The 144179-nt window shown below is 39.2% G+C and overlaps 5 protein-coding genes and 1 pseudogene across 7 annotated transcripts in view; 3 read left to right on the forward strand and 3 right to left on the reverse strand.

Annotated features, from left to right (window-relative positions):
• The first annotated feature begins 16160 nt into the window (after positions 1–16160).
• Positions 16161–78600, forward strand: si:ch211-114m9.1 (rho GTPase-activating protein 44). The gene is made up of 22 exons (XM_036589862.1): positions 16161–16475; positions 48516–48555; positions 48785–48904; positions 49219–49295; positions 50207–50318; positions 50507–50583; positions 50674–50791; positions 51095–51163; positions 51800–51881; positions 52084–52211; positions 53733–53844; positions 54371–54452; positions 55564–55644; positions 57229–57342; positions 57547–57638; positions 57772–57955; positions 61608–61625; positions 62579–62767; positions 64466–65002; positions 68284–68429; positions 70523–70900; positions 73506–78600. The coding sequence occupies exons 1-22, from the start codon at positions 16423–16425 to the stop codon at positions 73667–73669; spliced, it is 2973 nt and encodes a 990-aa protein (XP_036445755.1). The 5' UTR covers positions 16161–16422; the 3' UTR covers positions 73670–78600.
• A 590-nt stretch (positions 78601–79190) lies between these two features.
• On the reverse strand, positions 79191–81710 carry LOC118821315 (RING finger protein 222). The gene has a single exon (XM_036589871.1). It carries the CDS (start codon positions 81638–81640, stop codon positions 81056–81058), a length of 585 nt encoding a protein of 194 aa, XP_036445764.1. The 5' UTR covers positions 81641–81710; the 3' UTR covers positions 79191–81055.
• Positions 81711–85587: 3877 nt separating this feature from the next.
• On the forward strand, positions 85588–96813 carry ndel1b (nudE neurodevelopment protein 1-like 1b). Of its 2 annotated transcripts, none has more exons than XM_036589876.1 (9): positions 85588–85717; positions 90068–90162; positions 92941–93094; positions 93736–93884; positions 94022–94158; positions 94274–94447; positions 94578–94669; positions 94823–94968; positions 95279–96813. In XM_036589876.1, exons 2-9 carry the CDS (start codon positions 90077–90079, stop codon positions 95367–95369), a joined length of 1029 nt encoding a protein of 342 aa, XP_036445769.1. In that variant the 5' UTR covers positions 85588–85717; positions 90068–90076; the 3' UTR covers positions 95370–96813. The 2 variants fall into 2 exon arrangements, with proteins under 2 accessions (XP_036445769.1, XP_036445770.1); XM_036589877.1 differs by having other exon boundaries at positions 85600–85729.
• A 1273-nt stretch (positions 96814–98086) lies between these two features.
• Positions 98087–112501, reverse strand: LOC118821836 (medium-chain acyl-CoA ligase ACSF2, mitochondrial-like). 2 transcript variants are annotated; one of them, XM_036590571.1, is made up of 16 exons: positions 112372–112501; positions 111609–111804; positions 110638–110766; positions 110491–110544; positions 110120–110238; positions 107383–107545; positions 106272–106367; positions 105965–106116; positions 105698–105789; positions 105284–105360; positions 105087–105194; positions 104408–104559; positions 100470–100611; positions 100222–100332; positions 98278–98346; positions 98087–98180 (listed from the first exon to the last, which is right to left on the reverse strand). In XM_036590571.1, the coding sequence occupies exons 1-16, from the start codon at positions 112491–112493 to the stop codon at positions 98124–98126; spliced, it is 1839 nt and encodes a 612-aa protein (XP_036446464.1). In that variant the 5' UTR covers positions 112494–112501; the 3' UTR covers positions 98087–98123. The 2 variants fall into 2 exon arrangements, with proteins under 2 accessions (XP_036446464.1, XP_036446465.1); XM_036590572.1 differs by lacking the exons at positions 98087–98180; positions 98278–98346; positions 100222–100332; positions 100470–100611 and adding an exon at positions 103780–103906.
• A 1528-nt stretch (positions 112502–114029) lies between these two features.
• LOC118821761 lies at positions 114030–126625 on the forward strand (annotated as a pseudogene).
• A 5688-nt stretch (positions 126626–132313) lies between these two features.
• slc16a5b (solute carrier family 16 member 5b) overlaps positions 132314–144179 on the reverse strand; it is a 12391-nt gene continuing 525 nt past the window's right edge. Inside the window, exons 2-5 of the mRNA XM_036590557.1 lie at positions 140325–140781; positions 137002–137145; positions 134537–135385; positions 132314–132573 (exon numbers count right to left, since the gene is read on the reverse strand). Of these exons, the coding sequence (XP_036446450.1) occupies positions 132314–132573; positions 134537–135385; positions 137002–137145; positions 140325–140781 (1710 nt within the window). The remainder of the gene's footprint in view (positions 132574–134536; positions 135386–137001; positions 137146–140324; positions 140782–144179) is intronic.

A 144179-nucleotide genomic window follows, 5' to 3' on the forward strand; every position in this document is an offset into this window, starting at 1 on the left:
CCAAGTCTTCTTTATCTCGCCCTGCGCGGCCCGAGCCCAGCTGGATTTCGGGGCATTATCCTTTAGAGAGAGCTTTAGCCTTCCATTCTGCCCCTGTGTCGCCACTGGCACACGCTTTGAAGCCAAAAGCTACTTAATGAGTAGAGCTTATCAGCAAAGCAGGAGGAAGCTTGTGGACAACATCTCTGACCTCCGCTCTGGTTCTCTGTCCTCACAGATATTCCTCGGTCACACAGACGCAGAGATAAAGCAAATAGTGATGTTCCACTAAGCAGACAACTTTATTTCAACACTGTGTGAGCGCAAGTGCTCAATTGTTTGGTGTATCTTGAAGCGTCTCCAGCCGGCTCCTACAATTGACCACAATGTAAAAGCAAGGTGCGACCTTTTTTGACAGTCTATTTTGGCAGTTGACGTTATCTAATCAAGCTTTGTCCACATCCGTTTACATGGGACCAACACTGAACTGCACTCTTAAAATGGGGGTTCTTCAGGAGTTCTTCAGTAAACACTGTTCTATAAAGGACCATGATAACTGACAGATTCATCGGAATGTTTCAATGATTCTTTGCAGTTCAGAAAATGACTCTTTTTATATGATATTCTAATTATGATACAGTTGCCTCCACAAGTCCATCTTGGTCAGTTATTGTATTATCTATTGCAGGAGTGTCCAGCAAACGGCTAGTAAGGTTTTCATTCCAATCATTGTCATCATTGTCTTCTTCCTCTTCTTCTTGTTCTTTTTCTTTATGATTATTTTCTTCTTTTTCATCGTCTTTTTTTTCTTCATATTCCTCTTTTTCTTATTTGTCTTTATCATTGTCATTTTTTTCTTCTTCTACACCTTTTTTTCCATGTTCTTCTTCTCTATTTCTTCATTTTTTATTCATTGTCTTCTTCTCCTTTTCTTCTTTTTATTCTCCTCATTCTTCATCTTCTCATATCATTTTCTTTTCTTGTTCTTCATCATCTTCACCTTCTTCTGCATTTTTTCATCTGCTTTTTCTTCTCTTCACCATCTCTCATTTTCTTCTTCTTTTTCTCTTCTTTTTCAATATCATCATCATCATCATCATCATCATCATCTTCTTTATATTCTTCTTCTTCTTCTTTTTTCTGCTTCTTGTTAAAGACTCTTGTATAAGTCTTGTTATTATTATCATGTATAATCTTCATTTTGGAGAAACTGCTGTGTATAAAGAACCTTTTTAAAATAGTTATTTACAGCACCAAAAATGGTTCTGCTATTGTTACAAGTTCTCCTTTAAATTTTCTTTTTCCTCCTCTTTTCTTGTTTTCATATTCATCATCATTATCATTATCATTATGTTTTCTTCTTCATCATCTTTAATTCTTCATTATTTTCTCCTTTTCCATTTCATCTTCTTTTTCTTTTCACTATCATCATCATCATCATCATCATTATCATCATTGTACTCTTCTTCTTTCCCTTCTTCTATTTTTCTACTTTTTTCTAGTTCTGTTATTATCACATAAACTCCCATATCCAAACTGCTGAATATAATAATTTAAAGAACCTTTTGAAAATGGTTTTGCTATTGTTATAAGTCACATCAACTTTTTTTGGGACTGCACAGCCCCCTTTTTCCTTAAAGTGAGCGAAGATTTTACCATTATGTTATCTGCAGTGGTGTAACAGGGATACAAAGGGAAGGTGATTCAATGAGATTGTCTTTGTACTAGTTTGCCTCAATGTGCAGTAACTTATTGAATGTTTTCATCAGTCATTGCTGGGTCTATTACATACGACCTTCACTCAAAACAACTGCAGTGAAACAATCCAGATGTGATCCATCTACGGACTTAGACAGCTTTGATTTCACAAGACTGGCTAAAAAACCTCTGCAGCGTCTCCAAAGCCTGTGTTTTTGTACCCTTTGGGGTTGTATGTGTAAACACATTATTTAATTCAGGCATGCACATAGAACACACATGTCTGGACAGCTTGATCCTATTTGTTTAACATCTTGTTTTACCCAATAAGGGAAAAGCCAGCAATAGCATCAGACGATGCTCTTCGGCACTAAGTGTGACCTACGTTTTTTTCTGTGAAGAGTCAAAAAAGAAAAGCATTCTGGTTATAAGAGTGTTCAAATGTAGAACAGTGATGTATGAATTAATCCATTTCAGCATTTCTTATATAAAGGTCATTATGCATTCCATATTTTTTCAGCTGAACAAGCAGTTCAAGGCAATCCTTTCTGCGCCAGTTATATATGCTTTCTGTCATAAAGTACTTTGAAATTAGCTGTGAAAGGATTCGAAATTGTCAGAGTCAGTAATAAATGGCTTTGTGAAAAGCCCACATTCAAAGCATATGGAGAGCATAAAGAAAAGCACTTAAGAGCAAGAAAGATGAAAAGGTGCTGCTGAAAAGCCTTTCTAGCAAAACATGTTAGTTAAAAGTATTATTTTGCTCTTGGCAGTTTAGAACTTTCTTATCAATCACTCACGGCCATTTCTTACTGTTGCTTAGGCCGTTTTTGACAAAGAATTCACAAAGACCATACTGAGAACCAGAACCTTCTAAGAGATCATGTTAAAAGCTACTGTTTGGCTGAAAAAGTTTGGGAAATATATTTTTTCTGTCATATAGCTGAGATTTTGTTTTCTCATAGGACATCAAATTGCAAACACTTCCTGCTTGTCACTTACAGCACATGCTCAATGGCTAAGCTGGTCAGAAGGAGAGAAGCGAACAATGAGCTTTCAGTTCAGTCTCAGCTATGACTCACTACCCACTGTCATTACGCTGCAACAATATTATTTCAAAATAATCAACCTTTCAGTATAATCAGAATCTGGCATCGGATGAGAATTACAACGAGCGCTTTGCAATCACATTGCAAACTCTGACTCCCACAATTATGTTTGATTGCATTAATTACCCAAATTCCTGCAAATTCCTTGGTGAAAATCAGGTGGAATTATGTTAGCCCCGGTGGATGAATTGACCTGGAATTACGAGGTTACTTTATAAATGAGTCCGGTGCTTTTTGACCAGGAAATGTACACTCAGACATAGACATACACTCTTAAAGGGCCCATATAATGGAAAAAAAATATTTTTTTGAACTAAAAGAGTTTGATATGGTATGGAAAAGAAGTTTCATAATGTACTATTCACTCATCACTCAGTACAGTCCATAAATGGAAATTAAGCTGCAAAAACAGCCCTTTTTCACTGTTTCCTTCGTTGTTTTTGTGATGTCACAATGCACATTTCACATATCCACCAATTCAGCCTTCATTAGTTTAGCCTCACCCATTTACACTGAAGTTATAAACAGCGTTTCAGTCTAGTAAACTTTGTGAATGAGGCACAATACAAGGCAGCCAATCAGAATGTAATTTACATATCCTGGTCCTAACGGCAAAACAAAAACAGCCTGAATAATTCTAAAGACATGTTGGGAAAATGATCATGAAAATATGAATTATGAGTGTTTTTGGTAGATAAAACCACACAAACATTACAAATTGGACCTCAGAGAAAATTATAAAATATTATAATAATGTTGGGCATAGGCCCTTCAAAGTTTCAAAGTATACCACTCACCAGTCAGTACAACCTATGCACGGAAATTAAGTTGCAAAAACAGTCCATTTTTAATTTATTCTTTTTGTGTTGTCACGAAAAACCATACATACATATATCCACCTATACAGCCTATAGCAGTTTAGCCCCGGCTGTTTACGGTGAAGTTTAAAGACTTTAAGGAGTGTTCTGGCCTGGAACACTTTTGAATGTGGCACAATACAGAACAGCCAATCAGAGCAGAAACCATTTACATAGTTCAGTCTTAAAGACGCAGTGACAACACATCAGCTAATTTAATTCGAAAGGATGAAGAAAGGTTAGAAAATGGTCATGTAAAAGTTAATTATGATTGTTCTTGGTACAAAAAAAAAAAACGATATTATGAATGGACCTCATGGGATAAAATACAAGAAATATGCAGGATTAGGACTCTTGAAAAATTAAAGTTCTTGTGGTTCTTGGCTCAGATATACACATTTCACTTAGAAAAAGCTTTTTTAAAGTACCATCCACTGAACGTTTCTTTAGAAGAACCCCTTCTGGTTTCCTTAAAGAACCGTTCAGTAAATGATACTTGAAAGAAGCATTTCTGTAAATGAGATGTGCCATAAAAATTATAGTAGTGGGTATTTAGTTTATGTCCAGCCAAAATGGCCATTATGTAAAAGTTATTCATTTTTCAGGAGATATTTCTGATGAGATTATACATAAAATAATTCACTTACAAAATGAAGGGGAAAGCTAAAGGGAAAAAAACATAAGTTTCAAAACCTGGATTTAAACACACACACACACACACACACACACACACACACACACACACACACACACATATATATACACCAAAACTGTCACCATCAGATAAACAGTACTTAAAGCTTTCATTTTTGAGAGAAAATCTCACTCTCTGATCTCTGATTTCTAATCCCAAGCTGTATTCACTTTCAGAAGACTTCTCTCTACTTTAGTGCTTCCTCCCAGCATGAAGCACCTTGACCTTGGCTAAAGGTCAGGGCTATTGTGCCTTTAATGTGGATGTGGCCGTAAATACAGAACCCCTGTGGTGCCAGTGCCTCTGGCCATCCATGCCCTCTCCAGTTCAAGCATGATAAAGAAAAGCAGAGTTGAATTTGGACACATCAGGCAAGCAGTCATATAAAATCATACCAACCCTTCAGTTGATTGTCGAGATGGGTTGCATCAAAGACTGCATATTAAGTGTGTAGCAGTTGATTGAAGTTCAACATGTGCCTGAACTCCCTGCAGAAAACCCAAATCCCTCTGTTTATTCACGTTCATCACTGGGCGAGCTGTCGGTCCCCTCAGGCCGGATAGAGGCAGAGCATGATAAGAGGCATCCTCAAATTACAGAGCACAGTCTAGCCTAAATGGAGTTCAACCAGAGGCCGAGGAAAATAAGGTCGTCCATTAAAACAACTTGGTTCAAACTCCAACCTGCATCCCTAACAACGAATGTCAACAGGAATAAAAGCTAATTACTGCTTGTGTCCAGCACACCCGAGCAGGATAGCTTTCATCTCCTCAGTTAAAAAGACACTCATGTTTTGTTGCTTAGTTCTGTGATACCTTTGGCATACCATATGGTTCATGACTTGCAAACATCTCCAAGAGCCAAAAGTGACTTCATAGTTCAGACAAAAGGGAGGGAAATCTGAAAAGAAGAGGTAGGAGAGCAAAAGTAGTGGCCATATAGTAGTGCTCATTGATTTAATTTCCAGTCAGAATGGCTGGACAAGTGGACAAGTTATTTATTTTCCAGGAGATATTTTTGAGGAGACTATACATAAAATTACTCACTTGTAAATGGAAGGGGAAAGCCAATGGAAAATAAGTAAACAAACAAACAAACAAACAAGCAAATAACAGTTCCAGTTTCCAAAAATGGAATTAAAACAATTATTAAAAGACATAGAGAAAATGAGACTCTTAATGACAAGTGCAAGACCTGACTGAACACCAAAACTGTCACCTTCAGATCACCAACAGTATTTAAAGCTTTCATCTTTGAAAAAGAAGAGAAAATCAAGCTCCACTTTTGCTTCAGATCTGAAAAAATCCTCTGTCCATCATTCCACTGTGAGAAGACAACTCAACACTACGAGTCTGAAAGGATGTATAGCTGTCAAGAAGCCTCACTGAGAAAAGAAAATCTAAGAAATTTGCAAATCAAAAAAAGAAGCTGCTGGTGTTCTCAGAACAATGGACTGTCCACCCCAGAGTACTGAATCTGGGATTACTTGTTTAATGAAAAGCAGAAAATGTAACTAACTTCTAAGATTGAACTTTGGAGGTGTGAAAAAATATCCCTGCAGATTTCTTTGAGAAATGCAAATATCTTGAAAAGAAATGAAGCTGTTATAAAGGTAAAGGGGGAACAATACTGATTTGAAACATTTTCTTCTATTTATTTCTGTAATCTGTGTAATTTTCTGCTAACTTGAACTAACTCAAGCTTAATGGCCATCTTGACTTGAAATTACATAAATGAAGGGTGGTCTATGACTTTTGCACACAGTGTGCCTTGAAAGACCATAATTCATCACTGCTGTACGTCTAAGCCAAGAACCAGTCAGGAACCTTTAAGGGGTGGAAAAAGTACAAAGAAACTAGTATGAGTACTTTGTCGAAAGCATAAAGAAAATAAAGCTCAACTAAAAGTCAAAAGTAAATGTTTTAACAAATGAATTAATTTTTATTTGTTTGGTGGTGTGTGATGAAGGGGTGTGTGATGTGGTGGCTTATAGGTGGCACTGGTCTTTACACAAAAACAAATTTGCATAGCTGCAGAGAGTTAAATTTTACAGTGATATGATTTTGACTGAGAGTTTTAATAAAAAAAAAACAATACATTCGAATGTACGACATCTTAACTGACTGAAAAGAGAAAAAAACAATCTGATCTTTGAAATTTTTAACAAGTACTTTGAAGGTGTAGGAGGGGTCTTACTTGAAGAGCTCAGTGACTTCAAACATGGCACTTCATAGGATGCCACCTTTGCTACAAGTCCGTTTGTCAAAGTTCTGTCCTGCTAGATCAGCCCTGAATAGTGTAATTGTTATTATTGTGAAATGGAAGCACCCAGGAGCAACAACAACTTAGCCATGAAGTTGTAGACGTAAACTCAGAGTGGGGCTGCCGAGTGCTGAAGTGCACAGTGCCTATCCTCTGTTGAATCACTCACTGAAGAGTTCCAAATTGCCTCTGGAAGCAACATAAGCAAAAGAGCTGTGCACTAGAAACGTCACAAAATAGGTCTCCATCGCCGAGCAGCCTAAGATCAAAATGCACAATGCCAAGCATCTGATGGAGTGGTGTACAGCACACCACCACTGGACTCTGGAGCAGTGGAATTCTGTGTAGTGACGAATCACGCTTCTCTATTTGACAGTCTAATGGATGAGTCTGGGTTTGGCAAATGCCAGGAGAACGTTACCTGCCTGACTACATTGTGCCAACTGTAAAGTTTGGTGGAGGGATAATGCTATGGGGTTGTTTTTCAGGGGTTGGCTGAGGCCCCTTAGTTCCAGTGAAGGGGAATTTTAATGCTGCAACATACCAAGACATTTTGGACAATTCTATGCTTCCAACTTTGTAAGAACAGTTTGCGGAAGGCCCTTTTCTGTTTCAGCATGACTGTGCCCCAGTGCACAAAGCAAGTGGAAGCTGTTATAGCTGTAAAAGAGGAACCAACTCCATATTAATGCCTATGGATTTAAAATGGGAGGTCATAAAAGGGTATAATATGTAATATGTTCCCATACTTTTGTCCATAGAGTGTACTCCAACAATACTCAGCAAAGTATCTTCCAAAATTATACAGAAAGTACAAATGTTTAAGTATTTACCACAACCAAATACAAGCACAGAAAGCCATGTAAGTCAGTTTAACTGCAATGCTGTATCTTAGTACGTGCATTGAATTAACCACTTCCAAGTAGCAGCTCATTCGAACCAGACTTTTGAGAGGAAAACATACTCGTTACATTTGTCAAGCACCATTAATACACCAATATTTATCATGAGGAGATGCATAGTTCCAAGTCAGTGGTCCACTTAATCCCATAATATCTCATGTGGTTTAGTGAATAGTTTCAGTCCAACGCAACTATACAAAGACCCAACAAAGAACATCTTATTCAAGTCTTTATTTGCCCTCCTGTATGTCAACACAACATTATCACGTATTACAGATGCTCCCTTCCCCAAAACAGCTGCCTTATGTCACTGTTTTACTCACAAATTGCACGTACATCTTCTACCCTAAAGCACACGAAAACATACACGCACGAATACACATGCGAGGCACCAGCAGCCACACCCGACAGCACATTATTCCCTGGGTGTGTATGGTAGTAGAGCTGCTGTTTTACAGCAGTGCTCAGCAGCGTGGGCGGGCTTTTGCCTCAGGACAGCAGCTGTCTCCCCCCTGCGCCGCCAATGACGCTTCTAGGCTCCTTCTGAAGTCTTTAAAGTGGCTTTGGATGACACAGGTGTCAGAACTAATCTCTGTAGCACGTAAATACGTGTGCACTAACGTCTTTGTTTGGGAGGCTGTTCTGGGTCTAGTAATAGTCTAGTAATGTAGCTTCTCAAATCACATAGAAAATGAAGTATTTTGTCATTAAAGGCTCATATTCTACACTTTTTATTTTACTTTTTTCCCCTGAGGTCCACCAGCAAATTACAGTACTGTTCAATAGTCAGAGATCACTCTTCATTCACTTAAATTTCTTAATTTAGACCACCAAAACTGTGACCTGTTCAGAGAAAGAGTAGTTTCCATCTTCGAATGAGAGGAGAAAATCAAGCTCCTCTCTTGCTCCAGATCTGACTAAATCCACAGGTGTTTCTGTCCATCCTTGGGATTACTTGGATTTTGAGAAGCAGAAAATGTAAGCAACTTTTAAGACTGAACTTATATTTAGTTGTTGAGGATTCTTTGTATTTTGTTTTTACTGGTGTTTAAAAATGAATAATGTCTACTTAATGACAGGAAATTAAATAAATGAATGTGGTCTCTGACATTTGTGCAGCACTAAGATGTGGTGTTATTTAGCAAAAACATTTTAGTGTTGTTTTCATAAATATCTCTCAGAATTAAACAGAATGTTTTTGGTACCGTTCCTTTAAGACTGATATATGTTAATGACTTCAGTTCTGATTCGCTGATTCCTTCACCAGGAAAAATGAGGCACACTTTCATTTCAAAAAAGTTCAAAAAGCAATCCAAGCTGAAATGTAACTTGCAATTTCTTCCTAGCAGCCAGGAATAACATAATGTTCAACCATGTTTCCTCAAATTTTTCTGTCCAAAAACTCTGCTACAGACTGCCTGCAGTAACAACACTCCTTATCACTTTTACTGTAAAAGAGAGGGCTAAATTCAGCTGTATGCTAAATGGGCAGTCGTGGTTGTGACATCATAGACCTGATCAATTCAAAATTAGCTGTTTTTGGTTAAGGACTGTGTGGGCCTGGTAGTGAATTGTACATCTAGAAACTTTAACAGCTATTTAAAATAAACCAGGAACATTTTTCATGATATAGGCAGTATTATTCTCAGAAAACGTGTTTGTGCCTGTTGCACAACACTGACTTAACAATTGTTAGGAAATGCAAATCTTCTGAGTCATGCCTTCTCTTACAGACAAGTGATACCTAATGGGAGTGATTCATTGAGATCAGTTCAGCAAGTCCACAGCTTACTTATGGTGAAATATAAGACAATTTCGAAAGCAGTGGATGCAGTTCCAAACAGGTACAGGCTTTCTTTTGTCTACCTCGTGTTTACCTTTTTGTGTTTCCTATGAAAGCAGAAAAGTGGTAATGAATGTGTGTCTGGGGTCATGCTCAGGGTTGTAATGAGGCTGGTGCCGGCCCTCGCAGGGTGACTATCAGGTCTATCTCCCAAACCTGCGTTTAGTGAGGCTCAGAGGTGTCGAGATAGCCATCATTTACTGCCATTGGATTCTGCAGAAACAGCCCTTCCAGTTTAGGCTTGTAATATGTCCCTCCCACACGCGGCCCAACGTTTTCATTTAGGCCTGGTGTGAAGTATCATTACGGCTCCAGCACTGCTTTAAAACGCGCATCAAGCTGTCTGACCTTGCTTCTCAGCTGCAGATCCTGAAAGCCTTTTAATCTCTGCAGGCAATTGTGCCGGCAAACCATGGCTGTGTAAGGACAATTTGGATGGCCTCTCATCTTTAGGCCTATAGAACTGTGTCTGTCAGGCAACTATTAATGACATCTTTGCAACAGCATTGAATCCAGGATGAAAGCTTGAACCTTGATGCTTTGTTAAAGTTTATTAAAACAATGTGAGAGAGCTTTGTCATTTCTCCCATTCGTTTATAAACTTTGGATGCAATGGTCACTGAAGGTCATAGCTCAGCATTCTCCAACAAACAGCAGTGGGTTGGTGTGCCTGTGTGTGAGGTTCTAGAACAAGGTTCTCAAACACAAATTACCTGGGGACCACTAGCCATGCAGTCTTCTCCAAGGAGGGCCAATTGAAGAAATGCAGGGGAAAAAACGTGTCCCCATGCTTTTTTGTAAGGATTTTCACTACACAAAGTGACACTGTAAACTAAAGTATGTTTGCATGAATTATGAAATTTAACTACATAAGAGTCTTATGCAAAAGTTTAAATATCCTAGGTAAAATTACATATTTGTTAATTTTTAAAGTAAAAAAAAATCTGCTTGAGAAAACAAATGTAAACATGGCATTTTCCTGCAAATTTTAGTGCACAGTTTCTATTTAGGAAATTAACAGTAATTGTGCAATAAAATGTGCAAAAATCTGTTATCTATGTAGGATGTGTACATATTTTTACTTTATGCTTACATACAGCTGTACTCATTTAAACACATCTTAGTTTATAAGCAATTTATGTCACCACAAATCACAATAACTACTACCAATATTAATACTACTACTACTACTACTACTACTACTAATAATAATAATAATAATAATAATAATAATAGCAGTATAATTACTTAAGCTGGCTTTACACAGTAAACTTTAATGCAGCTAGTGGCATTTTGTAAATAACATGCAACATAATTACATGAAGCAGTTTAGTAGCAATCAAAGTTGCATGCAACCTTTTGAGATTACTCCACTATTTGGGCAAAATAAAGGTTCATATTTATGATAAACTGTATCGTTCTTGCCATATAAAATTATCTCTGAAGTGTTATTGACATATTTGCAGCACTTTTATCATCTTCATATAATTTTTGCTTGCTGTTCTTTCTTCTATATCTATATATCCATTATTTATCTATCTATGGTTCTTTACTATATATTTGACCTTTTAACCTGTTCTGTGTATGTTAAGCCATTACAGTTGTACTTGATGTCTCTTTTATCTTTGCTAACACAGGCCAAGTGCACATACAGCATCGACTAGAGGGTATAAAGCCCATCAGCATTAGAGGTGTGGAGCAGTGAAACTGTGTCCTCTGGAGTGATGGAGCACCATCAAGTACCTCTGAGATGAGTTGGAATGGCATTTGTGATTCAGAACTAAGCATCCAACATCAGTACCTGACCTCACTAATGTTCTAGTGGCTGAATGCAATCAAAAGCAGTGTTCCAGCAACTAATGTAAAGCCTTCACAGAAGATTAGAGGCTGCTACTGCAGCAAATGGGAAAAAACTCCTTATTAATACTCTTGATTTTGGAAGAAATGTTACAGTGGCAGGTGTCTACAAACCATTGGACATATAATGTGTATTAAACTAGTTATTGAACATTAATATATTTTATAATATCAAATCAAATAAAGTCACTTTAATGAACAGCACTACTTTGTTTTATGATGAAATAGCTACATCATACAAATGGTTATAAGCAGAGTGGTCAGATGAAGGAGGCTATGGAACATAGAGACAAGAAAGTGTCTGTCACAGGCATGTCATGGCAGGTCACTGCCAATGTCTAGCTCAGGTATCAATAACACATGGATTACAGAGGGCATGACCCTTAGAGAAACAGCTTCATTAGTACTACTGAAGAGCAGCTAGACCCCAGCTGGACAAGGGCAAGGACAATGAAGCCCTAACATAATATAAGCACAACACGCATGGACACATATGGGCATAACATAATAGTCCATTTACTCCTGTCAGTAACCTGCATCGCAGGGGTAAATGAATAATAATGCATTGCTTGCACTGCTCATTAGGCAGGCTCAGCATTCACATTTGTAGCAAACGGAGATACAGTATGCTCTATGGCCTTTGACCTCTTTGCCCTTTGCATTCTTTCCTCCACGTGCAACCAAGAGAGGATGATGGAGAGGCTTTCTCCAGGAAACCAGCAGCAGGGGTCTTCTGCAAGAGTGCAGATGTCGAGGCTTCCTTCCATATTGATTTAGAGGAGCCTGGAGAGGCTCAGAAGCTGCAGGTTAGAGGGTTAGAGGTCCGCACATGGAGCTTTAAAGCACGCGGGCACTAAAAGCCATGCTACTGCTGCGCCAGGCTTAGCGTCTGAGTCCGAACTAATGAAAACTAATGATGGAGGCGGGTCAGAGGGCCGAGATCAAGGCTCTGAGGATCTCCTCTCCATTTCCAGCAGCCCAGATTGATGAGGCCTCCATGATAGGAGCAGCGAGGTACCATTTTTCAGTATCACTTACTCAAGAGGGCCACTGAACCCTGAGGCCACGGTGTGCTGCCCACCTGTTGCCTCATTACGCCCTAACAGACTGCACAACAGCCAGTCGGGGGGCAACGCTGTTTTGTTTGGAGGGTTATCGTACAAAGGTCCAGTCCTTTGTTAAGTGGTTCTGTTTTTGTAACTGTACCTCATTAACTGGTTGTTGTCACTGTGGACACTGTGGCATAGTGTAATGTAGGATTCAATGGTAAACTATCAGAGCAAAGTAAAGTTGATGAATGTCATGGAACTGGCGAATTTAGATAAAAAGCTTATGCAAAAAAAGGTTTAGATAAGGGCTGCCCCAAAGACAATGATTTGGCCCACCAGACGGTTGCCCTAACTCACCCACCACCTCATGCACAACAAACACTTTTATTGCACTTTTGTGTTTTTCTTTAGAAAAGATCAGATTTTTTTCAATTACTTTTCACAACAAAACACATAGTCAAATTTTATAAAATAAAAAATTTTCAAAATCTATGACCCTTACTATCACACAGTCATCACTAAATGCAACACAGAGGTAAAATCACATATATTTGTGTTGCAGTGAAGACCACTAGAGGCGAGCTCGAACCAAGACAGAGACCTGGACACATCAAGTCCAAGACCAAGAGTTTGTAGAAGTCAAGTGCAAGTCAAGACCGAGACCAGATTACACTTTTTTTTTCAGAACTTAAAAAGTAGAAAAGGAACAAACTGAAATTCATTTGTTCTTCATTGTACATTGTACAAAGTTTAAAGCCAAAACGCCTGCATTATAGTACGTAAAGAAACAATCACAGTATTTAACTCTTTTCACAGTAGCCATAAAATGCCATTTCCACCTGTTTTGGAGGTCCCTCAGTTTTTGAAATACGCATTTTTTTTCTTCAATAATGTTGTTGGAATATATTTCGATATTTGTGTATGATTTACAAAACCAAAAGCAAACTGGATTTATGTCTTTGTAGGTGAAGCAAGCAAGTAAACATTTATAATATTTTACGCTATATTTATTGTGACAGTTGTACTTAATTATTTTGATATGAAGAAAGCTGCAGTTGTTGTCAGCAGTGTTGTCTGTTTTATCTCAGCACGGCCATCTTTGTGAAGAGGTTGCTCGTTAGCAGCTCAACACAAAGTCACTACATTTCACACAGAGAGTCAACAGGGTCTACGGTAATCTGGTAATCTGAAAAATATCTAATTTTATTGTGTTAATTAAATATCAGAATCGATTTCCATTCCTCCAGCAGAATGGCCACAGGTGGACCTGCAGAAAGAGGCTACAAAATTATGAACAATATTATGTAAGCACATATGCTCCAAACTTTCCCCCACATACCGACTATGTGCAAAAAATGTAAGGGTAACAAGCTAGCTGAACAATTTGTCTTTTTGGCCTTCTCTCTACCTCAAACATTACACTTTGGTGTCCCAATTCAGAAAATGTAGGCACCCCTAGTTTAGATAAAAGATTATTAAAAAGCAACAAGATGAAAGGCTGTTTGGAGAGTAGGGGAAGCCAAACACAGGCACTCACTGAAACAGAAACTGAACATCCTTTTTCTTATTTTCTATTTCTTTTGATTTTGATAGGAACCTGGATGTTTTTTAATACTCTAATATCTTGTTGTCTCCTTGGAGCACTTAAACAAAATATATTATTGTTATTATGATTGTTATTATTATAAGTATTATGATTGTTATTATTATTATTATTATTATCATTATTATTATTTGATGGTTTGTGCATTGGTCTGTGTGAGTGAGTGCATGTGTGTGTGCAGGTTTGTATGTTTGTATCGTTGAATGAGAGCAGATTGCACGTTCAGCAGTCTGCTCAGATGTGTGATATTACAGCATTGTTAGCTCTTGTAAATGAATCAGAATCACCCCATATGGTTCTGTCCTCAAATTTTCACACTGGAGCCTGTCAGCACTTTGCTTCATCACCTCCACTCGACTGTCCACACCTTAGGTATTTTTAGACATGAAATTCACCAAAAATAAATGCCTGATAGCATTCTTATGCATTTTATATGCATTTATGTATTTATGGTTGTCAGTTTCAGGACTGTTTTCAATGTTAGTCACATTTCAAGGTAACACTATGAAAGACTCATTACTATACATGGTTTGAAGGGGAAAGTCACACCTGCCAGTAACATCCATCATGCAATAAGCTATCTGGTGAAAACACTCTGTAGTCTGAATACTATTCTTTTTTCAATCTCATTTATTCCGTAATGAATTATACCTATTCATCTACCACTTTCCCTACCAATATATTCTATTTTCAGACAGTTATTTCAAGTAATCTGATCAAATGACAGTTTCAGTAAGTAGCTTTGCTTTCTTTAAGTATTTTTTCTTAAATATGTATTTTCTTATATTTTAGAGGTATTTAAGTCATATAATAGTCTTGTTTTTATGTTGTTTAATGTCCTTCACCTGTGCTATTGCTCACCACATTTGGGAGTTTACAGAGATCTTTGTTACAATTTGAGATCACACAGCATCATCATACACGCAGTGAACACGCAAGACTTTCTCAATGAAAGAGCGCCATCTAATGGCGACCTGCGTTCAATACAGCAGACAAGCAGGGGCGTTCCAGCCCAGCATCTGTTATTTGTCATGTTATATATATTCTGTAGCTCAGCTTTACATCCCTCAGACTTATTTCACACAATTCACGATTTTATAGTAAAGGCAATGGTTCTGTTTAGAATCATGAATTCTATATAGAAGCATTTCATGCTTAAATTGTTCTTTGCATGCCATAAATTTCTTCAGACTGATGGAGAATATGTTGCATATGGTCCTATATAGAATCTTTTTGAAAAGGGTTTTATATGGCACCAAAAAGCGTTCTTCTATTGTAACGATGTCAAGCTTGTAATAAAAGAAGAACCCTTTTTGGTGCCATATAGGGCCATTTTCCAAACGGTTCTATACAGAGCTGTAACACGTTCTCCATTAATCTGAAGAACCATTTCACCATGCAGAGAACCATTAAAGTATGGATTGTTCCTATATTGAACTTATGGTTCTAAACAGGAGAATCATTGAAGAATCTTTTTTTTAAGTGTGTGTATATCCTTTTTTCTCACTACAATACCCAGCATGCATTGTGCCAATACGCCATGCAGCCATAAGGACTCCCCGCTCCCACCAACATCAGTAAAGGCATCCGCTGACGTAGAGGCAAATAAACACAGTTATAATATTCGGCTTCCTAGCAGCAGAAAAATAAAATATTCGCCGCAAAGCCGTTGTATTTTACTTCCCACCTATAAGATACATCATCACTCTTGAACATTAAATTTAGAAAATTTTAATTTAATTTTGGTGGAGTGCTCCTCTAAGTTACAGAGATTATTCCAGTGATGTCATTTATTTCGCATGTCGAGTCAATCAAAGTTAATGTCTTTTTTATTATTATAATTACAAAATTAGCTGTGTTTCAGTTCTTTATGTTTAAATTTAGAACCCAGATTAGAGCGTTAATTCTGTTAAGTCCTCAACGGTTTCTAAAACAAATTGACAACAAATTGACAAAAAATATATAATGATATTAATTTGAAAATTACTTAAAATTCCAACGCCGTGGAGCCGCACAAGAGCCCCTGACAAATATGTTCTATGTGTGACCACTAGGTGGTAGTGTTATATTTGTCTGACGGCTTGTGAAAAATTGAAACGTTAACTCTTCGTCTCGCGTTCTTTTAACGCCGGTTCGTCAAGTTTTAAAGTCTAAACTGATCATTCAAACCGTACAGTACTATGTCTCAAAATGACCTACCTTCCATCATACAGATGACACTGTCAAAGATAAAGTGATTCGCTGGAGCTCGCAGCGTCTTTCAGAACGTACCATGTAGAAACTACATTTCCCATAGTACACCTGGCGCGCGGCAGCTCCTCGGCGCTGCGCTGTCACTTCGCCCAGCATCTCCTCCCGAGGAGCAGTACAGAGAGGAGGAGAGGAAAGGAAACGCGCTGAAAATGTCTTTGGGGTCCTCCGCGTTTTCTCTCCTGCGATGAAGCAGAGGCTGTGGGACTGGGCGGACGCCGTCATATGGGCCTTCATTCTCACAGACATGCGGGGTCTTTTTCGCCGGTGCTGTTAACGCAGGAAAAAGCTAAAAAATAACTGTTAGAAAACACAGAAGATGAAGAAGCAATTCAATCGAATGCGACAGCTCGCCAACCAGACCGTTGGCAGGTAAGAACCCGACTGAGACATTTTCTTTTTTTAGGTACGAATCACTGTAAGTTTGAATGAGAAAGCGGCTGTGTCTGTGAGAACTGGTGTGATTCCAAAAGGGCTGAGGGGGAAAAACACTGCTGTCAGTGATGGCGCAATGCATCTTGGAGTAGAATAGCAAATCAAAGCTCTGCATGAAAACAAACGCGTGCACTTTATAAAATCCATGGCTACATCCCTGTTAGCTTAGCCGTTTCAGTTTCGGCATACTGCAGAGGCGCAGCGCCCTCAGAGCTTCAACCCCTTCAGAGCTCAAAGCCCCCCCTCTCCGGCCCCCACTACCCTAGCAGCTTTAGTACGTTACACGGTCATACAACACCCCGCCGAATGCTTCTCCATGCCGGAAACTGCACTGACTAAAGCCGCAGCGTCGCATGTGCGCGGGTGTCATTATCCTCCATCTGATGCAGACGGATGCAGTGGATGCGACGTGAGGGGAAAAATGGAACAGGCGCAATGTTTTCATCACGTAGTCATCCTGGGAGGGGGAAGGAGGAGCTGGGTGCAGTAGGTCCAGCAGCAGTATCTGTAGGCCATCAATGTGTCAGGCATTGCAATGTGACGTTTAACTGAAGGTGAAAGGATGGCTCCCATTAAGAGGACAGTTGCAGTTGCCTCCATGGTAGAATTTCGGCCTGCACTATATGGACGAAATAGCATATTGTGCTTACAGTGCTGCATATCACGTTGGATATTTTTGCAATATATTAAAGGGCCCATGTCCTACATTTTTCTTGTATTTTATTTTTTATTTTTAAATGTAAGTGTACATGCAACTGGCCACCTCATTCAAAAAGTAACTTAAATGTGAATGGGTGGGGCTAAAATGCTGTAGAAAAGGCATATATATGTAAATGAGTTGGTTTCTGTGACGTCACAAAAACAATGAATAGAAAACTAGCAGTTTAGTTTCTAATATATGGGCTGTATGGACTGGAATTTTCAACAAATCAAGGAAAATCTGTTCATGATATGAGCCCTTTAAAAGACACTCTGGTGACCCCTTTTGATTTGGCATAAAATAGATTGACCTGCATTATTTTGATTGAAATTATTACATTTGTTGGGTCACATGATTGTCATCATCCTCAAAATGTCTATAAAAGCATTTCTGGTATTTTCAGAGCACAGAATAAAAACGTTTGTAATTTTGTAAAGGGAACATTTGCATATTATCATCTTCTGTGATATCAGTATTGCAAAGGTCAATATTGTGATAATGATACATGAACGATATGTCTTGTGCAATCGTGGTATAGTTCTTTTAGTGAAACTGTAAAATGACGTTTTGAGGTGTATTGTGTATTGTACTCGCTCTGGTAGAGCTACTAATGTAGTGCTCTTCTCCCCAGTGAGTGCAGTGTGTGACCTTTAACATGCTTGGTTAGTGGGTGCCTCACCCTGGCCCTTGTGGAAGGGAAACAGCTTGTTATGCAGGAGGGGGTGGATTGGGCCAGGTGTGTTTTGCCCTAGCTGCTGGCATGCTGGGAGATGATGGCATGCAGCACCGTGGGTCATCGTTTCAAGCACCCTGTGCTTGTGTAGCTTGTGGTCAAATAGCAGAACTTTTTTTTTTCCTGTCTGCCTCTGGTTGGCATCGGTGAGTTTGCAGAAGCATGGCAACCCTGGTTCCTCTGACCCAGCTCCAGCTTTCTTCCAGGCATTACTCTGTATGTGTGTGTTTGTCTCTTGAGTTTGTATACCCACATTAGTATTCTCCTCTTCTCTCAGCTGTGTCCAGGGAGCAGTAGCAATGGCCCGCTGAGGCATTCTGTCCACAGCACCACAATAATGAGCAACAACATGTTCCCTAAACAGCGCACTGGCCATACTCATTAATAAAAAGGCCAAGGCCATGGAGGCTACGCCAGCCTGTGATTAGTTTGGGAATAAGGGGCAGTGCCATAATTTTACTGCATGCCACCAATATTGTCAAGTCTTTTAATAACTACGGGTGTAGCGATACAGTCAGCTATCAAGCTTCAGCACCCCCCGCGACCCAGGAGGATAAGCGGCTAAGAAAAATGTGCGTGTGTGCGTGTGTGTGTGTGTGTGGTGAGGTGTGGCTACCAAGGTAGGGAATCAAACCCCCAATTACTGCATGGAGGACAGTAGTGTTACTCACTAAGCTAAAACCCAAACAGGTAGGAAAACCAAAACATGTTCTTGGAAAAAATGCAGTTAGGTTCTGAGAATAAGTTATTTAGTCAAGGTCATATAGCTTCATTATGACTATGCATTGTGTGATAATTACTAACATGTTTTTCTCTGCGGCACACTTGCCGCTTATTTGTTGCCTGCGCGTCTGCTTCCACAAGTAGCCAATAATTGTCCAAGCCTGCTCCACCCAGCAAGCCATAATACCCCCCACAGCGTGGTTCAAAAGTAATCCTGCCTGCAAATTATTTCACGGATCATGTGGCACCTGCAGCTGAAGCCACTGTCTGCTGACCTCTAGCTCACGGTTCGTTTTGGCCTACAATGCTGGGTTCATGTCATTGCACAACATGCAAACATGACTAGAATTGGGAGTTCGGAGGTGGTGATTTTGATGAATACAGTTAGAGGCTGTTCACTCTTAATAGCTAAAACGACAGTTAGAGGCTGTTCACTCTTAATAGCTAAAACGACACCTGGTGCAATTGCTTTGTTAGTGCGGTTTGTTAGAACAAGTGAGAATGCTGTCATACGAACCCTGATACGCACCAGATAAGCGGTCTGAGACCCTCTGAGGAGGTCAGTCTCAGTCTGCTCTTCCAAACGATCTTTGGTTTGGACCACAATGGATCCACAGACCTCTATATCGACTTTGCTACATACTGTCTTTGGTGTCTGCAGCAGACACATTTCTGAAGTTATGACATGTGAAAGTGTTGTAGCATCTTTTTATGAGCTCTGAAATATATAATAGATAGTTTGCTTTTTTAAAACCGATATAACAAGACATACATGAAGCCTACAAGCTCAGTTAGCCCAGAGAACAGTGTGGTTCAGAGAGTTCGGTGGATATTATCCCAGTTATTGTCCCCACGTGTATGTCATTTATGTGATTTTTAAAGGTTTCACAGTTTATCTTTCACCAGTAAAGTGTTTTAGAATCTTAGAAAGACTGTGCATGGTTTTTCCTGTTCATTTAAATCATTGAATTTATTTTGAAACTGCTTACTAAACTACTAAAAGCCTTAACAGACCCGTTTCAATGAAATTCATTTGTCACATTTTTGCACGCTGATGTATCATCTCTTGATATATTGTTCCACCCCTAAGAATAACATATTGGCTCTTTTCTTGCCTTCAGAGATTCTTCTTGAACTGCTGTAATGTGATCGATTAGACATGATTCTTGTGCTGCCACTGGCATCTGTTATCAGTTAGCAGCTCCATCTTGTTTTATGTCCATTTGGTACCATTCAGAAATGGAACATCCTAGCTGATGAAATGCTAGATGACACATTTGTGTGTAATGAATGACACTTTAATTGTATTCTGGTCATTAGCCCCAAGCAGATTCCTGGGGATGCAGCTGAACTGGATGAAGCAACAGGCCAACTGCAGCTTTAAGAAACAGTTCAGTCAAAAAAAGGTTATGTTGTTACTAGTAAATGAAAATGAATAGCCACCACTTAGAATTTGGGCGAATGAACAATTGCACAATGAATTGTTCAGCCAAAAAAGCTAATATTGCTAATAATGAATGAAAAGAATACCCATAATGTAGGATTTTGCAGCCAACATCATTCTAATTGGTGGCTGGTTTTCATTAACAGGCCCACTGCAAAAGGAGTTGTTCAATCTAAAAATAAAATGTTTCTGACTTAAATGAAAGTCAAAAGCCATCATTTAGTGTAAGGCTTATGATGTCATGTGACACATGACATCATGCTAGTGGTTTTCGTTCACTTTCAGCCTAGCACTGTTGTAGGCCACAATTACAAACAGAAGCAATCAGTCAAAGAGCTAAGAGCTAATCGTTTAGTCTAGAGCTAATGTTAGTAATAATAAATGAAAACGGATCATTTAGACAAATTACTTCATGCTAATTGGCAGCTATTTTGCTTCTACCTGTAGCCACATTTGTATGTTTCTAACAGGCCTGCAGCTGCAAAAGTAATTGTTACGTCTAAAAAGCTAATGTTTCTGATAATAAATTCAACAGCCATCATTTAGCATTATGCAGATGACATCTTGGTAATGGGTGGCTACTGGCTTCTGTTCACTGTTAGCCTAGCATAGTTAAAACAGGCCTACTACTGAAGTACGAATTGTTCAAGTAAAAAAGCTAATGTTGCTAATAAGAAATGAAAATTGATAGTCACCAATTAGCACTATGCAGATGACTTAATGCTCATTGGTGGGCTGTTTTCCATTCACAGGGGTGCACAACTCCAGTACTGGAGAGCCAGTGTCCAGCACAGTTAAATAGTTTCCCTAATCAAACATACCTATCAAACCTGGAAATTAACAGATAAGTTTAATCAGGTATGTTTGAGCAGGGTGCTGGACACTGTCCCTGCAGGACCGGAGTACATGCTTACAAGAGACCCCAAGCAGTCAAACTGTTGTGGTAATTGATATTATTAATGGGATTTTAACAGATAAGCTAAATATCGAAGTGGGGGAGCTGTTTGTAAATATTTGAATTTATGCTTTGAACGTCTCCAGACACATACTCATGCACGCACACACCATCTTTGATTCCTCATAATATGTAACGCACTGAACGTCCCCTCCCACTGTGAAGAAAATTACCATCTCCTGCAGAGTGTGTGTGTGTGTGTATGAGAGTGAAAGTGTGTGTCTTTTGCAAGAGCTTGCTGTGACCTCATTGGATCTGTATTTGGAGGCCTCTCTCCCATTCATGTGGAACTGTGCTGAACTCATTCCCTCAGGAAAGGGTGGCAGCGTGCCCCTTGGATGGAGCAGAAAGCAACAAAATCACTTTTAGAGGGTGCCGTGCGTTTTTCGCAGTCCGGTGACGTCGTCAGCAGTGGAACCTGGAAAATGTGTGTATGTTGATTAATGAGCCCACTTAACAAACATGCTCACCCATCAGGACCTCCCCACACACTACAAGGGAATTCTTTCTTATTCTGCCCACGATACGCTTTAGTCACTGGATGCTGCAGCCCGGAGGACACGGAATGAGTGATGACTGCTGAAGGTGGAATTCATGTTTGTGATAAACAATAGGGGTCTCGAAGACCTATTAGCAGTTTTGCAGTAGGATTTGCTCAATGATTTGCCTCTGGCTTTGCTTAGATGTGTTTTAATGCAAGTAAGTCATGATGAGTAGGCTCAGACAAAAGAACACGTTAGGTTGTGCTAATGGCTGAGTATCATTTGAAATTTTTTGAAACAATATATGTAAGAAAGAATTATTATTTATTAATAACAATTCCGTCTTTCCCTCTTCTTGCCCCTCCAGATGAATTACTTCACCTAGACACTGTTAAACAAAAAAGCAAACACACTTAACCTCTAAGGCTGAATTTGGTTACTGCTTTGTGACATCCATGCCCCTCTTAACTGATATCCTGGGCATTTTGGTAATGTAGTGTCCCTGTGAACTACCACATTAGATTGAGAAAAACTAACCCAAGCATGGACAAAGCTCTTACCTAGAACATGAAGAACTGAATAGGGCTAATTTTTGAAACCCTCTGAGAATGATTTAGTATTTGTGCATAGTTCGGTTATAATATAAGAGCCAGCCGAGTCTAAACATGTTTGACATGTTGACAAATGCCACAGTAGTTCATTTTCTCTTGCGAAAGTCAGGAAGCTGCCTGGTAAACTGCTGTCTTACCTGCTGATATGTCCTCACTATGTCCTACTGATTGAGTTTGATTACTGAGTTACAATGACAGCAGTTCCCAGTGATGGTACAAACACCTTAACCATATGTTTAAAAGCTTGCCGTTCATTTATTCATTTATTTTGGGCAAACTGTAGCAAGACTAGGGATGCATATTGACATCAGAATCAATCTGGTACATTTTTGTATCAATTTTGTACATTTTTGCTTAAAAAATATTTAGCAGCATCGGACAGGTGCTACAGTGCCAAAATATCTGCATTTTATTATTTTTACTACAAATATATTGTCACTGTCCAAAGAAAAACAAGTTTCTCCAAAATGGCAACCTTACAGAAAAGCGCAATGACACTCTTTACTTTTACTGTAACTTAATGTAAAGAAATGTTATTCTAAGCAGTCTTGGAGCATTTCTGTTGGTCCATTCATTACAAAATTTTCACAGAATGTAAAAGGCAACTGCTGTGCTCAACTGATGTACACAAATAAACCTTGCAAAAAATTGAGATAATACTTGTTTTATTTTGGACAGCGACAGTATGTCATATTTCTCTGTAATGCTAATCCAAGTAGGTGAACTCTCATTTTATAAATGTTTATGCAATATCGGATATTGGAATCGGCCCAGAATTCTCATATTGGTGTACCCCTTAGCAAGACACTAGTATTCCCACACATGAAGATAAGTGAACTTTGAAATGTTGAGTGATGTAATGTCCTACATTAATACTTGTTTGTAGAATTGTGGCTGTTGGGCTGCACTGGTTGAACACCCTCATTGTGGCAGGCAGATATTATGACTGAACAACAATGCCATCTATGGTACAGTGTACATTTAGGACATCATCCCATCAGGTTTCTGACAACAGACAAAACAGCTTTAGGTCTGAGGAAAAAACATGAGTAACGTCATGTCTCAACTTGGTAGACAGTAAAGTTTGTGTGACAATTGACAATTCCTTTGCTTATTACTAGAGTAATTATAGTTTCATGGCCAAATTAAGTATGAAAATATACTACAACCACAACTTTCACTGAACTCTGCTTTTAGTAAGTTCTTTATTTTACCTAGGATGAAGCTTCAACTTAAATGCTATCATTGACATGGTAGTAATGCTGGTATGAGTCTTAACAAGCCCAGCAGCAGTGCTTTAGTTTTTACACATCAGTGTCACTTCCAGAGTGAGAGTGGTCCACCATCCAAAAATATCCAGCCAAGGGCAGTTCTATGGGTGGAAACTGACCGATAAAGGGCCAGTGAACGTCTAAAACAAATTGTGCATATTGTCAGTATTCTAGCAAGGTGGACCTACAAAGTAGGTGCTTCTAATAAAGCGTCCGGTGAGTCACTTCAGATTTCAGTAAAGCGTCATCGGTGTCTTCGTCTCAGATACTCAGATGCTTTTTTCCAACTGTGGTTGGGTTGCCATGTAGGTATACAGTCACATGTGGATCAACAGTAGAGTAATGTGGGTCTTTGGGGATTAGAATTTTCCTTCAGTTTGTGTTTCAGAGATGAGATTATTCACTTTATTAAGGCCACTCTATGTATGATTGTATATGAAAATCGTAATGTACAAACTGTTATCTCTGCCCTGCAGATCATATAACATTCTTCTGTAAGTACCGCACAGTACATTACAAATGATGTGCCTCAATAGAACAGGCTTTTCCACTTAATTGCCAAAATAGGCAGTGTGTACTGCATTTCTGCCCCACCTTGGAAGAAGAAACAGCAGAGATTGAGGCTCAGTAACAGTATCTTTCAGCTATATTTGATGTAAGTCACGGGGACAGTATCTTTTTTCAGCCATTACGCCACCTCTCTTGCTCTGCAGTGGCCCAGTTTGTGATAACGCTTCTAAGCACCTCCTCTTCTCCTTTCTCTTCCTATCTTTAATTTTTCTTCTCTTCTTCTCTTCTCTTGTCTTCTCTTCTCTTCTCTTCTCTTCTCTTCTCTTCTCTTCCCTTCTCATCTCTTCTCTTCCGACACTGCAGACTCTCAGGTGTGCTGTGTCAGCAGCTTACAGTCTTTTATACACACTGGTGGGCTGCTCTGTATGTCATTAGTAGAAAGATGCAATCAGTTCCCACAGTGGGTCTACCCAGAGAGCACGCACAGCCCAGCTGAGCTCAGTAAAGGACACAAACGAACTTAAACACCAGCAGCTCATGACTTGCTTGCACAGCTTGTGTCAGTGTTGATGAGACTGATAAGTATATTAGAGCATTTGCTTATATTGAAACACTGTGTGTGTGTGTGTAAGTGTGTGTATGTGTGTGTGTGTGTGTGTGTGTGTGTGTGTGTAAAAGTCTGTTTGAGCTGATCATGGTTCATCACTATTGGGATTCTTCAAGCCTTGAAAAAAACAGACAGAGTAATTAAAAAAAAAACCTAGTAAATTAGGATTTTTGATATGGATATTAGCCTCTCTCTGATGTTATCCATTCTTATACTGACAAACCATGAGATGTCTGAACTCTATATTCAAACAGAGGACAGTGTAGAACCTGTGTTTTACGTTTTAGTGAGAATTTCTTATCTGTTTAGAAGGAGAAAGCACAGAAAGAACGAAGTGTTGAAAGGCTGCTGTATCTGGCCAAAGGCTACCCACACCAGATGCTGGCAGAGGGTTTCTGGCACAGGGTAGCAAACAGTACAAAGAGCAGCTATAGCACAAAAGAAGCGTCACAGAAAAGCGCTGATAAACAAGAAGCTTGAGTTTATTTTAGGCTCTTATAGATTTAATGGAATAAAACTTCCCACATCATTTAGTGAATTTGTTATGTTTGGTGTCTTTTAACTAACTCTTCATTTCAATTTATTATATTTTGAAAGAATTTGAATATGAGATTTGACTGAAATGTCAATCACTACTCAAACCCAGTAGGGGATAGGACAGGGATATTATACCAGCTTTCTAGCATGTTTTGGTCCAAATCTCTTGGTTGACTCTCTTGGTGGATGAAAGGCCTGAACAGACTAATAAATAAGTGACATAGTCATAACATAAAACTCATTTGCACCTTAAAGAACAGTGTTCCTTTTGCCAGTTATGTTTTTGAGAATGTTTTCATTTTACTTTTTAAGCTGCCTGGCTACAATTTGTGGTACACTTTTTGTGTAAGCAGTTGTCAGAGTGTACAATCCACTATTTTGTAGTCATTTTTATAAATTTTACCCATGTTGTGTTCGTCAGTACACACAGCGTTGCATAACTGATGTACATGAGCAACATGTATGAAAAAAAAATGATAGAAAATAAATTATTAAATGTATGTGGAGGCTACCTTGTCCAAAATTGACTTTGCACAGATATATACGGTTTTAACTATAATTCATTTGATGAAAAAAGAAATAAACAAATCTTAGGTAACCAAGAATGCTACAGCTTATTAGTCGACTTAATGGGCACCTCCCTAAAGAGATCTCAACTGTAGACTTCTGTGCATTCCACGCACTTAACCAATACATCATTATTTCCTCCTGTACACATGAATTCATTACAGAGCTGTGCTGTCAGTACTATGATGTACTTGTACATTATTCCACATGTGCTGGTGTGTGCTATTTGCTATTACACCCCAGCATTTTTTAATGACACATAGGGCATTGATATTCCCACAAGCTTTGTTTTGTCTCTGACTCTTGGCTTGAACAATTTGAACACCACTGGAAAAGAACAATGTAATCACATAATTGAGCAGTCCAGTATTGCCATCAGATTAAAGTGTCATAGTAGCGTCTTTCAGCTTCTATTAAATAGAACACTTTGGCATGTTTGTATAGCCCGGATCCAGCATTCAAGAGGGAGGTGAAGAACATGCAGGTCCTTAGCCACAGAACCTTCCAGTGCATCTGCTAGGAATACCTCCTACTTCCATCCGCTACACAACACACACTCACACAAGCCTTGGCCTTTTGGAATAATACCCGTGGTTGTGCGTTATGTGGAAGCAATTAAGGCTGGCCCTCTGAGGAGGAGTCTGGTTGTAAGAATGGAGACATTCAGAGACTGCAGGAGAACTCCTCCATCTTCCTCCTCTTGCAACTGGCTCAGATCAGGTGTAAAAATCCATTGATGCATGGTGATGCATTGATCTGAAGGTGGCAGTTCAGCTGTATTCATTTTAGAAAGTGAGAAGTGATTAGAATTGATTGATTAGGAGTGTAATTATCACAATACTTTGTTCACGATTCAATATTCTCACAATATTTTGAACAAGAATTGAATGAAGAAGAGTGATGACTGTTTCCATGTCATTGCATTATCTGCTATTGAGACTGCAGCTGAGAGTGTTACGCATGACACTGAACATGGCTGATGTTTTTAGCGAAGGATAAGCTGTTTACAACCTGTAGTATTTGACAAAGCAGTTGCATTAGATAGCATAATTAACAAAATGCAGCTTATATCACCAATTTGAATTATTCTTTTTGTCAATTTTTTGCATCATGATGTGCTGTGGAGTCCAAACCTGTCATGAACCAGGGAGCAGCCATATGTCTGGAGAATTGAAATTTATTTCTTGAGGTGTCTAGTCAGCCCCAGCTGTGTCACAATGCACATACTTACATAATCCATGATAATACTGTTTTGTAAGGTATATGCCTGTCACAATCATGAAATTTGTGCTGATGATTACTTGGCATATAAATAAATGGTGATTAACTATTTGAAGGTCTTTTTTTTACATTTAATGAAACTATTAAAGTACAAGCCTAGCTATCTCTAATTCCTGTATTTACTTTGTAGCTAATACTTTGTAGCTAATACTGATCTGAAGTGAGGTATATTGCACTGTGCACAAACACACCAAAAATGACTACTGTTAACCCAGAATCATGTTTACAGCACTGATGCACCGAAAGGAAAATTCTTGGTCAAAGTTGAAATTCATGACACACTGGAATGAAAAACTAAAAAAGCTGACAAAATTGAAAGTTTACATAAAATTAACTGATAAAAATTATTATAGTCTGTAGGCTAAAGTATGTGCCACAAAATCCAGTGTCCTCGACAACAAAATATTGTTGGTCATCCAAGGCTATGATTTCCTATTTTTGGTTATGCTTTGCACTTTGGCTGTTGTTTGTGTAAACTTGCTTGCGCAGACTTCTGATGCTGCTGTTTTGCTGTTTCCTGCGTGTAGAGTGGGATATTGTGTCTTCAAGTGGAATAAAACTGGTAATGGAGAAGTTCTTGTGTTGTACATCCTCTTGATTCTCAACATGAACAGTGATTACATATTGCTTGTGAATTGTCCTTCGTACAAACTGTGGAATAGTTTGGCAATTTTTAGTGTTGATCTGCTTCTGCTCAAACTGTTTGAACATGTCTGTGTAGACTGGCGCTGGAGAGTGAACAAGGTTGAAGTTAGCTTTGTATTCACCTGCTTCTTCAAATTCAAATTTCCCATTCCACCATCAGTTGAATGTAAAATTTAAATTAGAAGCTGTCTGATTTGTAGTGTGTAAAGGGTTAAATCAGGGTTTTAATTTCTTATTTCCTTTGCTATTAAAATTATTTATAAAGTCTTACATTTTACACTTGCATCGTAGGCCTGTTTAATCTGTTTTTTATTGGTCAAAATTATATACCTTTTTTCTCTTTTGGCTGACAATGAAAGTGCTATTTTTAACCATTTTTGGCTAAAACTTTTTAGTGGCCAAAATTTTGGTGCTTCCCTAGTGTAGAGTCAAGCAAAGCTTAATGTTTCTCTCCAGAGAGTGAAAATATGAGTGGAAACCTGTTTTCCACAAGCATATATACTAACAACATTTGCATTTGCTACTTAGCAAACAAATAAACAGTCCTCTAAGCATGTTGTAGCACACAGTTAAAAGTTAGAACTTTTGGTATTTTCACGAGACCCATGACGTCCCAGTGAGTGCAAATTTTTAACCTTTTTTATGTCTTACATTTGTCTCAACCCAACCTTAAACAATTGCAATAATCTCAAAAGAATTGTGATCATTTAATTATGTAACAATTGTGACAGGCCTACTTTTTGGCCAAGGGCTCTTTTAGTGGTGTTATAGGTTTTGTTTATTTTTGAGAGAGTAATAGTTTGAATCCTGTGGCTGTTTTGTGGGTGGGAGTGATGGGTTTGTTTTCTCCTTCATTTTTCAATGCAGAATCTTGAAAAGATGCAATTATTGGATTAGTATTTCTCTGAGACCCTGAATAATTTGGAATAAAATCAAAATTAGTAAATTATATAAAACATGGCAAAATTTGAAATATCATAACATATTTAATTGTTGCGCAATGATATTGGAATTATTAGTGGACGGTTTACCGGTTCATCGGGTATTCTAGTTGATGTCCTTCTCCAGGTGTGACTTGTGTCATAAATGTTATACCCGTACGCCACAAATAAGCGCTGATAATGCGATGTACAAACTGCAAACTACAGTAATGTTAGACTGCTTGGCTTGTTTCGTTTGGTCAGCTGCACCAGACAAGGACACAGTCAGGGCCTTGTGTGTGAAACAAGAGTACACAAGAGTGAATGACTGTAAAAATTTTCCACAAGTATATGGGATGGGTATATGAGACGTGAGAAATTCAACAAAGCTAAAAATTTTTGCATACCATTTTAAATTGTGCAACAGTTACATTAAAGCACCTGTACAGGTGCCAGAATGTAGCTGCTGCTATATTTAAGGTGGTATGGAAATTGTTTCTGAATAATTGTGAATAAGAAGCCAACTTGAAGAAATTAAGAAACATAGCATCATTTTTGCTAGACCTGCTGAGCTTGTCTTACAAAGCAGTATTTTAGATTTTCAGATTTACTTTGGTTATTAAAAAAAGGTTCTTATTAAAAAGTGAAAAGACATCCCAGAAAAATAAGCAACTGGTAACCTAGATAGAAATCATCAGCAATTTTGATTATATTGTGTTTATGTATTTTTAGTAAGAGCAAAATGTGTAGGTGATGCTGAGCTACTGCACTAAAATGTCTTAATTGTGTTGCATTTGTTACACTATAAAAATAAATGTTACATATCTTCACAATGCTAATCAAGGCAGATTCAGTCCCAGTTTCTTCATGTGTTTTTGAAATCAGTAAATAAATATATGAATATCAGACATCGGCATTGGGCCTAATCATCTACTAAAGAATCGTAATCAAATTAAGTCATTGTACAAGTATGATTTACACCAGTGTTGGAGGAAGTTACAGCAGAGTTAGCATGCTGTTCCCTCACAGCGTCTCGCCAAGCAGGCAGTGGTCTACAGGGATGGTTAAACTCATGCTCTGGGAGTGTTAGTATGGGAGGAGGAGCAGAGGGAGGTGGGGTGGAGCTGTGTGGGAGGCTGTTGAGTACACAGAGATGTGGTGAGCAGTTTCCCTTGGTGCTGATAACTGTCTACACAACATTACACTGGTATTACACTGATAGATGCTTAGCTGATAGGTGCTTTCCAGGTTTTTCAGCCATGTCACTGACCGCTAACCATATTATAAAGAATTCAAACACTCTAGTTATTGTGGTATCCAAAAATAGAAAATCATTGTGCTGTAAAACCACCACATTTAAAACATTTACTGTGGACTCCTTCATTATGAAAAGGTCCTCTGACTAGATACGATTTTAGAACTGATTCAATTAGAGATGATTTGATGTTAATATTTTTTTCCGATACTGATGCCAGTGCTGAAACCTTGAGTATCAGCTGATACTGATTTCTTTAAAAGCGGCTAAGCTTTAAAATAAAATATTTTATATAATAGTTATAATAGTCATGCTTAAACTATTCAAACACTTAACTACCCCACAATCACTATTGTCATGAAGTTGTTACATGGTTAGTAATGTTATAACGTGACTTACTTGACTTGGTTTTATGTTTTGCACCACTACAAGCAATTCTGTGCTGTTTTATTGGTTAGATTTGTGGCATATTCCAATCATATTCATTCTTTTTTCCACCAGTTCTTTACATTAAGGGCTCAGATCAGGGTTGAGATCGTTATTACTTTCTTTTTTATGGTTACTGTTTTAGAGGTATATGCCTTTTTTTTTCAACAGCCACAATATGGAAATTGAACAATTTCATATGGAGTAATGAAACAATTAAAATCTAATTTGAAATATTATTGATAGTTTAAACATATTTTTAAATCATTACTACCAGTTTTAAAAGGGATCAAATCTTACCTTTTTGTTTTTGCTAATTATATTTTCACCTCATAACATTTATTTGGTTTTATGAACCAAATACACTCATAATTCATTTTTACATTACCAGTTTCCAAACTCTCTTTATGCCTTAGCCTTAAACAGCCTTGTTTTATTTCTGTGCTTTTAAGACTGATCGATGTAAATGATGTCTGATTGGCTGCCCTGTATTGTACCTCGTTTTAAAAGCAGTTTGGGCTGAAATGCTCCTTTTAACATCAGCTAGAATAGTTGGGGCTAATCTGCTGTAGGCTGACTGGGTGTTTATTTTCATGACATCACAAAAACAATGAATTCAAATTGGGCTGTTTTTGTGACTTAGTTTCCATGTATGAACTGTATGCGAATGTCATGTTTTGAAACAATGTTTACATATTAAATCAAGTTCTTATTTGTAAAAACAAAAAGCGAGGAAAAGTGAGTTTTTTAATGGTCCTCTAATGTTCTAAAATCGATGCAGTTGAATCACTACCTTCAGATCAATGTATCATGATGCATCAGTGCTTTTTTAGACCCTTTGTTTTCTTATACAGCAGACAGATCATTTAACAGTAGGGAATCCTGAGCTGTTTTTATGCTGCTGTTCACTCCAGCGTGTTCAGCCTCAGTCACACATGCTCTCTTCCAAGGACAGCCGTGCAGAGATCTGAATCAGGATGTCCTTGAGATCCAGTTAAGCTGCATCAATCAGCAGGCCTGCACAATGCACGCCGGCAGAGACACCTACTGCTGGATGGAGGAGTTGGGCTGACTCATCCCTTTCACACTACACGTCTGGAACTCTGAATGGACAAGTGCTTCACATTGCTCTCAACAGAGTTAACTGCTGCACTTGTTGGCCTCAAGATCACAAAGGGCACTCAATAGCTCTGTTGTTCCTAACCACAAGATGATGTAATGGTTGACCAGGCTCCAGTTCAGACTCTGGCTGTTTGTCCCTTTAGGTTTCCTAATCTGTAAGACCACCTTACAAAGGCCCTGCAGCAGGTGTGGTATAAATCGAGAAGCAGGTGGTAAAAATATACAAGAGAATGAGGTTAGGCTTGGGAATGATATACAGTGACTAATGGAGGAGAGTGAGGAATGCATGAGTCACTTTTGCTTGAACCCCATATCACGTCTAACTAAATCAGCCTTTTCTCACCTCCGCAATAATACCCGTCTTCACCCTTTCCTGAATGTTAATGATGCTAAAACGCTATTTCAAGCCTTCGTCAGCTCTCATATTGATTATTGAAATTCCCTCTTTATTGTTCTTCCTGCTAAAACTCTGAACAGACTTCAATACATTTAAAACTGTTTTAAGAGTACTAACATATGCCAAGTGCTCTGGGGATATCAATCTACTACTAGTTCACCAGCTACGTTAGTTTTCTCTTCCCATTTTAAATATAAGGTTCTCTTTATCACATTTAAAGTCATTTATGGTTTTTATGGTAGCCCCTTGTTAACTTGACCTCTCCATTGTTCCATTGCTCCTGGCACACTTCAGTCCTCTTGCTGCAAAGTCCTCTTCTTGTACCACATGCTAGGCATCCTGTTTTGTGGTTTATGAAGTTAGTATACACTGTTTTTTGTTATTGTTGTTGCTGTTTAAAGCCTCTTTTTAGACCAAATATAAAGCTTGTAAATGTAATAGTTAGCTGTATTTCCAGGTGGAAAATTCGGGGGGACTCATTCGGTCAGCACTGAAGCAGCACAACTTAAGGAACAATTTACAGTAAATTCAATATATAATTCAACATAACAGACAAAACGTTGGCAATATTGTTAAAATCATGTTGTGTTTGAAGGTGTAGTGTCAAATATACAAGGATGATTGATTTTACTTTTGTTATTTCCATTTTTTAGCTTTCTAAAGCAGATCTGCTTTAAGTAGTATTAACCCCTGTCAGGGATTCTCTGTCTAACACTTGCAGCTGAAAATAAATACATTAGATAACTTCTAAAAGATACTACTTGACCTGCTGCCTGTTTCGTCAGGTTCTGAGGAGAGTGACAGAAGGTCTTCATCACATTTCAAATCTGTCGTTCCTGGTCTCCAGAAACTTTAGTATGCACTCCCTCATTAACTCTGTGCCTGCTCTTTCATTGCATTTTTCAGATCTCATTTAAAGACGTTACTATTCTTCTTTTTAGAGATGCAGCAATATAGGAATTCTGGACCGATGTCAATATCTGATATTTTAAATTAAATTATAGCTAGATCCATCTGGATTAGCATTACAGAGAAGTGAAGCATTTATTAGTAGAGGGTTATAAATACAATGAAACAAGCAAAATCCAGATATTTTAGTGCAGTAGTCCAGCAACACCTAAACATTCTTCTGTTCCAGAGTCCAATAAATTCATTATCAAATATCAAATATTGAAATGTAATCTGTCTGATGCCAGTCATTTTTTAAGCAATTATTTACCAGTACTGATATTATTCCTTATCATCATATATCGCTTTCTTTTTGTACTCAGTCTACTTGATAGGTTTACTCTTCTTGTATGTACAAACATGTACTTCTTTGTATAGCAACTTTGAGTATGAGAAAGATGCTATATTTAAACAAATGAATGAATGAAAGAATCCTTTGTTCATTCCTTACTTTCAGTAAAATCAGTTTTGATGAATCGTGGTCATTAACATGATGTATGAATCCAGTGACATAATGTCAACAAGTTTGACGCTACATCTAAATTTTGATCAAGACTATCACTGCTACACAATAAGTGTTAAAAACGTACCTAATGATGTATTAACGTCATATACCTAAGAAGAAGTAGTGCCACTTTTGCCTTTCGAGCAGCTTCGGTCCTCTAAATGTTGTCATACAAGCCCTGGACTGTGTATAGTGAGATATTGAACCAGATTTCTGCAAGAAAACAAGCCTCTATTGTTTGAGTGATGAAGGAGGTGGAAATCTGCTTCACACTTCGCATTTCAGAGCTTCCAGTGAAGGTGTGATGTTTAGATCTGGGGACTGGAGACGCCATCGAAAGCATTCGACTTCATCTTGGTGTAGGATCTCTTGATTTTTTTAGCAACGTGTATGGAGCATTGTTCTCTTGGAATGTGGTAACATCATGAGGGAACGTGGTACACCTGGTCCTCACTAAATGACCTCCCAGAGAAATCATTGGATTTAATGGTTCCCATGGCTGCCCGTTGCATTATGAGTCTACCCCCACTGTGTTTAACAGTTGGCACCAGACATCGATTGACGTGGTTTGAAGGACTTTGATTTTATCCAGATGTATCCAGATGTCGGGATGCATAATTGGGATTGGTAAAGATCAGAATGGTGTCAAGTAACAGCATTTTTGCTATATCTGAATGCTGCTGCTACACCTATACAAATATGTCGTAGTGTCACAAGGCATGACTAATTGCATTAAATAGCCAGTTGCCTCTTACCTCGGCTGTAGCTTTTTCATTTGTATATTGCAAATAGGATAGATGATTTTTTGTTTAAGAATTTAAAATGGCAGTGTGGCCCATTAAGGATCAAATAATATGCTTAATGTGTTCATTTAGCCCACACAGTGTGAGCCTCAGGTGAAAGAAAGGCTAATTGAAATCAGCCAAAAAACAACCATCGGCCAACTTGGCTAAAAAGAAACGGAATTGAAATCAACCATAAAAATTCATGATTAGTGTATCCCTAGACATAACTCTATTTGTTTGTAGGCCATAGGGTGAAAGCTGACACACTAAACAATATAAAGTTTTTGCTCAGGTTTGGTGCCTCTTGTATCAGCGTAAGTGTCTTTCTGTGTTGGTCTAAGATACAAGTGGTTTCCAAACTCTGCCATAAATTCCATTGTTGTACATTTGTCGTAGAGACTGGATCACAATTGTGTTGATTCAGTTCTATGGTAATTGTAAAGCTTGTTGTATTGTGGTATTTAGCTGCTGTCCTGTTAAGTGATCCTCTATTCCTGTCAGTTTGTTTGTGTTAGGTATAATTTATTGTGGTTTTTAAAACAGTTTTCTTTGACACATTAATTATTCTTTGCAGTTTTTCTTCATGTGTGTTTGAAAACTCACCTATCAAAGTGATTCTCAGACCACTTTTATAGCCGACACATAATGCTAATTGGAATTCAAACTTGTATGACTCACCTACTTACACCTTCATAATTGTGATTTATTGACTTCAAAGTCTTTTATTGTTGGGTTTTTCTGTTACTTTGCCCACTCCTGTACACTGTATTGTAGTTTATAGTCAAATGAAAAGGTATTAGCATGGCAAATGGTAATTTGTCACATCTTCCTGTCATATAAATGAGTAGCATTATTTACAGCATCATGTTGTGCTATACGCAACATGAGTACACCCTTCATCTGAGTAATGGTTAGATACCGAGGATAGGAGGGAAGAAAAATGCCCCCACTTATTTTTTAGGTGGTGGTTGTTTTCACATTCTTTCCTCCACAACTCAGTATTCAGAAAGCCTTGCTGGGTAGAAGTGTGTCACCATTAGGTAGAATCTGATCCTGGACCCGCAGCCCTAACAACGATCCTTTGTGAATGCCACCTGTAGTCTATTTCTACAATTTAATTATTTTTGCCTCACTGTCATGAATCACATTGTCTAAACCTTTATCTCAGGCTGTTATGGACATAGGAATGTCTGATTCGGTTGCCTAGTAACCATGCTCCCCCGTTTTAAAAGTAATATTCTGCTCTTCTGCCGCCAGCCGCCTACAGTTATTGATAATTACAGCCTGTTTTTCTGAAGAGGTGAAAAGAGAAGTTATGAAATACAGGCTTTTCATCCAAACCACAGTTCCTGATGTGTAACACGCACAAAAAAATGATTATTAATGGGTTCTTGGTGCACATGAGAGACCTGGTCACGTTTCAGATGCAGGTCTTACCTGCCATTCGAGTGAGTTAGTCTTTCCAAGATGCCATTGAGGAATTGACTCGTGAATGACAGTTAGAACTGTTGCTGTGGTGTTTAAGGAGGGCTTTAATGTCAGGTACAGCTACGGATGGTTGCTTCTGGAATGTCTATAGGCTTGCAGAATGAAGAGTATACCAAAAACAAAGTAAGGTCAGTAGGGGTACCACAGGACACTCAGCTCATGATTCGATCTCCTGATATTTTGAACAAAATTGAATAAATTAACTATGTGTATGTTGTTATATAACCTACTATTAAGACTAGACCTGAGAAGTGGGAAGCTGGAGCAAGTATTGTGACGAATAATATGGAATGTGCTGGTACGGCTTAATTTGGTGTATGATATTAAATGTATTTGTATGCTAAGCTAGGAGTATGTCGTATGATGCTGAAAATTGTCGCTGTCCAAAAAAAAAAATCTTTTTATTTTTTTACATTATTTGAACACTGCAGCTGTCCTTTACTTAGTGTGGAAAATTGCATGATGAATGTACCAATAGGAATGCTCCAAAAATGGTTGGAATAATAATATCTTTACGTTAACATACATTAAAAGTCTCCTATAAAGTTACCATTTTGGAGATGCTTGGGGTTTTTTGGACAGTAAGACATGCAGGTGTAAAGCTGTGTGTGTGTAGTTTGAAATTAAACATGATGGTGTGGGTGAAGTTAGGAGTATGTTGTATGAAATCATACATGATGGTGTGGGTTAAGTTACTTTAAGTTAGATAAGTTGATTGGTATTACGATAAAGCATTCATATTTGATGGCATAATTAATAAAATGCAGCTGATATTACATTATACTTTCATTTTTTTGCATCATGATGTATCAGCTGTATGTAATGTGTCACGATATATTGTTACACTTTCAGTCTCCTCTCACAGGACTGAAGAAAATAACGGTCAGGTTAATGATGGCCTGTGCTGGTATCAGAGCCCTCAGGTTGGTCACAGTAAAAAGTTAAGTCAAAGTGCCATCAGCTGTTAAGGCATGAGAAGAGTTATTAATCTTAAGACCACTCAGTAGCTGCTAGGGATGTGCAATGTTATTGAACACATACCCCATATGGGTCCTTGCAGTTTGGAAATGTAAGTAGGCAACAATCATCAATATAACACTTTTTTGGTGCTCTCGAAATGCTTGGCATCCAATTCCACAGTTTGGCAGCCTAAAAAAAGAGGACTTGCCAGCTTTGTTAGGGACAGTGCAAATTAGAGTTGGCTGAGTTTGTGCCTAACAGACAGCTGATACAAGGGCAACATGTCTTTAATGTACTCAGAAGGTAGAACCGCCGTACGTTTCAGGAAAAATAAAGAGTAGAATCTACGAAAAGGTAGTTTTTTAGCACAGGCAACCAATGTGGAGAGCAAAGGACTGAGGATAGATACAGCTCTTTTAGTGTGTTTGTGCCCCTTGCAGTTATTCTTGCATACTTAACAGAGTGGTGACCTAGTTTACTGGACAACTAAGTGGGTTTTACTGTTTTAGTGGCCTTGTATCATTCCCTCCCATCCTTACTTCAGCCCTATTATGATAGAGAACAGTTTTGAGTTCTTCACTGGGCTTCATGGCAGATTGTTTGAAAAATGTAGTCTGTAGAGAAATATTTTAAAAGCAGGTCTTGCATGAAAATGCCTCCCAGTTCCACGCCAACGCTCCAGGCCTGCCTCTTTCTCTTTCTCTCTCTTTCGCCTCTCTCTCTCTCTCTCTCTCTCTCTCTCAGTGTGATCAGGATGTAGCAGCTCTGTCTGTCTGTGTGTTTGAGCGGCAGTGTGAGTGTGTGTGTGGGTGTATTGGCTCAGTGGGATGGGGCTGCGTGAGCATAGTCTCTTCGGGTCAGATCAGCTCTGCTGGGGTCTGCTGTGTGGAGGAGGAGGAGCAGTTTGACCAGCCTGTTTGCTCTGCACCACTCACCACTCGAGCTTCTGTTTTATTCACATTTCATTATGTGCATGGGCATTATGCATGCATTCTTTACTGCACTTTGCGTAAAGGTCAAACAACAGGCTCAACATACGTGATATTAAAGTGAGAATTATAGGTCAAAAGTAGAGACGGCAAAATGCTGGACTGGATATTGTAGGAAAAAATAACACATCCAAAACGGTTCTGAAACAAAGGATTGGTACGTGTAAGCACTGCATTAAAATGACAGTGATTTTATTTGTAATAGTCTACTTTTGCACACATTTGCACTAGAAATTCACTGATTTGGGAATTGTGGACTGATGCCAATATCCCATATTTATAATGCACATATCTGCCTATGTAGACTATTAAACATCTATAAAATGTATAAATTGGGAGTAGAGCTGGGCGATATGGCCAAAAATGTTATCATGGTAAACAAAATTCATATCGTTCGATATCGATACATACCGCGATAAATGTCAAATCATTATTTCTTTCAAGTTTGAAGGCTGATTTTTGGTCCTGGGGGGTTAATTGCTGTTTTAAGCTATCCTTTATGGTCAGAACACAACAAACACTCACCAAACAGTGGGACATTTCACAAATCTGTCATGGGAGAGTGGGAGAAAACAGCTGGAAAAATTTTTGTAATAGTCATAATTTAAGAAAGAAAACAGATTATTTTTAGCTGGTGACGAGCGCTCAGCTATTCTGTTACAAATGACATCACAGTATTCAGACACCAGCTAGCGACGACTGGATTTCTCTATACTATCATAGTAGTTTAAGGGGTGAACCGCAATATATCAACACCAGACAAACAGAGTCCTCCTTTTAGGTACAATTAAACTGAAAGCGGTGCTTTTGTGTCTTGTTTGATCTACAGTATCATCAATTCTACGTGTTGTGCGAGTGACAGAACGCTACTTCAAGTTAGCCAGCTGCTAAAAACAGCTAGCCTGGAAAACTAGCGCTCTCCCATTCTCCAATGCCTCACAGCTTCCTCAGTTGACTTTCGTTTAAATCAGGGCTGTAATTTACATGAACCCACTTCTTTCTTTCACTTTCATTGCTCGGGAATGCACTAATACTAAAATATGACTGAGCACATGTGAGGATAAAAGACCTAATGAATATGTAGATACAGCTGAGACTGACTGCTAATGTGTTATTGATATAAAATGCAAGAATGTGTTGTTTTTTTTTTTACATGCAGTGAGAAACATTTATGTGCGATGTAGAGAAACTATAACTGCAATGTGTCTGTTACACATATCATATAAATATCATCAGAGATGATATTTATATTCTGTGTATACTGTATAATGTAGAGCTGGCCCAAATCATTTGAAAGCTCAAGTATTTAGATCCTTTGTTTTTTTGTTTTTTTTTTTCATGCCATTAATATTGTAGCACCAACTACAATTTCATCAGCAAATTTGCATTTGAATCATCTCAACATAGTTCATAGTGATACTTGTCAGAGGAGCGTGGGAGTGAAGTTAACTCCGTCCAGCGACCCTTTAGGGCTGAGGATCAAGAGACACTTTCTGTGGGGTGGATCTGATTATTCTTCCTTCTCCTTCTTCCAGCCAGTGCGATAGCACCACCAAATTAAAGCTGCCGCTTCAATGTAAAAGCATGACGGTCACTCTCTAGAGCTAGTTTGGTTTGTTTATTCTAGGCTACCGAAGAAACATTGCAGCGCAAAATGGCAGCTGCTGTTGGAAGAGGATCCGCCTCCTATGTAGACATGAAGGGCTCATTCTACATAGTAACAAAAACACAATAATTTGTAGTTCCAGGTCATTATACACTAAAGAAAACATGGTTTTGTATACTATATTCCATTTCTGCGAATAAATACCCCTAAATGTTACACACGGCACCCATAACTAAGCCGATGTGTCAAAAAAGCAAACTAAAACTATGATGGTCACATATAGGGTGTCTATATGACTCCCAAAAGCTGTATTTAAACGAGAGGCCTACAATAGTGGATTCTGCAAAAGCAACGTATGGCAGCTGCACTGTTAAGATATTGTTGCTGGCTCCTGGATATATTTTGCACTGCAGTAATGAACATACTCAAAATTATGGTTAATGTAAATAATAAAAATGTTTTTAATTATTTAATAGTTTTTAAGGGTGTTTTTGAGAAATATCAGTGAGTATTTGAAGCATGTAAAAGGCAGTTCAGGCCAGCTCTAGTATAATGTTATCAACTTCAGCTCAGGCTCACCAGGTAGTGTGTGTGCATGAGAGAAGGAGAGAGAGGCAGAAAGAGACGTGACAGATGGTTTTCTCAGACTGGGTGATTTTTCATGGCTTCTCGGAATTCCACCCCCAGGCCTGCTAACACAGCTCTCTTTATTTACCTCTGAGGAAGTTCATATTCAGCACTCGCATAAAAGCCTTTGCATTTGTATATCCTCCGCTCCTCACTTCTCCATCCTCTCCCTCTGCTCACCCTCCACTATTATTTCCTGTCTGCCAGCCATGTCGCAGTCTGCGCTTCGCTCTTCTAGCTCTTGACTTGATAGGCAGATTAGAAGCATTGCTGCAACCCTGAGAGGAAATTCCTCCCTTTAGAAACAAACAGCCCTGAGGAAGCGGACCCCCGGCGGGTCTCGTTAGAGATCCACGCCGATAGCGCCCCTCATTGCTTTGATCCCTGTCATGGGAAATGGCCCTCGCTCGGCTCTGCCCATGTGTGTGTCCACTGGTCTCGACGAGCAAGCTCACCCTCCGCGGTAACATCTGCTCCTGTCATCTTGTGCACATCCTTTGGGCCTTATCACACCGCAGCCACGGGGTGACTATCTACCTGTCTGTCTCTGATGGCCTTTTGCAGCAAGGGCTTGCGGCACAGGCAGTGTGTGCACATCGTCAGCCTGACCGCTGGCTGCTCGCTGGACTGCGCCAGCTGCCTCTAGGTGCCGGCGGCTGTTTGTGTACATGTGGAGCAGCATGCTGCCAGCTGCTCAGTATACCAAGCTTCATGTCGTATTTGGGCCTGCCGAGAACGTGGCATGCAAAATAATGCATGCAGAATGTGAACAGTCCTGGAACTGCTCTGTCTGCACGCTGCTGTATCTTAGCTTAAAGGAATAGAAATAAGCTAACATGACAGAAACTGAGCCAGGGATCAGCAATTAGCAAGACTTAACTAACTTGATACAAGCTGCCATTTTCTATTGTTGTTCTTCGCATTAATGTGCAAAGCAAGTAGTAGCCATTCGCAGTTCAGTGGTCAGAATCTGTCCTTAATCCGCAGCATAAAAAAAGAAAGTGTCGGCCACTACCTCATTTTCTTGAAGCTGGTCTCTTGTCTCTCTTAATGGCTGCATGTGGAGCAGCTCTCCAAAAGGCTGGCTTTTATTAGGTCACTTCTACATGAAATGCCCCAGTTCCCATGGCTATATCCTCACGTCTTGGCCCGCTATCTGGGACACTAATCACCAACATCATTAAAGCTCATTTCCTTCCTCCCAGAGAGTGTATAGGCATACATGAGAGTATGGTCGACTGTTATTCTTATTCTTATTGGTAGACTGTAATACTTCAGTAATATGTAATCAATAATAAAACGTGTCAAACCATACTGGTTCTTGGGAATGAGATGGTAGCATCCAAAGACTAGATGCAGATTTGTGCCACCTGATTGGTTCATGTTCATGAGTTTTAACTGCGTAAACCCAACAAGCCTGGTACCATCCGTAGGAAAGAAAAAATCTGTAATATTGCTGTAGTTTCTCCTACACAACAATGAGATCATATGGAAAGACAAAAGAGGCTTTTGCTTCAGTCCCCTGCTGCTCAGATATTTCTCCTGAGAAAAAGACCAAGGTAATGTTTTGTGGCTCCTCTTGTTTTAGTAGAGATCTCAGTAAAGTCGTGCTGAGATTTGCCAAAATAAACTCTTGTTTATCTACAGCTAAACTCTCATCTCTTCTTTTTCTCTCCTATCTCATATCTCCTTTTTGTCAAATACTATTTCTCCAAGGAATTTTAAGAGAGTCACCATTAGGGCTTCTGAGCCAAAAAAGAAAAACATTTAAGCAATAGATTTGTCCTCTGGGCGGGCCTAAAGAACCAGAACTGGAGAATTGTGTATGCTACCATGTTTGCTGTCACTGTATAAAAGACGCACCAAGCTTTCTTTATTGTTAGATGCATCACGTTTTTTTATCAAAGTGAACAAGTGAGGTCATTTAGAACAAAATTCAGATGTTAATTTGTTTAATTGTAATAATAATAATAAAACATCACTGAGGTGTGACATATGTCTACTCATGTTTTCTTCTTCAAAATGGTAGTTTGTGACACAAATAAAAATCTTCAGCTTTGTTAGATCACATTATTTACATATCAAATAAACACAACACCATTTTTGCCTTGCTAATGGAAAAGAGTAGATAAAATGGTCGAAATGGCCCATAAAATGATTCAAATATCTTCAGAAAAAGATGGTAGTTGAAAATCTTTGTGCTAACCAAATAGGACTTAAAATGTTATCTCTTTCTCAGCTCCTTCCGGGGCTTAGCGCAGCTCATGGGCTCTGATGAGCATCCCTAGGCCTAAAGAGTGACTCAAACAAGGCAGAAGAAATAGGGCAAAGGAACAGATGGCAAAAATATTCCTGACACTACAGGCTTGTTGGCATCAGATAGGAGTCCTGATGGCAGCCCTGTTATAAGGATGCTAAAAGTGAACCTATTCTTCTCCCCAGTGACAAAAATCTTATTCTGTCTTTAAATAAACGCTGTAGAATTGCTATTATGTGGATTGGCTGGGCACTGGTGTGGCCTCACTCGGGTCACAATACCTGGAAGGGGCTGTCGGGACAGAGAGGAAGTGGGGAGGAGAGTAAGAGTCTCGCTGGCTGGATGAGGCGGATTGTCCACTCCCACACACTGTTATAATGCTCCACTCAGCATCAGGCAAAAAGCCTCTCTTGCGCAGGAAGTGGCCTGACAACCTGTGCTGTGATTGGCTCCAGCCTTGGAATTCTTTGGCTGCAAGTGGGGTGTGCTCATAATAGAACTGAATGGCAAAGTTTTTTCAATCAGTCATTGCATGGTACCAGAGCAGACCATATAATTAGAAGACAGCCTTCACATAATAATGCAGCCCCATATAAGCTAAGACAATTAATGTGTGCTGCTCTCTCTCTCTGCCCCATAAGTCTATCCTGAGTTCCACGGTGGCCAGTGGCCCGATGCTGGCCAGAAATTGGCCCAGCCCCAGTAAGCAGCACTGCCAGCAGGAGCACTAGGTCAGTCATATGCATCATCTGTTCTCTGCTGCCAGCTTGTTTGTTTGTTTATCTATGCCATGGGATTTCGCTGCATTCTGACTTTCAGCATCTGTTGCAGGAAGCTTGCGCATTAGTTCTTTTTTTGTCTTGAATCGTGAGGCAGATAAAGGCCAAAGGCCAGATGGGGAATTTTCAGTCACGAAAGTCACAGTGTTAATCTTGTTAAAGATGCTTTAAAAAGAAGTCTGTAGAACATCCACAAGCGTTCTTAAATATTTGTATTCCTAGATAGATAAATAGATAGAGAGAATGTAGACATGTATTTGTAGATACAGATGTACAGTGCTTTGCGTTGCGAACGGTGTAAAGCATTACTTACAGTCCACCCCGGAAGGAACAGTAAACAGGACACTACATAATATAATAACATAGAATGTTATGTAGAATGTGTATATTAAGTTGTATGTGAAACAAATGAATACATGTTTGAAATGATTGGCCACTCCCAGAAAAGGCGACAAGTAGTATCTCTTAGCTTACCACAGTGGAATGAGGTAGTCAATAAAAGTACTCTGCAAGGGACACTGCAAGGATTGGAGATGATAGCCAAAATTGTTCAGGGACTTTTCCTGTTCTACTATCAATGTCTCCTTTGCCATTTTCTTCCAGTGAGGTCCCGATCTTGTGACAGAACTGGTCTTCCTGATCAACTTGCTTGCTTGTTTTGCATCTTTTGTATTTGCTCCACTGACAGCACACATATAAGCTGCTAGACAATGACTGCAGCTTGCTGCACACGTACAATTCTAAAATCTTCAGTTTAGGCTATCCCAGGTACCTGTAGGACTGCACCACTTGCATGTCCTTACCCTGGATGGTACACATGTCAGAGGCTGTCTGGCTTGCCAGAAATCCACCTCCAGTACCTTTGCTTTGGATTTACATGCATCTCAGAAAGTGTTCTGCCAGCTGCCTATACTCTGACTTATCCCCACTGTGAATTCATCATATAACAAAGGGATCATACTGGTGGCATGGGCTGGTGTTGTACTGAAAGTCTTATGTGTAGAGGAGGAGCTGCAGAAACTGTTGTCTGTTGCACAGTCAGTCAGTGATCCAAGAAACCATGGGGCATTAACCTACATCGCCCTTAGTTTGTTCCCCTGTCGGAGATGCAAGATGCTGTTAATAGGCTCTGGACAGATTCAAGAATGTGATCTTGACTGTGGTGCTAACATTTGGGAGTAGGCTCTGTGGAGCATGTATGTCAGAGCATCATCCACACGTGCCTGGTAGTAAACTGCAAGGGACCCAGATGGTCTGTGACTGACGGTTGGAGCTGTTTCAGGACGAGCTTCTAAAAGGTCTTCATGATGTGTTAAGTGAAATCAACTGGCCTCTGGCACTCCACAGAATTAGCTGGTGCAGGACTGGTATTCAACAGTCAGTAAGACTGTGAAGTGAAGTAGGGATGCAGACCAAAGGGTTGGTGTCCTCACTAGAGTGAGGGATCGTAAGGAGGTGAACAAGAGGCAAAGGTGAGGACTGAACCCTCAGAAAAGACGAAGTGGAGCTTGATGTATCAGGGTAAGGATGTTAAAAAATAAAACAGATCAGATTCAGATCATCAGGTGAAGTTCTCTCCACCTCCAGCCTTCCAGTCTGTTTGTGGCCACTGCAGGTCATCATTCTATTCCATACCTCCTTCACATTGGTCTGCTGTACCCGTACCTGTCTATTGATGGTACTACTGAGTTCTTCTTTCAGCTTCTTTTGCACCTGCTTGCTCTGCGCTTTATCTCTGTGTCTGAAGGCACTCTTCTTCTTATTCAGTAGATCCTTGATATCCTTTGTGTGATTTATGTCTTTGTTGTAATTGTCATATCTGCTCATAAATTGATGTTCTGTGTTCTGTGGGCTCACTGTGAGACTAAAAGGCACGTCCCAGTTTATCTGTTCTTGGCTATCTTTCTTGGCCTTCGTCCATTTCCATGCAATTTTGGTGATAACAGGAAGCTGTTGAACTGTGTTTGTATGTGGAGGTAAGAAGCTTCAGGTTATGCTTCTCTTTTTATTTCTGATGCTGGACTTCAGGGATATTGTAAATAATATGTTATTATCTAACCTACTTGCATCATGTGATATGTACCATATACTTCCACATTTACTATTTATAAAAACCTGGTCTCACATAGCTAGAGGTACTACTTTTGAAAAGGAGTGGACAAATTACACAAATCCTGTACTTGAGTAAAAGCAGAAATACGCTTAAAGTTACTACATACAATATCATTCAAGTAAATGTAGACATCCTCTTTTCATTTGTCTTCTTGAGTTCAACTGCAAAAGCATTTTGCTGCTATCGGAAGAAAACCTTGTATCTCCATTTTTGGCGTTTTTCAGTTTTTGACTTTTTGAAAATGCCAGTTGTCCTTTACATTGTGTGCAAGTTTCATGAAGAATGGGCCAAATGAAACAGCCCAAAATGACTTGGACAAAAAGTCTGGTTCCATTGGCTTACATTAAAAGTAAAGTAGGTATTTCCTTCTCCTGTAAAGTTACCATTTTGGAGATATAAGGTTTTTTCCGACAACAGCGATTTGCTTTTAAATGTACTTGAATATCAGAAGCAAAAATACTGTGAGTTACTGTGAGCTAGCGATTAGATAATTTCTCTTTACATATTTATTTATTAATAAAATGTCATTGATCAGAAACAAGTTTTTTTTATTTTAAAATAACTCTGTTCTGTTTCTGTTACGTTTGCTGGTGAAAACCCAAAGTCCAGTTCTCTACATGGCTTTTTCCCAGCAACACAACTCAAGCACAGCAAAGTGGAAAAAAGTATGAACTAGCGCTGTACAATAAATCATATTTTTATCGTTATCTCAATATGGGTTCCACGATGAACACGTCTTAAACATATGATAAACACATTATTAGTGGCTTGTCTGCGCTGGGGTTGAACCCTGCTGTCTCACATGGGAGACAAATTTAACCATTTAGGTTAAATGCCCAGTTAAAAATACACAGCACAGATCAAAAGCTGCTTCGTCCTGAACTACAAGCCTGTAAAAACATAATAAACATTAGGATTGTTTTTACACTCTGCATTGTGTATTAAGAAAGTGAGGCAGTAATTTCTACTGTTACAACAAAGTTATTTGATAACTAAGCAAAAATAAACAAAAATATGTATTCATTATTGTGCACGTATATAAATTGAAATATTTATTTGTTTTGTAGTCTTTATAGAAAAAGCTGTTGAGGTAAATGCTGACTGTATCTCAGGCTTTCAGTGCACAAAAATGTGCTTGTAGTTCAGTGTAAACATCTGTTAGCATTTCATTTATTTATTTATTGATTTATTTTGTACAAAAGTGAATGGTGCTTTTTAACGCTATTTTCTTAAAGAAAAGGTTAGTTAGATTTCTGTTTACACATCCAGTGACAGTTTAGCTTATGTGATTCTTAGTCCTTTGCATCCAAATTTTGTGAAAGGAATAGACAAAAGTCTGAAGGCTACATAAAAACATTCTGATCTTTTGGCAGCCTAAAAGTACGAAACTGTTAAAGATAGAGGCTAAATGCACTAATAAAAGTTCTTTTTGCATTTATTAGTTTCTGACTTACGTTTGGGATTACAAATTTTAATTTAAAAAAAAGTTGCTTTCAAATATTCTGTTTCTTAGCGGGTTTGAATCCTTGTTACACCAAAAATTCACAGCCCTGCTGTCTGCCAACCTTAAGCTTTCCACATTCATCAATGCCATGAAGTGATCTTGCACTCTGTCAACACTTATTTCAAGTCAGTGTTCTTCTCTGCTCTGACAGCTTCTCACTAACCATAACATGTATTCGCTGTCCTAGTCCAGATGTGTTAGTGTCTATTTTCATTCTCAGACATTTGCTGCCATGGCAACTTGTTCTGCTGTGTGTATGTGTGAGGCATATGGGTCATGCCGGCTGTGGAACCAGATCTGGAGCAGAGAGAGAGCGAGAGCCTGCTACACATGTCCATTCTAACACAGCCTCAGTGTGTGTGCTTTCACACTGCTGCAGTGCAGGCTTCTGTGACTGAGAATTTGATTGGAATGTGCAGATGAATTCCCCAGTGCTTGAGCCTGCATTGGGGTCAGTCTTGTTTTGCTGTTCATGTGTTCACGGGTCAGCACTCAGTCCCTTCCCAGCCCTACATGCTTGTTTAACACCCTATAAAGTTTACATGGTTACATGATTTCTCTTTAAAGAGGCTAATTGTACATTTTTTTGTATTTTATTTTTTCCCCTGAAGTCCACTTTACCGTTTATGTAAATTTATTTACCAGAAACTGGATGAATTCACAAGTGTATCAGTATCAGCAAAATATTGGCTTCAAACAGATGTTTGATGACATATTGATTCTGCTCCATCAGAGTAGAATGTTTAGACGATGCTGGGCTACTGTGCTAAAAGTTTTACTGCATTTGTACAGAAATAAATGTTACATTTCTCCATAATGCTAATTTAGGTGGATTTCCCAATTTCTACATTTTATAAATGTTTATTTATCCACATTGGCGTAGACATTAACAGATGTACATTAAATGTACATTAAAAATAAGTTATCAGCATCTGCTGACAGTTCTCATATTGATACATATACAGTCCTATGCAAAGGTTTGTGTGCCCCTTGTCAGATTACATGTTTTGATGATTTTCTGTGTGAAAGTAAGTGAACACATCCTAAAAAGAGAACCTAAATATAAGATATATTTCTGCAAACTTTAGAGCTCAGTTTTTATTTATTGGCTGAGATTAACATACTGGAAAAAAATTAAGCTAAAATATAAAATGTGCCGTAACTTTGCACAGGTCGCGTTGTGTGTGTTGTGTGCGTGTGTTTTGTTTCCAATAAGTTGAATTCAGCAAATAAACAGTAAAATAAAATATGGACAAGATTGTTTTCTCTACATGTGTTATTTTCAACTAAACATATAATTTCACCAGGGTTGATCAAACTTTCACATACGACTGTATATATACCCAATGCAGATGTAATTAATTTTTACCATTTCCCAACCTCTCTTTATGCCTTAAACAGGCCATTTTTTACTGTGGCTAGTAAATGTAAATGACTTTTGTTCTGATTGGGTGTCCTGTGTTGTGCCTCATTCAAAAAGTATTCAAGACTGGAACACTCCTTATATCTTCAGTGTAACTGGGTGGAGCTAAACTGCTTTAGGTTGAATAAGTAGAGTAGGCAAAGTAAATATGTTGGTTGTTATGACATCACAAAAACAGTGAGTTCAAAATGGGCTGTTTTTGTAGCTTAATTTCCATATGTGGACTATATGTCCTAGGGAGTAGTACATTCTGGAACTTTAACAGTCCTTCATCAAACTCTTTTATTTAATTGAATCAAGTAAATTTTATATGCGCCCTTTAAAATGGTGAAGCTATGAGAGTGTTGGTAAAGGAGGCCTCATTGGGTCAGTGCCGGTCTCTTTCCCTGCAGATCAGTCACAACGCTGGATGAGAAATGGGGAAAGTGATCTATGCTGTTTAGCATGACGTGTGCTGTACCAAAGCAGGGGAAACAGGAGGGTGGAGGCACTGTCCACTCCACTCTGAGTACAGAACCCTGACAGAAAATATTATTGCTGAATGTCTGCCAGTGAATGACCAATGCTGTTGGTGATTATCATCCTATCTATGTTGAGAACAGTGCGAAATTTTATAGTTGTTTAGCCATGAAGGGAGAAAATGATTCACACGTACAGTACGTTAGTAGTCTAGCTGGCTTGTGTGTAATTAATTGCTGTAAGAACATGGCGTGATTCCCCTGGTGGCCTGTTCAGTTTATTCTGGTTAAATTATTCAGGCCCGCACTAGCCTACGACGCTAATTGCACCTCTCTCTCCACATTACAGGGCAGAAAAAACAGAAGTACTAAGCGAGGACCTACTACAGGTAAGATCATCTGGAGTACTGTATTGCTTTAAAGTTGCTTCCCTGTAGTGTTTTTGTTGTCCTCCATTTGCTACATAGTGTTCCTATTATGTGTTGTTGTTTTTAAGGTATTTATATTTGTCCTCATAAATATGTATGGTGTATTTTTGCATGTGCGTAGTGCTTGGCTTGTTTGACAGTTTGTGTGGGTGGGTGACGGACCAGTGCTTTGTGTTTATGTGTGGTTAAGGTGGAGAAGCGTCTGGACCTGGTCAAGCAGGTCTCCCACAGCACACATAAGAAACTCACCGCCTGCCTGCAAGGACAGCAAGGGGCTGACGTGGACAAGAGATCGGTCAAGTCACCTTCGGTTTGTCCTGTTTATTTGCTTGTTTATTGATTTATTTATTGAATACATTGCACTACAGTACATAGTACACAACAGACAACAACTGAGAAATATTACATAAAACAGAGCAAAATAAATTTATATTTAAATTAAATTAAACAGTCTATCTAATCTAGTAGCACGTTTTCTATAGTCACTAAACTGCTTCTGGATTTTGTTAGAAAGTTTGCTTTGTTTTGTTTTCATCTTGTTTATGCAGAGACTTTAGCAGAATATGTAGTGATTGGAGCCATTTGTATTTTTTGCTTTACTTTTTTCTACTCTTCCCTAAACAGAAAAAGTTGCCACTGACCACACTGGCCCAGTGTATGGTGGAAGGAGCTGCAGTACTAGGAGACGACTCTCTACTTGGGTAAGACCTTTCAAAGCTGATGCAAAAATCTTTTTCTGCCTTTTAACCTGCTCTTGTGTGTTAATCAGAGTGCTTCCCAGTGCTGTCATTGCATTTAGTTGATATGTAAAGAATGTGATTTAATAAAAATAAAAAAATTGTAGATTTCTATTTGTGTAGCAAGCTGTCTTTGAAAATGCATAAATAGGAACGTAAGTCACACATTAGTCACGCTTGTTACTCTGATTAGACAAAACCATAAGAAGTGCTCATTAAGAGCTCCCACAATCACTTGGGAAAACACCAGCAATCATCCAACAAAAACTGAAGCTTTATGCATATTTTATACAATGATAGGAAACACGGTAGCAAACAGAAAGTGTTTCTTCATGCTGTGAACGTTTTTACCCTGGCCAGTGTGTACACACGTTATAACTCCTCTGACGAGAGATTTAAACAAGTTAAAAGGGACTTTGCCGAATACTCAGAATAGATCGCCAACAAGACACTCAGTTTAGTAGGTCTGAAGAGATAGTTTGATTGTAGCAACACAAATATACAGACAGGCAAAATACATACTGCCAGGTGGCTGCCACTTCTATTTTCAGCTATGCAACATAGTTATGTTCATTTTATACATAACAGTATCATAAGGCAAGTGTGTGATGCTTTAAGGCAAGTGTGTGATGACTTAGGCATGCAGTTTGCACAATGCTAATTGATATAAGCTTCCATTAGTTGTTAGCCACATTAGCCTCTAGCGCAAACCAAAGAAGCAAACTTAAGACACCAAACATGTCTTGGCTAATCGACAATTTAAGGGTTCAGGGAAACTAGATTTTTCACCAAACGATTCCCTTAAAAGCTTTAGAGCATGCCAAATATGAAATAGTCTTCCCTCATGCTGGTGTTTTCCTTGGCTTTCCCTACAGCAAGATGTTGAAGCTGTGTGGGGAGACGGAAGAGAAACTGGCCCAGGAGCTGATTCTCTTTGAGTTCCAGATTGAGAGAGATGTGGTGGAGCCTCTGTACGTCCTGGCTGAGGTAAGCCTCTCTCACTCCCTTAGCGCTATATAAAGCCACATTAATCCATAACTGACTCCCTGCCCAGCTGTGGATTTGTTAAAACTCTTATGTGCATTTTACATATTTTTAAAAGAAGTATCCAGCATTTAATAATTTAGGCACTTTTATGTTTGTGAGCCAATTATTATTCCTCTGTGTCATTTTAGGTGGACATTCCCAACATACAGAAACAGAGGAAACATCTAGCCAAGCTTGTTCTGGACATGGATTCAGCACGGACAAGGTGCTACATGCCACTCTGAAGAATCAGCTGTTTTTCCTTTCACTGGGTCATACTCTCCTCTTAATGTGTCCTTTCTTTCCCTGCCTGTAGGTGGCAGCAGTCATCCAAGTCCTCCAGTCACCCCAGCAACCTGCAACCGAGCGGGGCCAAAGCAGATGCCCTCAGAGAGGAGATGGAAGAAACAGCCAATCGGATGGAAATCTGCAGGGTATGTCTGTCTCTCTCTTGTTCTCTCTCTCTCTCTCTCTCTCTCTCTCCCCTCGTCATTTCTCCACTTTCTGTTATAATGGAAATGTCAGTTACATAAGTGTAACCATTTCTTTTACTTAACACTTTTACTTAAAAAAGGTCATAAATTGAAAATGCAACTGCTGTTAAATGCGTTGAATTCTATCAGCTGACAGTAAAAGCACCAGTGTTTAAACCTGGACCTGTTTTGTTTGCAGTTCAGTAGTATCTGATGTACCATTGTTGATTACTGTTGAACACCATAATGTTTTTCTTTACCTAGGACCAGTTATCAGCAGACATGTATAATTTTGTGGCCAAAGAAATAGACTATGCAAACTACTTTCAGACGGTAAGTTCTAGTGGTAAAGACTTTGCCACGGTTAATTTTGATCATGATTCTTTAGGAGACGATGCTGCCTACAAGGCATGTAAGAAATTTACATGATGAGGGCACTAGTGTGATTTTATTGATGAGCCCCAATTTTCCGAGTAATGGTAGCCACTAATAGTTGTATTGTAAAATGAGTGTATTTAAGTTACTCAGCAGCCACACATGAGCACTGCAGGCTTTTTTTAATGTGTTATATGCACACTTGATAAAACAGATATGGGCATATGATAAAAACATTACTCAGTGCTCTTTAATTTGTTGCAGCAACGGAAAATAAACTAGCTGTCTTTGACGGCAGAAAAAGAAAAGTAAACAAAAAAGCACCTAGCGTGTCCATCTTGTTTCCGACCAAAACAACTTGAACACATATTATGTGTATTTATGTCCTTCGAAGTCATGAGTAGGAACTTCTGACTATGATTGAAGGCTGCAATATAGTAATGTTTGTATTATTACTGTAAATAATGCAAAAATGCACTTTCACATGCATGTTTTTCCACCATTAGTAAATTTTCATTTTTGTACATACAGAGTGCTTACTTGGAACACAAGGAGAAGTTAGTTAAAACAATGCTGTTTATTGTTTTCCTGTAGCTTATAGAGGTTCAGGCGGAGTATCACAGGAAATCTCTGGAGATTCTGCAGAGTGTGCTGCCTCAGATCAAAGCGCACCAGGGTGAGTCCCTCCATCTGGTTCCTAATGCCAGCTTAAACAAGTTTGATCAAGTTTTGACTTTCATTCTCTGTGTAGTGCACAAGAAATGTCAGTCAGCATGCTTGTGTGTCTGTTTATGTCTGTTTTTTCTGCCTTGAAGACAGGAACCTTTGAAGAGATGCAGGCTTTTGTTCTACATGTGGTGTCTGTGTGTGTGTTTCAGAGGCCTGGATAGAGAAACCATCCTATGGCAAGCCGTTAGAGGAACACCTGACCCTCAGCGGCAGAGAGATAGCCTTCCCCATTGAGGCCTGTGTCACCATGCTGCTGGAGTGTGGCATGCAAGAAGAGGTAAGGACTGCCTGCAGAAGGCCACTGTTTAACTTTGAGAAGTTATTATTTTTTGCTGCTGTATAATTTTAAAGTAATTACATGTTTAATTCTATACTCAGTAATTACATTTACAGTCAGTTTACATTCTGTATGGATGGGGTTGAGTCTGCAAACTTCTGTTTGTTTGAATGTCAAAAAATGACAAAAACATGACAAAATTTAAAAATTATTTTTCTTTCCGCAAAACAAGACAGCAGTACTTTTTCCATCATATTGACTGAAAATCTGTGAAATCTTCTGATTTGTTCTGCTTATTTCAGTGCATTACAAATGAGAAATAATTCATGTTGAATTATTATTGCTTTTATTATCACTGGTGGTAATTTTGACAGTGTAAACTAACCTATACTACTAGCCAAAAGTTTAGAAACAATTCCAACTTTGTAAATATAACCGTAACTTTTTTTTTAAGAGACAGTGGACAGTTATATGTTTATAAACATAGCACAAAAGGGTTTGACTGAATACCTTGGCAACAGTGTGCATCTAACAGATTCCTAATTTCTTTTGACTGAATCACGTGTGTTAAATTAGTAATTTGTGAATAATTAAAAACTGTTCAATGTAAGGGACTGTGATCATCAAGGAGTGTGAAGAGTTCTCCCATATAATACATTAGAAAAAGCTGTGTTCGGGATGGATTAGTTTTACTTAAGGAGCTTCTGTAATTTACTGAGGGAAGTACTTTCTGTGATTTGCTGAATCTAGAGCTCTCTCAATAATAGTAGTCCTTTTTAAATCGACCTCATCGTAGTGTAATAATGAAACCTGCTAATAAACACGGCTGTGCACTGTGTTGTTATTGTTATTGAGTGTGGTGCCTGTCACCTATGCTGACATGTACATCAGCGCTATGACGTTTCAATCTGGACTATCTGTGGGAATTTGGGGAAAATACACAAATACTTTATCTTGTAGGAATTGATTAGTAACTAATATTATAGAGCCTGCTTGGGTTAAATGGATCTAGCTTGAATAGTACTTAACAAATCATCACTTTAAACTAGTCGATTCATTTGGAAAAACGTCTTGGGTTAAACTACAATGGTAAACATGTTGTGTTGGTTGATGGCAACTGATTTTAGTCATCAAGCATTAAAACACACATTTTACCAAGCTTTTGAAACTTTTAAAAAAGACTGCTTGCTCCAGTTTTTCTGGTTTGTATTGCAGCCCATTGCCTGTTGAGGCATAGGTTTATGAGTTCATCTTTGGATCCTAGTGAACCATTGAGTCACTTTGCCCAGCATCACACCCTTTTCTTCTGAGCAATGGTTTTGAGGCAAAGAATTCACACTGGGACGAGTCCACGGTGGAATTCACAGCGAAAACAACACCAGCTTTCACAGTACCAAATTTTATCCAACACTTCCTTTTTTGAGCACTCACTGCTTGCTGAGAACCTTTGCGTGTGAGCCATTGTTGCTATGACAGCAGAAGAAGTGAGGCTTTCTCACTTGGGGTTAACTGTGCTCTCAGGGTTTGTTCCGAGTGGCTCCCTCCGCCTCCAAACTGAAGAAGCTAAAGGCGTCGCTAGACTGTGGGGTGGTGGACGTGCAAGAGTACTCTGCGGATCCGCACGCTATAGCAGGTGAGCTGGTGACCTTCGTGAGCCCAGACTTGACCTGTGACATAATTCAGTCCTGGAGGACGGTTGGAATGTTTTTGCATTTTCTACCAGCGCTGGCATTCTAGAACAGAGTTTGACCCCAAATGCATTTCCATTTAACTCAGCCCTAGGTTCCCTTTGCTCTAATCCCATCATGCTTTGCCCTTTCTTATGATTCACCACTGGCCAGTGAGGCAGAAGCAGGCCAGCAGCACTAGCAAATACCACTGGCATCTTGCATGGCTTGGAGGCACCCATCTCTCTCTCTCTCTCTCTCTGTTTTTCTCTCTCTCTCTGTCTCTCGCTCACTCTCTCTCTCTTTCTCTGTTCCCCCTCTAACAGTATTCAAAGCTAAGTGAATCAAATCTCCTTCAGGCCCTATCAGACATGCTCCAGCCTGATAGTATCCGTCCTCCATCCTTCCTCTTCTTTTTCTTTCTCTTTTTACTTCCTACTTTTTCTTATTTCCCTCTCCCTTTCTCCTTCTCCTATCCTCTCGCTTTTGCAGGGGCTCTGAAGTCATATCTCCGTGAACTCCCTGAGCCTCTGATGACCTCTGAGCTCTACGAAGAGTGGATTCAGGCCTCAAAGTGAGTAGATGTAACTTACACAGATGATGTGAATGAACCCTACACTAGGGCAGGGGTCACCAGTCTTATCCACTAAGAGCCACTGTGATGTCACCTGATTCCGCTTGTTTCAGCTGGTCTCAGTCTTCAAATATCATTTGAAGACTAGTTACAGTGGAGGCCAGAAGTCTGAGACCACATAGAAAATGTGTTTTTTTTTTTAACTTGGGAAAGAACAAAAGACAATTTCAAAATCTTGAAAAATTTTAAATAAAGAAAGATTATTTTGGATAAGATCGGTAACCCCTGTGCTAGGGTATCCTAGCTCTAGCTACATCTCAGCTACAACACTGCACAGTCTAGCATTTTCTCCAATATAATGCATTTGTTCAATGCAACGACTTACTGACTTAGCAAATATAGCAGCATTTAGAACTGGAGGTTTATATGTGATACTGTGTTTTCTATCCTCATATAAAAGATGCACACACCTTCTGCTGTTGTTGGGTGCACTGCACTGTTTTCATTCAGAGTGAGCGTGGAAGCTCATTCAGATTCAGTTCATTTAGCACTAGGGATGCACCAGTGTGGGGACTATGCTAATATTTAATATTTTCTGCTGATGTTGATCGATAAATATTAATCTAATGTAGAAAGTGAAACTGCATCCACCTCGTTTATTTTATGGTGAAATGCAATACATATTTGACAAGGGTTAAAATGCAGTAAAATGAAGAATGCAGACACTTTTGCGCAGCAGGCCTGCATCACATAAACATTCTGCTCTTCAAGAGTACAATAAATGTCATTAAATATCATTTTAAAATATTGAACAAATGTAATCTGTCCAATGCTAATTTATTTTTACTCAAATATCTATTTTTACCGATACGATCCTGTTTATTGTGCATTCCTAGTGAGAACTTGACTGATAAAACATGACTGACATTCATATGTTCAAGGTAGCTTGTTACACAAACACAATAATAAATAATTGTCATTTTTTTCATTTTTTTAAAGAAATGTTCATTTTTACAGCTCTATCTACTGCGACTCTCTGTCATTTAAGCTGCATGTTGTGCCATATGTACCAGTTCTTAGCACACCAAAACAATTTTTTTGCTTTGTCCAGTATTCAAGATATGGACAAGAGGCTCCAAGCCCTGCTGTCTGCATGTGAGAAACTTCCACCGGACAATTTAAACAATTTCAGGTCAGTGCTGCAGCTTGTTTACCCGTTGCCATCATTAGTCGTGAATCTGTGAATCTGTGAATCAGTCAGGAAGATGAAAGCCCATTACTGGAGAAATGTGTCAGATACCACATCTCTGATGGAATGTTGAGGAGTCTGCTTCGATCCTCAGTGACAGTCGGTGGGCAAATTTAATCTCATCTGATTAATTGTGTGGGCCGGTTGTTCAGAGTAGCTCATTAGCTCTGCCAGGGCTGCTTGTGTTTGGGGCGGGGGGACCATTCATTCTTACTTCAGTGCATGCGTGCTCTCCTTGTTGTACTTAAGTGCTTATTCTGACTCTATGTAGGAGAAATAGACTTTTCTGGTGATCTGTCCAAATCCACCTGTGATAAAGACTAAAGGCACTAGTTGTACAGTGCAATGAAAGTCAAAAAACATCCTTTATTTATTTACCTTCCAGTCAGAATGACCATTAGGTCCTAATAATTTCAGACTCTCAAAATATATACTGAACAAACAATTACACAGAAGCTTCAACAACTAAAATATAGTATCACATTTTTAGTAGTTGGTGTCTCTGCTCTTTGCCTTTATTACAGCTTTCATTCTTTTTTGGAGTTGTACAGTTTTGGTTGCAATTTCTGCATCTCAGGATTCAAGTAATCCCAACACATTCAATGATACTGAAATCTGGACTCTCTTACTCTATCCCAGATGTCCAGTTTCAGTGTTTTAGCCCAAATCTTGTTTTTTGTTTACTTCTTTTTCTCAATAATGGCTTCTTGACAGCTACACATAATTTTAGACTGATAGTGTTGAGTTGTCTTCTAGCAGTGGAAGGATGGACAGAAACACCTGTGAATTTTTTCAGATCTGAAGTAAGAGTGGCACTTGATTTTCTCCTCTCTTGCAAAGATGAAAGGTTTAAGTACTGTTTATCTGATGGTGACAGTTTTGATCTATCAGGTCTAGCACGGTTATTAGAAGTCTCATTTTCTCTGCAACTTGTACTCCAGTTTTGGAAACTTTTTTCCACTGTTTTTTCCACTAATTTTATTTTGAATATCCCCTTGCTTTTGCAAGTGGATTATCTTATGTCTAATCTCCTCAGAAATATCTCCTTTAGCCATTTTAGATGCACATGATTTAGCTAAGGTGTGTTTGGGTAGTTGCTTGTGTGAATGTTAGCTTGAATGAATGATAGTTCTGAAGTTATACTTGTTTTGGCTTTCGTCTAATTTTCTGTAAAAAATAACCAAACGAGGTTCTCTGACATTTGGACACTATTGTGTATAGTTATGTTTCAGTGTCCTACTCACTTTGTTTTTCACAAATGGTTGTGAATATAACTTGTCTATCTATTATCTGACAAGGCCCTGATATACAGGCTGTGTTTGGAGGTTAACCGTTGGTCTGAACAGACCCTCACTGCTCTGCTGTACCTGCTTCAGCCCAGAGAGCTGAGTCCACTGAAATATTGATATGACTCAGGAACAGAAATAGCAAATGCGAGAGGATGCTGCAGACCGGCCGCTCTGTGTAAATACTGTGTAGATTAAAACATTGGCTTTTTCATTTTTCTCCTGCTTCTGTTTTCCACAGATACTTAATTAAATTCCTAGCCAAGCTGACCGAGTACCAGGACTCCAACAAAATGACTCCTGGCAACATTGCAATAGTACTGGGACCCAATCTGCTGTGGTCGCATTCTGAAGCGTGAGTGTGTCCCTGTTACTTTTTTACTGATTATAATACCTGCTTTACAGATTTCCTTGCTCACTTTTTTATTGTATTGGGAAAAAATGACATATTAAATTTGAAGCAATAGCTTTATTTGTCCTAGCGGAGCCGTGTATAAAAATTGGTATCTTTTTATAAAAGATGAAATGTGTGGATTAAATGGGTCATTGCTGTGCTTAGGAACATGACAGAAATGATGACCACTGTGTCCCTGCAAATTGTCGGAATCATTGAGCCTATCATACAGCATGCTGACTGGTTCTTCCCAGGAGGTGAGAAAAACACACATCTCTCTCTCGCTCGCTGTCTCTCTCTCTCTCCCCCTCACGCCCACACAGCCACACATGCACACACAAGTGTACCCCCCCTGAGAGATCTGAACTGGTTTTCCTCCGCTATTCTTAGATATTGAGTTCAACCTGACGGGCAGCTACGGCAGCCCCATGCACACCAACCACAACTCCAACTACAGCTCCATGCCCTCTCCAGACATGGACCAATCAGAACGCAAGCAGCCGCACGACCAGAGCCGACGCCCCCTCAGCGTTGCCACCGACAACATGATGCTGGAGTTCTACAAAAAGGATGGGTAGGGTTTTCGTTTATTTATTTATTTCTTCCTGCGCAAGCTGTTCCTCTCCTTCACTCCTTCTGTGTGACTCCCACACACTCACTCTTTCCTCTCCAACCTTAAAGGGCCCATATTCTGCAATTTGCTTGGATTTTTATTTCCCTGGAGTCTGCTTATAATGTATGTTTGTGTGGTTTTAGAGACCAAAAAGATTGTAAATCTTTTTTTTACATGTCTGTTTTCCACACGTTTTTATCCCTTGGATTTATTGGGAGATGGAGAGGAGCATATGTCAAACATTTAGTATGATGATATCTTGTTGATAGACAAGAAGTGTCACGATAATTTGTTTTTCTGAGGTTTGATAAGTTGGAACAGACAAAACAGAACCAGTCATGCCACATTTTAAAAAACGCTATTAAAAACTATAAGAACCTCTGTAACCATCAATATCTTGAACATGTTAAATACTTTGCCTCAGTCTTTTTTTTAATTTTTTGTCATTGACAAAAAAAGCAATAAAAAAGTTTTTAATGAAAAACTACAAGATCAAGGATTTTTATCTAATGTTTCACATACTATTTGTACCAAATCCAATTAAACAGGACTAATTATGCCAAACTTATAATGAAACATGCAGTTGGTGAGTTTTCTTTAAGTGCAAACAATATCCATGATATGCTGTTAAAAGCATGTTGTGATGTAATTTATCACAATAAAGATAAAATATTGTCATACTTTCCATGCCTGCTTAGAATTCAACAGGCTTTTACTATGCCTGTAAAACTGATACACACAAAGTTGCCAGTTTATTAGGTAGATACCTGGGACCTACACTCACTGGTCAGTTTTTTCCAGTTACATCTGCCATACATCTGCAAGTGGCCCCAAAAAGTATTTGGACATTTGTGCCACACTTAAAAATGTGTGAAGTTCATTATGTATGTCAAACCAAGTAGTATTATAATCAGACCATTTCAAGATAGTAATTTTTCTTTTGACAAAGTATTCTTTCAAAATGCTGCTTTTGTGTTTCAGATTTTTATCGTTGGGGCAATTTCTGCAGGTTTGCATCCACAATGCCATTATACACTTTTGTGCATATTTCCATCAATGAACACAACCTCATTGACCCCACAGCAAGAAAAACAGCCCCAGACTTTGATGGTTCCCCTCTGTTCTTTACAGCATCCTTATTGTAGTCTGGTTGAAACCCTGCCCCAGGTTTTCTCTTCTTTTTTGAAGTAACATAAGGAAGTTTGTAATGAAGATTACTAATGGTAAGAATGTCCAAATACTTTTTGGGGCCACTGACAGTGCATTTGTAGGTACAGGGTACCTGTTAAACTAGCATCTCAGTGTGTATGATCTGATTGAATAAATTCTTCAGGAGTCAAATGAAGCACACCACATTAAAAAAGCCAGGAGCAAAATGTGCAGAACAAACGGTTATGTTTGGGATAAACTGCTTGCTAACATCAGAAAACATCAACTTATAAATAGGCCACTATGTTCAGTTGTCTGCACCCTTTGGAAATTTATGCAATGAACAGCACAATGTTAAAATTAATTAACATTTAAACATTTTCCCTCCAATAATGACTCTCCTTATCACTCCAACATGAATGGGCGGTTCAAACTTTAGTAGGCTGAACAGGTGGTCATGTAAATGTGTTTGTAACATTACATCTATGATGAATTTAAAATGGCATAATTTTGTGGTTTTATTTTCCATATATGGACTTGTATACGCAGTACGTGACACTCTTAGTTCAATGCAGAAAGCATTTTAGTTTTCCATGATATGGGCCCTTTAAGTCTCCATGCATCTCTCCGCCTGTTGAACCCAGCAGTGTCCTCAAGTAACGTCATGCTAAATAGCCTGTTACAAGCTGAGCTCTGTGGCACATCACCCAGAGATTAGAGGTGACGGAATGAGATGGAATCTAAAAGCTAATGCACGCCGTAATGACTTGCTTGAACTGGGCTGTTCTTATCGTATGGCCTTGCTGTGTTATCAGTTCTGATTTGGAGATTATGTGCCGGCCAAACTCCCTCGACTTGTGCTCGTTTAAGCGGAGCTCGTCCCAGGCTGCTGGACCAGCACGGTCTCTATGGCAACCTGCTTGGTGTGTGATGGAAGGCGAGACCTGAGTTATCATTCAGTGAGGGGGCTGGAGCTATGCTGCTGAAAGCTGGGAGACGCGCAGCAGATGTGGCCAGCTCAGCCTCCTGCCACCTGCAATGCGTCGGCAGGTGGAAAACTACCACGTGTGGAGGCGGCGGCCGGAACACTCATACCAGCGTGGCAGTCAACACCCTTAGCTTAGCTTTTTTCGACTGTGATCACATTACAAGCCTAACTCCTCAATGTTTTTGACCAATTTTTGCCCAGCTCTGATCTCTCTGCCTTGTTTGTACGTAGAGGTGGGCAGTATGGCAAAGGTGTAATATCATGATACTTCTAGAGGTCTTCACGAAACATGATGTGTCATGATATTTTTCCTGACAAGTTAGAACAGACAAAGTATGTAGGCACATTTAAAAAATGAATATAAATCTAGGGATTTGTATTCAACATTTCACACACTGGGCTGCACTAAATCCTATTGAACAGGACTGATTATGCAATTGGGAATTGTTTTTAAGTTCTGACTATATCCACAACATTCTCGGAAAAACATATTGTGAGATATTTTGGTGCAGTTTATCACAATAACGATAAATACTGTCATCTTGCTGAGCCCTATGATCATGTGAAAATATTAGAGCTGTGTCACATTTAGACAAAAAATCAGAAGTGTACCACCTACATGGTGTAATATCAGCACAGTAATCATATGTCCTACGTTTTATGTCTACATATATAATTTTGTGCTTTTTTCGAAAGGTTTAGTATCATGATGTGATAATGAAATGTGAGATTTGCCAAAGTTCAGAGGACGCTGTTTTGTTAGTTAAAGGAGAGAAGCATCGCTCTGTTTGTGTATGTCTCTGTCCACAGGACTTGGATTTGGGGGGTAATTAGAGTTAATGAGGCTTAATAGCCTCACAGTGGGGGTGCATGCCAGCTGCTCATTTGGTCCTACTTTCTCTCACCTCCAGATGCCTGCTTCCTACTAACTGTGTCAAAATATGTTTGTCTCCGCCACATCCCCCTGAGTTACCCACCCCTACCTTAACCCTTAGAAGTCAGTTATCGCCACTGATAACAAAAAGCATGTTCTAATTTTTGATTATTTCATGCTTGTAATGCTTTAAATGAAGTGGAAAATTCTGTTAAACCTTTCTCAGAAAATTTTCTGTCGTGTTTTTATACATTCTGAACTTTCAGTCGATACCACATTTGTGTTAGTAAGTAGTCGAGGAGACATTTTATTATAATTTGAATTTAAAGAAAAGTTACTTTTGTCTTTACATCAATTATATTGTGTAGAATTGCAAATGTATAGCAAAACAACAATAATAACTCTAGACTTCTAAGAGTTAAACTTATCTGTTCCTTCCACATCCCACTCTCACCTCACCAATCATTCATTCATTCTCCCCTACAGTCCTCCTCTGTGCCTGCATCGTGGCTCTCTAACCCACTCTGTGCCAGCCCAGTTGGACTATGAAAGCCTTTTTAAACTGACATGTAACCTTCATTCCTCTGTCCTTACCAATGCAGCATTAGGAAAATTCAAAGGTACAGTTTGCCTCTTCTCCTCAAATGACTTCTGTAATAAACACAACTTCTCTGTGAATGTATCTTAGCATAAAGCATCTTAAAGCAAGTATTTGGCAGAAAATCAAATTTACACTTACCCTTAATGTAGTCATTAAGATGACTAAGCTGTATACTGTTTGCATCTTTAGTTTTGCAATGGAAATGTAAGGCTAATGTTGCTACAATGTGAAACATATTGATCTTCTTTTCTACAATTAGGACAGTATTTTTGTTTTCAGTATTAATCCTTTAATTAATCCAGATTTTGCAATAAGTAGCTATTAAGTTGGCAAGCCAGCTAGGGAAATGTTAGCTTGCATTTTGACGGTCGTTTCCTTTAGCTTCGAGTTATGTTTGTTTGATCATACTAACAATCTGTTAGAGCATGTGCTACAATTTCTATAAAAATGTTAATCGTTTGTGCATTATATGGGGGGGTTGTGTGTAGGGGGGACGGGGTACAGAAGACACCATCAAAAGACAGAACTTTTGAGGAAAAACATGCGTTTTACAGTAGGGGTGCAACGGTACAGAGAAGTCACGATTCTGTTTACGGCGCGGTTTGGACATCGGGGTGCCTTATGAGTTCGGTTCAACAGAAAAAAGCAAAAGAAACCCCAAATGCATAAGGCTAAGTTTTATTTTTTTAACTGACAGTAGTGCAAGTTACAGTTTGTTCCACCTAGTGTCAGAAAGTCTTCCTGAGGTGCAAAAATACTGCAAAAAAAAGTGATCAAAAAGTCATCATCGTCATCAGCGATTGATTGAGATGACATGGAAATAAAGGGCAGCATTGTTTCTGTACTTAGGGAAGGTATGATTATATGCCCAAATCTGAATTTGATCTCCTGCTGATCTATTCCTTAAATATCTGTGTTCACCTGTCGGATGGTGTGGTGGACTGACTGTGTTTGCTCTTTGTGTGGGTGTAGTATGGGGGTCAGGGTGATGGACACGTCCTGGGTGAAAGGGAAAAGCGCGGCCACTCTGGCCCGGAAAGCCTCGTCCACCCCGCCCAGCGCACAGCCGCCAGGATCGCCCGCCGACACGCTCATCTGTGAGCAGACAGGGGAGCTGGCCACCTCACCTATCCCCACTCCTCCTCCAGCAGACAGGGCCGGGTAAGCGTGTTCCTGTTCATTATCTTAAGCATCCTCACTCTAATCTCCACCATCATCATTGCAACTCCTTAATTGAAGCGTGCATACTCTGACAGGGGTGTCCAGCTCCAGTTCGTCTCACTAGTTCCTTTTCTTTTTCTTGTTGACTTCTCCTCCACCCTCCTGAACATTGTATCTGCATCGTATATAATTAACACAAGCGTTCACTTGCTAAAGTAGGTGTGGGCTGCGGTAAATTTAAAAACAGAATGAACTTGGAGTCAGGACAGATTGTTGCCATACATGTTTGTAACTAACATTGGCTAAAAGTATTTATCTTCACAATAAGATTGGGATAAAAAAAAAATGAAATGTTTTGGGCAAGTGGTCCTCTTGGAAGTTTACAGTCGTACAGGCCTCTTTTGAGAATCAGTGCGTTTCAAGATGGTGGTGGGGATTCCTCTGAGGCTACATGTGTCTCCTTTCCTTTCAGGAATTAGAACACTGCTGGAGAATCTAAGTCCTGAGGTTTGGTGATTTGCCTGCTTAAATACACCTTCAGCTCGGCACTTAGTCACCTAGTTTAGTGAGCTTAAGCAGGGAAATCACCAAACCTAGCTAGCTTTCCAGGGCCAGAATTGGACACTCCTGTTCTAACACCTTTTTTGATATACTTCTTCTTACATATAAATCCAGTCTCTCTCAATGCTTGTATATTTAGACATTTATTGTGATTATGTGGTAAACATTTGCAGATTGGTAGGTGTTAGTTAGATATGTCATGTCAAAATGGATGAATAGTGTCCAGATGCAAAAGAATCCATGCTGTGGCTTAACAGTCATTTCATTTCATGAGCTGTAATTGGACCGATGACTTATTATAACGCACTTGCTTCTTCATCTGTGCTGTCCCATTGGTCGTCACTGTCATCCTGTGGCTAACGCCTTGCACTCTGGGTTTTGCGATGGCTATAGGTCTGGCTGACTTGCTCCTTCCCTCTCCGTGACTCTTTCAGGCTATGAAAGGGTTTTGTGTCTGTGTTCAACTGCTCTGGGTTTAGGAGCTGGACCAGGCCATGGTGCTAGCGCTAGCGTTTCAGTGCTAGCTCCTTGCACTAGAGAGAGAGAGAGAATATGGGGACTGATAAAGCGTTACTTTCTGAATTATTCACTGAACACAACTCCCTGTGATATTCAAAGCCGAGCTTGGATGTTTATATGGGGAAAAACGGTTCTGGACTTGGTGCAGTGCGCAGACACAAGGTCATTCTCAGCTCATCAGAGAGTGATTTTTTTTTTAATGCAGTATTTTCTGTGCTTTTATTTTTTTTCTTAGTGGAATCTGAATGCTCGTGCTGAGCCCTGCCCCTTTTTTTAATTTTTTGCTTTGGCTTCTTAGCAGGCTTCCTGTGTGCTACGCTTCTTTACCATTGTCCCACAACTGAACTGACCTGAATCACAAATCACATCACAGCTTGACAAACATATTAACAAAAACACTGCCACAGTATTTTTTTTACTTTAGTTTTTTTTTTTTGCAAGCTTAATAACTGAATGCGAGTAGAAGTGTTCTGTAAGAGTTAGAGAGCGCAGTAATCAAAGTCGGAGCTGACGAATCCACTTTTTGTCTAGTGCTGTCATCCGTGTCCGTGTGCAGTTACTAGAGCTCTCTCTCTCTCTCTCTGTGTCTGCTCTTTTATTGTTTCCCAATATCTGCAGCTCGGACGAGGTGTCGCCCCACCGGCCGGACCCCTCTCATGCCTATGCGCCCCACGGGGAGGAGCGGCCGCCCCCTCCTTACCCTTCCGCCTGTTCCACTTCATCCACCTCCCATGGCCCCCACCACTTCTACCCCAAACCCCCTCCCTGCGCACGCCCTGTCGCCCCAGGTCCCGAGTCCCAGCCCCCCGACTCCCCCCCCTTACGTTGGTCCGGCTTTGGCCCCCCTGCTCAGCCCCAGCCCCTGCCCCAGCTGCCCCCACCCTCCTCCTCTTCCTCTTCCTCCTCTTCCTCCCTCGACATCAACTCCAACCCCAAGCCCAGCTGTCTGCACTTCCCCAAACACGGCCCCGCGTGTGACCCGCAGCATGCCGCCCCACTCGATGCGAACGCCTCCCCCCTCTATGTTAAAACGCCCCTGGTGCTGACCCGCCACGAGGTGGCACTCGGAAACCCCCCTAGCCTACCCTCCTCTGGCCCCCCTCCGTGGGCCGCCTGCCCATGCGCCCGTGAGCGAGGACCCCCCAGGCTGACTAGGTAAATACCCACATGCCTGTTCCCATCCAGAGCTAAGTCCAACATTAAGACTGAGAATTACTGGGTTGGGGAAACAAAAAAACATTTTGATTTATAGTGACTGATTTTTACTTCTACAAAAACTTAACTTCCTGTGATCTGGTACCACTAGAGCAGTGGTCTGTGACATATGACAAATGACCTGTGACATATGCTCGCCATGCCCACAGAATTTGGTCAAAAAATTAATAAAAATGTGTGAATGTAGTGTAATTTAATAATGTAATATTAAGTAACGTATTTATTCATTAATTTGTATTGAGACAAAACAATATATTGTACACTTTTTATGCCAGCACCCTAAAGTCAGCGTGAATCAGAAATCATAATGTATTTTCCGTCCATATTGTGACAAATTTCCCCACCCGCTGAGGCATGGTCACATAATCAAACATCAAAAAGACTTTTTAGAGGTGGACAGAGTCATTCGATTTCGATGGAATTTTCTCTCTTAAGTTATATCATAAATAGTGCTAAATATAGCCAGGCACATAAACTGTCAAGTTTATTAAAAAAGGGGTTAATTTCAGGTTGACTTCAAGAAAAATCTTTAAACTTAATAAATCATGCAGATACGCAATGCTGTCTCAGCAGTTGCTGTTGTTAGATGCAGTGCAGCAGTTTTTGAACAAGCATGAGCATACATTTAGACGGAGTTCAAATTGTTAACAGCTCATTATTGATATATCAGAATTTTAAATCAGTCTTTTCCGATGGGCTTTCACATATCATATTCATATTTGACAACAGTCAAAACTAGGCATCTGCGTGTATCCTCTCAGAATAAAGTAGGCAGGAAGAGGGAAGGCCTTATGTTGTGTACGCAAGAAGGTGTGCAGCAGGCCCTGAAAAAGTTCTCTTGGACAACTTTTATTTATCTGAGTCTGTGTAGTATATATTTACAGATCTGGAGAATAATTAACACTTTTAACATAAAAAATATCAAAAAAATTGATTTAATGTTTGTCTCAGAATTGATAATTGCATCAACCTAAAAATACTGTGCATGCCTGAAAGATGTTTGGTGCAAACATTAACAAGTGAACGCAAATTACATATTCAGGCACTTCTTATTTTTGCTGTATGGAAAAATAGGTCATAAGAAGACATTATTGTATCAAAACAAATTTTATATTTTGTCTGTCGTTACATCCTTGTTTCATTTGTTTGCTTCATCAAAATGATAATTCACAACAAAAATCTACGAAGTGCAAAATAATTTTCTGTTAATTTATGCAATAGAATAACAACATTATTTAGAGATAGTTACTTAACAAGAAAAGTGTATTAAATTGGCAGAATTATCAGTCGTTAAGTTAGCCTAGTTAGTTATGGTACCCTTAAATAACCCTTAAGCAACACATTAGGCTAGCCAATAAAAAGCCATCTGCCAGCCAAAAGTGAACAAGGTTACGCTCACTGGGACCACTGCTCTAGAGGATTCCCATTATTGCCTGGGGCTGTAGTAGAAACAGTACTCACTCTGGGCCCACCTAGGTCCAGTATGTAGCATTTGTCACTGGCTCTGGAGGAGTAGTCTTTAGATTTGGAACACCTGTCCTGCCTCAGCTACACACTGGAATGGCCAGCAGGGTTCCCCATGCTGCTGGAGCTTCTGAGCTGGCTCTCTCCTTTAACCTTTCTTTTTCTTCACCCTCTTTTTTTCTATTATTATGCTCGTAGTGCTCTTTTCAATGCCATACCTCAGATTCTGTAACATTCTAGTTGTCCAGGGAAGCCTCTCTTGAGGGTTGCCTAGCAACTGAGGATGTTACTGGCTTTTAGAGAAAGTGGATCCTGCCGTAGATTAGAAATAAATACATGGATAACACTGCATATGGTTATATAGCGACATATGAATGTATTTATTGGCACATTACGAGTTGCATTTGCCTGTTATGGCTGCCTTTCTGGCTGTGAATGTGCAGTTAGAAAGATATCGATGCATGATAAAAGGGTGAATTAGAAGTCTGCTGGCAAGAGCACGAGGTCAATATATTCACCCAGAATCAAGTTTGACTAGTTTGCTAATGCAATAAAGATAGCACATATTGGCATTTTTTTCTGAAATCTGAAATAAGAAAACCTATTCATCCTCATGCACTACCTTCCTCATTTATATAGGCCACACGTTATTGAGGAGGCAAAGGTATGTGCCTTCACTAGGGCTGTCACGATTACTCAGTTAAAAAATTTGATTTCTCAGTGGATCTGCAATGATTAGTGGGGGGTTTGCATAATACATATTTTAGATTATCCTACTGTTAACTCTTACAGTAGGAAACAGAGCCTGTTTAACAGTTGATAAGAATTTTTTTATGCAATTTTCTAAAATTAAGCCTTTTTGTTTATCTTTGACAATGCATGGTTTTTATTAAGCTAAGTCAATTTTTCTCCTCTTGTAAGTGATGGTGACAGCCCTGGATTACACTGGTTTTGAAGCAACATCACCACAAGTTGTATTAGAGGTTGCAGTAATGTCAGAAGGATACAGTATAATACTGTCTACTAGCCTCAGGCTCCGGCGCCGTAAGATCCCCTGTTAGGAGTTATTAGCAGCAAGGCAGCATGAGCCATTATCCTGACTGTATTCTCTGTGTCTGAGAAAAGCTTGCCTGATAGAGTCTCCCTCCCCCATCTCCTTCCATGAGTCTTCATTCAGATGTTTTCCATGTAGGGCTCAAGGAGCTGTAGAGATTATGTCATTTTAACAGATGTAGATGTAGTAGACTAGGTGCTTAAGTAGACCTGTCAGTGTGAAGGAGAGCCTCCATATACTCAGCTGTATTATAAACGAGTTGTGTGTGTGTGTGTGTGTGTGTGTGTGTGTGTGGTGTACAGTTGTGGGTGGGTTGGTGGGTGGCTGGTCTGCACAAGGACACTCTATTTTCCTCCTGCTGACGCACATGAGCAATGCGTTCAGTGTAAATCCACCATCTTATATCCTTATCTTTGATGTCAAGGGCAAATAAAGATACTGAGGATTATGATGTCGTAATGATAAATGATAATTACATGTAATCGTTTCAATTTCATATGACAAACATTTACCAATTGCAATTGCCAGTCCACATCAGTTTCCCCCATTTTTTCGAGAGCAATCAAGGCTTATTTTTGGACAGTGTGAGGAGGTGGAATCAGCTTTGTGCTAGCAGTGCGAGTGGTCCTTGTGCACTCTCCTTCGTTAAGGGCATAGTGGGTGTGGATCGTCGGCAGGCCGTCACGTTTCTATCTCTCCTCAGCACTCTGAAGAGCAAGGAGCTCTCGCCTGTGATCGGCCATAAGGCTGTGCAGGTGACAGGACCGACAGTGCCCCCTGTTGGAGGCCAGCAGAGCAACAGCCAGTCGCCCCACTCAGCCGAGCACAGCCCCCACACGCTGCGCAAAGGTCTGTCCCTTTCTTTCTTAAAGAAACATTCGCAGCAATTTTATGCAATTTTATACACTTACACTATTTTCCACTTATCCCAAATGTAGCTAAAGACCCAAAACATACTTGGTGTCCTGAGTTAAAGTGTCCGTGTCCTGGAAAACCAAAGTTTTCTCGCTTTTTAAAACAAAAGCATTCAGTGTACTATGTAACATTATTAAAGTTTTAAAATGTACCATTAACTCCCAAGGTCTCGATGTCGATTTTAAGCTGAAAATACAGTATAGTACAGTACCATCACATTTACACATATTCACCTATTCAGCCTACAGCACTTTAGCCCCACCTATTCAGGTTGGAAAATTAATTGTGACTCTTTTTGGTACAGAAAACCACACAAATATCATTAATGAACAAATGTAGCTAAGAAGTAATGGAAGCTTATACCTCACCAATGAGCATCGTGCAAACTGCATGCCTGCATCATCACACGCGTGGCTTAAACCACTTCTTGTCTCGAAATTGACAAATATATGGACATAATTCAGTCTTCCTGCTACTGTTTTAGCTAGGCAACACAATGTCTGTTTGTATTAATAACAGTATATCAGACAGTGCCAGAAACCACCCAAGCAGTTCTATGTGTGATTGTTTAACAACTAGACACATTTTGAGCCAAATGTGTGCTGATATAGGCACACAGTTTGTATAATGCTAATTGGTGAGATATAAGCTTCTGTTGCTTGTTAGCTACATTAGCCTTGTACAGTGCTGTAAAAAAGGTGTTTCTGCTTCTGAGTTAAAGTCCTGACTCAAATCCCATTGACATGGGCAGTTCATGCTCAAAAAAACCCCAGTGTAGCCAAATTAAAACAGTTCAGCAAAGACGAGTGGGCCAAAATTTCTCCACAGCGATGTAAACGACTCATTGCAAGTTATCGCAAACGTTTGATTGCAGTTGTTACTACAAAGAGTTATTAGGTTTGGTGGGGGGGGGCAATTATTTTTTCCACATGGTCAGTATAGGTTTTGAATAAATCTTTATATTTAATAAATGGAGTGATCATTTAAAAGCTGCATTGTATGTTTGTGTTGCCTTTATCTTGTATTAAAATTAGGTGGATAATCTGAAACATTTAACTGTGACAATTTCGCAAAAAAAATGAGAAATTTTGAAGGGGCAAATACTTTTTCACAGCACTGTAACTCCAGAGTCAATTGGCAATAATATCAAAAATCACAGATTGATTCCATCCAGTCCATGTACCATACCAGCCTAAAGTCTTTAAAACATTCAAACATTTTACATTCATACATTTTATATTTATTTAGATTTATTTTCAACCATGAGAGACCTTGCAAAATAGATTAGCCCTGCTGCAGCCTTCCATACACCAGACGTGAAACATAAATGTGGGATTAAGTAATTTTGACGCTTTAGTTTCACCAGTAACAAAAAAGGAGTACAAGCAACTTAACACAGCTTCAGCCATATTATTTTAAGAAAGAAGTGACTTACTGACTGATAAATTGTGATTCATTAAACATATAGCAAGAAAAAAAGTTAGCCTACAAGTTTCTGGCCATGTCTTTTTAGGTTTAAGCAGGCCTCTCTATGTTACCACATTACTTGCTGTGCAGAATTGAGAGGCTACTCTGTAGTTTAGGGTTATGGTTCTGGTTAAGGTTTAGGGTTAGGAACAGCTTTACCATCGATACTTGGTGGTACCTTTCCACTATGTCCTGAAGAAGTGCTTAGATGTTCAGGTAGCATATATATACATGTTTACTTGCAACATAGGACATCATAGTAAAGCTTTTTTGTGAGGGAAGAAGACTCTTTGTTTGTCTGCCAGCATGCCCTGCTCAGGATACTATCATCAACTGCCAATCAGGCAATGGTATATTTCACTCACAAGCCTAGAAACGAAAGGTTTTGGTTGATCACATTTGGGGTAAAGGGAAAGTATGGCTATATGATTTTTCACAAAACTGTCCTTTATATATTCCTATAAAGTTGTCTGTGCCCATGAAATAGCAAACAATGTAGAATACTACAAAAAACATCCTGCGAATCTGATTTTTGTTTTTTTTTCTTCCTCTCTCGACAGCCTCGAAGAAGCTGGCCCCTGTGCCACCCAAGGTTCCGTATGGCCAGTCGGGGGGGATGTCAGACCAGTCCACAGGTCAGCCGTCGCCGGTCAGCCTGTCCCCCACTCCCCCGAGTACCCCCTCCCCGTACGGCCTGGGCTGCCCCCCAGGGCACGCACCTGCCTCCTCCCCCGGGCAGGCCCCACTTGGGGCGCCCCACTCCCTGTCCTCTCCCCCGTCTCTGACCGGTACACTCACCAAGTCGCGGCCCACCCCCAAGCCCCGGCAGAGACCCAGTCTGCCCCCTCCGCAGCCGCCCACTGTCCCCCCCACCGCCCCCCAGCCCATGGAGCAGGGCCTGCTGGACGGATTGTCCCCCGGGGAGAGCATGTCCACAGGTAAACATGTCTCCGTGGCAACAGCGCGAACGGGAGGACAACATCCCTCTCTCAAACTGTCTGTCTCACCGTCCTACGCAGGCGACGGACTATGAGGAGCCTTGTTCCCTGTGAAATCTGAAGCATTTTTCGTTGTATATTTTGTTCATTTCTCCTGAGTATGAGGTGCCTTTAGATTCAGTTGCCTTTAAGCTCAGTGTTTAGTAAATGATTTCTTCATCGTCAAGATGATACGGTAACGTAAAGCACTTGAACAAAGGAACATGAAGGGAATGTACTTTAGACTATAGGGACCTACAATATACACCTTACCTCTAATGTTCAGTCTGGGTAATCTCTCCAGTCTTGTCAGACTCTGTTTTCTAAGTAAGGCTTGTGGTCTGTCTTATCATTCTAGTGGGCAGCTGTGTGGGCACTGACTGTATGTTCTCTCATTTGAGCCTCTGAGGTGTGTCTGTCGGTCATTCTCCTGATCACTCTGATTGATGTATGACTTTTTTGTCCCCTGCCATCGTCGTGCACCTTTGCAGCTGTGTGAGGCCAGGCACTGAGTGTGGGCTAAGTGTGAGGGGGACGTTTAGGGTAAGCCAGAAACCTACTGCACTGCTGCGCCCCATGCCGTAGCCTCATCTCACACCGTCGGGCCTGGTGCTGTGGCTGAGTCTGGGGCCTTCCGCAGCCTGTTCCCTCTGTACATTACGCCAGCTCTCTCATACTCACTCTCTAAACCAGGCGTGTCCAGATCTAATCTTGGAGGGCCTCAGTCCAGCATGGTTTGGGGATTTCACTGTTCAAAAACATCTGAATCAACTCATTTCATCAGTAAGGATGGGATGGTATAAAAATTTCCTTTCACGATAGGACAAGAAAATGTTAAAAGCACTGCACATGGACTTTTTTTAAATCTTCTGTAGAACTTCTATAAATATAGCTACAATTAACACCTTCAGTTCTGGAGCTTAAATCCAGTTTTCGTTCCTGGACTTCATACTCACTGGTGGTTAGCTGAACCCTCAGTGTAATTGATCAGTTACTTAGTATTGTATTTATTGGTGACTACAAAATCCAGAACTGGGAAATAGATTCAAGGTCTGGATTTGAAGACCTCTGATTGAAAGGAGTTGGCTAACATTAACAAAGTAGTTAGTAGGATGTCATAATGTAAACTGTGGCTTTTCGCTTTCATTTATCATTAGCAACATTAGCATTTTTTGACCAAACTGTTCATTTAAATATGAAATTATTACCAGAACTACTACTATTTGTTGTTCAGATTGTTACTATATAAATATGAAATGCATCAATACACCATGTACACAACATATATCAAGTGTGCATATATTAACATGAAAGTGCAACACAACCAAATGTGTATACATTAAAAGTGCAACAGAACTGTACGTGCTTTGTAGGGAGACTGTAACAACAAACTACTTACTTGCACTGTGACTTGTATGTCATTATTAGAATTTCTAATTTGAAACAGTGTGATTATCATAAGGTTTTTTACCGATAATGAAACTTTTGACCATTCCATCCTTAGTAACCAGGTTTTGTAGGTGTGTTAGGGCAGGAAAATCACCAGGCTATGCTAGACTCTGGTCCTCCAGGACCAGAAGGTCACCGCTGCTGTTCTCTCTCTCTCTCTTTCTCTACCTCTATCTCTCTCTTTCTCTCCGTGGAGCTGTCTGCCGCTGCCTCATTCTGTCCGTGTTCAGTCTGTGCATGGTGTTGGGATTGGCCTGTGCATGGCTTAACGGACCTCCCAGGGGGCCCCACACATTGCCAACATCGTCACTCTCTGATGTCCATCGTAACAACCCCGCTCCTTGACCCCACTCCCACTCCCCCTCAAACTTCTCCCCTAACAGCCATGTGGCAGCTCCTCACTGCGTGGGTGGGCCCAGGTAAACCCCGCCCTCTCTCTCCGAGCCGGGCCCTTCACGGGGCAATTCTGAACACTCCTCGCCCTTCCACTTGCTGTGACTCCGCTGTGCGTGTCCATCTCATTCTTACACAGGGGAGGTCATCACAATCAGAACCCAGGCCATACGGCGGCTCCTCAGAGAGCCACATTCTAATCAAGCGAAGAGATTTTGCACTGTCCCTTCTGACTCACTTTACACCCATCCCATCGTCTTTGTGTCAAAAGTATTATGGTCACTGTGCTGGATATCAATTGAACGTCAACTATGATGATGCTGTAACATGTCGCCATTGAATGAACACACAATGATTGATCTGTTAACCATCAACTGAAAGTTTAATCCATACCTTTGGGCAGCAGAGGACGACTCTAGTGAGCGAGTCCAATGGCTCACAAAAGGGCCGATATGACAATATCCCTGTGTAGAATGTTAGGGAACAAACCCTCTTTCCAGCCTTCTCCTTCAGTGAATCGCATTATTTTTTCGTCCTGCGCTGGCTTTTCTTCCAAAGACCAGCCTCGAACTGAACTTGCTCTCCCTTCTTCTCTCCTTGTCTTTCTTCTTCACCCATCGCCACCCTCATGACCATGTACTTCTCCTACCCGACCATTCGTGTCTGTCCTGCTTGTAACCGTCTCATGCTTTCACCTTCACCGCCATCGCTGCCATTATGTCAGCAGATCTCTTCAGTTTGGAAATCCCCTCCATCAATGTCAATCTGGACAGCCTGCTGGACGAGTTCAGGGTGGGCGCGCCCTGCCGGAGCTCCATGGCCGTGGCTGACCACTCTCCAGAGAGGGAGCCCTTGACCGAGGAGGAGTCCCAGAGCACCACGCTATAACCCCTGAGCCCAGCCAGCAGCAGCCCAGCCCTGCCAAGCCCTGCCAAGCCCCGCCCACCTTCTGCTGAGGCCCTGCCCAAGCACAAGGCCTCCACCAGCCCTCCTCCCTGCTTCCTCACCCCTCCATTGGAACTGGACCCCGTCCTCTCCCCTACAGAACACTCACACCTGCTCCAACCTTCTCACTGATAAGTAGATAGAATATGTGATACCATCTACACAACTCACAACTTGTGCCATAGCAGAAACAATGGACGGTGGACTTTGGGAATGTTGAGTTTATTGTGTATTGTGGACATTGTGCCACGCTTGTTTTCTCTCTGATCGATTCTGCTTTTTTTCTTTCTGCCTTATAATCGGAGCCTGAAGTTAAATTGCAATACAGTGGGACACAGGAGGGGTGTTTGCTGATTCTAAAGGAACCTCATATTATTCTTTTTGCTGGAAAGCATGAGATCATAGTGCCCCCTCATGGCGTGAGAGGGTAGTACTTGCTCATATTCTTTACAGGGTCCAAGGAGGTAGACTGGTTTCATTTCTTATAGATGAACTGAAGACATAAAGCATGCGAACTTTGTTTGAGTCTAGTTTTACAATGCTGAGGCCTCATTTGAATCCTTTACTCGCTCTCTCTATGTCTATCTCTATCTAGCGATCTCTCTGTCTTTCTGACATGCACGCAGGCCTATACATACCACTGCTTTGGCATAGACAATACCAAATACTCGATTACTGACGAAATGGGCACTCGTACAGCCTAGCACATTATGAAAATGTTCTTGAACGGTTTGTAATGCACCAGTAAAACAATGAGATAAGAGCTCATGGTAGATATTTGTCTCACTCTCCTAAAATGTAACATGAAGGTCAGTGGTACATATTCCTTTTACCGTTCGCTCCTCCAGTGGCAGCTGCAGTTCCGCTGGTAAAGAGAGGTCAGACCATTAAATACGTAATTTGTGCCTCCTATTCAGACTTCATTTATCAGGATATAAAGAGTAATGACAGGTTCCGCTCCTGTGTAAATACGAAGACTGTACATAAAGATCTGTAGATATGTGTTCAGGAGAGGACAAATGTAAAGGCAAATATGAATTATATATTCATATGTGTGACATGCCATATTTATCTTGTATAGAGATAACGTTCTATGATAACTGAGTATTATTTTGTCCCTGAATACTTGTTGCCAGATTCACAGAGAGAGTGAGTGAGCTTTTGCACTTTTGTAAGCCATGAACACTAACTTTAATAATATGAATGCGGAATATTTCAAAAAGGCCCAGCAGAGTTTCACCCTATAGAAAAATCTGAATCTTTTGCAGGTCTCATACAGCCTTAATTGAAAACAATAAAAGTGACATACTGCACAAGTACATTATCATTTCTCATCAGAACAATTCTGTAAATGTATAGCAAAAGCACTGGGAATGAGCCAAGTTTTACATTCGTCCGGAAAACTGGAGTTCAGATTTTTTGTGGATAGCAAGTGTACGCAGTGAATTTTTGCCGGTTAAACGAGGACAAGGATGACCAGCACAAATGAACAGCTTTACTGATCTATTAACTAAGCAGATGATTTACTTCATACATGGCTACAAACCACTTGGCCCACTTCCAAACTCTGACCATACTAAGGTACTTGAAGTTGGAGCAGGAAACTGTAATGAGTACCAGAAGGCAGAGCTTGTGCTTTGTAGCCACATATGTAGTGAATGTGTTGGTCACCAAAGCTGTTCTCTTGCCTTTATTCTCCTCTTTCTGGTTGGCTATTGCCACCAGACTTTGTTGTTTTCTCGTATTTACTTCCCCATCAATTGTATATTTTATTAGTCAGTATCAGGGGTCATTTGTCAATACGAGCAGGCCTCATTGTCTCACTGCCTTCTCTCTGACACGCTCTGGATCAGGGCTGCACAATATGGGCAAAATACTAGTATCTTTATTATATTACTACACAGTGCAATTGACCTCCCATAGTTACTGTTGCTACACCCATCACACTTTCAGATCAGGCTATCTGGTGGCATCCGTATCACTTAGGCTTACAAACTTTAGTTCAGTTATACAATGATATAGAAGCACACAGAGGAGCACAAATGAAACATTATTCATTCTAAAAAACAATCAAGAACATTTTGCTTTACAAGATGTTCATTGCAGACATGCATGTTTGAGACATGACAGAATATTAATGTTGGCCGATATGAAAGTGAACAAAATTGACTGCTATCTGCGTTCTCACTGCAGGTTTGTTTTAAGGAGTTCTGTTGATGGAAGAATTTAGCATTTAGAGGAATTGTGATTCTGATTGTGACAGACATCAAGTCAGCTATCAAGTGTAATGGATTGGTGAATCAATCAATTTTATACTATATTGGCAAAATATTTGTTAATCATTGGTGAATCAACATTATGACATGATAAAGATTGGCCAGCATCATTTTGACCCAAATACTTTCTTGGGTTAAAGTGAATAGCTTGACTGACTCACAGAAACAGTCATCCGGAGCTATTATTGGTCAGTATGCTTGCAGCACACAGTAAGAAACATTGTGCTTGGTCACTTAGCTTATTTGCAAATTGTAGCCTTTTGTGACAATAGTATTGCAAAGACCTGTTTTGCAATATATTGTGCAGCCCTACTCTGGTTTATCGTGTTGAAGCTATGACCAGTAGATGGTTGGGTAAGCAGGCTAGATATGCCATCTGTTTGGTCGGTTAGACTCTGCTGCACAAACCGACAGATGGTGCGGTTTGTTGTGTCCGAACGGAAACGGGCATGCCGTAAATAGTGTCAGCGAAAGTGCAATTACACTTTATTCTGTTGTTAACCTCACTGGGAAGTGGCCCTAAGTGCGCGCTGCTTCTTTCCCATCATTAAGAGCCTGACTCTGAGAGGTTCCCAAACGTCATGGCTTCTATTATTATTCTCTCTTCTCCTTTATTTGACTGAGCGTTAGTGTACTTCAGGGACAAGAGGACTTCTTTGCTGAAATGTATGGTATGCCTCAGTGTGCATTCTCAATTTGTTCTATTATGATGATTATTGGTGACTGAGTACTCTTTTTAATAGTTGTAGTGATTATACAATGATAATTGCAAGTGCCCTCACAATAGATATTTATGTCCTGAAGCTAATGACAAGTTTTGTGTGTGTACTTTACTAGGTTTTTTTTGTTTGTTTTTGTTTTTTGATTTTTTTTTTGGTCTGTATTGGTTTCTTCAGTGTTCTATGAAGAGGCACATGTGCATATGAAATAAAGAGTGGTGACTGAATGTGATTGAACCTTTACCCTCACTCTGCACTGAGGTAAAGGCTTTGTCAATACCTTATAGGAGCTGCAATAGACGCATGGTTCATTTACTTTATTTAGGTGACACTTCTGCGGTTCATTTGTCCCTGTTGCCAGTCACTTTGAATGCTTGTGTAAATGTTGATTTAGGGAAGGGATTTACATGCGAATGCATGAGTCTGTCGGTCACTTCTGGGATTATTATCATACAGTCAGCGGCACACCATTTCTGAGGCTAGAAATTGCCCTGTATACAGCTGCTGGAACTGCTAGGACCAGGCTAAATCAATCAAGGGCCATGCTGAAGTGTAGTTAACAGTTAGCAGCAGTGTACAGTGACCATTGTTACTTAGCAACCAGTGGTTGGTCAAAAAAATATGCTGATGACAACATGAGTTTAACTCTTTTTAATCAGATTGTGTAGTCAGACATCAGCAAGGGTTTTTTTGACAAACCATTGGTTGCTAAGCAACAATGGTTGCTTTACTTTTAATTGCTGCTAACCGTTAACTAGACTTTAGCAAATAGAAGGATAGTCATATTTGACAAGAAAATCCCAAAAAAACGTTTGCAGTCTGTCATATTCCAATAGGTCATATTCTGAATCTGCTTTTTTCCCCTAAGCAACACAAAGTAACTTAAAGCAGCACATCACTTGTGGTGGTACTTTGCTGGCTGAAGAACTTGCCAGTATTAAAACACTTAATGTTGGGGGTTTCTTGACTTTTTTGTTTACTCTGCAAAACTTTTAAGCAATAGAGGACTCAAGGTTGTGCAATATTACTGTCACAAAATCATATTCTATTGCTTAATTTTACCAGAGTGAATCACAGTCTGATTTCAGCTAGTATATTATTTTCTTTGTTAAGGAAGACAGATCACTAATGAAATCATGTGGTATTGTGCATGTTTAACACAGATACCTGTGGACTTTGTGGCCCTTGCTGGGTACCATTACTCTAGGACTTTCAGCAGTGTATCCAAAGCATCAGTTGCAGATATGCCATTAGGACAAGTGATTTCCTTTGCTTGTTTAATGATTTCACATTTACAGCACTCACATTTCACAAGTCCTTAGAGAGATGTTCGAAGTGCAGCTCAATTCAGTAACATTGCATTCTAATAAATGAAAACAAAAATGACACAAGACAAATGAACAAGACAGACGTTGCATATATAATCAAAAATCACTTTTTTGGAGATCAGAAAGCTGTCTGTTGACGTTGCCATTTTTTTGTTGTTGTCTTAAGATCAGAGAGTGGATGTGACAATGCAGTGCATGCACTTAGTCTCTTCTGATAATTCATGATTCTTGTCACTTTCTTTTAAGACTGCTAAATGTTATGAGTAAACTGGGGAGGGGGCCAAAAATATTAGTTATGCGTGAAGAACTGGTCAAAAAAAAAAACATTAATGGGTTTACATATGAGTGCGCACTGTCCATTGATGTACAGCCTCTCCCCTGCATTCATAACTTATGTACAAACTTGCCTGTAAGTCACTTCCCTCCCTTCCCCACCCCTCCCCTCAGCTTAGCATATCAGTGGAACAACACAGTCTGTACTGTGAAGCCTACCGCAATCCTGATCAGAATGTCAGAAATAGATATATATATATTAAACTCTACATTTTTAATACTTCTGGTCTGAGTGGTTTGTTCTGCTTGGTTGAATATTGAAAAATAATTTCATATTGGTTGCCTATAAAGGCTATGGGTACCATATTGGATGTACGTTTACCACAGAAAGAGCCAATGACAGGCAACAGGGAACAGCTCACCAATGTATGCTGAGATTAATCAGGAAGTGAACTTAAATATGTTGTGTTGTTAAATCCGATTTACATGTCTTTGTTTTAAAATTATTAATAAAGATTATAGTATAGTGATGTACTATTACTTTACTGCAGTACACTAATATACTACTATGTAAATACTGCACAGAAGTCAGAGACCACCCTTCATTTATTTAATTAATGGGCAAAACGGCCACTAAGTACAAGATAGAAACTAGAAAAAATGATAAAAAGATATAGAGAAAATGGGGCTTCGAACAACCATGAAAGACCTATAGACCACCAAAACTGCCTTCAGATAAACAGTACAGAGAGGAGAAAATCAAGCTCCACTCTTGCTTCAGATCTGAAAAAATCCACAGGTGTTTCTGTCCGTCCTTCCACTGTGAGAAGACAACACTGAGTCTGAAAGGATGTGTAGCTGCCAAGAAACTGTTACTGAGAAAAGAAAATAGACTACAAAAGGAAAACACTGGCAGATCAGTCAAACTGCTGGTATTCTCAGAACAATGGACCATTCAGACATAACATCACTGAATGTGTTTGGGATTACTTGGATTGGGAAAAGCAGAAAATGTAACCAACTGAAAAATATTCCTGCAGATTTCTCTGAAAAACTAAAAGTGAGTCTCTTGAAAAAAATGGAAAGCTATAATAAAGGTAGGGTCAACACACAAAATATTGAAATTTTGATACCATTCAGTATTTTGAAGCTTCTGTGTGATTTCCTGTATTCTGTTTTTTCCCTGTTTTTGACTGAAAGTTAAATATATGAAGTGTGGTCTCTGAGCTTTGCACAATACTGTATATATTGTCATATTACTATAGTATACAAATATACTATTGCATACATTGCATAGTAAGCCAAACTACGCGTTTAAAAACAAAGGTGCTAGAAAGGGTTCTTTGGAGAAACGCCATAGAAGAACAACTTTGTTCCCTAAAGAAGTTCCACATAATGTAAAGTTCCTATACCAAACGTGTCTCCTAGAACTGTATGTCCAAGAACCTTTTAGGAACCTTTATTTTTAAGGATTTCTGGCCTAAATCTTTTCACTTCCTTTGTAAGACAAATAAAGTAAATTGAAATCCTGAAAACAAAACCCAACATTGAACACTGTAAATATACACTACTAGTGAGATTTGTTAGCTTTTTCTTTAACCAAACTGAATAAGGTTGTGAAATGAATACATTCATGCGCAGGTAGTATCTCAACTCTCTCACTCAGCTGTGGTCAGTAGGTGAGATGGGTGGAGAGGGAAGTGCGGTGTTCTAACCTGTGAGACAAGAAGTGCTTGAAGAGCAAGGGTGTGCCCGAAAAAAAAGGGATCTCCACACAGGTATTCAAGCAGCGTAAAGAAACACTAACGGCTCTTCTCCTGATCTACTCGCACAGAAACCAAGTGACTTTCCCAGAATTTCAATGTGTGAAGTGCTGTAACTCCATCCCACAAACATCTCCCCTTTCAAAGCATCAAGCCTCCTGCCAAGCTCATCTTCTCTTGCTGGCCCTCCTAGTTCAAATGATCCTTCCTTCACATTAATAATTTGGTGAGAGAAATACTGCCAAGCAGAGCTCAGCTTGTGCTGTTTGATCAGCTTCAAAACCACCGTTCTTTGCTTTGAGAAGATCCCTTATGTGGTAGGACTAGGAAGGGCCAAGCTACGGTGAAATGTAGAAAGTGGAAATGCGTATGAACTACAAAGTCTGTCACAGCCCTGATACACTGGGGGAAAAATTACATCTTTGCAAGTTTAAGCATCTTGAATGTAGGTATTATCTAGTATTTCTCATAGTGAGACTGTGGCAAGAATATTAGGTTTATTCTACCTATTTCTGGACGTGTTTACTTATATGAAGGGGTCTTTTCTATTGAAATAATATTACTTTTACTGCTTTCAAGCATCATTTCATGAAAGAAGCAAAATTATCTGCCTGTGAGATCATTCTACTTGACAATCCTCACTTAAAATGATATCTAGAACTGTTCAATATCCTTAGAACAATCTCATAATGATGTATCAGATGTACGGCTTACCATTCAAAACGCTTCCACTTGCCAAGATACCATTTTTTCAATGATCAGTTAAGCAGGTGTCCATAAGACGTGAGCTTCTTATTCGAATTCTCCGTTCCACCTTAAGTGCTGCGGAAGTTAATAAAACTGCTGCAGCATTTAAGGTGGAACGTAATATTCGAATATGAAGCCTATTCCAGCCTCGTAGTATTTTTTGAAAATGGTCATTTTACACGTCATAACATCCTTCAAAACTTGTTGAGGTCCATGGAATGCTCTACACCAACAGGACCCAAGGCAGCGTTGCCGCTACCAATGCGAGCAAGGTAAAGGCTATTAACAGGACGAGCAGGCAGTAGGAGGTCGTGCACATAGTCCAGCTGCGGCCAGTGGTGTTCTCGTGGATCACTGCGTTAGTCCCAACATCAATAACATCCTCTTCGGCCATTGGGCGCCCCATGTCGCTGATGATGAACACCTGCAAGGAGTCTTTTGGACAGACCAGCCTCTGACGGCTCAGTCTGGACGAAAGCCATCTCACGCACGCGCTTATCCAGTGAAAACGACCGCTGTGGACGCTCGCCGAACGCGCGACGGACGTCGACGGCACTTCCAAAATCTTCTGCTCCTTCTCGCCGGCTCGCCCGAGGAGTCCCTGGAGTTTGGTGATGAACGTAACGTGTCTGCAGACGGGGCAGATGATGCTGTCTCTCGTGACGGTTCCTTCCCGGTTCACACTGACCAGCGTCCTGACCAGACAGTCGTGGCAGAACGCGTGTCCGCAGCTCAGTGTCCTCGCGCTGTCCTGCAGACTCTCGTAGCAGACTGGACACTCGCTGTCCTGCGCTTCTTCCTCATCCATCACTGGTCAAAGCAGTCCGGACTGGACAGGTCAGAGCGAACTCCAGCTCCGCTCTATGTCCACATCAGGAGCAGCAGAAGAGCGGAGGTGCTTAGATGAGTTATTGTGCAGCAGGTTTAGCGTACAATGACGGAGTTCAGTTCGGGCTGTGACTCTCTGTCAGACGGAAAGAATGCTGTCTGACTGGACGCGCTGCGGAGTGAAGAGCTAAACACAAAGCCTGACCCGCCGGTATCGATGACTGCGTCTTTAAAAAGTGTATGAGGAGACCACATGGCCAGGTGAGACAGGGGGTTTTGTGTAGATAGCAGCCTATGAGAGCCCTTTCTCAGTTTCTGGCAGCAGTATTTCAACATTTTGAATTAGTATCTTGTAACACTGACTTATTTCTCATATATTTGACTTAATATGTTGTAATAATGCATATTTTTCTCGAAGTAGTTAGTATCTTGAAATAATTACTTACTGTGTCTGAATAACGACCTCAAAATATTGACGTAATTTGTCAAACACTGACTCAGTATCTCGTAACAATGACTTATTTTCTCATAAATGTGACATATGTTGTAATGATTACTTATTTTTATGAAATAGTTACTTTTTTGTATGTGTTTGCTTTTAGGAACCTAGTCTATAATGAGATCCTTTTCTCTGTTTCTAGCAGCAGTATTTCAATATTTTGACCTAGTATCTCGTAACAATGACTTATTTCTCATAAATTTGACTTAATATGTTGTAATAATACTTATTTTTTTCTCGAAATAGTTAGTATTAGGAAATAATTACTTACGGTGTCTAAATAACGAATAAATATTGATTTAATTAGTCAAATATTGACTCGGTATCTCATTATAATGACATATCTCTTAAATTTGACATTTGTTGTAATAATTACTTATTTTCACAAAATAGTTACTTTTTGTGTGTGTGTGTGTTTGTTTTTTTTATAGTTAGGAGCCTAGTCTATTGTGGGAGCCGTTTCTCTCTTTCTAGCAGCAGTATTCCAAAATTTTGAACTAGTATCTCGACAGTTCTCATAAATTTGGCTTATTATAATAATGCCTATTTTCTCGAAATAGTTACTTGAAATACCTACTGTGATGAACCATCTCAAAATAATGACTTCCCAAATATTGATTTAGTATCGCATAATAATGACTTATTTTCTCAGAAATTTGATTAATGTTATAAGAAATATTTAGTTTCCGTTGGTTCCTGTTGGTATCAAAAGCTACTAATGTGTTTTGTGTTTTCGTGTTGGGTTGATATCACAGTGTAGAGGATTCTAATGGTTTAATAGGTGTTCTGTGACTGATTCCAGATTGATTTGATGGTGTCCTAATGGGATCTAAAGGTGTCCTACAGGAACCTAGTGATCTCTAATGGCAACCATTAAGCCAATTCCTATTAGAAAGCAAAACCATCAGGTTTTAATCCTTATGGTTCTAATAGTCTTTTTTCAGCAGGGTTAATTTATCATATACTAACTTATCTCATATCTCATTATGATGACTTATGTTCTCAAAACTTTGACTTATGTCAAGATAATGACTTAGCCAATTTCTGAAAATAATAACCAATGTCAAGATAATGACTTATTATCCTGAAATAATTACTTTAAGTATCTTAATTTTAACTCAAAGGTGATTTCTCAATTGGGACGCCATCATGTACCACTGAAATAACATGTTTGTAAAGAAAAGGAAAAGGACATTTTAAAAATAGATACAGTGGTCTTCCCAATGTGTTATCTTTTAGATACATACCTTGATTAGGCCTTTCAAATGGTTTACATAAATAAAAGCAAAATAAAACAGCAAAACTAATAAAAAATTAAAAAACAATTCTATGCAGAAAAGCTAATTTAAAATACAAAACAAATTAAAATGAAAATAAAACAAAATCAAAAAACTTAATGAAGATTAGTTAATGAACAGAACACCAAACCTGAGAGCAAGTGTAGTCTGAGGCGCCATCTCGTGTTGGACTTAGCAGTTGCTGAGGTGCTGACAAGAACAGGACACAAGTGTTGTAGTGATGTGTCGTAGCAGCCAAACACAATATTGTAACAGATTATGAATAATTTTATACAAAACAGTTGTGATTTAATTGGTACATTTATTTTTTTCATTCAGAACTCACACAATAGCCCTGTGGTGGGTTTCTGGTTGTTTTAAACTGTAGAACCCATAATACATTTTAAATCCAAAACTGGATGCCGTTCCATGCCCCGTGGAGGCATATGGGACTATTCCTTTAGAATTCATGTTATGAAGACCACTTTGATTAATGGAGCTAAACAGCAAGTTGCACAAGCATCAGTAAAGTAAGGTTCTAGAATCTAATGCAAAAGTTTTAATACCCCCATCAAATGTTTTGTTTATTATGAAAAGTGAATATAAAAACATGTCAACATGGCAATTTTCTGCAAATCTTAGTGCACAATTTCTATGTATCTTATGGTACAGCACTGATATTCTCAGTGATGTCTTTCAGAACAGCAATAACTCCATCCACTGGGCCCAAGAGGTTACTGAATGATCTGTTGAGCACGAAGCTGTACGTAAGTGCCCCTTCAGACACCAAACCTCATTTCACCTGAAGACATTTTTCATATGAACCATACAAGAAGTTTCATAAGTGCCATGTTTTTCTCCCAGTCCCAGTCATAGACCGCCTTGTAGATGATTCGGAGTCCAGTACAGTGATGTGACGACATAAATTAGGTGTATTTTGAGAATATTCTGTATAACTTCACCTACATGATTCTGTGGTAGCATCCAAAAAATTTGTATCAGTGTATGTTTACATCTGAATCCACCCAGAATAAAATAAATCGATCAAATGAAAAAGGTATGAAAAATATGTGTATGTGCATAAGTGTATCATTGCTATCATTACTACTACTACTACTACTACTGATAATAATAATAATAATAATAATAATAATAATAATAATATACATAAAAAAGTGTGTGTGTGTGTACATGTGAATATATCAAAACAGTACATTGTAATAACCTAGTGAGTTCTTCTAACTGTATTCTTCTAACCAACATACTAAAAACTTTAATGAAAACAAAGCATTCTTGTAACACTTTACTGTATTTATGTTTAATCATATACTGGCAAAAACACACTTGTCGAAATAAATATTTTTCAACTATTTTGTTAGCTGTCGAAGACTTTTGCACAGTACTGTGAATGTATGCATGTTTATTTATTTATTTAAATTTGATTTTTTTATATACATCCATAGACTTGTATTTCTAGAGTCTGAATAAGATACTCTGTTACATTGTTCTGTTTCTTTCTTTTCGAAAATAAATAAAAGGAAAAAGGAGAACTATGTTTTGTATGAGACGTCATTGACGTCTTCTCGTCAGCAAGTGATGTAATTGCGTAGCTTCGTCATCTTACCGGAAATCGTGCCTCCTCCTCTGAAAAATAGCTCGCGAGCCGCGTTGGCGTTTCGACCGTAGTCATGGGAAGTTTGATTCAGTGTAGCGAACCGATTCCTCTGAACTGTCCACTTCAATGAACCGAAAGCCCCGTTCAACGGTGGACACACTGATTAGTTATGTCAGTTTTATTATCCCTTCATATCGAACAGTGACTTTCGATTCAGTGAGTGAGTCTGATGTCCACTACTTCACTACTTGTGCTCAGTAATGGCGTCGGACTACTCTCTAAAAGAGCAGTGCTGGCATGGCAGGCCTGGCAAGTACACATGCACAAACACATAGTTAACAGAAAGAGGAAATCAGCTTCAGTGTGTACAGAGGAAGTGTAAGCATATTCAAAGCGGTTGTTCTTCACATGTTAAAGTGATACGTTACATTCCAGTTTTATTAGAAGTGTTAAGCCAATAATGGGCACAAACATTGCATGAGCGATACAGAAAAGTGCGGTTGGATCTTGCGAATCGGTTCGACGGTTTTAAAAAAGGATCCGGTTCAAAAGAACGATTCGTTCGCGAGTCAGACGGCGCTGTTCGTCAGAAGCGGGCGAGTTGACCGGGCGGAGGGCTCAGGATTCAGAGCTGGTGAGCTGACTTCGCTGACTGGGCATGTTCAGGTAAATTATAAGGTAAATTATTGATATATACGGTCAGACGTGATGTAACGCGTATTTCCTTATGTTTCGTTCGAAAAACAAAATAGTCAGGTTTAGCACGTACGCTAACTGCGCGAGCTGCTCAACGGATCAGTTGCTGGCGAAACCGGCAGACTCGGCCTGAGGTGAATATTTGCCTCGCGAGTGGCTTGTTTGACCTGTCAGCCGGTGAAAATACAATATAATTGTGGTAATTAAATCTATATTTTAACACGACTGTTGTATTGATAATGCTGAACGTTTATTTAGAATTAACAGGCCAGCTCTTGGCTAACTGTGACGAAACGTAATAACGTTAGGCGTTGACTGTTAAGTTAACGTCCGTCCGTTGAGACCGCTAACGCTAGCCAACCTTAGCTAAACAAGGACCATCTCCAGATCTTCAGGTTGGAAATGAGCACTTTGTAACTCTTGGTTTAGGATGGCAGCAAAGACCCAACGTTAAGTACCCAGGCTCATGTTTAGGTTGCCACATACGGGGATTTCAAATTCAGTATAACTGTATATGGTCATTATAAAAAAACACGAAATCTGAAGTCTCCCCCTCGAATTCTCCCTCTTTCTTTAGGGTGGTATCTTATTAGCTACGTCTTAGAGCTGTTTAAGTTCTTAGCTACCGTAAACTGCCACGACCCATGTTAAATCAGTTTTTAAACCCTGGCTTAGGTCGGTGTTCATGGGCTGTGTTTATTTTAAAGCTATTTTTAAAAAGCTATTTATGAGCACCGGCAGAGTCTCCTCTTCACAGACCGCTCACCCTGCAGGATGTAGCCAGTGTCTGCTGTGTTGTTCTGGAGTGAGGTGTTCCAGGAAATAATGTAATAGCCAAGGAATCTGGCCTTTCTTCAGAAAGCCCCCCTTCAGTACAGTCACTGACTGAGAAGCGAATGAGCGGAGCTGGAAAAAAGTGACAAACACCATCTCACTTTCTTTTCCTGTATTTGAACAGTGTGGGGCTTTAACTCTCAGTAGACCAAAATATCTTTGTAACCTGAAGTCATGGATGTTGTTTGACATTGTTACAGTCCTGACCAACTAACTTACAAGGAAGCCAACACTAACTGAACCATGCTGTTCCTTAGCATTGGGTAATCTGTCTTGTTTTCTTATACCTTATACATCCAAATGTTCTCATGTTCTCAAAAGTGAAAATCCTGCTATGTGGTGGTGTCGGTGTCAGGGATTTAGATAAAATTGCACAGTGCACAAAAGGCAGTAGGGTACACAGAAATTTATTTCTGACTTGAGTAAAGAAGGTAACTGATGTTTAATCATGTCTAATTCTTGTATCCTTGTTGTGTAGCGGGGATGAAATCATAAAATCATTTAAATATGAAGTGATGAGTAGTTCCATGTTGGATCACCTGAAGAAAGCAGGCTTCATTATCATCCTTCGCATGTTGTAACTACTCTTTAATATACATAGTGGTTTCTCCAAGGCAGCAGCATGTAAAAATGTTATTTGAATACAAAGAAAAGTGTTGAACGTCAAAAGACCACTGTGAACAAAAAGGTCTGGAACTGGCCTGGGCTGCTGCAAACTTGTCGCAAATCTTTTCTTTTGCGTCATTTAATATTTTCACAAAAATGTGCAAACAGTGACGTTGTGGTGTGTCTTGTAATGCAGTGGCTTCAAGATTTGTGAAAGCCAGTGATTTGACTTGAAAGACATGCAAATTAGTACATACTAGAATAACAGTATTTAAATAAAGTGCACTTCAGTTTTGGCATATACTAATATACAGAATATCCAGTATACTGCCAATGCATTAAATGTACTTCATAGAGATCATTTTATCAGTATCAGTAGTATATATTCCTTAAAAAATATTTTCATCAGGCAGATGCTATATACAAATGACATATGTATTGTACACTGGACGCACAGAACATTTAGGTGACTCTGGGCTGCTTTGCTGAAATGTTTGCATTTTATTAAGTTTGCATTTTATTAAGTTTACAGCATTTGTAACTCTGTTAAAAAAATATATTTCTCTGTAATCCAGGGGGTCTAGTCCCAGTTTCTACATTGTATAAATGGTTTATGGATTGGCATTGGAATCAACATTGTAAGATATGTACATGAAAAATATCTAATATCTCATATCGATGTTTGAGTTTTGTATGATATAGTACCCATTGTTTGACATAGTATTTTACGTGTTGCTGTTTTGAAAGCAATAAGATGCATTGACAGTGTTCATGGATTTTGCACAGGTTTAGAAGGAATTCCAAAGCACTCACCTCCAGACTTTGGGAAGTATGGTGATTTAGAATTTTGGCAAATTGGCAAAGTTATCCGCATTTCTTGTCAAAGTTATGTAGACTCAAGAAACCCAGATTTGAAATCTTTATTCAGACAAAACAAAACAAAACAAACAAATTCCAAAACTTGTTAAGATTCTTTGCTCTGATACAGTCTCCAAAATGTTGATTCCATTTCATGGTTTCCTGTGCCATGGTACAGTTAATGACTTTTACAAGTAGCAACACAACTGAACAAAAAGTGTGGAAAGTTAGCAATCTTGAAGAAAGAACAAGAACACCATGTTTCTTTTATTCATTCAGTGGTTTCTTTTTCTGGATTTCTGTTTTGGAAACGAAGGCAATGCTTTGCTGTGTCTTAAGCAGCACTACTTTCATGGTAACATCTTAACTGCATGTTCTCTTGACAGGCTAAAGCAAAAATTCAAATTAGGGTAGTAAATTGTTTTCATGTACTAATGTATCTGTCATGCCTGTCATCATTTTGATGCTACTTTCTGTTATATTTTTGAAAGTGTGCCACATGAAGGCCTGGAGGAAAAAAATAATGTGAATCTTTCTGCTTAAGGAAGCAGTCTTCTACAACACTCAGCCTACTTGTAAAGCACACATATGTGTGAAATATTTCTTCTTAGACCTCTAAGCCTTTATAAGCCCATATGCCAGCCAGAGCTGTAGTTGTACATCAAGACCCAGACTTACCACCAGTTATTTAATGGCTGTGAGGCAGCAAGGCCCACTGATGCTAATGCATTTTATAATAATAGCAGCTCCCTCACATCAAAGGTCAGTTTAGACAGTTTCACAGAACAGCTGTGCCGCAAGTTCTAGACATTGTAGTGTAATGTTCTGTCAATGCCAGAGGTTTCGTATCTTTAATTGTTTTAAGTGGTTTTGCGTTGAGGGAATGAATATGGCTTGGTGGGCTAATTCATAACCGTCTCCTGTTATATTTCAGTCTTGATAGACAAAATGATTGCTGAATGGTTATGATTTTTCTTAATGTCAAACACTCGTGGTAGCTGTTGGTTAAATTTAGACTTTTTCTTTTCTCCTGTGCAATCCCAGGCTCATAAATCAGTACAGTGCTTTACACTCTTTGGACTGAAATTACAACATAAAGTCAAGTTCTAACATTTACACACAAAAGTTCTTGTAATTCATGGTAGGGCTGAGGGTCTCCTGTGACTCCTCCGCTTTGTTTGTTTCAGTTTTTCAGCAGGCGTAAGTTGATGCACAAAGTGATCGTTACTTTGAATTTGGCTAATTGTGAGAAAGCAGAGGCCCCAGCTCAGAGGGCCTTTGTGCATGTTTCAAAACACATCAAAACATGATGAAGAATGGTAATGAGGAGCCAGTGCAACATTTTATGATCCCAGAACCAAAGCAAAGCTATCCATTACCATTGGTTTGCTCTGTTTTACCAAGTTAACTTTTTACTAACTTTGAGTTAACCCAGTTGAAGTTTAACTAACTGCATGGGTCTAAAGAGTAGGGATACGCAGATATTGGGATTTTATGTGTTTATTCCTAAATCCAATATTTTTGATTTTATGAAGGCACTAGTGTTAAAGCTTTTGGAGTTTGTATTCTAAAATTTCTCACACTGACATTTTCATGTTTAGATAGCAGTTACTATTCTGAATGTCATACATGTTTAGGGAACCAAAAACATGCTTCCTTCATTCTGGAGTTATTGATAAAACACTCCCAACTAATTTCACTTTTCTTTGTACTTGGAGAAAAAGGTTATGATGCTGCACATTATTATTTTTTTTTTTACTATTTTGTTTTATAGCTGCCTCACAGAACACCGAGAAAGTGTAGATTTATGTATATACACAGAGTAGGGCTGAACATCTTTGTTTGCCTCTGGAAAAAATGTCCTGTTCTGAATTAAATTTCAGGTTCAGGACTCTCCACATAGGCCACATGAGTACATTTGCTCTGTACTGCCTGCTTTTGGTCTGTTGGGTAGCTTGATCTGGGACAGAGCCCTGACTCTAGGCCATAAACAGCCTTTAACAGTGTGTTTTCCCCCCACAGATTTCTACCATGGAGACGGAGATGATGCCAAAATTCACCTCAAAAGATGAAGAAATTGAATACTGGAAAAATCTGTCCCTCAAGTACAAGAAAAAGTAGGCTTTTAATGATTGTATGAATTATTAATTTGCTTGATTGGGTCAATAGTGTCTTAAACGTGCTTTCTTTCTTTCAGTTTGGTTAGCTGAATTTTTGGGGAGTTTAGTGGAACTCATACCATTTTGTTTGGTCTGCTGTCAGCACATGCTGTTGACAATTTCTGGCAGTTTTTGGCTTTATGAAAGTTACTTTGTAATCAAAGACCATCAGTTCTTAATTGTCAAATTCTCCAACTAAAAGCTGTCTAGGCTTCTTACTGAAGATAACTTAAAGAAGACTATATAGAACATGGAGGATTAAAAGAACAAATTTAAACTGTAGACTGTGCAGTTTTGTTATTGTCAACTTTAATATTTATGCTGTGTAATGTGCTTCTTAAAGTAGACTAATAAATATAAATAAAAGTTGGTTTATAACAGTTGACTGACAATATGAGTACCCTATTTTTCTTCCTGTACAGGTAGCCTAAAACAGAATAGCTATAAATAGTACCATGACACCTTTTGTAATGTTAAAAAGAAAGAGAACACAGGCGGTACCTTTGACTGATGCTGACTCTAGCAGGGAGTCATGGACACACTGTAGCATGAGGATGTTCTATACAATGTTCTTCAGTGTCTCCCAGTAAATGTAGTCACATTTGCATAGTGCGTCATGCATGAAAAAGTCTCATTCAGCACGCAGTTACATAAAAGGGAGCATGTATGATTGTTCTCAGTACTTTGTTAACACAAATGGAGTTATGTTGTTATAGAAGTGTCATATGACCTCCCATTGTGTTTGTGTCCTGTCCTCTATTCCCGTACTCTGTTGAGAACTTTCTTAGCCCCCAGTGGGTGTTTATTAATGGCTTGACTCAATTTAAAGGATGTAAAGCTCTGTCATGATTTAGGTGATTTTTGCCATTCTGAGAGTAGAGCAAGGTTTTATTTCTGATGTTGCCTGTTCAAAATCTCTGTCTTTTTCACACAGAAACGTTAGCTTCATGACTGAGAAGTCGTCTAGTGCTCAATCTAAAGTTTACAATAAATGGCTTATTCTCTAGCGGCTTAGACCTATGTTGTTACATAATTGTGAGGCATGATGTTCTGCTTTGACTTTCTCTCCTGTTTTGTGGACTTCTTCTATTGTAGAAGTACACAGGTTTTTCTGAGTTCTTGAGTTTGAACAAAGGTCCGCATTAAAAAAAAAAAAACTTAATAAAATGATTTTTATTCAGCATTTCCTGTATTGCACTGCACTAAATCCAGTTAGGCAGGACTAGTTATGCTCTGTTTGTACTGAAACGTTCAGTTGGTCAGTGTACTGACGATATTCACAGTGTACTCAGAAAAAGCATATTGCGAGCAAACATGATGTAATTTATCATAGTAACGCTATATATTTTTATTTTATGATGCCATTGTATATTTTTTCCGTCTGTCTTTGGATTGTTTTAAACATTGTTGAGGCCTTGCACTTTGATAGCTGAACCATATGTGTTGATCATAGAAGGAACTCTTTCACCCCACAGTTACCTTTGCTTTAGCCATAAGACTGTACGCTGACCTAGAAGAGAGTGCCTGGTGCCCTGCTACTGTTGGCTCTAGTATTAGGTCAGACAGGCTGTCTGTTAGATCACCTGCTGCTGGCTTCTGTTCAGTTTGGAAATAACTTTAAACACACTTCTGAACATGTGCTGAAACCCCCACTGGTCTATCGCATCTGAGCTTTGGTGGAGCACAGGAAGTGTTAAAACCCCAGGAATGTCCTGCAGAGGAAGGAGTAAAACATCAACCAGTGGGCAAAAATAACACCGCGATCACAGACATGGCAAACATACAGGGTGCACACAGTTTTACTGCGAAAGACAGTGTTACCAGAAGCAAAACTTATTGCAGTTGAATTTTGTTTTAAATGTAAAATGTTCTTCCTGCACTGTCCCCAGTGTGAGATACTTGTGCATAGTATAGAGACAACACTTACATTTGTGTATTTCACTTTAAGCTTTTGTTATACTGCACATTTCTGTGGTTGAGGCTGATGAGGAACCGAAGTTATAACAGGAAAGTGACGTGAGGTTTTGGTTTTGTGCTGTTTCCTGTTGTTATAAGTGTTCTAGTTTGTGCTGAGGAGGTTTATAACTTGGGCTGCTGCGATAGGAATGTGTAAAGGGAAAAGGCCCTTCCGGAAAGATTTGGCAGCTTGGCACTAAAAACAACTTATTGAGTAGAGCTAAATCAGTGAGTCATACAGTCAGCTTGCTTAGGTCATTTTCTGACACCCACTAGGTTTCCCCTCAGTTATCCGCATTCTGTGACCTCTCATCTGACCTCTTCAGGGGTCACTGAGAACAGCAGGCCTGTTAAGCAACTGGACACAGTGTCAGCAAATTTGGCTAACCCAGTCAATTTATGTAACTGCGCTTCTTTTGACCCGACATGTTAACCTGACATGAGGGCTGTGTACCTTTTCAGAGCAAATAGCAGCAATTGCTAAATGCGGTGTTGCCTTGTTTAGGTTACTGTGGGACTTATTAGCCATGACAAATCTGCACTCCCTCATTCTTCTAAAATGGGCCTGGCTCTTACTGAGAGTAATTTGTAATTCATTATTCACAGTAGGAACAGCTGCCAGGCCCTAAATTACCATGTGCCCCTCCTTTGTGTCAGTCTGCATTGACGTTTGTGTGCAGTAGTCAAAGTACTGAATACGTGAAGTCCCAGATGGCCTGGGCTGCAGCGGTGCCTCCTGAGTATTGAGCTTGTGTGCTTTGGGTGTGTTTGTCTCTACAGTTACCATGATGCTCAGGAGGAGCTGCAGGAGTTCCAAGAGGGCAGCCGTGAGCTGGAGGCTGAGCTGGAGGCCCAGCTGGGCCAGGCAGAACACCGCATCCGAGACCTGCAAGCTGAGAATCAGCGGTTGAAGAGCGAGGTGGACAGTCTGAAGGTGTGGACTTGCTTGTTCTGTCGCTTTTGTGTCTGTGTGTGTTTATTATAGGATTTGTGCTTTTTCTGGATCCTTTGTCTTACAATTCACCTGAGAAGGAAATCGGTGAAATAGGCCCTGAGCTCAGCTTGGCAGAAAGAATCAGCAGACAGTATATTCTGGCTTTAAGCCCAGTACAGGCTGTAAAAAGGCCCAGAGGTAATCCTTTAGAGCACTGTAATTGGATGTTAGGATCAAGTTGGAGAAAATAGAAAACGTGTGACTTGGCAAAAAAACAACTTTCACACGAAGCAGACTGATTATTGCCAACGGTAAAATACTTTTTATATCTTAGAAATGGGGGTTCTTCTGATCTGAACCTTCAGTGCTGTGTCTTTAGAGGTTTAGGTTCACAGAACGAATAACTTTGCTGGCCTGCTACTGATCTTGCTTGGTCATCAGAAATATGGAACACTACTTTTCCAACAAAAGAGTAAGGTGATGTAGAAGTTAATGAAGGAAAGCAGGTTAACTAGCTGAGAGAAAGTGACCGGATTCCAGATCCTCATTAATTAACCTTTCCCTACTGTACAAACTTGAGCACCTGTGGATTGCTGCCAGCACTCTGAATCTTGCCCTGTCTACTTGGCTGTGTTGTGCAGGAGAAACTGGAGCAGCAGTACGCACAGAGCTATAAGCAAATCTCCATGCTGGAGGATGACCTGAGCCAAACACGGTGCATCAAAGAACAGCTGCACAAATATGTCAGGGAGCTGGAGCAGGCCAACGACGACCTGGAGAGAGCCAAGAGGTACACTGCCTTTCTTTAAACTCTTTCTGTCTACTTTGATGAGGTCATGCATAAGCAAATAGTACCATGGCCCCTTCCACTAATGCATTCATGTTGTGTACTAAATATTCATGTTGTGTACCTGGCTGGACTTTCAGAGCCACCATTACATCACTGGAGGACTTTGAGCAGCGACTGAACCAGGCCATAGAGAGGAATGCTTTTCTAGAGAGCGAACTAGATGAGAAGGAGTCTCTGCTGGTGTCTGTGCAGAGACTGAAGGACGAGGCCAGAGGTACTGTGCAGACCTCTACTGAGTACTCACTTTTGCTTTTTTAACAACTGTGCTGTTAAATAATTGTTGTTGGGTCTGTATGAGGGTTTGTTATGGTCAACTCTGTGTTGTGCAGATCTGAGACAGGAGTTGGCTGTGCGAGAAAGGGCCACAGATGTTACTAGAATGTCAGCCCCTAGTTCTCCAACGCTGGACACAGATAAAATGGACACTGCTGTTCAGGCCTCCCTGTCTCTTCCAGCTACACCAGTGGGAAAAACCATTGACCATCCTTTCATGAATCAGAAAGGTATACTAGCCTGCTGAATTATCCTTTTTTCTGTATTTAACTACCCTTTTTATTTAATTGTATTGCACTTATTATGTAAGTTACTATTTATGCAATTATTTCATAATTATTCAGTTTGTTTGTGTCTTAGTGTTGACCAATGGTTGTGGAAACTCTCCGCTCACCCCATCAGCCAGGATCTCTGCCCTCAACATTGTTGGAGACCTGTTACGGAAAGTTGGGGTAATTCTTTCGTTCGTGTTCTTTAATGCTACAGCATGCACATTGTTCATATTCCACCTTGTGCCTCTTGCTTATAAAGAGCAGCATGAGGGAGCCAGGTGTCTTCACAGCAGGCAGGAATAATCGCTTGTGTGCATTTCTGCACTTTCACAGGCTCTGGAGTCCAAGCTGGCTGCCTGTAGGAACTTTGCCAAGGATCAAGCAGCAAGGAAAAACTACAGCACAGGAAATGGCAACCTGATTAACAGCAACGCCACCAAGTTCTCTCATTCACTCCACACAACATACTTTGACAAAGCGTGAGTAGTCCAGTCTGCTTTCTTCATCAATCTAGTCATGTAGTATTGCTTTATTATGTAATGTCAGGTATTAATTTTATTTTTACTTTTGTTTTAATGTCCGTATATTAATGTTTATTATGGCACCTATGATACTTATGTAAATTAAGAATTTCCTATTTCTCTTAGCATATTGCAATAAAGATCTGAATCTGAATTTGCCCTACAGTTACAGATTAGGGCTGAAATCTCCACCAATAATTCTCTGAGCTTTCTGTCTTCCCATGACAACCAGTGGCATTATATATTGATTGCGCTGTGTTCTGTGCAGGACTGTGAATGGACTGGACCCCGGTGCCCTAACCGCCATGGCGTCCCCACGAGCTGTGTCTCCTCCTGGCATGCTGCCCCTCAGCGTGTGAGAGATCCATCTGCTGCCTCCACACAAGCCGCCAGACACCATGGAAACAAACGGAAAGGACATTTGAAAACCCTGCCGCTCTGTATGCATGACTGTGCGTGTGTGCGAGAGAGAGTGAGAGAGAGCGCGAGGCCGAGAGACTGGACAGCAGTAACGTTGTGCCTCACGTGTGCGTGTCTGACAGGTGCATGTCAGACAGGGTAGCACATACGACTATGTATTTGTTGAGCCCAGTTCTGAAGAGGTCTCAGCATTTCTCACGTTTTGCCATTTTTTGGTTGTTTTAAAGCCAGCTAAATGACAAAGGGCCCAAATGGGCCACTGCTTCTTTTTTGTTCTGTGTGTTGCACAAGGAAAATACTGATTTAGAAAATATTTAAAAAAGGGATTTTCTTTTAGAGCATCATTAAACTTGAGGATGTGTGTACACACATGGAAAGCAGGCATGGAGAGGATCAGAGGTACATACAGTATGCAGGTTCTTTCCATAGTCTGGACTGACTGAATTATATGTGGTTTGGATCCAGGCTTCAGAGCACCATTGTCATTAGAGTATTTTATGCAGAGAGCAGTGAAGGGTTGACCAAGAATGTCATAGTAGGGTCTTCCAAAATGGAATGGAAATATCACCCACTCTCAATAGTGACCCTGTAAATTATTAACAGGCTTCTGTCTCTGGCCTGGATGCTGCTTCACCTTTGTGGTTGGATGGTTACTGACATGGACAGTACCTAGTTCAGCATATTAGCTTTGGACATTTACTATCACAAAAGGGATAAGAAAATACAGCACGCTACAAATACCACTATTTACAGTAGTACCTGTTTAGGATTTGTCCAGCCAGCATTCTCACAATGGCTAATGTGTGGGGAGGAAAAAGATACTGTTTTATTTATATTCTATGGTTATGTACTTTTGGTGCAATGTGACTTGTCACTTGAAGTATATTGGTTAAATAATTGTTAGTGGCCATGTGAACCTCATCTCTGTCCCCATGTACTTTGTTCTTTTGCTGGTGGGTTTGACATTCACCAGTTGTAGGTTTCACTCACAGAGAAAATGTCGGCCTCTATTTCTCACAGTGCTCCTTCTTCTCCCAGTTCAGACTCATCCATACCAGCACTTTGAAAACAATACACTTTTGGAGCACTTGTTAGCTTTATCTTCTTGCCCCCTTAGTGTTTGATTTCGCACAGCATATTAAGTTATTGAGCACTCTATTCATCGGTTGCTTTGTCACATGTATATAGGTTTGTAAGCATTCTAAGTTTTTGCCTAGGAAATTTGTACATACCAACATCGGGCCTTCCAGCTCATTTAATTTATTTCAGATTCTTTATGGCATGTTTTGAGATGAGGAGTAAGTTTTACAAATTGTACATCGTTTAAAAATCATATAATATAAAACGGTTGTCCAGTATGTGCAAATAAAGTAAACAAAGTCATGTGATTGTGTCACCCTTTTTGAGTGTAGCAACAGTTTGATATCCAACAGTAAGATATCTATCTGATACCCAGTATCAATATCAGATAGGATATCAGTGAAAAATGCTGGAGTGGATTTTGGGGGCAGGGGGCTCACAGAACTGCTTGTACCATTATCACAGAGCGAATTAAAGTAGGTTACATGTTAACATATGAACAATGAGTACCTAAACTCTTAAAAATAATGGTTCTTAAACGTGTTCTTTAGTTAGGAAAATGGTTCTACATTTAACCACTCAAAGAAGATTTTGTATGAATAAAGGGTTCTTTGCATCATAAAGTTCTTCAGATTAATGAAAAATGTGCACGAATGTACTACAGATGGTTCTATACAGAACGTTTTTTTCCATATAGCACCCAAAAGGTTCTATTGTTACAAGCTTGATGTCATAAAAATAAAAGCACTCTTTCGGGTGCTATTTAGAACCCTTTGTGATAAGGTTCTATCTAGAACCATCTACAGCACATTCTCCATCAATCTGAGAATCATTTCATGACGCAAACAACCCTTAAATCATGCAAAAGTTTCTTTAAATGTTCATGGTTCTACATAGAATCATTTTCTTTAAAGAACCCTTGAAGAAATCATTTTTAAGAGAGTACCTCAAGGATTATATTACTAATTACAATTTTGTATTGAAATTTGTGTTTAATCGTAACGATTTTATTTATGTAGTGTCTTCTCCAAAAGCTAGACACGCTTAACAAAAAACAAAAGAAAATACTATATGTTAAAATAAACAGTAAGTAAACACAAAAAATCATCTTAAGTGAAAGAGGAATAACAAAATGCATATAAAAGAAGGTAAAGACATACCATAAGAAATAAAGTAAAATATATAATTAACATACAATAAGAATAAAAATGTAAGTAAGGGCAAATTAGCAACAGTATGCATCCCTAAAAAGGGGAGTTTTAAGGAGCGATTTAAAAGACTACAGACTGTCTGCTGTTCGGATGTTATCAGGGAGCTGGTTCCATAGGCATGGAGCAGCAGAGGAGAATGCTTGATCACCTACAGCACGGTGACAGTGCAGTTTTTGAGCACTTGAGCATAGTACTTTTAGATGCCTATCTTACATAAAGTGATTTAATTACATATAGCAAATATATAACAAGTAGTAATAATAATAAATAAATCCTGCATGGATAAAGGGGTCAGTTTCCATGCCAGACAAGCAACATTGGTGTATTACACTAAGTTTTAAATAATATGCAGGAGTCCCTGTTCCTTAAAAGTAGTGCTGGGCATCACAGGCATTACAGGCATCACAGGCACAGCCCCAGCTTCTTCTCCATTTCTGCACACAGGATATTTTTCTGGATCTTTAAGGACAGAGGAGAACCTTACATCAGTATCGCTGTGCTATATGATTGAAAATACTTTTTGCGCATTTACAGAGAATGCCCTGATAAAGTTTACCTTCCCAGAAGCAGTGAGTGGATAGCTGTTGACAAACACTACAAAATGTGGAATTTTGAAGTGAGATATCTGGAATAAATGAACAGGTATATGTCCTGTTAAAAATGCCTTCATGCCTTCTTTTGAGAATTTTTATTGTAATTTAGTATGAAAGTATGAAAGACTATAAAACAGTTGTTACTTGGGGTGGGCAATATGACAAAAAATGGTTATCATGATACTTGAAGACATTTTCACAATAAATGATACAAATCATGATATTTTGTTTTTGGTAATTCCAGTAGTGCCACATTTAAAAATAGTCAATCATCAATCACTTTTATTCAGTGTTTCACAAACTGTTTTCTCTGTAAGTTGGTCAGCTGTAATTAAGTACAGACGATATAACCATGTACTCAGAAAAACGTATTGTGATGATTTATCACGAGAATGATAAAATATTGTCATATTGCCCACCCTAGTTGTTACAATTACTTTTCATATCGTTAGCATACTCTGCAACCCCCAGCTTCATGTTAAAGTGTCTTCTTTGGTATGAAGACTAAAGATTTAAGGTGGAATTCCACCGTTTCCTTCCAAATTTCTTCAGAATTGAACCGTTGAGCTGTAAACAGAGTCATTCAGAGAGGTCTGATGTGAAATGCACTATTCTAGAGAAAGTTACTGAATCACAATTGTTGACAGTGGTGGTGAAATGTCTCTAAAAGCAACCTCACAGAAAGTTATTAAATGAAATGGTTACAAATGTACTTCCTGATGCCTGAGACATTGATTTATGATAGTTGTGAGAGAAAGTTTTGGCATGAAAATTTTTTTGGAAGCCATTCATGGCGCAGAGTTACATGCAGGGCCTTTGTAAATATATATTTTTTTTCAAATTTCAGATTTTTCAAATGTTAAATATTTTACCATTATCAGCTTTACATATAAATACTCAGTAGATTTATGTACGTTCACTGATCATTTTGGAAAGTAAATAAAATGGCGATATTTCTGTTACAGACATCATGACCCCTGGTTCCTATTACCACTATTATATCTACTCTAAATAACTTTGTTTACATCTTGATGGAATTAAACAGAAATTTGAAAAATTGGAGGAATTCCCTTTACATGTAAGGACTAATGAAATAATGATCAACAGTTCACATAATACATACTGACAATCTTTTTCCCATTTAAAGATCTAAAGTTCTGAAGTGCTGTTTGAGTGCTGAAGACTGCTGACATCATAACAAGGGGGTCAATTTATTTCATTAAAAAAAATGTAATACGTGAAATTATTCAAAAGTTACAAATAAAACGTTCATTTATTAAAAACATTTTGAAAAGCCAGATGTCCCTAACCTTTCGATAGGCATTGCAAGTAGCTAATACACCGATTAGCCATAACATTAAAATCCTTGTTTCTACAGTCCATTTTATCAGCTCCACTTACTATATAGGTGCATTTTGTAGTTCTGCAATTACAGACTGTAGTCCATCTGTTTCTCTGTGTACTTTGTTAGCCCCCTTTCACCCTGTTCTTCAATGGTCAGGACCCCCACAGGACCATCACAGAGCAGGTATTATTTGAATGGTGGATTCTCAGCACTGCAGTGACACTGACATGGTGGTGGTGTGTTAGTGTGTGTTGTGCTGGTCTGAGTAGATCAGACACAGCAATGCTGCTGGAGTTTTTAAACACCTCAGTGTCACTGCTGGACTGAGAATAGTCCCCCAACCAAAAATATCCAGCCAACAGCGTCCTGTGGGCAGCGTCCTGTGACCACCGATGAAGGACTAGAGGATGACCAGCACAAACTGTGCAGCAGATGAGCTATCGTCTCTGACGTTACATCTACAAGGTGGCTCATCAAGGTAAGAGCGTCTAACAGAATGGACAGTGAGTGGATACACTGTTTAAACATTTTAAAAAGTGTTGAATGGTGTCAATCTTGTTACCTGGCCTTTGCAGTACTCTCTAATCTCCTCCTCAGTGCAGTGTTCTCCCTCTGCTAGCTTAATACAAGCACAAACCTGCTCTCCCAACCGCTCATCTTTCACCCCAATCACCTACAGGGTTTGCACAGACAAAAAAACAGCACACAAAACTTTGAAGTACTTTCCTGTATACACATGAGTGCTAACTCCCTCCTTGACCTCCACACTGCTGCCCTCTTGTGGTGTAATGGAGCAACGACCAGGCTCACCTGTACTTCCTTCACTTTCGGATGTGTGTAGAGGAACTGCTCTATTTCAGCAGGGTAGATGTTCTCCCCACCACGGATGATCATGTCCTTTATGCGACCCTCGATGCGGCAGTACCCGAATCCATCCAGACTGGCAATATCACTGGTCAAGGCAAACCACACGCACAGAATCCTTGTACCATTCATGTAATATTTACATCCTAGCCTTGGGAGATAGAACGCAAACCCTTTTTGATATTGCTGATGAATGTTTCAGGAGTTTTCAATAAAATGATTATGGGGTTCTGTTCGCAGGTGCAATATCCATACTACGTCTGCCAATCAAGCTTCTAAACACTTGCCCAGAACGTTTCTTAGTACTGAACACATAGAAGCGGGTAAGCCAAGTAACATTCTTTAGATTTTTATATTGGGGTTTTACAGTGAATTACATCGTAAGTACTTTAATTCAACCTTGCGACATTCATAATGGAGTTATTTAACTAGCCTTTTAGCTAGCTATGCCTATCATTTAGCCTGCTAGCTAGCTGACCAGCCTAGTTCTAGTAAAGAAAATAAGTTGTTTTAACAAAAAACGGGTTCTTACTAAATCAGTACACTCGGTGCTCCATGCGAGCAGCATTATAGTCAAAGATTATTCCATTAACAGCACAAAAGTTTTTCACGATGTTGCGCAGTGATACAGTTCAGTTCAGTTGTTGTGAGGCGGTCATAGGCACGTGTATATCTGTATTTTACGGCTTCGAACGCGGCTCAGCCAATCAGATTTCAGGACCGGAACTATCCGTTTAACAAACCGGTTTTTCAAAACGCTCTTATTCACTTGGCTCCGTCACGTCCCCTCGGGTGAAGCCATGACGAGTGTGTTATCGCGAAATAACATCACGGCTGTGATTTGGTCGCGATAACACACGACCTCGAGCGTTCTATTGCTTTTATACAATAGTCAAATAAATAAAGTAAGAAATAAATAAACTGGGCCGTGAACGCGGCATTTAATATGGTTTAATGTTAGCAGTTCCTTCCGCCAAATTATAGTTCCTTAACCGGCAGCTGGTTGCTACGTCAGAGTAACGAGCTCCGCTCACTCTGCTGTAAGCCTCGCCTTTTGAAGTACGGGCTGAGCCATAAAACTGCCGCGATATCAAATTTAGCTCAGTGTTGTCATTTTTTGCTAGATCAGTATTAATGTTGTTTTGTTCCAGCCAGTCTGTAAAGCATTTTACAGCCCATTTTGTTTGACGAATGGTATTCAGTTAATGTCTGGCTAATTCCAGGTTGTTTAGGTGTTCTTCTGTCACAGCTGCCGACTGAAAAGCTTCCTCAGTGGTAATGACAGTTTGGGAATTTAGTGTAGTCTCATCTTCAGAGTCTGACCAAATCGGCTGTAGGTCAAAGGTAATTTTAAAACTATCCATTTTCTGTTTGTGCACAAAGTAAAAGTAAAAACGTTCAAATTGCTTGAGCGTCTCCCACAGCTGTCAAAATCGTTGCTTAGCAACGGCGTCTCAGCGGAGTGATACAGTGTTTGTGAAAAAAAACGTCATGGTATGGCCAGAGCCATGTAGAGAGAGACAGTCGCGTCAACGGAAGTTCAAAATGCTCGATGGTCACGTAATTCACGTAGACCACGGATAGTTCCAGGAAGTTCTTTGCGGGCTATTTAAACCCATAAACACTCAGCGACAGAACTGCGTCTTTTGGTACTTAGCAGTCAATAAATGCATCGATTTACAATATTTATATAGAAAACCAACATGTGTATGTAGTTACAACAATATAATATATTTAAAAGTAAAAATCGCCACTATTTGAGGATTAAACAGCTGTCGTTACTTACCTTGTTGACATGTTGGGTTAACATCAACATGGTTTCAAAGTGTGTCGTTGATTATTGAGTTTTAAATATTATAGATGTTAAGTTCTTAAACTTGTATGGTAGCTAAGATCAGTCATATCCTAATGTTTATTGATATACTTAGAGGGGGGGAAGGGAAGGAATGTTTCAAAATTGAGCTCAGATTAATTTTCTAACATAAATACATCTTTAATTAATGGTTGTTTCAGTAATCCCAATGCCTGGATAATCTTAATGACTACTGTAAACTCTATGACTTTCTGAAAGGACAGAAGGAGAAGAAGCCAAAGAAATTTGTTTGGCTTGCATATGCAAAAATCTGCTATTAAAAAGGGTACATTAAAACACATCACATCACATCCAGGCAGAACAGGACATAATAAACACATCTATTTATATTTTTTTGTACACATATAAATATATTTTATGTATCTTGCCTTTTTACCATGCATGTATTTACTGCAATGGATTCATTAAATAAAGCTATAACGAACTCAAACATGAATAGCCTGGCAGGCAGTTTGTCTGAGCCCTTTTCTCCATGTTGTCCTTGCATATAGTCCCCACCATGGTTTGCTCTGCTGCATGGAGATGCTTCAATCGCTCGGAGAAATGAGTGAAAATGTTTGGTTTCTCCACTGACACAGAGAGAAGAAAAACTGCTGGCTCAAGTCAGCAGGAACAATTACTAAATTACATACCATCACTAAAGACTACAACAATAACAATGTGACACTGCATACGTTTCACAAACAAAAGCCACACCACTGGGAAGCTTAATGTTTTGTTTATTAAAAATAAAGAACAGGTAAAGAATTGCAAAACCCAGGGAGCTGAGACTCAGGGTGCAGGGTGGGGGTGCTGTCTTATTGTAGGGAATCTCTAGGCTGAGTTGAATCCCCCCGTGGTTCTTGCCATTAATCCAAAATCAACTAAACTGCAACATAATGTACAGATAACAGTCAACAGAATCGCAAAGCCTGCAAACACTCAATTCATAAGTCTTATATTTGTTTACTCTTTAAAGTCTCCAATATGCGCTCTAAATCCATATCAATAGTGACGTATCATGAAAATAGCTTTCTTTTTATTGTGTAACTTGGATAATGGATATTGGATAATGATATTCTCATTTTACCTCCTCCACCACCACTCTACAAGCCCAATGTTATACTTAACTAATATTTAACTCCCACCCACCCCATGAAAAATCACGTTTAGAAGCCTTTTCTAAGATTCAACAACGGTGGATGAAATGACATTAAGAGCAGGGATTTTACAATTACTAGGCTGTTTATGGTTAACATTATGGGTTGCTAACTTTATTCAGTATCCTAGCCTCATCTGTTATCTGTTAATGTTCCTTAAATCTACTAATTTAGTAATTTAATCCACTGACACACTTTAATATACATGTTAATTTGATTCAGATGTGCTTATTATATACAAACTGATTCTTTAAATGTCTTACCCTTTTAAAGTGCATCACAACCAGTCTATTCTGCTGCAACTCGGCTGTGCTGCTAGTATTTGCTGCTAACGTCCGGGAACTATTGAGAGGCTCCATGATCCTCCATAACTGGAAAAAAACGGTCCATTGGAGTGAACGGAGTTGACGCAACTCTCTCTCTACATGGCTCTGGGTATGGCGAAATAACAGCACGGTTAGAACGCTTCTCAACCAATCAGCTTCCGTGGATGGAACTAACTGTTGTATAAACATACATATATGTATGTCTATGGATCGTTCCATTACGCCGTTAGCTCAAGTGAAGGGTGTTAGATGAGCCCTAGGAAGGGCAAAGGATTAAGTGAATACCAGTGTCAGAACTTCATTCGGAAATCATAGTGATCTGACGCATTTCCCTTCTCACCAAAAAATAATGGCGGCAAAGAAGCCATTTATCAACAGCATATATATCCAATCAAATGATATGAAAAACAGCACATAAATCAAATGATATGAAAAATATATATGCTAATACGATTTTGGATCACTCCTACGCAAAATATTACCAGTCTGGCTCATCTTTTTTGTGCCCTTTAGCATGGATGAAGCCCAGTGTAATGAAAATCTCACCCTGTCTTGTACCAGCCATCGTCCGAGATGCTCTTGCATGTTTTGTCAGGCTCATTCCAGTAGCCCCGCATGACACAGTAGCCTCTAATGAGCAACTCTCCGGTTTGGCCCAGAGGAAGCAGCTTCCCAGATGATGGCTCCACCACCTTAGCCTGCCAAATAGTTTCAGTGTCCACCTGAGTATGTTCATATTCAGTAGTAATGTTACACAGAGCAGCAGAAGAATTTACAGGCTAGTATGGTGGACGATCTCACAGATTTTTATATAATGGCTCATACATATACTGCTCAACAAACGTATGGTGACGTAGCATATCAAAATGTTTTTTATATATGTTTTCTTTTAACATATTAAAGAGAAATCTGTTCAGATATTGCCTTTTCTCTTGTGAAAACAGCAAAACTGAAGGAAAAACTGGGTTACGTCAGCACCTTGGAGCTGTTTAAACCACACTTGGGGCAAATGAAAATGTGGAGCAAATTAAAACATGTTCTTTTAACAAAAGCAACCAAATCATTTCTTAGGCAAACGCTGCCATTCAGTAGAACATGCTTTAGGTTTTGACAATCTTTGCATTTTTTTTTTAATTAATTAGAAAGTAAAATACTTTTGACAGGCACAATATGTGTGGGGAAAAAAACAAGACTGAAGAGAACTTCTCAGTGAAGTGAGAAACACCTCAGTATGGTTCATGATGCACCCAACCGTCTCAGTCTTAAGCTCTTGCCCATCCAAAGGGAACTGCAGAAAGGTTATTGGACTGTTTTCTGTGGTTCCATAAGCCACCTGAGAATTGAGAGATGGAGACGAGAGCTCTGTTACACAAACGTTTGAATGTGCTACAATTATTAACAGCATGACAGGCAAACACCTACCGTCATCCCTTTAACGTTCATGATGCTTCTTACTCTTTTCATGAGTTCAGTGGGACATGAAGATCCACCCACAATACCTGACATTTAAAAATAAAACGTTTTGCTAAGGCAGTGCTTTTCTAACTCATCAGTAAAATGTTTTGCATTTTATAAAAGATTCAGTTCGTTTAACCCGCTTAGGTCCCTTGTGGCATTTTAGATATCCTATTCTGACATCTAGTTTAATTAATGCTCATTCAACATCAATAGAACAACATCAACAACGGAAAATGTCAGAATGGTACAGTGAATTGATTGTAAACATAATTTAATAGCTAAATCATGTATTGCACAACGATAGCAATAACTGTAGATCTCCAATTCTTAACATTAAAAAGGTCATAAATGAAGGTTTACTACAGATGGATGTCTCACCTGTCTCCACAGAGGATAAATCATACTTCCCAAAATTAGGCTGACTCAGCAAGTCAATGTACATTGTAGGAGTGCCATAGATGACCGTGCATCTGAAACAAAGAGCATCATCCAGAATAAAATGTGCAGTCATTTCATATACATGACCTTTAAGTCTAAATCTTACATTAATCCATTTTCACAGTAGCCATAAAATGCTATTTCCACCTGTTCTGGTAAATAAATAGCACTCCAACTGTATTGGAATGTCTGCAAATTCAGTTGTACCTTTCTTTCTGAATAGCCTCCAAGTTTGCTTGTCCATCATACACAGCCGAAGGAAACACCAAGGTGATGCCATGTACAGCCATGCACACACCCCCCAAAACAGAGCCAAAGCAGTGGTACATGGGAACAGGAACACACACTCGAACGTTTGGCTGAGGAGAGAAGTGTCAGATGATGAGGTCTATTCTCACGTGCATCTATATTTCTTCTACTGTGCTGATCTTGAGAAATGCATAGATAGTTTACCAAGGAATATTGCTGCTAAGATTATGAATTATTTTGTAAAGAATTTGTTAGGATGTCTTACTCTCAAGCTGTAACCCATGCGCAACCCGACAAAATAAGCATTGTTTACAATGTTGTGGTGAGACAGAGTGACACCTTTTGGGTTCCCTGTTGTACCCTGTGATAGGACAACAGAGAGATGCAATTACACTAGTGATCACAGATTCTATTCTGAATTGCAACTAAACCAGCTATATGGCATATAAGCACATCACATAATGTGTACAAGCTGTACAGTACTGTGCAAATGTCAGAGACCACTACTCATTTATTTAATTTCCAGTCAAAATAGCCATTAAATACTAGTTATTAATTTTTCAAGATACATTTCTGAGGAAATTAGATCATCTTTGATATAAAGGAAAAAATCAAGGTCTTCTCCTGCTTTATATCTGAAAAAGGAGGAGATGGGTCTGAAAGGATGTTTAGATGTTAAGATGCTGTTACTAAGGCAAAAAAATTGACAAAAAAGAAGAGAATTTGCTAATCAAACTAAGAAGCTGCTGGTGTTCTCAGAACAATGGACTGACCATGCCAAAGCCCAGAACTCCACCTCACTGGATGGCTTAGGGATTATTTGAATCATTAGAATCAGAAAATGCAACCAACTTATTTTGGGACTGAACTTTTAGGATGTGGAAAAATATCCCTGCAGATTTCTTTGAAAAACTGAATGCTATAGTAAAAGCAAAGTGTAAGCGTAACAAACATTGAAAAGAATGACTGACCCTGAGATCAGCACTAGGTAATAGAACAGTACACTCAGTAAACACGTATCTCTTTTACAGAAGAATGCTACTGCTATGTAGCATTCACAGAAGTTAGTATGTGTAAAAGTCTTGACAGACTCTTTAATCCCTTAAAATCCCAGGCTTATTACACACTAAGGTTTATTATTCAGTAACTACAGGGACTTCAATGCAAACTGGCTGAGCTGTTCTTAGGTTATAGAATTGTGTAATAACAGTTTGGGCCTGCAGGCAGGCCCTGGCCATGTGAGCGGTTAAATATGCAAAGCAGAATTGTGAACAATTTCCAACAAAGGCTATATTTTTCTGCCCAACATGTCGAATACAAATTGATATTTACATACTAAATTTCAGGGCTTAGTCTGAAGCAAACAGACAAAATACCGATGTGAACTGAATGTTGATGGGGTCATCAAAGCTTAGTATCCTCTGTAAACTGTCCAGCTGCTGGTAGTGCTGACTCTCAGCTGCCTGCATCACATCATCCACATGTAGCATGCCAGGCTGCCTGCCTTCTGTCACTATCACCATGCGCAGATCTGGCAACCTACACATTCATTATGGTACATTTAATCAAAAACAACACTAACATGGTTTTCCAAGTCTGTCAATGTATAATTCATCAAGACAGCTACAACGTTGATGGTCTTAGCTTTTCTTTACCTTTATCCTTATGCTATCACAAATGTCTCTCAAACTAAATGGTATCATATAATACAATGTAAGGATGGGTCACAATCACAATATTTAATTTTTCTGAGGTTGGCAAACACATTAAAACAGACAAATAGCATAATAAGTAAAACAACATACACAATGGGCTGACATGCAGTCGGATACTTGTTGCTATACAGTATATGCAGTCAATATACACTGGCTGTTGTTGTTTACAGGCTCTTTGTAATTGGGCTAAATCTGTCTTTTTTGTATTATAGATATAATTGTTCTAGAGTTACTGACAATATTCATGACAATGTATCACAATAATGCTAACGTTGTCCCATCACTCACTTAAGCCTGTTTAAAGTCTGTAATGTAATGGCCATGTTGTTCATTAGTTTGCTGTGTTTCCTTTCTGATGTACACTCTTCAAAAAGATGGTTCTTCAAAGGTCCTTTGGTAAAAGGAATGGTTCTATTTAGAATGATGAGTTCTTTATAGAACCATTTCATGCTTAAATGGTTCTTTGTATGGTGAAATGGGGGAGGGAGAATGTGTTTTATATGGTTCTATACAAAACTATTCGAAAATGTAGCACCAAAAAAGGTTCTTCTATTGTTACAAGCTAGATATTATCACAACAAAAGCACCTTTTTTGATGCTATAGATTACCATAAATAACACATTCTCCATCAACCTGAAGAACCATTTTGCCAGGCAAAGAACTATTTAAGCATAAAATGGCTCTATACATCTATTAAACATGACGGTTCTTCAAGGATTCCTCAGTAAAGAAAATGGGTCTATATAAAGCCTTGAACATTCAAAGAACCCATGATTAAAGGGTTCTTTGCATCATAAAAGGGTTCTTCAGTTGATGGTGAATGTACTGTAGATGGTTCTATACAGAGCCTTTTTGAAAAGGATTCTATATCCCATCAAAATGGTTCTTCTATTGTTAGAAGCTTGTTACAATAGAAGAACCCTTTTTGGTGCTAGGTGTCCATGGTTGCATATAAAGAAGCAATTTCTTAAGAATTTGTGAAGAACCATTATTTTTAAGTTTGCACTCTTAAAAATCATGGTTCTTTAAGGGTTCTATGGTAAATATAATGGCCCTATATAGAACGATGAACACTCAAAGAACCCTTTGCATGATTAAAAGGTTCTTTGCATTGCTAAATGGCTCTTCCAATTCATGGAGAATGTGCTGTAGATGGTCCTATATAGAACCTTTTTGAAAAGAATTCTATATAGCACCAAAAAAGGTTAATCTATAGTTTTGATGTCAAGCCTGTAACAATAGAAGAACCCTTTTGGTACCATTTAGCACCCTTTTCAAAAAGGTTCTAAATCCCCATTGGCAAAAAAGTTGGGACGCTGTGCAGAATGTAAATAAAAATAGAATGCAATGATGTGCAAATCATGTAAACCATTTTAAAGGAAAATACTACAAAGACAACATATCAAATGTTGAAACTGAGAAATTTTATTGTTTTTTTGAAAAATATATGCCCATTTTAAATTTGATGCCAACAACAGGTTCCAAAAAAGTTGGGACAGGGGCATGTTTACCTCTGTGTTTCAACACCTCTTCTGTTAACAACACTCTGTAAGTTTGGGAACTGAGGAAACCAACTGCTGTAGTTCTGAAAGTGAAATGTTTTCCCTTTCTGGTTGATATAGGATTTTAGCTGCTCAACAGTTCAGCATCTCTTTTGTTGTATTTTTCATTTAATTTCATTTCATAATGTGCCAAATGTTCTCAGTGGGTCACTGTCTGGACTGCAGGCAGGCCAGTTTAGCACCTGGACTCTGTTAATACGGAGCCATGCTGTTGTAATTAATGCCACCCTATACCATCATAAATACTGGCTTTTGAACTGTGCACTGATAACAAATAAAGAGTGGTCTTTATCTTGAAGGACACAGTGTCCATGATTTCCAAAAAGAATTTCAAATGTTGATTTGTTGGACCACAGGACACTTTTCCACTTCCCCTCAGTCCATTTTAAATGAGCTTGGGCCCAGAGAAGGTGGCAGCATTTCTGGATCCTGTTTATGTACGGGTTCTTCTTTGCATTTTAGAGGTTTAACTTGCATTTCTGGATGCAGTGATTTCCACTACAGAATCATGTCAAATATTTTTAATAAACAATAAAATTTCTCAGTTTCAACATTTGATATGTTGTTTTTGTAGTATTTTCAATTAAATGTAGGGTTTAAATGATTTGCACATCATTGTATTTTGTTTTATTTACATTTTGCACAGTGTCCCAACTGTTTTGGAAATGGTGCTGTATATAGAAACATAGAAAACACATCAATCTGAAGAGGCCTTTCGTGATGCATGTTCATTTTCTTTTAAATGTGCGCAGAATTCATGGCTCTAAATAGAACCATTCCCTTTACTAAAGAACCCTTGAAAACCATCTTTTTCAAGAGTGTAGTGATGCTGTACCTCAAGCTTTTAATTATTCCAGAGGCTGCAGTGTTGAGCTCTGGGCAGATTTTTCTCAGTATGTCACAGAACCTCTGACTCTTCGACTGAGTGGGACACACTACTGCGTTACACTGGACCTGCACACAAGCGTTTCAGAAGAAATGACCCAAACTGAAAGACCTAAGAGTGAAATTAAATGTAAATGGATCGATATTTTTTTCATGCTATGATCCAGATTAAAATTCACCATCAACAGTGTTGCATCCACAGATTAAAATGATTATATGAGCAATTATAAAATCGATCAGTTCTAAAAAGCGAACTGCATTATGTGATCAACTTTAAACATCTGCAGTAGAATTTGCAGTTGCACAAAAAAATTCATGCACCTTTCTCAGGGCGAACTCCAACTCTGTGAGTTGATAAGCTGGGTTCAAAGACACCTACAAAGAGCTTCTGGTTAACGTCCATCTTTCCACAAGTCTGCATTAAATTCTACTGAAGGAATATTCTTCATGAAAACTTTCTGTGCTCACCAAAATGATGCCAGCCTTTGCTGTGGCAAACTGGAACAGAATCCATTCATATATGTTTGGACACCACAAACCGAGCCTGTCGCCCTTCTTCAAGCCGAGGGCAACAAGTCCTGCTGCCAGTTGATCAACCTACGTAAAGATGTAGAATGACACACACCACATGACATGAGACGTGGTGTGTGGAGTCAATACAACTTGAATAATATCATTTCAATGGATTATGGTACAATTATGCTCCCTGACTGAAGGCACTGAGATGTACCCTTGATGGTCCCACCACAGAGGGGTACTGCCCCAGGGCCAATTTCGTACCTTTTGTTCTGAGAGTGTACAGTTGCGCAGTGCATCAAAAGTTACTATAATGTTCAATACTAGTGTAAACTCCAAAATCATAGAAGCAAATTCATTCATATATTTGGATACAGTGTCCTATCCAACAAACATGGGGCGCTCAGACAATGACAAATATTTTAAATTTTCTCCCACTATCATTTTGGTATCAAGCTTTGTAATAGCCCACTTTGTATCAGTATGACTGACAAAATTCTAGGATTGTGACCAGAAACGGCCATTATTAACAGGCTAGTGGGGCTAAGTCCTCCCTCTCTTTAAAAAAAAGGCATCAAAATAAGGTTTCACTTGTTTTACTTGCCATTACCATTAGCAAACTGATTATTTTGGACTTCTATGGATTCAAGAACAACAGCATCAGCAAAAAAAAAACTCATAAGAAAATAAGAAAAATAAGATTTGACCAAGACAGGGCTGATATACATCAAGCCCAAGCTGTAGACTCATGTAGCCTCTCTGTGATTCTGTGAAGTGATGTGTTACACAAAGTGAAACACCCCTAGGGCTTTTATTCACTTGGGCTCATTTGTTTAAGCCCACAATGCCTAGCTCTGACCTCCGGCAGTCTGCAGGCTAGCACAGACAACCAGATAAAGAATGCAATGATAGCATGAACCTACGTCCTGCTGGAACTGAGAGAATGTTTTTTGGATGTTGTCCTGAAGAAAGACCACTGCATCCCTGTCAGGCCATTTGGCTGCTGTTGTCTGCAATGCCTCGCCCACAGTTAGAGGGAGGAGAGATACAGTTGAAGTGCCGTGAACATAACTGTTTGTCAAAGAAGGAATGCAGGGTGGACTGTCAACGTGAAGTGATCTGAGCGAGAGAATATAAAACACAATGATACCGCACAGCTTATTGCATACGACACGGTGAGAACTTCAGCATTCAACATGTGGTCTGGGTGTCAGTTGCCCAGAAAAAACATTGCCTTTATAAATTAACATACAACCATTTCATTATGATGAAAACCCATTATCTCAACCCAAAGCACGTTTAGAAATAATTTGTAGTAAGCATCACATCAGAAGTGAGCAGTACATTTATTCAGGTCCAGTTCAAGCATACTTGTGATGAAGGTGATATATTTTTCACTGTTACACTTCATTTACATTTAGGTCCTAATTCTTTTTTGTGTTTTACTCCATTCTGTTCAGTTGGTGACAGAATCTTGACTGCTTTGCTCTCACCTGTCTGTTTTATTTTAGTCAAAAAAAAGAACCCCAAAAAAGAAAAGAATGGCAAGTAACAAACTTCTGATAGGTGCCACTGCAGTTCTGTAAGGAAATCAGTACTTTTCTTTAACTTGATACTTTCTACTCATGTTGTCATTATGAGGCTACCCTACCCACAGCTGCATCATATTAAAATGAGCACACATACCTACAGTACTTTATTTTCTCACTCTTCTGGTTCCAAGGCTTCCCAAGACTTATTTTCAATAATTCAGTGTAATAGCCACAGCACCTCAATAACTTCTCTGCATGGTACGCTGCCATTGCCATCTTTTCACTCAGCCTGCCGCTTGATTCATGGTACACCTTTCCACCAAACCTTTATAAGCGTGTCCTAGAGTGCCCCTCCTCCAAAAAGGTTTGACTACTGCGCCCAAGACTCCAACACCATCCCACCAGAGTCTAATCGATTCTCAAACGTGAACTATGCACTCGCAAAATATTTCCCTATTTGTAAAAGCTTCCCTGTCATTTTTGAAACAAAGCACAGGCCAATCTGGGGAAGAAAAAGTGCACCTTTCACATTAGCTCGTCATTTTAATATTACATATACGTGTATTCACTGCACTGTTGTCTCTACATGGTTTTATATATTTTGCAGTGTGACAGTATGACCTGATTTGTGTGGAGTTCGGGTTAATATTATTTGTCTCCACAGCCCTGTATGCGCTCTTTCATACTAACTCTGACAGAACCGACCACCTGCACTCATAAACACACTCCCCTCCACTACACGGCCAGTGTTCTAACAGTTTGTCCTACCCATCGAGCATTTCAATATATAGTGCAGTAACGTACTCGATTAAACGCTTTATTGTGTTTTTAATGTAAACTCAGCACAGACTCCGCTTAATATTACTCCATCACATCGTATCTGACAGTAAAACCGCCCTACTGCTTCGTGCTGGCGCCAAATCACTCTATTTAAATCTCCATGGTAACAGCGACGTCTCTGATTGGCGGAGCTCGCTTTAGGATGTATGGGTAATGTATTTCTTTACGATTAATGAGGGAATAAAACGCAGTTTTCGAAAACAAAGTTGAAACCAGACTGATTCATGACCATAACTGGAGCATATAACATCATCTTACTTACGCCTATATTGGCTGGATAAAATATAATGGGTAAAAATCAAAATCCCTACGGCAATTATGAAGGGGATGTTTTACCTCTGGAACCAGACTGGTCAGGGCTGCGTGTAGCCACGACAAAGCTATAAATAATATGTTCAAATAAATGTTCAAACTAGCGACCAGTGCCCATGTCCCATAATTTTAATGCATATATGTTTACATCCACATGAACAGCATTACAGAGAAACAGAGCATTTACTTTAAAAAAAATGAAGTAAAATGAATAAAATGCAGATATTTTGGCACAGTGACCCAGCATGTTCTGCTCTTCTGGAGTACAATAAATACATCATGAAACATCAGTTTGAAATATCGGCCAGATCTTAAGATCTGTTAAATCCCAATAATTTTTTGAACGCAATTATCTGCTGACACTGATATAATTACAATACTATTATCCATCCCTAATTTAAATAGGGACAAAAATCAACACAAAAGTTATACATCAAGACTAACAAATCTTTTATACTTTTATGTTTTCACAATTTAAGGAATTGGTTAAAATAATTTTCCCACTACAAAAATGGAAATTTTGTGTGCGTGTGTGTGTGTGTGTGTGTGTGTGTGTGTGTGTGTAGCTGATTGAGTGCACTTGTAGTCTCTTGTTCCATAGTGACTTGAATGTTTCAGATTCAGCACTGTTTGTTATCTTATGTCCAAGTTCAGGATGTGATGGTCCTGCAATGTACAGTTAAATGTTTTCACTTGCAGGAGCATGCTGGAAACAGTTCCTTCACTCATAATGCTCTGAGTCTTAAGTACAAGCTGGACAACGAGTTTGAGCTTGTGTTTGTGCTAAGTGTTTTGCTAGAAAAGAATTTACAGCATTACAGTAATCTGAAAGCCATTTCTGTCCGCAATTGTATCCATTGCTTAAGAGTCTCCCACCATATGTCTTGTGGTTCTCCTAATTTAGGTGGGATTTCAAAAATTCCTGTCACTCAAATACGTGGACAAGTTCATAGATGATGTTCAGCTTCACTTCAGAAATCGCTATAAAAATGAGTTGGAATAGAAGGGTGCTCTGAAGTTTTTGATAAATTGTTCTGAGTTTGAGGATGACTTCAACAGACTTCTTCGGTAAGACTCTTCTGAGGATTAGAAAGCAAGCAGGCTGGTCACCACCATTGATATAATTCAGCTGGTACTTCAGGGGCTGTATTACAGAAACATCCTAATTCTGAAATCTTATCTACCACCCTGTTCCAAATGTTTGTGCAAAATGTAAATAAAAACAAAATGCAATGATGTGCAAATCATTTAAATGCTATATTTTATTGATAGTAGTACAAAGACAACGTATCAAATGTTGAAACTGGGAAATTTTATTGTTTTTGAAAATTATATGGGCAAAACCAGTATTGGATTGCTGTGATCTGCGGGCCCTCAGGCAGCACAGCACTAAAAACAGACATGATTCTGTAGTGGACACTGCATGGGCTCAGGAACACTTTTGAAAACCACTGTCTGTGAACACAGTTTGCCGCTGCATCCACAAATGCAAGTTAAAACTGGACCATGCAAAGAAGAAACCATATGTTAACAGGATCCAGAAATGCCACCACCTTCTCTGGGCCCGAGCTCAATTAATTTGGACTCAGGTGAAGTGGAAAAGTGTCCTGTGATCCGATGATTTCAAATTTGACTTTTTTTTAAATCTTGCAAGCCATCCAGCTTGTTATCAATGCACAGTTTAAAAGCCGGCACCTGTGATGATATGGGGGTGGATTAGTGCACATGGCATGAGTGACTTGCACATCTGTGAAGGCAACATTAATGCTGGACAATATATGTAGGTATTGGAGCAACCTATGCTGCCATCCAGACAACATCTTTTTCAGGAATGGTCCTGTTTATTTTAGCAAAACAATACCAAGCCACATTCTGCACATATTACAAAAGCATGGCTCCTTAGTAAAAGGCACTAAACTGGCCTGCTTTCAGTCCGCATCTGTCACTCATTGAAAGCATTTGGCTCCGAACTGTTGAACAGCTTAAATCCTGTATCAATGAATGGGACACAATTTCACCTTCCAAACTACAGCAATTGGTCTTTTCAGTTCTTAGAAGCTTACAGAGTGCTGTTAAAAAGGTGATGCAGCACAGTCGAAGACATGCCCCTGACCTTTTTTGAACCGTGTGGCTGGCATCATATTCAAAAAGGGCATATATTTTTTGAGAAACAATAAAATTTCTTAGTTGATATGTTGTTTTGGTACTATTATCAATTAAATATAGGGTTTAAATAATTTGGACATCATTGCATTCTGTTTTTATTTACATTTTGCACAGTTTCCAACTTTTTTGAAAACGGGGTTGTATTTAGTCACCATGACCACTTAAGTTAAAACTGAATTTAGGACATTAGCTATTACAGAAGTACATTTCCCAAGTTCATTATCTTATCCTAATGCCAGTATTATAGAAGTATCCTAACTTTACGAAATCTCCTATCTTCTAACTAACATCTGCTTTAAGCTTCCATTTTTACAATTTGCTGTTCTATTGAAAATGCAGTGTTACCATGTTTACAACACAGTGACAAGTACCATAACAAGATCATTAGCATTAATTTGCGTATTCTTGTTTTTCATATTGCAAAACTTATATTGATTACAACTTGACACATGAAATATTGCAGCAGTGGTGGAAAATAATGAATAGACTGAGTTGAACATATGATTGTGTATTAGGAGAAATAGCGTGGTGCACAGGGATAACATGCTACTAGAGTTTGGCCTTGATAAATGGAAACTGAAACTGGAGAGTGGTGCTAACAGCAGAGGGCAGCCACAGTTGCAGAATTATTAGCTTTTCTGACCGAGGTTACTAAACCTCCAGTTCATTCTTCTTAAAAAAAGAACACCTGTCCAGCAGACTTACATTTCTGTTATTTCAATCATGTGTCTTCTCAGCTGTGTGCATATCATCGGCTGCTTAGTAACAGACATGATATAATTGAGTATTTACATTAATTGAATAATATAGGATTTCCTAACTTCATATAAGATATTATAATAAAAGATATAATTCCTATATTAAGATAGGATTTGCCTCTGTAGTGTAAATTTGTGAAATAGCTGGAACTAGTCGATCTTTAACTTAGGACTGATGAAAGAAAGTTTCTGTAATATGGCCACAGGAAGTTAAATTTGATTATGTTGATTAATTTTATTTGAACTGGGGGAAATGCTTTCCCAAAATGTCAAGATGCCTAAGAAAAAAATGATATGTTTATTGTTATAATTTGTGCTTAATGCTATAATTTGTGTATATCAGTGTGTGTGTGTGTGTGTGCGTGTAGAGAGGCAGAAAAGGAGTCTAAGGGAACTGTGAAGCCTATGATTAAAACTGAAGAAGGAGATAACAGCAAGAAGCAGACTGGCAAGAATAATAAACAAACAGGTTTTTTTTGTTTGTTTTCTTGTTTCTTTGTGTTTTGTCTTTTTTCTGTGAAATATTTATATTATTCCAACAGTATTTATACCCTTCCAAAATGACAATAAGTAAGGTTAAACTCTCAGTATTCATGATATAAATGTAATGCAAACATAAAATAACTGAAACAAAGTGCACTTTTTAGAACTTTGTGTAAACAGTGCAAGATTTCACTCTAATCATTTCTAAAGTAAGTTACTATGAGTTATCCATGGTTCCATCCACTGTTTATTGGACCTGGTTTCTCCATCTGAGTGACAGAAATCGTATCATGATATAAATATCATTATTATTTGCGTTGAGCATAATGCTTACTTTTAAGTCTGACTAGTATTTAAAAAATAAACCACAAATGGTGCCATATACAGTATTATAGTATACATCAGAGTAAAACTGGCCAATTTTGTCATAGAAACATTTTTCTCAAACACATAGTCTAAGATTTTCTGATGAAAGGCCTTCTAAGTATAGAAGCAGTCCTTATTTGCAAATTTGTTTGCGTTGCCTTTATATTTCTTCTGGGCTGATCCTCTTGCATAGTTATGTTGGTTTCTGTTTGTATTCCAATTTGTCTCCTCAGAAAACCATGGTACCATCTTGTCCACAAATTGGGTTTAGTAGGAAAGTAACTCCCTTTGCAGAACTTTTTTGTGATTTTATATTATCTGTGAGCTCAGTGACAATAAGGTATCTGTCAAAACAGTCTTGGAGTTACTTAATAACTGATATCCTATTTGTCTTTGCAGTTTACAGTTTTTGCTGATACAGCTAATGAACTAGCCAACAATCCTGGTGTTATTTTCTACCAGTTGTCATTATAGGTCTCATCAGAACTCCACTGGCTATAACAGGGTTCTTACAGATCCTTAAAAGGTCTTATAGAGTCTCAAAACAGATATAACAGATATTGAAAATTTCACTCTTAGAGATCTGACCTCTGCATATTTTAATGGATCAGCTAAAATAAGCCAGTTTTCAGTTTTCAGAGCCTTTTTTCTGCCACTCACCGCAAAAGACATGCTACCAAAATCAGTTACTAAATATGCTCCCGCTATCTAAATAAAAATATCCAGCCAACCGCAGTCTTGTAGTCACAACTGGCCACTGATGAACGACTAGAAGATAGCAGAACTCATAAAGTCAAACACAGTTTAAAGGTCATGCAGTCTCAAAGCATGTGTCTATGTTTTGTAACTAATTGGTTTGATTAAAATACATATTTGTATGTGCCAAATGTGACTGTTTGCACTATGTGTTGGAAATAGTCTTATTTTTGTTATGCTGAGGTCTTACAAGGTATTTGGCCCAGCTATGGACATGCTAGAGTAGTTCTAATGAACAGTGAGGGGTTGGAGAGCTTAACCATAATACCATAACACAAGAAGGAAAAGTGAGGAAGTAGGCCTTGTTTGTGAGAAACAAGCAGTAGAGCATGTTGTGCATAAAGACACACTTGAGTGGGTTGTTCTGTTCTAATAAAGAAGTGAAGAATGGAAACCAGGGCCTGTCACAAGCAGAAAAGACTAAGTGCATATTTTAAAATTATATGGGACATGCATGACTGCACATTGTGAACCTTTTCTTAAAAAGTCTCTTAACATGGCCAGATTCTCTAGAAGTAAATGTTCAAACATAAATAAAGGATGTAAAGCATTCTTTACATGGTGTAAAGAAATTTAGACAGTTTTACTGTGTCAATGTTGACAGACAGAAGGGAAAGAAGATAAAACCAGGCTCCAGCACCAGGGATCATGGTTTCAACACCGAGGATCTAGACTACAGTAAAACCAATAGCACTGGTTCCCATAGCAACCAGGGCCAAGATACCAAGGCTCCAGCTGAACCTGTTTGTATAAAGTTTTATCAAGGAAACAAAAAGAACTCTTTTTTGCTTACTTATTTGGGGTACTAGAAAGACCTGATTTGCTTCTCAGGTTTTGAATGTGAATATGTCATGTTATGCAACTGATTTCAGACTTAACCCAAAAGAAGGCAGATCAGTGCTCAGAGTACACTATTTAATTCAGAGATCATGTTCTTTTCTGGCAAACCCAGGTGGACTCTATGAAAGGTGACATGCGTGATATGGATTATGACTCCTCAGAGGAAGTGGATAAGTAAGGGGAGGAAAAAGGAGAGGAGTGAGTAGCGGTTATTAATATCAGCAGGATAGGGTGAGACCTAGTTGGAAAACGTCTAGTTTGGGACAGATTTGAAAAATATTCAATACTTAAAGCCTTATTGACTTTTAAAGCTACTGTGTATTTTTATTTTCTTTTTTTAATGAATATGTTAATGGAGACTTACTGAGTGTCCTCCCTTTAGATGTATTTAACCAACAGAACATAAGAAGGAGTGTGTCACTGCGAATAACATCATGTCTATTATTTGGTTGCAGTAGATCATTACAGCCTGGATATTTTTTGCAATAACACATAACCTCAACTTAAGAAAAAGTAAATCAAACTAGCCTTGCTGTTTCAAATATATGTTTTGAATATTGACAATTTCTTCTGCCAAAGACATAGTTCCCCCAGAACTGGTATGTGTTACTTAGCAAGTACTGGTCAACATAATGAAAAGAAAAAACATGCTTTCATCAGATATAATCCCACAGATACATTGCTTTAGGCGTTCTAGAGCCTGACCATGATATGAACATTTTGTGGCTTTTTCCCGTTTTAAGGGGCTAAAAATCTGGGGTTAAATAATCAGGCAGTCATTGGGTCTGGATGCCTTGTCTCGTAAGAAAAAATAATAAGGAAAACTAACTGTGTGTATGTGAGAGATGTGAGATAATATCATTCATGTCAGAAAATGTACTGTTTCCCATTTCAGGTATCACATGAAAGACATTTTGTGTTCAGATTCACCAGTTTAGCCTGTATCATTGTTATATAGTGATGCAAAGAGTGTTTCATAGTGAGCAGTAGGGTTCCATTTAAAAAATTTTACTCTAATTCTCATGACTGCAGCATGTCTAGATAGGAATTTTTATTGAACAATATTTATCATTTTTTCACTTTTTTATTTATATATTTTTAATATAATAATGATAATAATAATAATAATAATAATAATAATAATAATAATAATAATAATAATAATAATAATAATATATAAATATGTTTTAAATATATAAATACATATTTACTTTAATGATTTCCCTGAAAGGATATTAACCAGAACAACACATTTTTAAGTAAAAAGAAAACCTCAACAGCTGTCAGTGTCTTGTGGTAATAAGATAAAAAAAAAATATATTTTGCAAAGTATATATTTTAATAACTGCCTTATAAATACTTGGCACAGTGGCATACAAAAGTTTGGGCACCACTGGTCAAAATTTCTGTTACTGTGAATCGCTAAGCGAGTAAAAGATTTCCTAATTTCAAAAAGGCATGAAGTTGACACATTTCTTTAATATTTTAAACAAGAATACAGTGATTTGATGAAAAAAAAACAAAACAAAACAGAACACCTGATGAAAACCTTTGTGTGTTTTAACATATTTAAATATAAGGACATTTGATCTTTATTTTAACAATACTGAGAGATGGAGGTAGTAAAACTAAAATAAAACTGAATGAAATGTCTTTTAAAAATAACTAGTAAAATGTAATTAATAGAAATTATTAATAGCATTTTTCTTTTGAGGAAAAATTTAGGACACCCCCACATTTATTACTGTTTAAATGCCTAAAATTAAAATCAAGTGCACCTCATCAGCTGCAAATGTTTAGAACATCATTGGAGAGGATTTTGGAGGAGCTGGCTCAGACATTTAGTTGGGTTTGGTCTTGATTGTTAAGTGAATGTTATCACCATGGGGAGATCCAAAGAGCTCTTTGAGGCCTTCAGAAAGAAGGTTGTAGATGCATATGAGTCTGGAAAGGGATTTAAAAAGATCTCAAAACAATTAGAAATCAGCCATTCCACTGTCTGGAAAATAACTTACAAGAGGAGAACAATTATCATCTGCCAACATGGCCAGGTAAAGTTGTCCTAGCAAGTTCAGCCCAATAGCAGACCACAAGATGCGTAAAGAAGTCTCCAACAATCCTAAGATGTTATCATAGGACCTACAGGTAGCTCTTGACACAGTTGCTGTCAAAGTACATGCGTCTACCTTTAGATTGAGACTGCACAAGTTTGATTTTCATGGGAGATGTACAAGGAGGAAACCCTTGCTGTCAAAAAAAAAACAAAAAAAAAGAACATCAGGGCAAGACTATAGTTTGCCAGAGAACACCTAATCAAAGACCAGGACTTGCATGCATCTTGCAGGCACTGCTCTTTTGAGGTCTATCCACAGATTTTTGATGATATTTAGGTTGGAGGGACTGCGAGGGCCATGGCAAAACCTTTAGCTTGCTTCTCTTGAGGTAGTCCACTGTGGATTTTAGGGTGTTTAGGATCATGTTGTAGAAGTCATCCTCTTTTTATCTTCAGTTTTTTTTACAGATAGTGTGATGTTTGCTTCCAGAATTTGCTGGTATTTAATTGAATCAATTCTTCCCTCTACCAGCAAAATGTTCCCCATGCCACTGGCTAGAACATAAGCCCAAAGCATAATCGATCCACCGCCATGCTTAACAGGAGAGGTGGTTTTTTCATTAAATTCTGAAGCCTTTTTTTCTCCAAACATACTTTTGCTCATTTCAGCCAAAAAGTTCTGTTTTAGCTTCAACAGTCCACAGGACTTGTTTACAAAATGCATCAGGCTTAGATGTTCCTTTGTAAACTTCTGATGCTGAATTTTGTGGTGAGGACACTGGAAAGGTTTTATTTTGATGACTCTTCCAAGAAGGTCATATTTGCGCAGGTGTTGCTGTAGAGCACAATGCACCACCACTCCAGTCTGCTAAATTTTCTTTGTCTTCTAGAGCTCAGCTTGACCTTCACTGTTCCTGTTCACTGACATTTCTTAATTATATTATGATCTAAGGAAATGGCTACCTAAAAACATGCTTTGCTATCTTATAGCTTTCTCTTGCTTTGTGGGCATGAATTATTTAAATTTTCAGAGTGCTAGGCATCTGCTTAGAGGAGCCCGTGGCTGCTGATTGTTGGGACAAGGTTTGAGGAATTAGAATATTTATAAAGCTTTGAAATTTGCATCACTTTGCCTTTCCTAACAAGGATTGTGAGCAAGGCATACCCGTAATAAGTTTGAGACTTGGGAAAGGTTATCTGAGAAATGTCTTGGGGTGCCCAAACTTCTGCATGGTGCTCCTTTTCTTTTTTTCACTCTTAAATTGTATAAAACAAAAATAATTCACTAATCTTGCATACAATGCAAAAGAAGGTTTCATCTTTAATGTTATGTCTTTTGGAAATCAGTTCATCTTTTACTGATTTCACAGCAACAAAAAGAAAGAAAACATTAAGTTTTAGTCATTTTATTGTTTTCAGTTGGGCCCTAGTCAGAACTGTTGTTGTATAATTGTTGCTGCAAAAGTCAAAGAGGGCACCTTTTTGTTTTGATGTTGATTTGTTGTAACCCCAGTTAGAATAGCTGTGGAATGTATGCTTGCTACATCTGTTGGAGCTTGACAAGAGCAAAGGTTTTAACGTGTGTATTATGCTTCCACAGAAGCTGAAAGCTTTTTGGCGGCATGTTTGGAATGCTGAAAGGGCTAGTTGGCTTTAAGACTCTAACTCAGCAGGATATGGAGCCAGTCCTAGAGAAGATGAAGGATCACCTCATTGGTACACCAACTCCTCTTCGCTACATAGCATATGACTTTCTGAACTGTGACATACTCAGTTGTGCATTGAAAGAGATGTGAAATGAGAGAGAGCATGATTCTGCAGTTTTCTTTGTAGTCTCTTAACAGTTACTGTCAGCAGTGTTGTATGTTAGTAATGATGGGCCAAAAACACTTCTAGCAAAATTATCATAATAAGATAGTGGAGTGAGTATCAGTTTGAATGCTTCTTCTAATATTTCAAATAATCATATTGGTTAACTGGGTGTGGAGTCTACTTTCAAATGTAATAACCTCAAGTGTGTACAGGAGAAACCCTAACACTACCAGTTTTCATATTCATACAAATATGTGTCTTGGTTTCAGTTTCCCGTTAGCGTTGTTTTGTACTAAGAGCATCTTAAAGCAACACCATGTCACAATTTTACCTTAAAACAATAGCTTCAAAATCATTGTGATGGGACACTGACTCACAGTAGAGAGAATGGCCTCTGTCAATGCCACTCCAGGCTGGAACGCCTGCTATAGCACTTTGGAGAAGCAAGAAACCTCTCGCGAGAACTGCATAACGCTTTATAGCACCACATCACACATTAACAACTATACCCTCAGCTAGCTATAAGTAGAAGCTTGGAATTCTAGTTTGGACATCATAGCAGAGGCTGTGAAGAGACCAAAGAAGAAGACGTTGTAAGAGGAAGTGAGGATGAGAAAAAGAGAGAGTGATCAAGCAAGAGATCAGACAAGAGTAAATCTCGGACTGGCTTTTAGTAGTTGGCGAGAGTTGAAAGAGGAATCATTTTTAGACACTGCTAAATGGTATTTGTTAACGATCTGTGTAATGATTCTTAGCTTTCTGATGACTAAAAGGTTTTTAGTACAAGATATTTACTGGAATTGTGTTTTTAAGCTAAGAATGTAGCAGCCGACATTGCCTCTCAGCTGTGCACTTCTGTGGCCAAGAAACTGGAAGGGAAAGTCATGGGCACTTTCACCAGTGAGTACTCCTGCAGAACTCAGATTTGTCTGTACAAATCTGCTTCATACGACTAACATAATCCATTTCACTTGCATTTGCAGAGTTACCTAATGGTCCATTTTTGCCTATACTTTCTTTCAACCATTTTCCTTGTTTTTGTTTTGCTGTTTTTCTCTTTCTTTCTCTCTCTCTTCTTCCACATTTGCCCCTTTCTCTTTAGCTGTGGCCTCTACAGTGAAACAGACTCTGCAGGAATCTCTGGTGCAGATCCTGCAGCCAAAGCGGCGAGTAGACATTTTGAGAGATGTACTAGAGGCACGTGCTCAGCACAAGCCCTTTGTCATTACCTTCTGTGGGGTCAATGGAGTCGGCAAATCCACCAACCTCGCTAAGGTTAGACCACTGGTTCAACAGGGCTGTTCTTCTCTTTATCATTCATTAAAGAGAAGGCAAATGAGATTGGCTTGTTCATGATGGCAAGTATCATTATCACCTGGAAATGTCTGAGTAGACACCACCAGAACATGTCAGAGCATGTTTTCCACAAACAAAGTTGAAAGGTGCTATGAATATTGAGTGAGAGGCTAAAGAGGCTATATTTAACCCTAAACTTAACCTACAGGCTGAGCTCCTTACTTTAATCTACTTCTGAAATATGAAAGGCCTCTCAATCAATATCCATTGTACCTATCTCCAGTAACTCATTTCAGCTCAAAAAAATAGTGTTGTAAACTGGTCAGAAACTTCTAAGTTTATTTATTTATTTATTTATTTATTTATTTATTCTGTTTATTTGTTAAATAAATCACAGTTAACCTGCCTATGAAAGGTTAAAACTCACCCTGTTAATTTAGCATATAGGTTCAATTATTGCAGCCTTTTACTAGACTGGGCTGTATTGAATATGGACTACAAAATGAAAGAAAATACAGATTGCGAGACATATGATGAATTCCTGATATCGAATTCTGATCTCGTCGTTCTCAGTAAGTCAAAAAATTGGATTTGTGCCACTAACCTGATAATTTGAATGAAGCCTAAGTTGTTACATGATGAGAGCAGATTGACACAGATGAGATTGACACAGATAAATATATTATACATTTTTCCCAGCTGTCTAAAAAGTCTTGAAGTATCTTAACTGAAATAAATGCCCCTTTTGGTTTTAATCATGAACCATCTGCTTTTTTAATAAATGCTAAAACAGTAACTTAAACTTTGTTTTGCTGCTTTTAGTGTAGTGGCCTCAAGATGGTGTGGTGGGTTAACAAACTAGTGGTTTGGGCAGAAAATGTTCTTAATTTAATCTTAAGGTAAATGAATATTAATAAACTGAACAATTTGAATCTACAGATAAAACAAATTTTCTGTGAACACAGAGATTGTGATTACATGTGGTATCTGTACAGATTTCCTACTGGCTGATTGAGAATGGCTTCACTGTGCTGATTGCTGCATGTGATACTTTTCGGACAGTGAAAATATCATGATATTGAATTTTACAAATACTGCCCAAAACTAGCTTAATGTGTTGGTTTTATCATTAACATTCCACTACAGTGTACATACTTCCTCCAGTCACATTTATGTATTCAGGGTATTTTTAAAAATAATTTGTGGTGAAGTTTGAAGTTTCATGATATACTGAATATTTCCCAAAGAATCAGTTTAATTGTTCTCAGGTTGGACATTTACGCTTTTAATATTTAGTTTCAAACATATTGTCACAGATCAGACAAAACCCCAAGGAGCCACTTACCAACTTAACTCAGTTTTGAACTGCAGTAAAATGTACCTTTTCACTTTTATATTTATATGATGCTCTTTGTCTCTCTCAGCTCGTAAACACAGTTTTGATGTTGTTCTGGTTGACACGGCTGGGCGTATGCAGGATAACGCCCCACTGATGACTGCTCTGGCTAAGCTTATAGCTGTCAATACCCCAGACCTGGTGCTGTTTGTAGGAGAGGCCCTGGTGGGCAACTGTGGATCAGCTGGTAAGCTCTGCAGTCCTTCCATGAAGAATTTGTTGCTTTTTGCTTTTCAGAACATACTGTAGGTTTTGTCAGTAGAAAGTACTGTCTTCTAGGACAGTGGGTTCTCTGGGAACCCACTGACCTTTGCAGTTTCAGATATTGTGTGCCACCAACACACACCTGATCCAATTCATGAAGAGCTTGATAATTACCTGATGAACTGATTGGGTGTTGTCAGTTGATAGTTGAAACTGCAGGGTAGTGGGCGCCCAGGACTGGAATTGAAAACTGTTCTAGAATACTGAACTGCATGTTTCATTAAAAACAGGGTTAATAGAGGAGTACAGATGTCATAGCTGTTTGAGTTTGCTCTATTGTCAGGAAATTGTGAGTCTGAATCGTTATGATGCTGAGAGTCCCTGCTTAAAAGGTCCCTGGTCTACATTTTTCTTGTATTTTATTTTTTATGAGATGTCCGCATAAGATGTGCATGGGTCTACATGCTAGAAACAGTAGAAATTCATTTTTACATGACAATTTTCCAAGCTCTCTTTACTCTTTAAGATCAAACAGGCTGTTTGTTACTGTGCTTTTAATACTGACAAGTCATCACTGTTATTATCTCTGTCATCATTTACATTGTCTCAGAATTTTATGGCAAACAGACTAACAGAAATAGTCCAAAATGACACAGAATAAAATTGTTACATTAACTTCCACAGAAAATAAAAAAAATGACAATTTAGAAATTCACACTTGTGTTCATAATAATAAATCTTCATAGTGAGTAATATCTGTGTTTCTCTGCAGGTTAAATTTAACCAGGCACTGGCAGATCGCTCTATGTCTGATCACCCAAAACTCATTTAAGGCATTGTTCTCACCAAGTTTGACACTATTGATGACAAGGTAGGAGCTTTCTTTACATACTAGATATATATTTGTCTGTTTGCACATTTATTTGCTCAGTCTATAATTTGAATAGGTTTACAGTGAAGGAACAGACTGAAGCCTTTTATTTGTATGTTCTCTGTAGGTTGGTGCTGCAATTTCCATGACTTACATCAAGGTCAACCCATTGTTTTCGTGGGTACTGGACAAACATACAGTGACCTACGCAGCCTCAACACCGGAGCTGTAGTGAACGCACTTATGAAGGCCTGATTGCCTACTGATTCATCCCACAGCGCTCACTTGGATCTGGTTCTGGATAGCCAATATATTCCTCCTAGTTGTCCCTCCAACCAAGGAACAGATTTTTTTAAATGATCGAGCCCTGGAGTTTCAACCGTTGTTGCTGAATTGCCTTAGAAAATGCTATTTAACATAGCTTGGCATATAGTTCTGTTGAATTTATTGATGGACTTCTGACTGAAGAGGCTCAACTCTTATCTCGACTCTCTTAACAGGCCTTACTATAAATGATGGAAATTCTTTCCCCAAGAACATGAATATAATGTAGGATATAATGTATCTTCAGATTAGGTAAATTCAGCACTTACATTTAAGGTTTTTGTCCACTAGAGGGAAATAATGAATTGTTTTCAGAGGTTTAAATGTGACCAAGGTGTTACAGGGTTATTTGAGATGGCGTAGCTCCAGGACCAGACCCAGTGTAAGCAGTGTGGTGACTGACTTGCTTACATAGCCAACTGAAACCAGCGCTTATGAAAATCCCACTACTGCTAATGCTGGCCTTCATTCCAATCTGCTTATTACAGCAATTCACACTCTCTTGCACACAGAAAGATGAGCTTTATTCAGTCTGGGAAATGGAACATGTCTTTATTTTTTGGTAAATTGATAAGAAACATCATTATTTCTGTACTTTCTCCTTTTCTTTTTGCTCTGTATAGCAGGGCAGCCCAAGTGTTCCTCTGTTATGCTGTCTGTCCCAAACGTACAGATATGGATCAAATATAAAGGAATAATAAATCTGATGTACTCCAAAAGCATTTTTTCTATTGCTTTTCATTTCTTACCTTTTCAGTCCAATGTTATTACTGTACAGTTATACTTTGTGTTCTTGGTTCAGTTGCTGGGAATGTTGAAGAATGTCAGGTAATGTTTGTGTCCCTCAGAGAACTGCCCCCCAGAGACCTTAGCTGATCTAAAACTTTTGTTACCATAGTCCCTGTGCCAAATTCAGTACCATGATGCATTGCAATGCGTTAAGTGTCTACGTTTCTTTCTGGTACATTGCAGCTGGGTTTTTAAACATGGACAATATACACACATCTTAGCCCTCTTGCTCCAAATGCCATCTTTCCCAACTCCTAGTAATGCACAAATGATCCATTTGAATGTTGGCCTCATTAGGCCTTCAGGTGTAATTTGAAGGGTGTTTCTAGTTAACTAGGTATGAATTGCAGGAAAGTGTTCACGGTTTTTCAAAGGACGGCACTGCTACTACAACCCCATTTCCAAAAAAAAGGTGGGACACTGTGCTAAATAAAATAAAAATAGAATGCAAATGTTTTAAACCCTATAGTTAAAATATTATATGTTGAAACTGAGAAATTTTGATTTTGATGCCAGCAACAACTTTCAAAAAAGTTGGGATGGGGGCATGTTTACCACTGTGCTGCTTCACCTCTTCTTTTAACCACACTCTGTAAGCATTTGGGAACTGAGGAGACCAATTGATGTAGTTTTAAAAGTGAAATGTTTTCCATTCTTGCCTGATAAAGGTTTTCAGCTGTTCAACAGTTCAGGGGTCTCCTTTGTCGTATTTTTCATTTCATAATGCTCAAATGTTTTCAGTGGGTGACAGGTATGGACTACAGGCAGGCCAGTTAAGCACCAGGACTCTTTTACTACAGAGCCATGCTGTTGTAATATGCTGACTGTGGTTTGACAATGAATTGCTGAAATAAGCAAGGCCTTCCCTGAAAAAGACGTCGTCTGGATGCCAGCATGTTGCTCCAAAACCTGTTTGTGTCATTCAGTATTAATAGTGCCTTCACAGATGTGCAAGTCACCCATGCCATGTTCACTAATGCTCTCCATACCATCACAGATGCTGGCTTTTGGACTGTGCACTGATAACAAGCTGAATATTCCCTCTTCTCTTTAGACTGGAGGAAGCAGTGTCCATGATTTCCAAAAAGAATTTCAAATTTTGATTTGTCGGACCACAGGACACACTTTGTCTCAGTCCATCTTAAATGAGCTCAAACTAGAACAGGCAGCGGCATTGCTGGATCCCATTTGTATAGGGTTTTTTTTTTTTGCATGGTAGCGTTTTAGTTTGAATTTGTGGATGCAGTGACGAACTGTTTTCACAGACAGTGTTTTTCAGAAGTGTTTCTGAGCCCATGCAGTGAATTCCACTACAAAATCATGTCTGTTTTTAATGCAGTGCCGCCAGAGGGGCCCATGTCCCAACTTTTTTTAAACGTGTTGCTGGTATCACATTTAAAATGGCATATATTTTTCAAAAACAGTAAGATTTCTCAGTTTCAACATTTGATATGTTATCTTTGTACTATTTTGTACTATTTTCAGTTAAATATGGGGTGTAAATGATTTGCACATCATTGCATTCTGTTTTTATTTACATTCTACACAACTTCTTTGGAAATTGGGTTGTGAATGGTTTCATGTACATATTTTCGTCTTATAGTAAGAAACAATTCAGACATATCAGTGATTTTCAAAGAAGAATTTATGTAAAATATAAAATGTGCCATAATGTTTGTGCAGGCTACATCTTTGGTTTTGTTTTTATATTTTTATATTTTCGAATATGTTGAATTCAACTGTAATTGTGCAATATAATGTGCAGAAGTGTTTTCTCTGTAGAGAATGTATACTTATTTTCACTTAGAAAAACAAACAAAACATGTAATTTGGCCACATGTGCTCAAACTTTTGCATACATATATGCATACAGAAATAAAAAAAAAACAAACATGATGTTACATTTTACTATATATTTATGTTTATTTGAATGTTACATAATGTTTTTGCTGAAAACAAAATACTTTAAACAATTTTCTTGGCTGCCTAGGACTTCCAGATATTGCTGCACTGTAAATGTATTGTTTTTTGTGACATTACAACAACAATGAACTCCAAGAAGGCTGTTGGTGCAACTTACGTTTTCATACATGGACTGTACGAGCTGGGAGTGAATGGTATGTTTTGAAACATAAGCAATGATTCCAAAAGTGAGCAAAATTTGGTCTTATGATACAGATAGAGCTTTCTAGGGTAGTAGTGTACCCATATAGCCTCCAGATGGTACCAATGCTCATGCACTGTTATCTATAACAGTTATACTAATGAAAATAGTCAACAGAAATTCACAATAGACAAGGATCCATTTATTTGAATACAAAGTTAAACTTGTATAAATATGTATAAATTATTAATTGATTTTTAAAAGCAGTATCTCCAAAATCCTTCAAGGCATTACGTATTTTTAAATCAAAATAACTAAATAAAATATATCTAGAACAAATCTTAAGCTCTCAGTTTATTGCGCAAGGCTATCTAATGGTTTTACCATTTGATTCTATAAAAACTGTGCCCCAAACTGACCAGAGTAAACATCTCAGTCAGTGGGCATGACTACATTAATATCATGCCTGGTCTTGGATGCTCACCTAGTATCTAAATGAAACTAAAGAGCAAAATCTAAGTGACTTAATTATGTAAAGCATGTGAAACGCAAAAAGCTGTCCATAACAAATGAACAGTATACATTTCTGCCTCTGTGTTGTTTGGTAAAACTTTACAAAAACTTCACAAAATGAAAACCTGGTCCATTAAATTTCTAGAGAGGGTCAGTCAGTCATCTCTCTCCATGTGCAAATTAAACTTCCAACACCGATATGGGCTGGTTTTCCCAAAAGCATCTTTGCCCAAATGTGATCCTTAAATAGTGGCATCACTGTGAACACTCTCTCTACCTCTCTCTAACACTAAGATGCTTTTGGGAAACTGGGCCCTGACTGGCTGCAAAATGGAGTCCAAGACCCTTAGCTGGCCACAGGAGGGTGCTAGAGGGCTACAAAAGGAGAAAAATGAAAAGGTGTGCAGAAGTACACTGTAAACTAGGAGAGTCCTGGACAACCTTAGGGTAGCACAGTTTAGTGATTTCCCCCATTCAAATATACCTGATTCAGCCATGGAGATAACCTGGAGAGAATCATCATTTGTGCCAATTTATTTCAAAAATAAGTACCAGGACCACAAGGCTGTACAACTCTCCTCTACGGTAGACACTAGACCCACACAAACTACCCCACGGCCCCACATAAAATAACACATGCAACACATTTACACGTCAACTAACATCACCGCTTACACTACAAAAATTTAAGTTTCTCCTACTGCAAGCGCAATGCCTCCCGAGAGCCTCTTCAAATAGCCGCTTTACATGGCCACACCTCCCGCGCTCCTACAGCTAGTGATCGGTTGTCTAAATGCTATTTTTTATTGTTGCAGTTTTGTGGTACCATTTTGATATCAAGAAAGCTGCAGTGGTGCTGTCCGATTTATCTCAGCAAAGCTGTCTCTGTGGGTAGGAACTGTTTTATAGCAGGGTGTTCACACCTTCCCAACTTTCACCTCTCATTGCTTCCTAGCAGCTCAGCACAGAGATCCAACAGTTTCCTAGCTAATCTGATAACAAAATTAAAGGGATTAGCAAGAGTTTAGTCAGGACCACTATGTCAAAGAGAATATTTGTTTCTGTTTGCAGTAGGTTATATTTGGCGGTATGGCTCACGTCTGGGACATCCCTGCCCTTCCATGTGCATAATTGCAAAGTCTAAGGCAGGGATAGCAGCAAAGGAAACCCCCATGGGGCAGAGAACAGAGCAGGCACCAATGACAACATGACATTGATCAACTCAGACACAGCATGAAGGAAGAGGCGGGGTGGAAGAGGGTTGCAAAGTGGCTTAAATAAGCACCCTGACAAATTTAGCCAATCGTATGCATGCAGGTGATTGTGACAGCTCAGCTGATTGAGATCAGCTGATAACAGCTGCTGATCTGACATTGTGGTCAGAGCTTGACTTTGTGGCCTGCCTGAACTATGCTCAATTTGTTTGATTATATTAATGAAATTATATATATTTGAGTCAATTTAAATGGCCACTAAAGAGCCAGCAGAAAGAGGCTATGATGTATTTGTGTATTAATGCATCTTACAACTGAGCTGCATTGTGCTTGTAATCTGATTTGATTTGTAGATAAGCATTTTAGCTTAAAATAACATAATTTTAGCAGATATGGTAAGTATAGGTTGTACGTCAAAAAGTCTGTCCCAAATGCATTTAAACCTAGCACTCTTAGGGTCTCTTGGTCTTGTTAATGTCACCAAAGTGTGAAATTCGAGGAATTTGCAGCACAAAAAGGCATTTTTTGGGACCTGTCAGTTGCTTTATGTGGCCTTTCCACCAGCACAAAAATTTGAGCCAATGATATGAGCTGTAAATTTCACACAACTCACCACGATAGAAATGTAGAAAAAGTATTATTAACAGTGCCGACTGACTGATGGCACGCAGTGGTCATAACAACAAGCAATTTATGCTGTTACATCATTGGTGATATAAGACATAAAAATCAGAAGACACGGAAAAATTAAAATGCTTTTTGATGCTTGAAGTGACCCCAACCACAAAAGATCAGCAGGAGAAAAAAAGAACAATAAAATAATAGAATAGAAATTGAAACGTTGTTGCCCGCTACTCTCTACCAAAAAACTCTGCCCTGTTAGATTCACTTTTGCAATTAGTTACTACATTTAGTAGGTGTATTTGAGCAAGGAAGTCACCAAACTGTACTGGATGTCACCCCTTCAAGACCAAACTGGACACCCCTGCTCTAAATCTTTCAAACATCAGTGACAGCTTCAGTGTCCTGGTCTGTTACCCTCTGTAAAGGCACTTGGCAGCTTCTACCATTAATTTTGAGATTAATGGCGGGCTTCAGGCTGTGATTATCTTTAGTTGAGAAGGGCCTCTTCTCCTCCTTGTAGGTCTGTCTGTCCAACCAGTAGAAAGACACTATGATGAAGAGACCAGCAGTGGAGACAGACACACTGCAGGCGAAGAACACGTAGCTGTAATGGCCAGTGCAGTCCACCAGCACCCCTACAAGACAGGAAAAATGTGATTCAGCATGAGATAAACCCCTCACTGCTCAAATACTAATTTAATAGTGGTTATGGAGATCAGCAATGAGATCAGTGCCAGGCCATCAAGATACAGCCTTCCTATCGGACTGACATTTGCGTTTTCATGGTAGAGGTAACCTGAGAGGATCACGCTGTGTCTTTCGTGTGCTAGCCATCTATAAACCCACAGTGGAATCAGGGCTGAGCCAAGCTCCGGTCACCCAGCACATGACCCTTGCTTCCCTTCTCACTGCCTCTCTTTAACTCTAACTCTAACTCTCTCTCTCTCTCTCTCTCTCTCTCTCTCTCTCTCATGGATGCCATAAATGCAAGTACATACTTGGCTTTATGCTTTCATACCTCAGGGTGAAGTACAAGAAGCATGGCATGTTTTCCTTGCACAGCGAAGGTTCAGCCAAAAATGTACACACAAATTCAAATGTACAATTTTTCTCTTACATCAAATGTAGTTAATCAGTAATGACGTTTAATTTACGAAGTTTGGTTCTTTAGATTTGCACTGATACTACAAGAGCTTATAGCCTCCAGTTATCAATGTGTAAACTACATGCTTAAAGAAACGGTTTGGTACAAAATTAAAGTTACACCGTTTTCTGTTTAGTTGCTAACAAACACTAGAAGTCAATAGTCACCGAAATTCTCTAAATACATTCACAAAACTTCTCCCAACCCTTTTAAACCACATCCAAGTCTTCATTAAGGCAGTGCATGTTTGTTGAGGACACCATATGACTTACGACTTATGACAAATTAACAAAACTTTACAGTGTAGCTAAATGCTGTGATCAGCCATCCTTGACAACAGGCGGTTGCATTGAATTCCACCTCCCCTGTGATATCTGTTTCCTCTTAGTGTGCACACACATCATAAAGTCATGTAGGCGCTAGATTGTATCAGATGTTGTTTATATTTTTAAACATATACCTTCAGATTAAAACATATAAAGGGAAACAAAGAACTTGCAATTGTACTCTGTAGCGCTGTGCCATGCATGCATGCAAAAGGCAACACTCATTTTCTAAAGCGGCCGCTTGCAGTGTTGGGCAACACTTTTTTAATTCACACTTCACACTTAAGTCATACTTAAAGTTAATACTTCATGTTACTATTTCACACTTAAGCCATACTTACTAACCTCATTGGCAATCTGCATGACCTTAATGAAGACCTGGATGCAGTATGAGGTGGTTGAGTAAAGTAACAATGTTTTCATGTAAGAGATTTGGGTGACTATTGTGAGGGTAACGCTACCCTACTGCAGCACTGGACTTGAATTTCCAGTGCTAAGCAAAAAAAAAAAAAAAATTGGCTAACAAACATGTCTGGGCCAATGAGCTAGTCAGAATAAGAGGTAATTGTAGATTGTGTAAATTTGATTTTTCACCAAACCATTCATTAAAATCATCCTACCCTTCAAACCTGGTTGACTTGTTAAGTAATCTCAAATAGACTTGCTTATGTGGTTTCTAAAACTGTTTGATATTATGTTATCTATAAAATTAACAAAAGCACACACAGGCAACTGTTTTAGATATGCAAGGTCCATTTGTCCATTTTAGTTAACAGCATACCATACAATGTCAGAAACCACATATATACTTGAAAAGGGTTCTTTAGAGTGATGCCACAGAAGAGCGACCTTTCAATAAATGATTCATTAAAGAACCATTTAAGTAAATAGGATGTGCTAGAATGAAGATCCTTTTTAAAGCCTCCACATAACGTACATGTTCTATACCAATTTTTTTTCCTAGAAACATACACCCAAGCTAAGAACCATTTAGAAAACTTTGACATTACTTAACAATTCTACATGTCTACTCAGGCTTAAGATGTAAGCGTGATTTTTGGCCAAACCAGCACTTTAACAATACACTCACGCATGCTTGCACACATGAAAACAGTAGTTGTGCTTCACCTGCTAGCGGTGGGCCCAATAGAAGTGTGACACTCTCCATGATGCTGATGAGGCCCAGGGCAGAGGGGAAGCAGCTCATCTCGACTGTCTCCATCAGCACTGTGAAGAGCAGTGAGCCCACAATGCTCATAGAGGCACCGAATAGCAGCACATAGGCCAGAAGCACACGGAAGCTCGTGGCCGCACCACACACACAGTTGCTCAGCCCGTTGAGCAAGAGAGCACCTGCAAACAGGTAGACGAAGTGGCGGCTGCCCCGGAAGCGTGGCAGTCCAAAGACCAGGGCTGCCGTTGGTCTGACCGAGATGTTGACCAAACCAAGGATGGCCATCAGCAGGGCCGCACGATCCTGCTCCATCCCATGAGTGGTGGCGTAGGGCACCAGATAGACCAGTGGCACCACAAAGCCCAGCATCATCCACGACACACCCAGCGCAAAGGCACGGAAGCGGGGGTTTGAGCGCATCAGGTCCAAGGCCATGTGCCTGCGTAAGAAGGGCATGAGTCCAGAGATGCTGCCCTGCAGACGACCCTTTAGCCCCTCCCGCTGGATATACAGACCACTGTCTAGGAGCGATGGCTGAACTGGAATTCTCTTTGCCTTTGGTTTGGGCTCCAGAGGCCTCATCACAGCCCCGCACACACAGCAGTTCAGCAGGACCCCACCCAGCACAAGGAAGCTTCCTCGCCAGCCAAAGCAGCCTAACAGGAAATTGGCCAGCAGGGGCAGAGTGCTCAGACCCAATGCTGTGCCAGTGGAGGAAAGGGCATTGGCAAAGGCACGGCGGCGTACAAAGTAGTGACCCACCATGGTGATGGATGGCTGGAAGCACAAGCAAAACCCCAGTCCTGTGGAGTGGGAAGGAAAGCTCAGAATTACTTTTAGCATGAACTTCTGAAAAAGAGTGTGATTGTGTGTAATAGGCCCGGGCGATCAAACATTGTGAATATTTATTGAAATACAGTCATATGCAAATCAAATATTTTGTTGATCTTTAAAGTAAAAACAAGTAAGCACTACCTCTGCAGTAAACTGTTTTAAAGTTTGTTTTTTTTCTGCAAGTGTTACAGCACAGTTAAAAAATAATAAAAAATAGTAATTGTGGCATGGGCAAAGGTTTGGACACCATTCCAGTTGTAAAGTCTCAGAATTAGTTAACTTTTAAATGACTTGTAAGGACCGGTTAGGCAAGTCAAGAACACTCTTCAGGAAATGTCGGCTGATGACAATTCCAGAGTAATAAATTATCTGATTCTTCAACTCTTGTGCTATCACCAACAACCATGGGCTCCTCTAAGAAGCTGGCTGAGGATCTGAAGAAGCTAATTGATGCCTACAAAGCAAAGGAAGGCTATTAAAAGATTTCAAAACACTTGCAGCTTGCAAGTTTCACGGTCTGAAATGTCATTAAGAAATGAACGGGCAGTTCAGGGGAACTGTGGAAGTCAAGACAAGATCTGGAAAACCAAGAAAATATGCAAAACAAATTTGCATTTTGGAAGTGCTGTGGACTCATGAAGTAAAAATGAAACTCTGGCTTTCTCTGTTTGGAGAAAAACATTTGATGAAAAGCATTGGGATGGGTCCACACTTTGGGGTTCATGTGGCAAAGGAAACTCTGCACTGGTAGATTGAAGAAGGGATTCCACTAAATATCAGCAAGTGCTTGAAGCGAATGTGGCAGAGTCAATCATGAAACTGATGCTGAAAAGTGGCTGGGTTCTACAACAGGACAATGATCCAAAACGTACCTTAAAGTCCACCATGAACTACTTCAAACAACACAAGCTGAAGCTTTTAGAATGGCTCTTACGGTCCCTGGACTTGAACATCACTGAAAATCTGTGCATAGATCTTGATTGTGCTGTCCATACAAGGCAGCTCAAAATTATTGCAGAACTAGAAGCATTTTGCAAAGAAGATTGGATGAAAATCCTTAAAGCAAGAATAAAAAAACTTTTTGCTGCCTACAAAAACATTTGCAAGCTGGAATGTCTTCCAAAGGAGGTGTTACTAAGTATTTTAATCACATATAAAGCAACTGTGCATTAACATTTGCAGGAAAAAAATATGTTAAAAACATGTATAAACTTTTAATACTTATAGATTTTTAATAGATTTTTAGAATACCTGTAGATATTTTTCTGATATTGTGATACTCCTTTAACGTATTTCTGACAAAATTACATACCATACTCAATCAGATATTAGCAGCAAAGGCTACACTAGGTGGCAATGGCAATGTACATATTTTACTTGCTAGGCAGGGAAGGAGATCAAGTCTAGCCATTCACTCACTGTAAAAACCAGCATGCCAGTTGGGAGAGTTAGCTAGTTTTCAGTGTTGTAATTATGAAGAGTGAAAAAGGCCAAGAGTTTATGATCAATATTGAAAAGTATGGAAAATTATAATAAAAATTTTGACACTATAGCCCAGCACTAGAGTCCGGTGAGCCAGACTGACCCGTGATAATTCCAGCAGCAATGTACAGGTCCACAATGGTCTGAGCAAAAGAGCTGGCCACCATTCCTAGTCCACTCAGGATCCCGCCCACCATTATCGTTGCACGGCAACCATAGCGCTCTACAAGGACACTGCACACAGGACCTGGAAAAAAATACTGGTATTGTTAAAAAACATCTATATCAATGGACACAGACGAGTCAAAGCACACCAAAAATGCCCAGATACGATGAGATGACAATGGAAGTATCTGAATTACAGATTATCCCTTTTAGCATCGCTACACATATGGAGATTAGCCTGGTAAAAGACAATGAATGACAAGTGCACAAGAGTCACACACTGCATCCTACACACAATTGATGAAAATCCTCTGTCATAACTACAAAAGGGAACTCGAGGTTGCACAAGCCTTCTTTTCAGGTCTGTTCAGACTGGCCAGATTAAAATAAAAAAAAATCCTTATCCCTCAAATCAAAGCTGAATGTGAACAATCAGATTAATGAACAGCTCTTTCAAAATTACAAAGGCTCTTTGATGTTGGGAAAAATGAGTTCCAATTATTCTTTATGTTTTAGGAAAGATTATGTCATAGCAGTGTACTTTCCTCTTAGTGATTGTTCTCATTCCTCACAGACAGAGACTCTACTGCATTGCTGGATTAGCATTAAGGAGAAAGGTGACATCTATTTACTGAGGGTTACAAATGCAGGTAATTTAGTGCATTTGCCCAGCATCACCTACACATTCTCCTTTTCTGGATTATGATAAATGGTTTAAAATCATTCCAAGATTTGTTAATATGGAGTTATGTAATAACTGAAGTTTGGAAGGAGGACTATGCCTGAAGCTGTTTCCCTTTCCAATCTAAAATCCCATACATTTTCCATCTCTACCTTCTCTGCTACTATTACCTGTGACAACGTTTCTTAGCCTTCTCTCAGTGCTATCTCTGTTGGTGGTCCGGACTTCTGGCCTAAAGCATAAGTCACCCAAAACTTCAACCCAAGTTCCCAGAGTTCTCTCCCGTCTTACAGTCACACAGTTTCTTCTCATATTACAACTGTATGTTAGCTCATGAAATATAATTGCAAGGTGTCCTGTCCACATTGTGAAGCCTTTCTCCTTCTCTTCTAAAACTGGTTATGATCTCTAGATGAAATGAACACTACTCCTGTTCAAACAAAGATTTGGAGGATGCGGCACTGTGCAGAAATTAGTTGGAGGATCACCTTTGTTTTGCTGTTGGCTCTGGCCTTTCCAGCAGAGACAGCCGTGGAAAGATAAATACACATTCTCACAGATGAACAATGGACCTTAAAGGCAGTTAGAACAACCTCCTGCCTGGCTCACTGTTGTCAGAATTAACTTGATGCTCTCCCAAAGGGCAGAAAATGAACTTGCCTGTGCTCTCTCTCATCAGAAGCTCCACCCATCTGAAAGAAGATACAGTTTTCTACCTTTCCACTCAAGCAATGTTTGAGTGTTTACTCTTGAGCAAGACGTCTCTATCAATGAAGAACCTCATCTAGCTATTTTATTCCACACAATGTGCACTTCACAATGAGTAAGTTTGTGGAGTTGTACATTTATATCTGTACTTAACCTCAGTCTAGAGAAAAGCAAAGCAATAAAGGTGAAAACAAAAATGAACTGTTCTACTCAGTAGTCAAATCCACTCATTACTGAATGGGCTTTCTGTTTTGTGTAAGTCTCACAACGATTCATATACATACATCATCTAAACCGCTTATCCTTCTGGGTCGCTTATCCCAGCTGTCATTGGGCAGAAGGCAGGATACACCCTGGACAGGTCGCCAGTCCATCGCAGGGCAGACAAACAGATAGACATACATATACAATCAGACATACATATACAATCACACACACACTCACACCTAGGGGCAATTCAGCATGTCCAATCAGCCTGACTGCATGTTTTTGGACTGTGGGAGGAAACTGGAGTACCTGGAGGAAACCCATGCAGACAGTGGGAGAACCTGCAAACTTCATGCAGAAAGGACCCCGGTCGCCCGGCCGGGAATCGGACCCAGGCCCTTCTTGCCATGAGGCGACAGCGCTACCCACTGTGCCAATTACTTTCATCATGAAATCTCAAACAAACTGAACAAACATCTTTTTTACATCTGAGAATTGTTTGATTCTGGACAAAAAATTTATATGAAGCACATATTTTGATACAAGTGTGTTGAAATCTGGTGTCAACATAACTTATATAACAATTGTGAACAATTGCTTTGTCTGGCTTTAAACTGTGATGTACAATTGTGGTGTATTGCCTTTCTTTTTCTTGTTCTTAACTGTGTAGCCTTCAGTATGCTAAGTAGTGTATTGCTATGGCTTATGAACATCTTTGTGTACCATTACTTTCAGGTTTGAAAAGGGAAATGTGTCAGATCGCAGTCATTTCTGGTGAGTAGTGCTTCTGAAGATGACACACTTGTTCGCTCAGTCCTTTGCTCCTCTGAGGGCTCATTTAACACCCTTCACCTCAGCTAATAAAGTAATGGAACAGCCTTTAAGATGACACTGGGGATTCCTGTTACAGATGGTATTGAAGCGTGCACAGATTTAGTAGGGCTGGGTGGACAGGGAAATAACCCAGCCGCATTTTGACAAGAGGAACAGGCAGAAGTTGATTTGAAGTAACTGTGAGGTTTGAATTGATGTTAAATATTGCTTTTGTTCATCTAAACTAAAGTTTTGCATTGTTCCGTTTAAAGTATTTATTTGAGTTGAATAAAAGCAGTTAAATCGCTTGGTACCACATGAACAAATTTTTTATGTGATTTTTTGGTTCAGCAGACAAATCATTTTTAACAGTGTGTGCTGGACACCAACCCTCCAGGACTGGTGTGCTTTAATTAATGTCAGAATAATTCCAAAATCCACTCTAAAAAATGGAGGTGCCAGAAAGGCGTCTTTACACAATGCCATAGAAACACTTTGGATTCCCTAAAGAAGCCTTCAGTGGATGGTTCTTTGGAAAAACATTTTTGTAAACTAGATGAGTGACTGTGAAGACTTTTTTAAAGCAGAAAAAACATCTACAAAATGAAAAGGTTCTAGGAAGAACCCTTTAATTGGTACATAGTTTTTTTTTTTATTACATAAAGGTTTTGTAAGCCTTTAAAAGGTTTCTTCACACTCACAAATTCTTTTTTAAACATGGTTCTTCAGGGAAACAAAAATAGTTCTTCTGTGACATTAATCAAAGAATCCACCTCTTCTATGCAGGTCAATTGCTATTTTCAGATCTATTTTACACCTAAGATCTTTTTACCCCCCAGTGCCCTTCCTACCGCCTGCGTGTAGCACCGCTGTCATGATGGCCGGCACCCAGGACGTCTCAGTGTTGCTCGCCTGAAACTCGTTCTGCAGATCTGTGTAGAAGATGCCGATGCAGGAGGGGAAGGCCAACGTCAGTGCCAGGACCAGCACAGTGGCTGCAAGCACCACCCAGCCCCAGCCTCCATCTGGAGCCAACTGCCCACTGCGCCTCTCTGCTGCACCTCCGGCAGGGTACTGCCCTTCCTCGGGCAGACTAGACGGCTCTTCCTCCTGGTCATCTTGCTCCTCAGGTTCGCAGCTGCTCTTCTGGCCTTGTCCTGGCCCCATCTCTGAACAGTGACAAGCATCAGTGCTGGTTCTCACCCTGTGGCTACCGAAGCCGTTTCTCAGAGTGGCCCTCTGGTTCTGAGGAGCCTCCACACCCTCGGTCATTCTGCCTGCCACAGGGGCTTCTGTTCCAGCTGCTGTCTGCATGGATGACAGTGCAAAAAAATGATGAATAGAAATCTATACAGTCAGGTTGTCTTAAGGCTTTTACAAACCTTGTCACATTACATAGGGCAGTGCTGACATTGCACAAATGATTTTTGTAGAATACTCACAAATTATAAAGCATATGTCGGGAGTAAAGATACAGATTAGGATTTCTTATTAGTCCAGTGGCTAGTAAGCCATAACCTTTATTTTACATATCGATCATTCTGCCGAATTGGCTCTAAGTCAAAGCCAAACACACTTTTCATACTTCTACCTGACTCTGACTTTAGACTAAAATCCTTTGAGTGACCTTATACATTAATAATGTTTATTTTATTAAAATCAAGCATTGAATATTCCATTCCACTACAAAAAAAGGCCTTCAAAACATTATTAAATGTTTCGATAGTGACTGCTTTGGTGGGGACAATTTCAGATCATTTTGAGCAGAACTCAGAAACGCTAGCCAGTACATGACCAGCAAACACAGCTTTGAACCGTTGTACACACATAAAATCTTAATATTATTCATTAAAACCGAAATATATGTTTCATTAGTGACCGTTTTTAATGTTACACACTACTTTTCAGACTTTGGGACACATTTACTTCACAACAACGACATCTAACGGCTCACCATGAGGCCATGACGGACAGGGATGCGGCCTCACTTCCTGCTCTATAATGCAGGGGTGTGGCTAAAATAAGGCTCCGCCCACATACTACATCTAAATCTTTGAATTTCACTTTCACAAGAAAGTAAAAAGTAAAATAAATGCAAAAAAGTATGTTTACAATAACCCCCCGCCCCAAGTAGAAACTACCCTACAAATTATAATTTTGTATATGTTTAGCTTATTACTATCTCCATTGATGCTTCGGGTTTAAATAGATCTTAACATAATCCTTGTAAATATTTAAGGTCATCTTGAACCAGTTCAGTAGAATGGTCCATATAGCAAAAGCTGTCCTCGACAGGGACAGTCCTAGTGCTCAGCGAGCTCAGCTGCCCCTGGGCATTATTAAAAGCCCACTGAGGGTGAGACGTCCTCTACCTCTCTGGGTTATTAGTGGTTTCTGTCTGCTGATTCAACACTAAAACACTCTTCGTGTCATCATCGCCTCTCGACCTGACAGTTCCGTTCAGTTCTCGTTTCTCTTCGCGCAACTTTGGTGGACGCTTCGTTCTAATCTGCTTCTGGAGGATTATAATCCCAAAGCCTCTCAGCGTCCATCTCGCTGACTGAAGGCACTGAGGGCTTCGTTACTGCGCCAGATGTGTGCAGCGTGTTTTGCTTTATCCGCTTCTATTTTATATGACTTTGTCTTTCTGCGCGTTAGTCTCCATGGGAACAGCAGAACGCAGCACCTGTTCGCACTACAGTCGTATCACGATATGAGCAATAATCACTCTGAACCTATTACAAGATCATTTGTTCCGTTTTAGTCTGACCAGAGCTCACGGCGGAACAGGTCATCGGTGTCCGTGGTACAGCAGGTCCTACCTTGCGTCCAAAAACTCCTTCATAACCGGAGCTCGTCTCGCTGCCTGTCTGCACAATCAGTCCTGGCTTTTTCCGCCAGGGTTAGGTTTTTGTTCCTCACCTTAGCATGAAGATGGCATCTGCACTTGACATGAAGTGGACTAGGCTGTCCCCTCCCCGCCGGTCACTTTGCTGTGGTCAGCTCTTCCAGTGTAGGAGCAGAAACAGCCTGGAGTGACCACAGTGCAGCCCACAGGCAGGATCAGAGGGGGAACCACCCCCCTGACTGCTAGGTGATGGTGAACACTGCTAAGTAACACTGACAGGAGAACTTACTCACTGACCACTGACTGGACCTGTCCTACAGACCACAGAGGACAGACTGTATGAAAGAATAGAGCCTCAAATGTACTTGATTCAAGTGTATACATCTTTTCCACATGTTTAAAATAACACAGAAGTATTACTAAACACAAGTAAACTGCAACTGGGTTGATTTAATAAATTGTGTTGATGTAGAAACGATGTACACATTTGAATCACGCAAACTTTACCTTCTTCAGGGGGTTTTCTCAGTGGACTACTAAGAACTTGTTTTATCTACCTATATATTTTTAGTATATGTACATTATTAAAGATTCACTACCTCAGACAGAAACAAAACATTGTTTCAGTTTAAGTCAACAAACAATGTTGTGGTTTCAAATAAAATTGTGATTTTAAAGGGCCCATGTCTTGGAAAACTGAATTTTCCCCACTTTTTTGAAATGAAAGAGTTTGATGTAATATGTAAACATGATTGGTTTAAAAATGCAGTTAAGCAGCAAACACAGCCTGTTTTGAATACACTGTCACAAAAACTGACACTTATTCAGTCTATAACAGTTTAGCCGCAGCCATTCTGAAGTTATAAGGATTGTTTCAGCCTCCATCGCTTTTTGAATGAGGCATAAAACAGAGCAGCCAATCACAACAGATGTTATTTACATATCATTGCTGTCCAGAAAAAAAAATAAAAAAAAATAAACACAGGTATTACCAAAATGGCAGCTTTACAGGAGAAGGTAAAAACATTCTTTACTTCCAATGTCAGTTCACGTAGAAAGCTTTGGAGCGTTTCTATTGACAATCCCTCATGAAATTTTACACATAATGTAAAGGGAAGCTGCTCAGTCATAAAATGGTAAGATAACAACTGAAATACTTGATAAAAATGGCAGACTGTCAGGTAGATGTGTAATCCGATAGTTACCTAACCTGCTCTTGGAGTGTTCCTGCTCTGCATGTTCAGGTGTTTCAGTGTTCCAACTAATCAGAGCCCAGTTTACCAAAATAATCTTTGAGTTAAGATCGTCTTAACTGGTAAAAAGAGGCTATAGTGTAATGCTTACTCTACCATTTAACTAGCAGGGACAGTTCACTTTATTGTGACACAAAAACTTTTTAAGTCACAATGTATTAATTAAGCAATAGAACACGAGAGGGAGTGTGTTATCGTGAAAAAACACCACGGCTCTGATTTGGTCGTTCGGCTAGTGCCGAAGATCATCACAGCCGTGATGTTATAGCGATAACACACAATGAGTGTTCTATTCCTTTTATACAACAGTTAAATAAATAAAGTAAGAAATGTATACATTGGGTCATGAACGCGGCATTTAATATGTTTTAATGTTAGCAGTTCCGCCAAATTATAGTTCCTTAACAAGCAGCTCGTTGCTACGTCAGAGTAACGAGCTCCGCTCACTCCCTGCACAGGCGACAGTTCGTTCTCCAGCTCCTTACACTAAATTCCGAAACTGTCATTACCACTGAACAGCTTTTTTGTTTTTTATTGCGGCAGTTTTATGGCTCAGTCTGATCTGGTCAGACTCTGAAGATGAGACTACACGTTTGACGATTCGG

Source organism: Colossoma macropomum, unplaced genomic scaffold (assembly GCF_904425465.1).
Source record: "Colossoma macropomum unplaced genomic scaffold, Colossoma_macropomum, whole genome shotgun sequence".
Lineage (NCBI taxonomy): Eukaryota > Metazoa > Chordata > Actinopteri > Characiformes > Serrasalmidae > Colossoma > Colossoma macropomum.

What these genes read in the sequence shown, in the direction of transcription:
- si:ch211-114m9.1 (XM_036589862.1), top strand. Translation starts at nt 16,423, where the DNA reads ATGAAGAAGCAATTCAATCGAATGCGACAGCTCGCCAACCAGACCGTT. An exon ending in GAGTGGATTCAGGCCTCAAA is followed by an intron (nt 54,453 to 55,563) that starts GTGAGTAGATGT and finishes TGCTTTGTCCAG; the next exon opens with TATTCAAGATATGGACAAGA. An exon ending in CCTCCAGCAGACAGGGCCGG is followed by an intron (nt 62,768 to 64,465) that starts GTAAGCGTGTTC and finishes CAATATCTGCAG; the next exon opens with CTCGGACGAGGTGTCGCCCC.
- LOC118821315 (XM_036589871.1), bottom strand. Translation starts at nt 81,640, where the DNA reads ATGGATGAGGAAGAAGCGCAGGACAGCGAGTGTCCAGTCTGCTACGAG.
- ndel1b (XM_036589876.1), top strand. Translation starts at nt 90,077, where the DNA reads ATGGAGACGGAGATGATGCCAAAATTCACCTCAAAAGATGAAGAAATT. An exon ending in TCCCTCAAGTACAAGAAAAA is followed by an intron (nt 90,163 to 92,940) that starts GTAGGCTTTTAA and finishes TTGTCTCTACAG; the next exon opens with TTACCATGATGCTCAGGAGG. An exon ending in ACAACATACTTTGACAAAGC is followed by an intron (nt 94,969 to 95,278) that starts GTGAGTAGTCCA and finishes TGTTCTGTGCAG; the next exon opens with GACTGTGAATGGACTGGACC.
- LOC118821836 (XM_036590571.1), bottom strand. Translation starts at nt 112,493, where the DNA reads ATGGCAATGGCAGCGTACCATGCAGAGAAGTTATTGAGGTGCTGTGGC. An exon ending in TGGAGTTCGCCCTGAGAAAG is followed by an intron (nt 110,239 to 110,490) that starts GTGCATGAATTT and finishes GCTTGTGTGCAG; the next exon opens with GTCCAGTGTAACGCAGTAGT. An exon ending in CGAAAGTGAAGGAAGTACAG is followed by an intron (nt 100,333 to 100,469) that starts GTGAGCCTGGTC and finishes CAAACCCTGTAG; the next exon opens with GTGATTGGGGTGAAAGATGA.